Consider the following 135,187-nt stretch of genomic DNA (forward strand, 5'->3'; position numbering starts at 1 on the left):
TAATTATATTGTTATGGATGGAAATAAATTTGCAATGAAGGGTAATAAATTGGGAACGCAAAGGCCACAGGGAGAACAACAAAAAACAGTACAAATATCCCAGCGTGCATTTTTCCCAAAGATTTTTTTTTTCCAAATAGAAGGGGAAATACCGTTACATAGTGAAAAGAAAAATAAAGCATATTTCTTTCCAGCTAAACGATAAGCCTTTCAAAGATTCATGGATGTAATTCAATTGGCAAGCAGGAAAACAGAAAACCAAAAGCTCCCCAGAGATATATCAGAAATGCATATCTTTCTGTTTCTTTTGCAATTTCTATTCTTTAGAAAAGTCCTTTTAAAAAAAAGAAAAAAATATTTTTTCTATATGAATCCATCAAATATTTTTGTTGGATTTTTAAAACGTAACAAATGTTAAGATGTCCCAAGAATTTAAAATAACTCCATTAAGTGAATACCAATAAAATCCTTCAAGGATCTTTCATTGTGTCTTGGTAAAGGAATGTTTCTCTAATTTTAACTTGGACCAGTGGTGCAAAGCAGCCGGTTCTATCTGGTTTCGGTGAACCAGTAGTGGTGATGGCGGGAAGCTCTGCCCACCCACATATGCATCATCATGTTTCATTTTTGATGCTCTGCGCATGCGCGGAACGTCCTGTGCATGCGTGGAGGTGGCACGAGCAACACGAGCCCTCGCACACGCGCTCTCACACTTGCGGACCAGTAGTGAAAGTAAGTTGATTTCACCCCTGACCTGGACTCCTTGCTACCAATCTTACCTTGCAGCTTCTCAAATCTATTCTTTTTCTATTTTTCTTTGTTAGCCGCTTGATATTGGAGGATTTTTTATTTTTAAAGTTTTGTTAGCTGTGCTTTTGAGTTTATCCTCACGTTGGAAGTGGTACTTGTTGGTTCTTCTGTTAACTTTCTCACTTTAAAGCTTCTCGGGCTGAAAAGAGCCTGACTGGAAGATTTCCTCACGAAAGTTTCTCTTGCAACTTCGGGGAAAGAGTCGAAAGTAAAAAGACTGCAGGCCGTGAGAGAGGAACGATCCTGCAGTGAAAGATGGGATGTTCACACACACAGCTGGGCCACCTCATCATAAATTATGAGTGAACCATAACCCGCACAGGGAAACATCCCTGACGTCTTTGGATAATTTTTAAAGCAAATACTCTTTCGTCCAACAGAATGAGAAGTCCTAGCAGAAAAAATGCAGGAATTTTCTCCTGCTCCTGTCAGAGAGCAGTGAATCTTGAGTGATTCCCTCATCATTTATTCTGAAATAGGTTTTTCATTCCCATGAACTACTTTGGAACTAATATTTTTGTTTCAGAAGAAATGAAGAACATGACATGAAGATAGAGGGAGAATGGATTTTAAAAAAACTTTCAAAGAAGAGTTGACCGCTCTAGGAGTGCGCTCTATGGTTGTGGGCTGGCTGCCGGAAGACTCTCTGTCCAGAAGACTCTCTCTATGGCAGCCGGCCTACAATCATAGGGTGCACTCCTAGAGCGGCCGCTGCTGGAAGACCCGGCAGCCAGGTTTTGGAGTTTGGAAGCCGGAGAAGAAGTTATGCATGGCGGCGACGGCAGTGGCAGTGGCGGCGGTGCCCTGGCCCTGCAGGGAGAGCTGGGCCAGGGCATGGTGAGACTGGGAGGCATGCTTGCTGGGAGCGGAACAGGTGCTCGCGCAACCCGCCTCTCCAGCCGGGCAGAGCTCCATGCACTGATCTAGGGGGTATCCCTAATGTGCCAAGCCGTGGGAGCTGCGGGGCGGGCAGAGTGCCACATGGCATGGCGCCTTAGGGATACCCCCTAGGTCAGTGAATAGTGCTCTGCCCGGCTGAGGAAGGGCTTTTCCGGGCGGCTGCTTGTGAGCATGGTCACCTCATGGCTGCATCGCCCCTCAGGCTGTGCCCGGCTCTTCGGGAGCTCACAAGGGAGCAGCTCCCCCTAGCAACCCCAAAACAATAAGCCCTCCCCTGATAATAAGGCCCAAGCCATATTTTGTGGGTCAAAAGAAAACAAGACCCTGTCTTATTTTTGGGGAAATACGGTAGTTCGACCTGGCTAGTTTTCATAGTTAAAGGGGAGTTAGAACTCACAGTCTTCTGGTCTCCAGCCTGGTGTCTTAACCACTAGACCAAACTGGCTCCTTTGACACAAGTGGTCAAGATAAATAGACAATGTCCCTTTAAAATGAAAATACAATGTTTTTTCTCTTTTTCTGTAATCCTATTCAGCCCAATCAAAATTCAAAATGGAACTTGTTAACAGGAGAAAAAGAACAATGGCTGTTGTTTGGAGAGGATCAGGAATGGCAGTTACTGGCAACAATCCCATAGCTCCTTCTTCTACATTCCTAGCCAGACTTGATTACTATTTTTCCTGAGCAAAATTAATCAATAAAACAGTTATTAATAAGCAGGTATACCAGGCTGGGATGGCATATGCACAAATTAGCAAACACAGTTTAGCCTAGTCCTGAGATTCCCAATGATGCTACCCACAGACACTAATCTTATCTAATTATCTAATTATCCAATGTTATCAATTCAATTTTATGCCCACCAGACTTGATGTTTTACTCTATTTTTAACCTTTTTAGAAAAGGTTTTTAATTTTAATCAGAATTAAAGGGGTGGCTGGAAAGAAAAAAAAACATCATCAACCAGAATTCTTCTTAGTTTCTAGAATTTTACTGGATTCTTCAGTGGCTCATAAACATTATTGGAATATCAAAAGGATGCTTAGTTCTCTCCCAGTTCCTTGTTTGAAAATGTAAGAATAAAAGTTGATAATATGCTGGCCCGGTTGATTATCAGAGATAAATCTTACCATTTTTTCCACATTTAATAGTGTTTTGTCACATCTGCCACATCTGCTTATTACTCCCCATAGCAATGAAAAACCTGATAGAAATTCACCTTTAAAGTTCCACTAAACCAGGGCTGTCAAACTCGCATCGTCATGGCATCGTCACACGGTGTATCACAACTTTTTCTCCTTTGCTAAACCAGATGAGGGCGTGGGAAGTGCGGGATGCATCCGGCCCACAGGCGGGAGTTTCACACCCCTGCACTAAACCAAACATATCGTAAAGGTCAGTGGTGGGTTCTGGATCGCATTCCAACCAGTACAGTGCGTGTGCACACACACGCAGCACGCGCATGCATCTTAGCGCCTCCATAAGGTTCCGCGATGTTCCAGCTGCTCAGCGGAGCATTGCGCAGGTGCTGTATGTGCCGTGCACGGAAGCGCCAAAGACTTAAAAGACCAGTAAGGAGCTCGGGCGGCCCTCCAGAGCACTGTACCGGAATGGTATCCGGTGCTGTGGGCAAGCTCTGGTACGCCCGTACCGGGGTTACCGCCTACAACCCACCACTGGTAAAGGTAAAGGTTCTCCTCATACATACGTGTTAGTTGTTCCTGACTCTAGGTGCTGATCTCTGTTTCAAAGCTGAAAAGCCAGCGCTGTCCGAAGACATCTCTGTGGTCATGTGGCCGGCATTACTAAGCACCCAAGGCGCACAGAATGCTGTTACCTTCCCACCAAAGGTGGTTCCCATTTTTCTATTTGCATTTTTGCTTTTGAACTGCTAGGTTGGCAGAAGCTAGGACAAGTAACGGGAGCTCACTCCATTACGTGGCACTAGGGATTCGAACCGCTGAACTGCCGAATTTTCTGATCGACAAGTTCAGCATCTTAGCCACTAAGCCACTGCATCTTTCTAACAGATGTTGGACAAGACCAAATCTAAAAAAAAGCATGTTTCTTTTTAAAAAAACACACAAACTGGAGCAGATATAAAAGGATTTCATTCTTTCATTTTACAGCCACAGTATAAAGCCAAAGTTGGAAGAAAGTATATTCATAATTCTAATTCATCTACTTCCTATTTGGTAATCATGATCAATATTTTGTGAATCTGTCAGTTTTGTGGGATAGATAAAAAGCTGGAACGTTTGGTTTAGGCCCAATTCTGAAATGTGGATGCAGCCCAACTTGATTCAAAATGAGTCATAAGTGATGTGGCCAAATAAGTGAGATTGGGGGAAAAATAAACTTTCTGCTTTTTTAAAAATTCACATAGAAATTTTGAAAGGTGCAGTAAATACTTTGAGCATTTGAATATAAACTATAGCATTTGAAGACCAATTAAAAGAGGTTGGTGTAAATTCTGTTGTTTCAATTTTAATCTAATTTTAAAAAGGTGATAGCTGCATCATCATGCATTGATTGGAGTACGGGTGATCCTCAACTTGCAACCATTCATTTAGTGACCATTCAAAGTTACAACAGCACTGAAAAAGTGACTCATGACCATTTTTCACACTTACAACCATTGCAGCATTCCCATGGTCACATGATGAAAATTTGGACTATTGGCCTCTTGGAATTGCAATTCACACATCTTCTTTCTGGTAGTTGCTAGATTGACTTGGTTTCTGCTATTGGGATCAGGATAACATTAAAAAAATAAAAACAGCAGCAGCAATATTGTTATAAAATCAACAGCAGAGAAATCGTTATTACCAATTAGTGGTGGCTTTCGGCTCCCGTTGCAACCGGTACGCTGCAACGGGAGCCGGGCGTGCACCATGGGCACGCGTGCTGAGCATGCATGTGCATCCACCGCCTGCGACGCTCCAGCTGCTTGGTGGAGTGATGTGCCATACGCTGCGCACGCATGCACAGATGGGCCATTTCCTTCAAATACAGGTAAGGAACAAGGGCGGACGGGCCCTCCACAGCACCATTCCGGTACGGTGGCTGCTGCTTCCGGCGGGCACCGGTACGCGCATACCGGGGCGTACTGCCTGCAACCCACCACTGTTACCAATGCTACCATAGCTGCTTGTATAGGATGATCGCCAGATCTCTGTTTCTCAAGTTCCCATTGCCCAACTTGCTCTACCACATTAAAGAGAATTACTGATTTTCCCATCCAGCAGGTGGAAGCAGCAACCTTAATAGGAGAGGAAATGCAGCTGTCAGTCAATGAACCTTACCTTGCTTTGCATTAAGGTACTTGAAATGGACTGGCGTATTCTAGACAATCCAAAAGGTTACAAGGATCCATGAAGAGCTTTCAATTGGTTTAAAATCTCCTAGAATGTTGGTGTTATTGTGCTATATAAATGCTGACCAACTGTAAATCATCTTTCTTAAAAATGAATAATATTCTTTATTTTATTTAATAATAAATTTTACAATACTAAAAGATAATACAAAATGGAATCAGTAAAAAGAATAGGGAAAAAAAGAAATATAAAGTGGAGAAAGAAAAAAAGAACATTTAAAGAAATTATTTCTGATTGTCCTTGCAATAGAGGTGCAGGCAAATTAATAGTTGTCCAATCCCTGTGAAAGTACATAGGTGGCTCATTTCCCCCCCAATATTTCCCATTTTCCATTCACAAATCCAAAAATCATTTTCATTTCTTTCCAAATGTCAGCAAAAAGTCCATGAAGGTTTTCCAGAATTTTATAAAAATATTCCATATTTTATGGAAAGAAGTTAATTTTAAATTCTTTTGCTTCTAACAATGTTAATTTTTAATCCGTCAAGTTGCAGTTATAGAATTCATCTCCATGCAGACTTTCTTTCTCCCATCTCAATTTTTTTTCGAGTTTTTAGAATGTTTCTTTTGTAAATTCAAAAACAAGTCCTTGCCCAGATACTTTTTCAGCTCTTGATTTCTCATTTGTCGTTCCAATCTGATTGTTATATCTGTTTTATAATCCTCCATTTAGTTATTTTTCAAAACTTCTCCATCAGATAGGGTTTGTATTTCCTGTTCATCCTGTCTGTCTACAAAGTCTTGCATATATTTATTATATCTGTCATATTATTTATAATCTTCAAGAAATACATTTACAGATGCCGAGATTATTGCTGTCAGATTTATTACAAATTTGTCTGCCAGTTGTTCAAAAATGCTTTGACGTTTCTGAAGTATCATACTTTTATTTGTCACTAGCTGATAACCCGGTGTTGCCCGGGTATTTATTTATAGGAGGAAAATGTCTGGACCAAGCATAATTTCTAATGTTGGATTTTCCCCCTTACCATAGGGAACCCCCTTGTGGAGTACTGTGAAGCCATTACCATGGCAACTGCACTGTGCTGTACAGGAGAAGCCATTTTACAGCAGTACAGTAGAAGCCATTTCAAGGCAAAACAGGATGTATCTTAACAGAACACCCCCCCCAAGGGGTGTTAGGAATATTTTACCCCCACAGTGTTTTTTTCCAGAGAATAAGTCAACTGTGTACCAAGTTTGGTTCAATTTGCTGAAGGCGTTCCAGAGTTATGCTGGAACATACACATAGACATACACACACAGCCATTTATATGAAAGTTGAGAGTTCAGTTGAGAGTTGAGAGATAGCAGCAGACATTTCTCTCCTAGGGCTCAAAGAAACAAAAATCTGCTGCAAACTCCACGTGATGCCAGGAAGGGCATCCAGCCAGTAAATGCTCATCTCCATCCAGTCACCCTGACTTTACCCCAAGTTAAGAGGATTGTAACCAGTTCTGACAGGTTCTGGAGAACCGGTAGCGGAAATTTTGAGTAGTTTGGAGAACTGGCAAATAGACTGGCTCTGCCCGTGCTGCCCCCCAGCTGAACTTCTTTTGTTGCCCTGAACAGGAGAGCTGGAAAGCGGGTTAGTAGGGTGGGAAGTGAATGGGGATTTTGCAGTATCCTTCCCTTGCCATGCCCACAAAGCCACATCCACCAAGCCATGCCACACCACCAAACCATGCCCCTAGAACCAGTAGTAAAAATTTTTGAATCCCACCACTGGCCATAAAGCTAGGAAAATGAAGACTCAAATTTAAAAAAAAAATCTTAACAAAGGTTTATTCAAAATCCTGGCAAGTTCAGGATACAAGAACCACTTAGATTTCTGGAGAAAATCTTAATTACTAGTAGGGCAATATAACAGAGTCTTGAAAGCTTATCAACATCATTATCCCACACAATTAAGATTACTTTGAGTCGCCTTCTCACACTTTCTCCTTCCTCTGATTGGATGAGTAGAAATCACTGGAGGTATATTACACACACCCTCATTATCCTAGAATCGATTCATAGTTTCCTTGGGAGTCATAAACTTCCAAGCCACTTCCCATTTTTGTGCTAAGGAAGCCAAATTGACATTACAAAAACTTCCCTGACATATTATTAGGGAGTCTGACAAGTTGCAGCATCCTAAGTCATAAGGACCCAACTTCATAAATAGAAAAGAAGTTGGCAGAAGCTGGGACAAGCAACAGGAGCTCACTCCATTACGCTGCACGAGGGATTAGAACTGCCGACCTTCCTGATCCACCCTTAATCATGGATTAGGAAAGCCTTATTAAAGATTGAGCAGTGCCTTTTGCTGCTTTGACCATGACAAAAGGCCTTTCTAGAGCTAATCAACTCCCAACCAATAACACTTTCAACAACCATCTTTAACAAACAATTAACAAACAATAGTTGGCCAATAGCCACCTGAACGTACACCATATTCCTATTACTTTTTCTCTATTCCCACCAGTGGTGGGTTTCAAAAATTTTTAGAACCTCTTCTATAGGTGTGGCCTGCTTTGTGGGAGTGGCTTGCCGGCCATGTGACCGGGTGGGAGTGGCTTGCCGGCCATGTGACAGAGTGGGAGTGGCTTGGCAGTCATGTGACTGGGTGGGCGTGGCCAATTTGTAAAATGTGGTGAAACTTACTTAACAACGCTCTTGCTTAGCAACCAAAATGTTGGCTCAGAAACTCTGGCTGTCAAGCCGGCCTCCCTCAGCAACCAAGAAAGAAACCACTTAACTCCATTTTGCAGAATTAAGAGTACTTTTACTGGTTATGAAAAGATAGCAGCTAAGTAAAGCAAGGTCTGAGGCAAAAGCGCGCGAAATCATACATATCAATCTTTGTCCAACCCCCGCCCCCCAGTAACTCCCATCCCATTGTCCAATCTGCAAATCCCTCAGGTTTCATGTGGGTTTCATCTCCAAGGAGCATCATCAGGTTGGTATGCAGGATGGTTGGCCTTGACCAACTCTAAACACCACTCTGAGAACAAAACTCCCTTTTAACAATCTCTCCTGTACCAAATCTTCCCCTCCCAAATACCAGCCCCCCCTCCCCGTTTCAATGGCAGCCAAAAACAATTAGCAAAGCAGAGGCTGACACTGGCATTTGAAGCACACAAGTCTTAAAGCTGTCAAGTTACAAGACCCTTGCATCCCTAACCCTTTAGGAAAAAACCCCCAGGGGTGTTCAAACTTGGCAGCTTTAAGACTTGTGGACTTCAACTCCCAGAATTCCTCCTCCAGTCATGTTGGCTCAGGAACTCTGGCATTGAATGTGCAAGTCTTAAAGCTGTCAAGTTACAAGACCCTTGCACCCCTAACCCTTTAGAAAAAAAATCCCAGGGGTGTTCAAACTTGACAGCTTTAAGACTTGTGGACTTCAACTCCCAGAATTCCTCCTCTCGCTCTTCATTTTGATGATGTGCGGATGGTGGGAGGGAGCTGGAACCGGTTCTAAACGGCACTGTAGATTTGTGGAACCTCTTCTATAGAAGATATTAGAACTGGCAGGAACCCACCCCTGATTCCCATGGTCTTTTAGTATTCAGTCACAATCACATTGCATTTTCATATGCTGCATCTTTGGCTTTTCTCTGTAAAAGCAGAAGACTGGAGCTTAAGTTTTATAGTTTCCCATTTGCTTCCACAAACTGAAGGATTGCCATCTAAATATATTCTTTGTATTCACATTATTCACAGAAACAAAGAGGTTTTTGGCTGGATTTACATAAACAATGAGTTATTTTATTGGAATTCTGAGAGTAGAGAATTACTACAGTCTAATTGGTTTAGTTGAACCTATCCAGGTAGATGTAAATAATTCAAGATCATGGACATCTCGATCTAAATATTATTTCAAGATGTAATATCCATATTTAACTCTTGGACACTTTCCAAGGTTGGAAACCAGAAGACCATGTATTCTAGTCCTGTTTTGGGCACAAATCTAGGTTGATGACTTCAGGCAAGTCATTTTTCTTTCTGCCTCCTAAACCCAAAAGTATAAATAATTTAATTAATGTAATAAGCAGAACCTTTCATAGCTTGGAGTGGTTATTGAAAAAAACAATCCCCCAAAAGATATTGATAGAGCTAGATGATAGAAAGACAGACAGGCAGGCAGACAGATAGATAGATAAAATTGTGCACCATACCTTTTCCTGTTATAGATACAAATGTTATATTTCTACCTCTCTGTAAATAGTTTTCTGCAGCAGTGTAAACAGACTTGATAGCTCAGATCTGACAAGTGTTGCAAAGATTGTAATTACGTACGTAAATGCCATGAAGCGATGAAGAAAGTCAATAAATGTTCCGGGAAATAAATGTTTAATTATAGTACACACAATATTAACATCAGAGAGAGATGCACCATTAAATGCCACATTCAGAAGAAGGTGGGGGTATACACGATGCGGGAAGAAAAAGGGAAGGAAACTGCTGTGTTTGAGCTGTAGATCTTCTGAACTTAATTATATGCATTGCTAGCCTTTGAATTTATATGGAGAAGGAACTCATTCACAGGTTTTCTAATTTCTGATTCACACATAATAATAATAATAATAATAATAATAATAATAATAATAATAATAATAATAATAATAATAATAATAATAATAATAATAATAAGTTTGAATTTATTAGCCGCTCCCTTTCCAAGTAGGACTCGGGGCGGCGTACAATGGGGCATATAAAACACAGAAAATATATAAAACACATAGGCGTACATACAGAACATACATACAGATACACAAACACGGACTCGGAGGAGGTAAACAATTTACATCATATAGACAGTTAAAAGACCCGCATTAAAATACCCCAATTGTAAAAACCCGATATAAAATTAAGATTTAACGTTTAAAATACAATTTAAAAACAGTTAGGAGGAATAAGAATAATTACGATTGAGCCAGGCCAGATAATTGAAAGAGGTGGGTCTTCAGCTGTACACGGAAGGAGCGGAGATCGGAAGTAATCCTGATGTCACGGGGGAGGTCATTCCACAGGGCTGGGCCCACCACAGAGAAGGCTCTGCTCCTGGGTGTCGCCCCCCGGCACTGTTTGGCGGACGGCACCCGGAGAAGTCCCTCTCTGTGTGAGCGAATTGGTCGTAGGGATGTGTGGGGCAGGATGCGATCCTGCATATAACTAGGCCCTGTGCCATGAAGCGCTTTAAAGATCATAATCAAAACCTTGAAACGCACTCGGTAGACCACAGGAAGCCAGTGCAGCTCGCGCAGGAGAGGTGTTACAGGGGAGTACCTAGTCCTCCCCATAATCACCCGCGCGGCCGCGTTCTGGACCAACTGTAGTCTCCGAGTGCATCTCAAGGGAAGCCCCATGTAGAGAGCATTGCAGTAATCCAGGCGAGACGTCACTAGCGCATGGGTGACTGTGCGTAGGGCATCCCGGTCCAATAAGGGGCGCAATTGGCGCATCAGGCGGACCTGATGGAACGCCCCCCTTGCCACGGCTGTTACATGGTTATCCATGGACAGCCGGGCATCCAGGAGGACGCCCAAATTGCGCACCTGTTCCATGGGGGCTAGTTGGACGCCCCCGATGGCCAGAGATGGAAACACCTGGTTGAACCGGGAGGCCGGAAGCCACAGCCACTCCGTCTTGGAAGGGTTGAGTTTTAGTCGGTTGCCATCCATCCAGACCCGTACGGCCTCCAGACACCGGGACATCATTTCGACGGCCTCATTGGGGTGGTTCGGGGTGGAAATGTATAGCTGAGTATCATCAGCATACAGATGATATCCCACCCCAAAACCACGGATGATCTCGCCCAGCGGTTTCATATATGTGTTGAACAGGAGAGGCGAGAGTACCGATCCCTGTGGCACTCCACATGTGAGTGGCCTCCGGGTCGAACTCTGCTCCCCTGTCAACACACGTTGCGTCCGATCAGAGAGGTAGGAGCCAAACCACCGTAAGACGGTGCCCCTGACTCCCAGCCCCTCTAGCCGGTGCAACAGGATACCATGGTCGATGGTATCGAACGCTGCCGAGAGATCTAATAGGACCAGGATAGAGGAACAACCCCTATCTCTGGCCCTCCAGAGATCATCAACCAATGCGACCAAGGCCGTCTCTGTGCTGTGCCCGGGTCGGAAGCCGGACTGGCGCGGGTCTAGATAATCATTTTCCTCCAGGTGACGTGGGAACTGCTGTGCTACCACACTCTCTACAACCTTCGCTAAAAAAGGAAGGTTGGAGACTGGACGATAATTGACTAGGTCCGTTGGGTCCAGGGAAGGCTTCTTGAGCAGGGGCCTCACCACCGCCTCTTTCAAGGCGGCCGGTAGAGAACCCTCACCCAACGAGGCGTTCACCAGGCCCAGGAGCCAGTCGCGCGTAACCTCCCAGGATGCCAGTACAAGCCAGGAGGGACACGGGTCCAATAAACATGTGGTAGGTCGCAGACGTCCACGCAACCTGTCCAAATCCTCGATGGCAACCGAGTCAAACTCCTCCCAAAGCGGTCCCTCAAGACTCGCAACGGGCGTCTCTACTGAATCACTGAAAGGGGTCCATCCCATCCGGATTTGAGCGACTTTGTCCTGTAGATAATTCCCAAACTCCTCTGCTCTGCCCTGTAGTGGGGCTTCCCGTGGTCTCTCAAACAAGAGGGAACGGGTCACCCGAAATAGGGCAGCAGGGCGGTTATCTGCAGACGCAATAAGAGCGGCACAATGTTGACGTTTGGCCGCTCTTAATGCCACAAGGTACGTCTTCAAATATGCTCGTACCTGTGCTCGGTCAAATTCGGAACGGGAGGATCTCCAACGACTCTCTAGGCGTCTCTTGTGGCGTTTCATCACCCCCAGCTCCTCGGTAAACCAAGGTGCCAGGGTGGTTCGTCGCCGCAAGAGAGGCCGCAAAGGCGCCACCCGGTCTAGGGCCCCGGTAGTCGCACTATTCCATGCGTCTACCAGGTCCTCCACTCGGGGGCGGGTCAGGTCCACAGTAGGTGGCCCAAGTTCCGTCTGGAACCTATCCGGTTCCATCAGGCGCTTGGGGCGGAACCATCTAATACCTTCCAGTTCCGCCTCCTCGCGGCGGGGGGTAGCACCAGGGAAGTCCAGCCGGAGAAGTGAGTGATCCGACCATGACAGGGGAATAGTGTCTAGATCCCCTATTCCCAGATCACTCGTCCACTGGCCAGAGACAAAAACAAGGTCCAGGGTGTGGCCTCCCTCGTGAGTAGGGCCCTGAATTAACTGGGTCAGGTCCATGGCTGTCATGGAAGCCATGAACTCCCGAACCCCCTCAGACGCTTCTCCCATCGACGGCAGATTAAAATCCCCCATCACTAAAAGTTTGGGGGTCTCAACCGCCACCGATGAGATCAGCTCAAGGAGTTCGGGCAGGGCCGCTGAAGTATAGCGAGGAGCCAGGTATACTATCAGCAGGCCCAACTGCCTCCCTGGGCCCCATCTCACGACGAGGGACTCACACCCGGATGTCTGCGGCACAGTGAACTCTCTCGGCTCTAAGTCTTCCCGGATAATCACAGCTACCCCACCGCCCCTTCCCTGGGCCCGAGGCTGGTGAAATGCTCGATAACCTGGTGGGCACATTTCCACAAGGGGTAGACCTCCCTCGTGGCCCAACCAGGTCTCGGTTATTCCGGCGAGGTCCGGCTCCCCCTCCAAAATTAGATCGTGGATGAGGGGGGCCTTATTGACAACGGACCTCGCATTGCATAACAGCAGTCTCAGGCCTTGGGTCTGTAGGTCCTGACCACCTAGTATGCAGGGGTTGGTACAAACGACCGGGAATGACCAAAAGCCCCGGTCTCCCAACCGACTACGTGCTCTTAAGTTGTCCTCACACCTGCCCCTCCCCACGACTGTTGGTATTAAGGAGCCCTGAACAGGAATGCTATCTTCCCTCTCCTCCCCCACTCCGCTCCCTCCTCTTTCGACCACACCTAAGTGCCTGGCTCTACCATCCCTCCTAACCGGTTCCCCCCCCCACCCCTAGAACCCCTTACAATTTTTAAAAAAGATTTTATTAAAAAACCCCTCAATGTGCGCTTCCTCCATAGTTACTCATATTCATAAAAATGGATTCCTCGAAATGAATGAAAAATACATCTACTTGAGGTAAATAGTTCAAATTGTATCTTTGTAGATGATGTTATTTATAATTTATAATGGTATATTCTCTGTCCGTGATGACCTATGGCATGTGCGTGCCACAGGTGGCATGCAGAGACCTTCTCTGGGCACGCCAGCTGTTGCCTCAGCCCAGCTCCACCACTTTCTTGCTAGTTCCTAATCTCATTTTTTAAGGACTGGTAAAAGAACTACGGCAATTTTTCTTGAGACAAGATATGCCTTAACTACAACTATCCTTAAAAGACTCGGCACTTTCCACCAGAGTTATTCTGTGACTAATATCTGAACCACTTCAGATGCAGAAATTGTTATGGCGTCACTATGATCAATTTTTAATACTTTCTGCTGTTCATAACAACCCCGTAATTCTGAAAGAAAAGTGCTTTTCTGAATCTCTGGAAAAAGGAAGGAATCTATTGATTTCAGTGGCTATTCTATTTTCAGGTAGCACGCCTACTTCTTTTTTATATGCAAGATTTCCTAACTTTTATGACTTTCAAACTTTGTGGGATTTCAAGCTGAAAGAAGGAGTGTAAACCTGAAGGTAGGATGTGGTGCATATCGAATTAAATTTAAACAAGCGTTGCTCTGGGACTATGAGAAAGCAACTGTTTTGAATGGATGAGATTTTCAGCTGGAGTTGCCATAAAATATGAACTCTCTTCCGGTAATCTTAACAAACCTATGAATGTAAACTCCTATAAAGCAGAAGAAGTGAGCAACCATTTGCAGCCCAATTGGGGTGTGGTGGGATGAGGAATTAGACCTCTGTGGACAGGCATGCATAATAAGCCACACTGATATTAAAGTGACAATTTGTGTTTCATGGTGTCATAGGCAAATGATGCAATTACGTACTTGTGTCATAACATCATGATACAACTGTTTTCATTGGCCTACCAGTCTGCTTCTATGAATCTCAAGGCCTTCAGGGGAATGTATCAGTAAAATGGGACTGAAATGTTCATCCTATTTTTTATAAGTTGGGTGGATAATGATAATGATGATGATTTATACCCAGGAGACGGAATTACTGTTTTGTTGGTGCTACCGGTCGGAGCCTCTAGTAAGTGAAGAATTTAAGATCGTTGGACAGGATGCTGTCAGCCATCTCTATATGTTTTTCTTGTATTGATATGACCAAATTATCAAGAGCATCCAAATTTGCATCCCCTTGTCCCCAGAATATCTGATATGTATAGGTTGAATGGTGTAGGTGCCAGAGGTGGTATTCAGCAGGTTCTGACCAGTCTGGAAAACCGGTAGCAGAAATTTTGAGTAATTCAGAGAACCGGTAAATACCACCACTTACTGGCCCCGTCCCCTGTCCCAGCTGATCAGGAGGAAATGGGGATTTTGCAGTAACCTTCCCCTGCCATCCCCAACAAAGCCACGGCCACCAAGCCATGCCACACCCACCAAGCCATGCCCACAGAACCAGTAATAATTTTTTTTGAATCCCACTACTGGTAGATGCCATTACAAAGCCTTCTGGGAGACCATTGTTTAACCTTCTTATTTATGTTGTCCCCGCAAAAAAGGTGTCAGGCTTTGAACTACAATGTTAACAATGGACAATCCTGAATAGGATTTGCACCTCATATGGCATCTGCTGGGACTCTCTGTGTAAATGGGGTGTAGTATCCTCGCCTCAGTGGGACGGCAGGTCCCATGTCAAACTGTAGTTCACATTGTGACTGGCTGTACACCAAGGACATATACTATCAGTCCAGCCTCTGATTTTTTAAAATGTAAAGAATGCTGTCCTTCAGTGATTAGATGGCCCTAGACATTGTTATTTGAACATAGAACTTTTTAACATTCATATTTTGTTGGGCTCTACTAATCTAGTTAAAAAGTCAATATATATTGTTAGTCCATGTATGATATGCCATACACTAAATAAATAAATAAATAAACCCAATAGACATGTTAAGTCTATCACCATCACTGAAATGACAAATTCCATCAGAATACCTCAAATACTCAAAATCAGAGATCAGGCTAACTTCTTGGTTTTCAAGAAGATGTTAAAAATACAACCAACCTGGAAATAATTTGACTAGGTTCATGTACAATGTTATCTTCTTCTTCTTCTTTTTAAATCCTTTACTTTTTCACTATTGTTCATTGCTTCTGAATATAAGTGTTCGGCAGAGTTTTTGTAAGATTTAAAAAATCTGAAAGACCTATTTAACCAAAGATGACAACACTGGACAAGAAATAGCTATCTACCAATGGAGATCTAACTATCAAACATATCAGCCCATGTTGGCTCTTCGTGCAACCCACACTGTCTGTAGGAAATTTGAAGAACTGTTTTCTTATCTGTCTCTTCCATAAAGCAACTTAAAATAATTTCAAGATTACTTTTCTGTTATCAGTTGATACATTAAATTAGAAATGTGATTTGGAACATAGAGAGAGCAATGAAACTCAACTTCTTTATCAGCATTTATATCCTTTAATCAACTCCAGAACAGATGAAGATTTATTACATTTATCTGTAACCTTTTTCGCAACACTAAGTACAACTTCACATTAGCTATAAACCCATTCAAATCAATCAGCTCATGTCCTGATGAAAGCTATGACTGTATTATCATTTTTAAATGTCACCATGGGAACTATATGCAATCAGTTGCCTTTAGAAAAGGTAAAAAATGTTAATTTCAGGATTCAAGATAGAAAAGCTTTTTTTCTGTATACCAAACACCGATATATGTGAGGAATAGGAGACTTTATGTCTAGATTTTTGCACAAAATGGATTAAAGTTGAAACATGTTTTAAATTAACAGCAAAACATTTATACTCTAAGTTGCCAGTGTGGTGGAAAAGGATGGATACTGAATAATATTTATCTATTATTTAGATAGTGGGACGTGGTGGCTCAGGGGCTCAGAGCTTGTCGACAGTTCAGAGGTTGGCAGTTCGGTGGTTCGAATCCCTAGGGCTGTGTAATGGAGTGAGTTCCCGTTACTTGTCCCAGATTCTGCCAACCTAGCAGTTCGAAAGAATGTAAAAATGCAAGTAGAAAAATAGGAATCACCTTTGGTGGGAAGGTAATAGCTTTCTGTTTGCCTGTGGTGTTGAGTCATGCCGGCCACCTGACCACGGAGACATCTTCAGACAGTGCTGGCTCTTCGGCTTTGAAATGGAGATGAGCACCGCCCCCTAGAGTCAGGAACGACTAACACAGCGATGGCGAACCTTTTTTGGCTCGCGTGCCATAAGTGGGGGGAGCTCAGTGTGGTCGTGGGTGGTGGTACTTCACCCATAATGCAATGCACGACCCCCCCCCAGTGTGCATGCACGCACTACAGGCGCGACACCCCACTTTTTGCATCCTTTTTTCACCCTCCCCAGGCTCCAGAGACCTTATAGAAGCCTGGGGAGGGCGAAAAAAGCCTCCCTCCCCGGAGGCCCTCTGGAGGCTTCAGGGACCTTCAGGAGGCTTCCCTGAAGCCTCCAGAGGGCAAAAAAAGACCCTATGAGCAAACCGGCTTCCGGTTTGCTTGGAGGGTCGTTTTGAGCACTCTAGAGGCTTCAGGGACCTTCAGGAGGCTTCCCTGAAGCCTCTGGAGCACTTAAAATGACCCTCCAAGCAAACCGGAAGTCCGTTCCCAAACATCCGGTTTGCCCATATGGCCATTTTTTTGCGCTCCAGAGGCTTCAGGGAAGCTCATGAAGCCTCCGGAGGGCCTCTCTATTCTGTCTATAAGATGGTGTAGCTGGGTGATGGCAAACCTTTTTGGCACCAAGTGCCGAAAAGGGAGCGTGCACGCATGAACACAGCACCAAGTGCTGAAAACGGAGCACTTTGTGCTCTCGTCTGGGCCGCGACCAGGAAGAGAAGCCCAGGGGGCATGCACACACTGAAAAATGTACCTCCAGTTTTCAGTGTGTGCATTCTTGTTGACACGTCTTCTGGTTACTGTTGCGCATGCGCCAATCATCTGGCCAGTGCATATGCCCACAGAACAGCTCTTTTGGTTTCCATCACTGCTGCATGTGCAAAGGCCAGCTCATCAGCATGTGCACATGCGTGCCAGAAACCCGGAAGAGGAATGGCTGATGCCGCGCATGCCAGATGACTTGACTCTGTGTGCCACTTCAGGCACACGTGCCATAGGTTCACCATCACGGGTCTAAGCTATTTGCCCCTTATCCTCCCCCCCATAGTGTGTGGCAACTATGAAGCAGCACAAGATGGCTTCAGCCAGGTTCAATTCAGAGTTGACCCAAAGTCAATATGGAAGCCAGATTCACTTAACAACCATGTTACTAATTTGACAGCTGCAATAATTCACTTAACAGAAAGGCCACAAAATGGGGCAAAGCTCACTTAACAAATGTTTCACTTATTTGGGCTCAGTTGTGGTTATAAATTGAGGACTACCTGCACTCTGTCAAATTTGGGGGTATTTTAACCATATATGGCAGGGAAATAAAAGAAATGTTTGCACACCTGAAGTGTGAAGCTTTACTTCAACCATATTTGTTTGTTTGTTTGTTTGTCAAACATGTACAAGATAACAAGTATAGGTATTAACATAAACATGAACAAAGGAAGTAAATATAGATAAATAGGGACAGTAAGACAGGGACGGTAGGCATGCTGGTGCGCTTATGGACCTCTTAAGAATGGGGCGAGGTGCACGGTAGACAGTTTGAGATTGAAGCTGCGAGGGTTCGAGCCTGTAATAACGGAGTAGGGTAGAGCATTCCAGGAGTTGACCACTCTGTTGCAGAAGTCGAATTTTCTGCAATCGAGCTTGAAACAGTTTACATTGAGTTTCTATCGATTGTTTGCCCGTGTATTATTGCCGTTGAATCTGAAGAAGTCGTTGGCAGGCAAGACGTTGTAGCAGACAATTTTGTGTACTATGCTTAGATTGGACCGCAGCTAGCACAGTTCCGGATTGTCCAAGCGCAAAATTTCAAGCCTGGTGGCATAGAGAATTCTATTCTTATGGGGAACATGCAGCTAAATTTTGCCTAGATCCAATATAATTTTAACACGTGGTTTTCTTTTCCAGCCACACCTTTTTTTCTGCCAGCACCTTCACCCACGTTCCTCCCACCTTTCCATAAGAGATCGTGCATGTCTTTGTGGATCTTGTTTGGTATTCTCCCATTGTATCATCTCCAGGCATAACCTGCCTGTCTGGGTTACCACATAATAGGATTGCAGACCATATTGACTTGTGCTATTCAATCCCACACAGAAAAAGAGAGAGATAAGTGTAAAATGGTACTCTGATGCTCTTCTTAAAACCTGTACTTTATGACTACTGTGCATTGATTGGTTCATGTTTGCAGGTTCATATTTGTCCATATTTGGACAATCTTTATGATGTAGCAAGAGTTACTGCTCCCAGGGAGCCAATTTTGTGAGCTTTCCTGCTGTGCAACAGCTGTCTGGCACCCCCTCACCCAGATTTCACAGCAAGATGGTACATAAATGCTTGCCACTATATTGCCTTTTCACTTAATTTTATACCCAACCATGGCAAAGCTGCAATTCCACAGAGAAAGACAATTGCAGAGGTTTACAATAGTAATGCATGCTTAAGGCCGAGTTCCTGGTAAACATTTTGGAACCATCTGATTAAAAGAGTCAAGGAGCTGATTACACGGAATACTCCATTTTATTCTTCCTGAACCTTCATTACAGCCGAATGAAAGATAGTCCTGGGGAGTGATATTTATATCTACATTTGGAGCTGTGTCAAAAGGCGTGAAGCCACCATTCACCATAGTTATCTTATCTGTTGCCACATTTCATTTGCTAATGTCCTGAAACTCTGAGATAGCAGAGTCCTTCCTTGAACGTTGCACATACTTTTCATCTGATTAAATAGATACTAAAGTAACAATGCAAAGGGTGTGGATTCATTGCCTTGGGGGGGGGGGGGGAAGCTTTTCCTGGTGCCCTTCAAGAGATCATGAACATTGTATAATAATAATACTTTATTTACAGTCACAGACCAAAACACGACCACTACAAAAGAGACACAGCAGCCAGTCACCAAAAGCCCAACTAAGGGAGGTTACAGCTCTCTCCTCTAATGGTCACAGCTCTCAAGAAAAACCTGGAAACCTGAGAGGTGATGTACGAGGAGACATCCCCAAGGCAATGCACAAACAAATCACAGCCATCAGGACCAGAAGGGACGATTTCAGGAAGAGACAGTAACCTAGATCTGTCCGCGCTATACATAGGGCAAAATAGAAGGACATGCTCCGCTGTCTCAACCTCGGCTCTGTCACAAGGGCACAGCCGCTTATTAATCAGGAGCCTCTTGTAACAACCATCCAGAAGTGCTGAGGGCAAGACATTGAAGCGAGCTAGGGAAAAAGCTCTTCTATACTTGGGAATGGTTAGGGTATAAAAATAGGAAGCCATCCTCAATCCATAATTATTAACTTGGTTGAGAGTCAGGGGGGAGCAAGTTTTATTGGCTCTGGCTCGTAGATATTGTAAATCAATGTCCACAAGCCGTTGGACTATCCTAAATTGGGCATCCTTGAGGTCGGATGAACGTTGTAAGTAGTAGTTGTTATTGGGTGCAGAATTAATATCAGCAGCATATGTAGGTAGTACCAGAAAATGATAAAGGACAGGAAGGCCTGGAGGAATGTTGTCCATGGGGTCATGATCGGTCAGACACAACTTCGAAACTAACAACAACAAATGTAGGTAGGCCCAGTAGAAAGTGCAATGGCATTGGCTCCAATAATTAAACATGAGTACCAAGAATTTATCTCTTTGCCCCCCCCCCACCCACCCAAAAGGTGAGCCTTCAATTTACTTTGCAGGCTTGGATCTGGTTTGAGACCTAATCCTGTTGATTTGGATCAATGTTGATCCAAATTCTCAGCTGATAGAAAACATACCTCTTCATTAGCTTAAAAGCAAGCCTGGTGTCAGTTGTGGCAAATCTCATTCTTCCATGTATTTCATTGGGCTATTCTTCAGGAAGGAGAACCCAATATATGTTGACATAGTGATATTTACAATAGTGTGAGTACTGGCAAACTGAATAACAATGCAGGAATTTGCCAAAAAAGAAAAAGAAAAGAAAAGAAAAGAAAGAAGAGCTATTTGCAAAATGCAAGCTAGTGTTAAATACAGTTATTGAACATTGAATATTCACTCATCTTAAATATAGTGGTTTGCTTATCAAATTTAAATGGCCAGACATCTCACAAACAGTGGCACTGGGTGGCATAGGTAAAGGTTCCCGTCGCGCATATGTGCTAGTCGTTTGCGACTCCAGGGGGTGGTACTCATCTCTCTTTCAAAGCCCAAGAGCCAGCTCTATCTGAAGTCATGTGGCCAGCATGACTAAATGCCAAAGGTGCACGGAACACTGTTACCTTCCCACCAAAGGTGGTTCCTATTTTTTCTACTTGCATTTTTACATGCTTTTGAACTGCTAGGTTGGCAAAAGCTGGGACAGGTAATGGGAGCTCACTCCGTTACGCAGCACTAGGGATTCGAACCTCTGAACTGCCAACCTTTCTGATCGACAAGCTCAGTGTCTTAGCCACTGAGTCACTGCGTCCCCTAGGATGGCATACAACACTGAATTAAAAACAATAAATATATAAAACAATAATAATTAAAAATATAAAAAAGCAGAAGACCCAAGAGTAACTTTCTTGTTATCTGCAATAAGGGAATCATGTGAAAATGTCACCATTTTTGACCTACTGACGACAAAGCCAAGTCATGAAGAACTTCTGGGAGTTCCGGTTCTGGCGGCGGCGGCGACGGGCAGCTCTTTGCCCGCTCCGGCTCCCCGGTGGGCTTCCCCACTCCTTGGGGGGCACAGGACACCCCGCAGAGGGGTCCTGCCGGAGGGGCGGCATCGCGGAGGACTCCTGCAGCGGCGGCGGCCGGCGGGAGGTCTCTCGCGCGCCCAAGGCACCGGGGAACAAGCTCGGAGGGCGCTTCGCGTTTCTGCGCCTCGCGCCTCGCTATAAGCCGACTGGAGAATGCAACAATAGAAGGAAGCGGCTGCAGTGCGGTGAGGTTGCTTCTCTCTTCATTCCCTACTTTGCATGAAGAACTATTCAGCTTTTTAAAAAGATTTTTACTTTCGGAGCATTTTGGAGGCGCGGCTGGAGGGAGGGGGGTTTCCCCCCCCTGGACAAGCGGCAAGGAACAATTCTGCTCTCAGCCCCCGGGGAAGGAGGAGGGGGGAGAGCCAACGAATGAAGCCTCACCCAGGCTGAGATGATTTTCTTTTCAACTTATTTCTACATATTACTGTGATTTGAGGACTTTTGGAACTTTTTAAAACTTTGTTATGCCTCTGTGCCCAAAACTGGCAGGGCAAGATGGCACACTTCCGTTGTCTTTATGAACTGTGAAACCTGACTCCACCTTTAAAATTCAGGCTTCCGGTCTTTGTCTCCGTGTCTCCCAGAGGAATCTCTTGTGGATTGGTATTTTTTAAACTTCCTAGGGGAAATTTTCTATCTACTGCCAGACTTATTAGAGAGACTCTCTTCTGCCTGGCTCTTCTGCTCCCGAGACTCACCTGGCTACCCTTCTTTTCTAACTGTCTATCTTATATATGGACTGAACTTCTAACGTTATAAAGGATGGCATCTAAAAGACCACCTCCTGGAAAACCTGGCTTTGCCACTTCTGCTCCAACATCCGCAACATCCAGTCCAGCCACACAGTCAAAGATATCAGAACTGATGCAACCTAAGACTACAGAGATGGACTTTCAACAAATGCTTCAACAAATTCTACAGGGCCAGGAGGAAATCAAGAAACAGCTAAGGGAAATGAAAGATGAAATTAAAGAAAATCAAGCCCAAATATATAAGAACTCACAAAGACTGAATCTTGTGGAAGGGGGGGTGGAGGAGGTGGGGGGGGGGTAGAGGCTGTGCAGAAAGGGAACAAAGATCTTGACATCCAACAGATGAAAATAGAATTTGAGAGAATGTCCTATTACCTTAGATTTCAAAATGTTATAGAAGAAGATGGGGAAAACATAAAGGACATCATGACAAACATCCTGGCTGACTACACACACAAAGAAAAACAACAGATGGGGTGGGATATAGACCTGGTTTATAGAGTGAACTCAGCTTATGCTAGAACACACAATGTACCTAGGGAGGTTCATATTAAATTTCTTAGAAAAAGCACAAGAGATGAAATTCTGGGTGTACAAAGGGGGCAAGCATTGACATACCATGATATGGAGATAACCATTCTGAAGCAGATCCCTAAGAAGATTAGAGAAAAAAGGAAGAATTATTCGCAATTAGCGAATAAATTATACCAGAAAGGGGTGTGGTTTAGATGGTTGATGCCTGAAGGTATGCTGATATTCTGGGAGGAGACAAGAATCAGAATCAATTCACCCATAGAGGCGCAGGCCTTTATGGAAAAAAACAAAACACTCCTAGAAAAAACACAAGACACTACAACGGACACACAGGACACGGGAGGGGCCAGAGCTCTGCCAGTGGAGGGAGATGGGGCAATAGCAAGAAGACTCAGATCACAAAAATAAATAAGAAAATCATATTATTATAAACTGACCGAAAGTGATAATGGAATTATATCTGGATTTTATACTGTAATGTCTAATCTGATTGAATTTAGTAATAGAACTAATATGCTGATTGTAATCAATTATATACCAATGCATTATATATAAATGTATACTATGAGTATGGAGGGAGGGACGCCTGCCACATTTTGCAACTGCCAAAATTTGTATACCTGTCCATTTACCCTTTTCCCTATAAATGTTGAAAAACCAATAAAAATTTTTATTAAAAAAAAAAAAAAGAACTTCTGGAACATTAACAGGAATGAAGCCAACCTTACTTCTGTGGGGGAAGGCTCAGTAAGACAGGAGCCATGGCACAGGCATGTGACCTGCCACATTAATTCCCTAACCAAAGGGACCAGCAACATACCTTCTCTACCAGATCTGATGGGATGGGCAGATACCATTGAGGAGAGGTTGTCCTTCATATAACCTGGGTCCAAGTCATGGAGGGCTTTAAAAGTTAAAGCCAGCAACTGAAATTGAACCTGGAAGCTAAGTGACAACCAATGCAGCTCATGGAGTAGAGGTGGTAATGTCCTGCTCTAGAGATACATATAACTGCCTGTGTTGCGGCATCCTGTACCAGCTAAAGGTTCCAGATATTCTTCAAGAGCAACCCCATTTAGAGTGCATTAAAGTAATTCAATCAGGAGGTTACTAGGGCATGAGTGACAGTGAGCAGGTCACCCAAATCTAGGAACGGGCGCAACACAAAGTTGTGCAAAGGCTCTCCTAACCCTGACTGCCTCCAGAAGCCATACGTTCAGGAGGACACACACATTGTGCACCAGTCTTGAGTTAGGAAATGCAACCCCACCCAAGATTAAAGATAGTGAGGTTCTATCCTGACCTGGCAATTAGAAGCAGCAGCCAAAAGCCAGGACGCGTGCCATATCCAGGCCCATCAAATCCCAAGAGCAGGAACGTCCTACTGTCCTCACCAATCAACTTTGGGAAGAGAACCAAGGCACCCAAGGCACCCTAAGCCAGGTACCTTGAGCTTCACTAGTCTCAGGACTATCAGAGTACACAGCAAGCACCTTCCCACTTTTGTACAACACACACACACACACACACACACGTTCACAGATACCGTTCCCTTGCTGCTCCCACCAGTAAGCAGAGAGATCCCTTCAAATTCATCATTGACCAATTCTTCCTTAGGGCGTCACCCAGAGGAAGGAGGAAGGAGGAGGAATCAATCCTCATTCCAAGTGGGAAATCCACAGTTCAGCTCTCAGATAATTAATCGTTAGATGGAAACTGCAGCTTATTTCCTCCTTGGGGCTATAGGAGGAAAGACAAAAAGGTCTGCAGGAAGGAGGGTGTCCATAATAGTCTGCTACTTTACTATAACACCCCCACCCCCACTTGCCCATCCATTGCTCACACCATGACTGAGTTCACAGATGCAGTCAAAATGGCAAACTCGGGAAAATAACAAAAACAGCCCATCCTCTGTGTGGCCCATCCTTTAGGCTGCTTTTCAGCCCATTCTTCCAGGAAACAGCCTGAAAGGTCCTATAGAGTGCTCTGAGCAGACCTTCCAAGCAGCAGATCCCTCAAGATCGGCTTAACTGGTCTGAAAAAGCCATTAAAAAAAAAAGACAAATCCACACATGCGGAAAACGTAGTCAGTTTTGTAGATGTGGCCAATGCCGCAAGACAGCAAGCACAACCATTTCCAGTTCACTCCCTGAGCCCAAATAAATCCAAATTATTCTGATAAATCCAAAAGCCTAGCTTTCATTTAGCTGATACTCCCCCTAAAAAAAACCATCCCTCCAATACAGAAGATAGTAGCTCCATGGCTCCCACTCCTTCTGACCTTAGTTTCCTGATTCCTGGTGATCTCCTGTTTAGTATATCATAATAACCCCAAAACAATGAAAAAGGTGTTATGATATCATGACATAAGCTATGCTTTTTCAAATTTGCAATGTGATAGCACATGCAAGTGCATAAGGGATGGAGCTTGCATTCACTATCTCTCTGCCATGGATGCCTATGGGTGAGATCACCATCTCTTATTGCCCTAAGGATTGGATGGTGAAAGTTCATATAGTAGTCAGAAGCATATACATCAAATTTGGGAGGTCCAAACTCAATAAATCTTCCTTAAACACACATTTCAGTGGGGAAAAAATGATACGTTGAAGCAACAGAAAGCCATTGTTTGAGGGGAGGTGGGTGTTGATTGAGAAAAAAGATTACATTTTTACAATACAATACAATAGCAGAGTTGGAAGGGACCTTGGAGGTTTTCTAGTCCAACCCCCTGCCTAGGCAGGAAACCCTATACTGTTTCAGACAAATGGCTATCCAACGTCTTCTTAAAGACTTCCAGTGTTGGGGCATTCACAACTTCTGGAGGCAAGCTGTTCCACTGATTAATTGTTCTAACTGTCAGGAAATTTCTCCTCAGTTCTAAGTTGCTTCTCTCCTTGATCAGTTTCCACCCATTGCTTCTTGTTCTGTCCTCAGGTGCCTTGAAGAATAGCTTGACTCCCTCTTCTTTGTGACAACCCCTGAGATATTGGAACACTGCTATCATGTCTCCCCTAGTCCTTCTTTTCATTAAACTAGACATACCCAGTTCCTGTTTTAATCTCCAGTCCCCTAATCATCTTTGTTGCTCTTCTCTGCACTCTTTCTAGAGTCTTGCTTTTTTGCTCGGCCCAAATGATAAATTTTTGAGTAGAGAGCAATGGTGGGTTATGTATGGTATGCCTCAGTACGGGCATTCTGGTATGGTGCTCTGGAGGGCCCACCCGCCCACCGGCTGTCCTTACCTGTATTTGACCCAACTGGGCCATTTGCCCACACGCATGGAGCATAGGGCGCCTGTGCGATGCTCCGCCAAGCAACTGGAGTGTCACAGGTGGTGTGTGCATACGCATGCATGGTGGAAGCCCGGTCTTGTTGTAGCATACAGGATGCGACGGGATCCGGAACCCACCACTGGTAGAGCTGATTATCTCTTTGGTAATAGTGACTTAACTGTAACCTGTATTGGAACATCCTCCTGGATGCCATCCAGACACATAAGATGCCATCTTCCATTATCCAACGTCGTTGTCCCCAGGTTGGGAATGGATTATGCTGGAGTTTCCTGTGTTTTGCTGTGAAGTTATTTGCTTATCCAATTCATTGCCTTTTCCTGGGGATGACATAACTTGTGACTTGGGGAATTAAAAAGGGTTGGGACAGAAATGAAAATAATAAGTATGATGAAAAGACAACCCATGAAAAGGAAATGCAATACATACAATACCTGCATCACTGAAACCATTGCATTTAACTCTTGATTTGCCTTTCAGCCACTTTTATTTCCCTGTGTCAAACTATCAATACTGAATTGCACCTGTTACAACTGATAAAAAATATTGGTGTGTGTGTGAAAGGTGGTTGATTAACGAGAATACGAATAGGATAAACTGTATTAAAAGATTAGAGGAGCCTAAATTTACTAAAGTCCACAGAGCAAACTACAAAAACTTAGCTCATAATTATAGTCCCTGTGGACTGCCATGGGCTTACAAGACATCAACAGAAATTCTTATTAGGAGGAGAGAGAGGCTTAATTGTTCCAAGTATTGTGTATCTTATCCTACTACATTTTTTAAAAATATTAGAGTAAGTGCTTCAAGTTCAAGTAAGGAGAATAAAATTAATGAAGACGAACCTTTTCTTTTAACTCAATGTTAAAGTCTGCTACAAAACCTTCTGTGGAATGCAAGAAGACATTTGTAATGTTGTCAAGATTCATAGATTCTCCACAAACAGACATAATTATTCCCTGTGAATACTTTTTTTCCATCTATATAAACCCATTACTTTTCTACAATGTCCTAATCAAAATAATAGCAGTAATAAATAAAAAAACAAGAGTTCTTATCTCATTAACAGAGTATCAGATAATACAAATAACAATCCAGAGAAAAGGTTGCACGATTGAAGAAATGAAGGAATCAATGGATTGTGGGCAGGGGAAGGGGGAAGGGAAAGGGGATACAGGCAGGCAGGAAGTTTTCCAATGCTCCCCACCAGTGGACCACAGGGAAACTCAATGGGGAAGCAGGAGGAATTTGGAAATCATTCCAACTCCCACTGTTTTTTTTTTTTGCTGGCCAATATCTCTGAAACAACGACCCAAGGTTGTCTAGTAAACATCTAACAATGCTTACTTATATAATAGATCACTACAATTTCGAAGGAATCTTCAGGGGCTCATGTCTGCTTGTTTCACATGTTGGATCAACAAACTGCTTTTTATAGGTAAAGCATACACTACTTTGTTCCCTCCAAAATAAGACCTCTCCGGATAATAAGCGCATGTGCTAAAATAAGCCCCCCCCCAAAAAAATAAGACTTCCCTGAAAATATTGCAACACAGCAGCAGCCATGAGGTGACCATGCTCGCCGCTTCCTGCACCTCAAAAATAATAAGACTTGCTATTATTATTCCAAAATAAGGCCAATGGCTTATTTGGGGGGGGGGGGGTGTCAAAAGAAAATTAGACCGTTCTTATTTTTGGGGAAACACGGTAGTTGTTCATATGCAATCTGTTACTGAATAGCTGGACCTGTCATAGTTTCTGTGCTCTATAAATGTCTTTAAAACATCTGGCTGACCATTGCTGGAAGAAAAATAGATGGATTAATTTTCCAATGCAGCTGAATCATCACACTGTTAATTCAGTGAACTTCTTCAAACATAACGTGACTTTGTAAAATATATTGTGAAGATCAAGTTACAGCATAAATCAATTTGCAAGCTTTCAATTTGAAAACTAGAGTGGCTTTCAGGTCATGCATTTAGTTTAAAATCTTTCTATTTCCATAATAACACTGGTTACAAGTGAGGAGGATGGCAAACACAACCTGTTAAGTAATCCTGTGTTCTCCATAAACCAGCAATGTTTACACTCTAGGCAGTTCTAAGGATTAATTATTGTTTGACAGCATTAGCAGTCAAGATGAAGAAGTCAGGGTTCTCCCCCCCCCCCTTCTGTAGGAAATGAAGAGCCAGAAGAATATTTACTGTAATAATACTTTTGTCTCTTAACTTTTTTTCTGGGTGATCAATCTACATTTCTTTTTCATCTTTACAGGTGTTTAGATGTTTTCCTGCATCAGTGAAAAATGTGAAATAGCCAATTAGTTAGGGCACTTGCTATGTGTGCCTGGAAGTAACAGCAGATGAAGTACTCAGCCAGTTCTGATAGGTTCTGGACAATCGGTAGCAGACATTTTGAGTAGTTTGGAGAACCAGCAAATACCACCTCTGGTTGGCCCTGCCAGCATCTATTCGCTGCCTCCTGAATCCCAGCTGATCAGAATCCCAGCTGATTGGCTGGGTCTTCTTCTGTTGCCCTGCACAGGAGAACTGAGCTGGAAAGCAGGTTAGCGGGGTGGGGAGGGAATGGAGATTTTGCAGTATCCTTCCCCTGGAGTGGAGAGGGAATGGAGATTTTACAGTATCCTTGCCCTGGAGTGGGGAAGGAGTGGGGATTTTGCAGTATCCTTCCGCTGCCACGCCCACCAAGCCAAGCCACATCCACTGAACCGGTAGTAAAAAATATTTGAACCCCGCCACTGAGTAACAGATCTGAAATTCCTTATGGTTTGCATGTTTTGGAGCATATAAGCAAGGTCAACATTTCTTATGGTTAAGATCTATTTATGTAAAAAAAAAAAAAAAACCAAGCACATATACAGACAGGTCTGGTTCATATAGAATCCAAAACCAAAACAAAGTTCATTTGTTTTGTTTAATATATTATACTAGCTAAACCAATGAGGTTGATGGAATCCTTCAAAATAGATTCCACCATATCATGTACAGACAGAAATTCTATGATTCTTGTCTCATAAATCTATGCTCTCCCCACCCAAAATGTTTATTTACTTTGTTTTACTTGTATGCTATCTCTTCCTGAATACTCTAGACAGCAAGCAATTTTAGCATAAAATAATCTTCTTTCAAAAGTCCCATATATACTTTAAAGATAATTATTTAAGGAAGATGAGATCAAACATGAGTATATATTTGAGAAAAGCAACCTTTAAAAAAGCATGTATAAATATACTTTCAAAACTGACATATTAGAGATAAGGTGAAGTTTTCTTCAAGCTGAACTCAGTTCTTGGTGAATTCTTGGATATGTCTCCAGAGCTTCTTGGCAGCAATACAAAAATTATTTGCTTGGGATGTTTTTTGTGATTTCTCAGTTTAGCTTACAACCTTTATATTCCCTGGAGAAGTCCCAGCCACATATTATCCTTGTCTGACCAAGGTTTTTAAGTCCAGAGAAGGCCAGTTAGCTGCTGCCACCCACAGAGTTCCATATTAAACTCAATATATTAGAAAAAGTTGCAAACAACAATAAAGAATGCTTACTCAGAAGTTAAAAATGCAAAAATGTAAAAAAAAGATAATAAAATTTACATCAGTTCCACAAATAGTCTCCTTTATTGGTACCAAAGTCATACAGCTGGCTTCTATGATTAAGGCAGAACTTGCATGTGGGTTTCTGCACTACTCAATTAGTGCTTTAATTGTTTGGCCAAACTGATTCTCCTGACCATGTATACTCAAAAGTAAATTCTATTAGGTTCAATGGAGCTTGCTCCCAAATAGAAATGTGGTATTAAACCAGTTGAAACTAACATAATTTATTTTTGATTATAAATGTTCAGGAGAGCCAGTTTGGCCAAAAAGTTAAAGCATTAATTGAGTAGTGTAAAAACCCATTTGCTAGTTCTTTTTTTTTACATTTGTATTAGTTTATCAAAACTAATAAAACTAATATATCAAAATATAAAATACATAGAGAAATTCAAAAAAGCAATAGAAAACTAGGAGGGAGGGAACGGTAAAAGAAAAAAAAATGGTGTAAAGAGGAAAAAGGAAAGAAAAAGGCACCGACTTCCAATTGCCTTTAGCACGGTAGAAAATAACATTACAACCTCGACTTTTTACTTTTACTTTTACACAATAATACGGTATCTATTAGCCATTTCTATAACAACAAACCTATCTCATTAGCAAAAACAATATTTCATTTTTTTTCAATGCAATCACAAAATCCAGAAGCAATTTCCAGACAGAAACAAAAAAAGTAAGTATATTCTCTTCTTTGGATAAAACAATCAATAACCCATGGGCTAGTTCTGTCTTAGTCATAAAAACCAGTTGGATGACTTTGGTACCAACAGAAGATAATATTTGTAGCTCAGGGTGGAACTGTGAGGTTCTTTGTCTCTCTGAGCTTGGTTGTTGTCTTACAGATGTTTCATTACACAACTAGGTAACATCATCAGTGCTAGAAAGGAAGGTTTGCTCTCTGTTTATATGCATATGGTATATATTTTGTATACAGAAGATGACTTTGGGCCAGTCGTTCTCTCTTGGCCCTAGAAATATGACAATGGTGAACCACTATCAAAAATATTGATAAGAAAACTAATTGGATTTCTCTATATACTTACCAGATGTCATATCTGACTAGAAGGAACACACAAACAAAATTATATACTGATCTGCAGTGTACATTTGTCATAATCAGAAACTGTGCCAACATTTCAGCTATGTTGGCTGGGATTTCCCCTGCTCATGTTTTATATTTACATTTGAGTCTTTGAATACTTTCAACAATGCTTGTTCTCTTTAAGTATCCATCAAGGGAATGGTTATATTGCCATTCTGATTCCCAGCAGTACCAATCATCTAACATTGTGATTCAGAGCTACTGGAAACTTCTACATTCTTCTTCCTGTTTGAGGTTAAAATGAAATGAAGGAAAATACATTCTAAGTCTTTTGTATTTGTTTATATGTGACAAGGGAACTATTAAGGAATTAACAACAATTCTGCGTCAAAAACTAAAAATATTCCATTATTATACTGCATGGGCAGTTCTGCTTACAAATACCAATTTCATCTATCAATCTGGTCTTGACAAGTTAATTTTATTTGAAAGCAGCCTCCTAGAGAGCAGGTACTGTATGTAGTAGAATGCCCTAACACTTCTTTTTTGACAATCCAAACAACAGCAACAACAACAACAACACACTAATAATGTTCAATGTAATTGGGACTGACCTAATTTGAATTTAAATTGTTGTCACTAACACTTGGGGTAGTGTCCTGAGAAATAGTATCATGAATGGTTTTTATATTGCTAGAGTTGTGGACTGAATCCAAAATATATGCCAAATAATTGAAGGAGCAGTTGGATCTCTTCCAGTCTACTGTATTAGGCAAAAGCCTTCCACAGCAGTTGCTTAACCATGAATATGGTTAACTCCAGAAGTTCTGGAATAGGTGTAGAAGTTGCTGCTATAATTGCATTTTTGTTTTTGAAGGAGGGTTATCATTGCACATAGGCCTGACTTTACTCAAGCTTAGTTTTCCCACACAATTTCTCCAACCTTCTTGATGCCATAACTTTTTACTCAGTTTATTAAAGATTTCTATAGGTGCCTATTTAACATATGCAGAGAACATCATGAGAAAGGCGGGGCTAGATTAATCAAAAGTTGGAATTAAGATTGCTAGGAGAAATATCAACAACCTTAGATATGCGTACGATACCACTCTAATGGCAGAAACTGAAGAGGAACTAAATAGCCTCCTGATGTGGGTGAAGAAGGAGAGTGCAAAAGTTGGCTTGAAACTCAACATTAAGAAAATTAAGATCATGGCATCCAGCCCTCTCAATTCCTGGCAAATAGATGGGGAAGAAATGGAGGTAGTGACAGATTTTGTTTTCCTGGGCCCAAGATCACCACAGATGGAGACAGCAGCCAAGAAAAAGCTCCTGGGGAGGAAAGCTATGGCAAATCTAGACAGCATACTAAAAAGCAGAGGCATCACCCTGCCAACAAAAGTGCATATAGTTAAGGTTTTCACAGTTGCAATGTATGGCTGTAAAAGTTGGACCATAAGGAAGGCTGAATGCCAAAGAATTGAGGCCTTTGAACTATGGTGCTGGAGAAGATTCCTGCGAGTCCCTTGGACTGCAAGGTGATCAAACTGGTCAGTGCTAGAGGAGATCAACCCTGACTGCTCTTTAGAAGGCCAGATCATGAAGATGAAACTCAAGTACTTTGGCCACCTAATGAGAAGGAAGGACTCACTGGAGAAGAGCCTAATGCTAGGAAAGATTGAGGGCAAAAGAAGAAGGGGACGACAGAGAACGAGGTGGCTGGATGAAGTCACTGAAGCAGTAGGCATTAGCTTAAATGGACTCCAGAGGATGGTAGAGGACAGGAAGGCCCGGAGGAACATTGTCCATGGGGTTTCGATGGGTCAGACATCACTTTGCACTAACAACAATAGGTCCACTTGTATGGAGAAAGATAGAAAAAAGTAGTTTACATCTGCGGTCTGGAGTTCACCCACATTAAAAGCTTTGTTAGTTGACAGGCTATGAATCATCCTATGCTATGATTGTTACTGACCATAGAAGGTTCTGTGCCACTGATTTTATCTCTCTTGGAATGAACCTTAAAGGACTTGAACATAAGGAAATTACCTATGCCTAATGTGTCGCATTAGGACAAATGGTTCACACAATACCTCTTCTTGCTCAGTAGCAATTTTTGACATCTGTCAAAACTACAAAAACTCCCTCGGAGGATTGGGGAGAGATCTTGAGGTTTCTACTATGAGGTCTTGTAACTCTCCAGTTTGAGAGAGCATAAAGCATCCAAAATACTTTGTACAGTAAAAATCTCTCTGTATCATCAGCAAAATTAGAGAGTAAAACAATAGAATCAGAATATCTTCAGGAACAAAATTGGGACGATTTGGAAAATTCCAAACTTTTCTGGTCTAGTAGTTTTTCATAACAAAAATGTGTCAGAACAATTGTAATTGTTTGGTCATTTGCTTGGAATAAATTGATTCAGTACTTATTTTAAATTAAGGAAGTTATTCTGTTTCTTTCTGCACATATGAGGATACAGTATACCTTCTTGGCCTGTTTGTTTATTTATTGCTTGTAATTGTTTGTTTGATACGCAGGTTCACCGGCAAATATGGCATTTTGAAATGGGCATACTTGCAAATTATTTAATTAATTTACTATAGAGAAATAAAAATTGCCTTTTTTGAAATTTTAGTCTGATAGTGGTCAGTTATGGTTACAGTATAAATCCCTACCAGAACAGATACAGTCTATTAAATTCTTTGAAATACTGAATTTGATGACAAGAGAACCAGGGATGGGAAATCCAGCTAAATGTTAAGAAAACTTTCTTAATTTTTTTTACCTTTGGAGTACAAAGAACAGAATAATTTTTATAGAACAATTGTAACAATTGCTAGGTATTTTCTAATCACTAATTGCCAACATAACCAACTAAGCGCCAAAGGTTTTATCTATCAATATAAATAGCTTTCTTGTCATAAATGTCTATTTTAGATGTGCTGTTTTTCACCTTCTTTCTTCCACTAGTTAATACTCACGATGAGCTGAGAAAGTTTAAGAGAAAAAAGTGTGATGAAAAGAAATAGTTTGCACAGTACTTGGTTTGTGTCAATAGGCATGTGGTGCCCAGCTTCTAAGATTCTCAGTCATTAGATTAAGTTATCACAATTACTAAGATGATTGAGTGTATTTTGGCACCATAAGTTGTTTTAAGGACTTGCGTAATTCTGTATGCTTGCGTAATAGGAGTTTATTTTGCCTTTCTTTATTCTTCTTACTCGTTTTTCCCTGCTTAGAGAATCTGAGAAAAGGGAAACAAAATTCTTATCTGTCACCAAAAGTACTTACTAATAGCAAACTAACACTGCTAGAAACAATTGAATGACTTATCTGTACTATTCAGGTCTCTCTTGTTTGTTGTAGGGACAATGGGCTCTTGTTCACCATCAATTGCACTTCAACTGTTGCTTCCAAAGCATTAAATCCAAAGTGCAAAGGATTCAGTCATTTCTCCTCTTGGTACAATAAAGCTATCTTTCCCAGCTTTGGGGCTGTTGAGGTTAAATTGCTTAAGATTCCAATAAAGTGTGGTCCGGTATATTTGGAGGAAACCAGATTGAAGAAGACAGTTCCGACGATCAGCTGGCCCAGCTCTCTGTCCCCACCCTATTCTGTCCTATATTTCCTTCTTTCTGGCTCAACTGATTTGAATGGCACTTCTCCACTGCTCTACTCACCAGGGCTGCCTTAGAAGGTAAGCAGCTGAGCTTCAAATTGCTGTATTGTGAATGGTGTGCAAGCGTGTTAGGCGTCCACGCAAAGCACATGATCACCAAACCGGTTGTTAAACTGGTTGCAGCCCACCCTTGATGTTAATGTGATTCTTGTCATTGTGTTTTTTAAATCTACATTTTCCCCTCTAGATGATTGTTAAAATATTACTATGAAAGCCACAAAATGAAAACAAGAACTCATTAAAAAATATAAAGTTATACGCATGAACTACCTATATCCTGGTTTGCAAAATTCATTGGTTACTTTATTGCTTCGTATTTCTTGAGCTAAGGATGAAAAAAAAAGTTAAGGAAAAGAAGTGATGAAATATATAAGAAGGTCGTTAATTCTTTGCACCATGCATTTAAATAAGTTTACATCAGATCGGGATTTTCCAGTTTAGCAAATGAATATCATATGTGAGCCGTATATTAGCTGTTTGCATTAAACCTGGCCAATAATAACAAGTGTAATCCTTTTTTTTAAAAATGGCATCCGTCACTGGACTGGCACCAAGATAAGACTGTACATTTATATGCAGGGGAAGATTTTCCTATATGTCTATGCTTGGGCAAGATAAAAATGCTTACAGTTTTCCAAATTTTACAGCTGTTTGTGCACTGCTATGAATGCATATCAATTCCTGTGATGTCCCTTCCATATTAGACATGGAATTAATGAGAAAGCGTAGTTCATGTCAATTTGGAAGCACCATCGAGTTCAATCAATACATTGTGTCACAAAGGCTAAGAGCCAGCCTCGGTCTGTTTCTGCTACCTGTTACTCAATCTTTATAAAATGATAATGTTATTACAATAGGATATAGTGTGGTTGCATCAGCATAATTTTTAGCAGTCAAAGGAGGGGAGAGGAAGGGGAAAATCTGGATATCAGTCTCAGTAAAGCTTTAAACATTTAGTACTTTTTAAAATTAAAAAAAATATTCTCCATAATTCTACTGTAAATCTTGCTTTTTGGTGCCCACTTTTGCAATTGGGTTAATTTACCTCAATTTGAAGAGCCATTCTGGGACACTTTATGACTAGAGAATCTAAACTTTACCCATAGCTTGTCCCGAGGACTGTTGAAAGGCTTATTCCTGTTGAGGTTTTGTTGTGCACTATGCATATTAATAAGCTGCAGCCTCATCCTTTCTTACTTGACTTTAAATTAATTCTCAGGACAATATTATACAGATAGGTTTAGTTATGTTTAGGTATACCCATCATGATATTTCTTTTCAGAGTAAGCATTGTTTGGAGAAGAAACAATGAGACAAAGAAATTAAATATTGTGACCCCATGGAAAATGTTCCTCCAGGCCTTTCTGTTCTCTACCATTCTGGAGTCCATTTAAACTCAGACCCACTGCTTCAGTAACTCAATCCAGCCACATCATTCTCTGTCGTCCACTTCTTTTGCCCCCAATCTTTCCAAGGATCAGGCTCTTCTCCAGTGAGTCCTTCCTTCTCATAAAGTGGCCAAAGTATTTGAATTTTATCTTCAGGATCTGGCCCTCTAAAGAGCAGTCAGGGTTGATCTCCTCTAGGACTGACCGGTTGGATCGCCTTGCAGTCCAAGGGGCTCGCAGGAATCTTCTCCAGCACCATAGTTCAACGGGCCTCAATTCTTTGGCACTCAGCCTTTCTTATGGTCCAACGTTCACAGCCATACATTGCAACTAGGAAAACCACAGCCTTGACTAAATCTATGATATAATGAAATATATCAAGCACATGAGATATGATAAAAGAGTTGAAACTGCTCAAGCCAACACCATTAACTCTATTTATTAAACAGTCCTTTGAACCCTTCTTTCTACATGTGATTATACACTTTCACTCAGTGCCCTTTATTCGTTAAGCCTCTCCATTTCTATTTTTTTCAGGATCTAATCTTTCTCCTCCTGCCACAACTCAAAGGCCTTGCTGTCAATCCGTTACTCATTAATTTATACACTACTGCCCTTTTTTATCACCCTGTAGTCCCTATTCAGATTAAAGTCAAGGCATTTGGATGGAGCTGAGCATTTACTGGCCGAATGCCCTTCCTGATGCCATGTGGAATTCACAGCAGGTACTTTACCTTTGTGCTCTAGGAGAGAAAAAACTGGCAATACTTAGGATTGAACTCTCAACCTTCTGAGTGTCTTTACCACTAGGCTACCATGGCACTCTACTTCCTTCACACACTGTGAAAGTTTATGCACCATTTGTCAAGCTGGGCCTTTCAATGAACCCATAAGAGAACAACAGCTGACCTCTACATAGTACAGGCAGTCTTCAACTTACAACAGTTCATTTAGCAATCATTCAAAGCTACAACGGCACTGAAAAAAGTGACTTATGACCATTTTCACACTTATGTCCCTTGCAGCATCCCCATAGACACATGATTTATATTCGGATGCTTGACAACTGACACTTTATGATGGTTCCAGTGTCCCGGGTCATGTGATCACCTTTTGCGACCTTCTGATAAGCAAAGTCAACGGGGAAATCGGATTCACTTAACAACCGTGTTATTGATTTAACAACTGCAGTGATTCCATTGGCAAATGTGGCAAGAAAAATCATCAAATGGGGCAAAAATCACTTAACAAAATTCTCATTTAGCAACATAAATTTTGGGCTCAATTGTTGTAAGTAGAGGACTACCTGTCCTATTAAACATGACATCTTTCTGCAAAATTACTATTTATGAGCAGTGGTATACATTTCGAAGTGATCTCATTTAGTAACAAATTTCCGGATCCATATTCCTGCAAAACCTTCTGGTTCAGACGCTGCCTCTCAATACAAAAAAGATGAACCTAAATGTGCAATCCAGCTGCCCCACCCCTCTAATCCCGAGGTTATTCTTGGCACACTTGTTGGAATGCAAGAATAGGTTCCTGGAAATGCGTAGTTTTCAAAGATTGCAAAAAGTATTCATGCATGGGATAAGAATCATTTGAATGTCAAATTCATTTTTCATGCATTTGCTCTGATGTTTGTAACGTGCAGACTAGACCACAGAAATCATCTTTGCTCTAAGTACCCAAATTATCTCTTTGAACAAACAGTGTGAACCACAAATAGCTAAATCAGACGTGTATGTCCACTGCCGCCTGTTTGCTCGGTATGCAAATTAGAGTGGATTCTTGGGGATTACATTTGGCTTTCTGTGTGTAGGGGAAAAAAGAGAGAGAGCTGACATTTACTGTCTGAAACAGACGGTGAAAGAAAAAGAAGAAGAAAAGAAAAGAAGCTGCATTTGTAGGTGTAGGAGAACTGAAAGCAAAGCTCATCCATTTGGAAAACCCAGATAGAAAACTTTTAAGAAGTGGAAAGGACTTTGTTTTTTTCAAAATCAAGAAAGTGGACCCCCCCCCCCCAAATACGTGAGGTGGAAGTCCAAGGAGAATCCTGCCCATAAAAGAAACTGGGTGAGAAAGGTAAAGGTAGTTACAAAAGTTGAGATTTTTGATCAGCGACACCTCTCGAGCAGTGCGCTGTCTTTTAGAAAGTTGCTGACGGAGCTTTGGCATTTGATCATCTCCAACTGCTGATTAACACAGCACTGTTTTATATTTAACTCTGACCAGAGCAGGAGGAGCTGGGGGTGGGGTTGTGCTGCTTATAAGGCAAATCGGGAGCAGTTACAAAGTTCTTCTGCATGCATTCCTTCTTTCTTCTCTCCTGAACCGATTTCTGCTTTCCAGTCATTTTCCTTTGGAAAAAACCTAACTTTTTTCTTTTGGTTAACTGTCTAAAAGGGAACCGAGGAGAGAGACAAGCAAAAGCAGATGAAAAGGAAAGAGGAAGAGACAGCCTATTAAATCCAGCGGAGTCCCTTCAGCCAAAGAGAGAGAAGAGAGTGAGCAAGCCACCACACTGTTGCTTAATGTGTCTGCTTTAAGTTTTAAGTTTGGTAAGCACAGTGGGAGATGCAAGGAATGGATATTGAAGACAAGTCGTCCAAAATGTATTGTATGAGAGGCAAGCACGTGGCCATCATTTGTGGAGTGGTATCTGCTGTGGCCTTAATTTTGGGACTCGGATTAGGTTTAGGATTAAAACCTGAGACCTGCTATCCTCCAGAAGACAATGGGCAAGTGTCAACAAAACCACCCACCCAACAAAACCAGTCATCTACTACTCCACAAGTTATACCTCCTTCAAAGCCCAGTGTCTTTTGCAGTGCCAAAAATGATGAAAATGGAGCCTGGGTGAATTTTAGGCTGCCCAACTATGTTGAGCCAATTCATTACGATTTGGACTTGACTCCTGAGATGGAAGCTGAGGTGTACACCGGAATGGTAAATATCTCCATCAGCTTGAAAGAACAGACAACAAGGCATTTGTGGCTTCACCTGAGAGAAACGAAGATCACGGAAATACCTGAGCTCAGAACATCCTCGGGACAGGTCATTGCAATAAAGCGTTGTTTTGGATATGAACCGTATGAATATGTGGTGATAGAGGCCGAAGAAGACTTACGTCCTAGCAACTATTACCTGAGTATGAAGTTCAAAGGCTATTTGAATGGTTCGCTGGTTGGATTTTATAGAACAAGCTATGAGGAGAATGGAAAGACCAAGTAAATCTCTCTTTTAACATTTTTGCACTATTAATTTTCACACAAGGCTCTTTTTCTCTCTCCATCTTACACCTTCTCTTTCCTCACCACAAAACTGTGATCTTTCTTGTTTGTATATATAATGAATATTAAGGATCCCAATAATGGGATAATGATAAGTACAACGAGGAGATAGTTGGTGGTTGTGGGAATATGGTTTACCACATATTTACAGAATGCAAGGGCAACAATATAAGCACGTATCTCTTGAGCTTTTGTTCTATAACGTTCTTTATCTTATTCTTAATCATACTTTTATATTGTTAGACAGATGTTACAAGACTGGAAACATATGCCTGGTAGTTTAATTTAAATTATTATGATATTATAAATGAAAGTCATTATTTATACAACAATGGCCTTGTTTTCGTAGAAAATACATCCAGGAAGCCTTGCTTCTCCCCCCCCCCCTTTTAATGCACAATTTCATCTGTTTGTTGCCTGTAAGGTATGTTTATGTATAATTGTTTGGCATCATCCAGATTAAGAATTGACTACTGTTAGATATGTAGAAATGTATCAGTGGAAGGCGAGATATGAATCTGATTGTTGCTTCTCAACCTCTTAATTACAACTCCAAAGTGTTGTTGTTTTTGAAACAGGAGTTTGGTAGTGAGGGGTGTCCATCAGAGACATTTCAACATCTCAGCCCGTATACGTAAATCATATATATTGGTTTTAAAATAATAACAAAAAGGAAAAAAAGGAACAAAATGCAAAAACATTTATGATAGAAATGAATATGTTGTCACAGAAAAAAAATACATAAAACAATAGCTTGTAAGATTTTTGGAAACAATGTTCTCTACACTGTAAATTTCTACAGCTATTGCTTTCTAAAAAGTTAAAAAAAATGCAACAAAGGAAAAAGAAAAAAACATAATATGATATATCATAACAGCAAGCAGTTACAATTCTATAGTCAGATTTCTATAGTCAGATTTCAAAATAGGCTTGCTTTCTGCTGCTCCAGAGACAGTGGTGGGTTTCAAACTTTTTTAGAACCTCTTCTGTAGGTGTGGCCTGCTTTGTGGGAGTGGCTTGCCGGCCATGTGACCGTGTGGGTGTGGCTTGCCAGCCATGTGTCCTCTACTTACAACTATAATTGAGCCCAAAATTTCTGTTGCTAAGTGAGAGAGATGTTAAATGAGTTTTGCCCATTTTACAACCTTTCTTGACACAGTTTTTAAGTGAATCACTGCAGTTAGTAATACGGTTGTTAAATGACTCTGGCTTCCCCGTTGACTTCACTTGCCTGAAGATCACAACAGGTGATCACATGACCCTGGAACACTGCAACGGTCATTAATATGAGTCAGCTGACAAGCATCTGAATTTTGATCATGTGACTATGGGGATGCTGCAAAGGTTATAAGTGTGAAAAATAGAAACATCACTTAGACTTACATACCTCTTCACAGTGTTTTATAGCCCTGTCTAAGCGGTTTGCAGACTCAGCACATTTCCCCCAACAATCTGGGTCCTCATTTTACTGATCTCAGAAGGATGGAAGCCTGAATCCACCTTGAGCCTGGTGAGATTTGAATTGCCAAATTGCAGGCAGCCGGCAGGCAGCAGAAGTAGCCTGCAGTACTGCACTCTAACCACTGTGCCACCATGGTTCTTGTCATAGTCATAAGTCACTTTTTCAGTGCTGTTGTGACTGTGTATGGTCACTAAATGAACTGTTATAAATAGAAGACTACATGTACTTATCTAGTACAAACATCATTCAAGTATTCATGTATTTCTAATACATTTATATAACGGTCATGTTTTTAACCTACTGTATTTTGTAAAACCGAGTCCCATGTTTAATTATACTTGTCCATACAAAATCTTATAGGCACTCCATTCATAGGTGGCAAATACAATCAGGTCTTCCATCCATTGAATATATGGGGCCCTGAGTTTATCTTTCCAATGCCACAGTAGCAGCCTTTTGGACATAATAAGGAGACAGACTATCCATTTAAACCCCATTTTCAACCCAACTATTACCTGACTGGCAAATTCCATGTGCTAGGTATTTAGCTTAAGAGAATATTATTCTCTGAATATTTTTAGCTCTTGTTTCTGTGCTCAAGTTATTAATGCTTTGAGAAATAATCAGATTTTGAAATTGGCTTGCTTTTTGCTGCTCCAGAGACAGTGGTGGGTTTCAAATTTTTTAGAACCTCTTCTGTAGATGTGGCTTACTTTGTGGGAGTGGCTTGCTGGCCATGTGACTGGGTGGGAGTGGCTTGCAAGCCATGTGACTGAGTGGGAGTGGCTTGGCAGTCATATGACTGGGTGGGCATGGCCAACTTGTAAAATGTGGTGAAACTCACTTAACAACACTCTTGCTTAGCAACCAAAATGTTGGCTCAGAAACTCTGGCATTTGAAGCCCGCAAGTCTTAAAGCTGTCAAGTTACAAGACCCTTGCACCCCTAACCCTATAGAAAAAAAAACCCAGGGGTGTTCAAACTTGACAGCTTTAAGACTTATGGACCAACTCCAAGAATTCCTCTTCCAGTCATGTTGGCTCAGGAACTCTGGCATTGAAGTATGCAAGTCTTAAAGCTGTCAAGTTACAAAACCCTTGCACCCCTAACCCTTTAGAAAAAAACCCCAGGAATGTTCAAACTTGACAGCTTTAAGACTTTAAGGTTTAGATAGGACTCTTAGAGGCGGGCGGGGCGATTGGTGAGCCAGCCAATCAGTGAGCGGCAGGAGGGGCAAGCGTGGTGCGGACGGGCGGGGGGAGGGAGCTGGAACCGGTTCTAAACGGCACGGTAGATTTGTGGAACCACTTCTATAGAAGAGATTAGAACTGGCAGGAACCCATCCCCGTCCAGAGGGCTCAGCTAGAATCGATGAGTGGAAATTACAACATTAGGGAAATTTCAAGCAGGAGCTGTTAGATGATGGAAGAGAGCACTCCGGGGAGGACCTATTTAAGCCAAAGCTGAACAGCCATATGTTAAGGATGCTGTGGTTGCAAGTTCCCTGCAGTGAACCTAATTCTATCTTGCAGGCTTTCATAACAGGCTGCATTTATGGTAGAAGTTTACAGCATAGAGAGCATTGTTTCTGAAAATCTTACAAGCTATTGTTCAATTGGAAATTCATTTCATCACAGTGAATGTTCCCTGGGAAAGTACAATACATATTAAACCAAAGTTTTGGAATTCTTCCGTGCCTAGTCCAGCCTTTCCCAATCTCATGGTTTCCAGATGTATGACTACAACTCGCATCATCCAGTGCCATTTGGATATATTGCCTGGAAGAGTGACAGTCTGAGTGAGTTTCATCCTTCATTCCCATGTTTAGTCAGAATTGTAAATAGGAAACTGATGAAGCAATGTTAGTACTGACATAGTATTAATCATTATTTGTATCTAAAACCTAGAACAAATAATTTTCCACAGACTGATTCAGATGTACACAATATGTATTGTTTTGTTTGGCCATGTTTGTACTGAGATGCTTGTGGAGGCTTCGAAATTAAAATTTTGTTTTCCTTAATAAAATGAAATTTAAAGAAGTATTCAGAAGAATAGGTCAGGCTGAAAATTGTGTAAGTCCTGTGGTGCCACAAGCTCTACAAAGACCCTGTTGTGGGTTGTATTCTGACTTCTGAAATGCTGTAGAAATGCCTTAAATTGTACTCTTAATTAGTATGTTTCTAAGGTAGTTAGCTAGCACTCTCTGATTCCATCCATGAACTCTTTCAGCTTCTAGTACGAACCATAAACCAGTCTGTATTTTGTGCAATGAGATTTGAAAATCAGAAGAAACTCTGAACTCTACGACTGCAAGAAGAAATTTAGAGGAAATGAAGATGTGAGACAGGATTGGGGGCACAGAATCGGTAAAGCAGAATGTTAACTAAAAAAAAAAAAAAGCAAGATTGCTCTCATTATACACACGCAGGGTATGTGTGGCCAAGTCCCTCCTGCACGTGGCAATTAATGGACTACATAGAGACAGTAGAAGAGGGAACATCTGTTTTATGGTAATCTGCTAAATAGATGAAAAGGAGTTGAAAGGCAAACCTTATCCATTTGTTGATCTTAGTCTTCCTTTCAAAACCATTAAGGGCTATGTACTCAGTAACAGCACCAGTAAAGAATCCTTTTCCCCTAACAAAGCTGTCATACCCTTGAAAGCTAAGTAATGTAAAAACGTGCTCTCACCACATTTTGGTATGTACTAATGGGTACTTTGGAACATAATTCTATTTTTGTCTACATCAGCCTTCTCTAACCTAGGACCCATCAAATGTATTGAGGCTACAGCTTTCATTATCTTCTTGCTGGGAATTCTAGGAGTTATAGGGCAGGGGTGTCCAAACTTGGGAACTTTAAGACTTGTGGACTTTAACTCCCAGAATTCCCCAGCCAGCATGGCTGGCTGGGGAATTCTGGGAGTTGAAGTCCACAAGTCTTAAAGTTCCCAAGTTTGGACACCCCTGTTGTAGGGTAAGAAAAGCCTGGACAATATTATTTGGGTGGGATGGTTTAGAACTGTAGGTGTTCCCCACACCAACTAAGACATACTACTTAGCTAGTTAAACATAGCTACCCTGTTTCCCTGAAAATAAGACCTCCCAAGATAATAAGCCCAATCAGGCTTTTGAGTGCATGCATTAAAATAAGCCCTCCCCCGAAAATAAGCTCTTCCTGAAAATATTGCAACACAGCAACGCTCGCCACCTCCTGCACTCAAAAATAATAAGACCTCCTTGAAAATAAGGCCAAGTGTTTATTTTAAGGGTCAAAAGAAAATAATACCCTGTCTCATTTTTTTAAAAAAAACACGTTACTTGGGGCTTGAAAAGAATGTACAGCCTCATATATTTTTTCCATATTCAAAATATCTATTTGTCTTCAGTATTTTGTGTGATTTAATTCATATGTACACATGACAAGGAATAAATTGAAAAGTATGATTGATGTGATGGCTTGTGGCAGAAGGAATCAGTAACAAGGACATGGAAGTTATTTCAAACAGAATGAAAACAATGGCATTATAGAGAGCCTGAAAAGTATGTGGAATTGTACTAATAGGAAGCATGAAAAAGAATGATTTTTGGAATGATGAAGTGAAAGAGGCTGTGGATGCTGAAAAATTTCATATAGCAATAGCATTTAGACTTATATACCACTTCATAGTGCTTTATAGCCCTCTCAAAATGGTTTAAGAGAATGATTGCTGACTAAAAAAGTAAGAATGAGAAAAAGATAGGTTTGGAAAGCAATCATCATTTTTTCAGAGCAAGACCTTTCCAATATCTACAGCATTACTCTGACCTTGGAAATGGCATAGCATTTTTATGGGCTGTCTCTGCTATGGTTATTTACTCCAAATGTAGTTTCTAATTCATTTTCTAACAGGTCATCATCATGATAGAGCTAGAGTTCAAATTGGTGCCTGAATTTCAAAATACATTTTTGTATTTTATCAGTAAATGATGAAAATCCTAGCTACATGTTCTAATCAAAGTTTTAAGTCCAGTTTTTAAACTTTAAAGAATTTAAAGAACTGAAGGATCGAGCCAGGGACCCTGACAAGTTGTTTCTTGATGAAAACTTATAAAGCTTCAGAGAAATTATAGTCTATTATTTTTCTTCTTTATTATTTTTTCTGTATTTGTTTGGACCTTCCTTACAGTTGACAGTATTTCTAAACATGTGATTGAAAAATTAACCAACACTTTGAATTAATTTAAGAGACAAATCTGGTTGTATGTTCTCATCAATTGGAAAGTGTGCACAATATACACAATGCTTTTAATAAACCACTTTAATAAACTAATTCACCTCTATGTGAAAATGTTTAATATTAATTTTGGAAACAGTTTTAGTAGCAGTTTACCTTGGTAACTTAAATTATCTACACATAAATTAATATAAGAAACATCATCATACCGACTTGTTTCAGTAGGTTTCTGGGTGAACTTCTGCAGCCCAATATTCCAGGTCATTCAAGAATGCTGTATTTCTTGAGCAATGGACAAAGTTATACAGGATACTCAAATTGATGAATTATATTATTATGAATATACTAGTTCCTGGCTGTTTTGACAAGTTGCTAAAACTTATTCTAAATACACACAAACACACACGCAAACATTGAAGGCACTTGAAAGCACTTAGCAACCTGGTTTTTGATTGCAATTTTGTTTGTTATATGTGTTGATCAATCTGGTTCACCATCCATCCATTCATTCTCCAACTGTTAGAACCAATACGTGTTGAAAGTTTAGTAATATTACTTTTATAGAACTAACTCTTTGTCTAATTTGGACATGGGACATAGGTATCTGATATCCATTTGCTATTCAGATGAAATAAGTAAGCATTGTCCCCATTCTTCTAATAAATTATTCCAAATATCCACGAGTAATGATTTAATACAAACATTTTCATTCTTTTCCATAGATACATAGCAGCAACAGATCATGAGCCAACTGATGCACGAAAATCATTTCCTTGCTTTGATGAACCTAACAAAAAAGCAACGTATACAATATCTATTACTCATGAACGTGACTATGAAGTCCTATCAAATATGCCAGTGGAGGTATGTATATAGACTGTTTCTTGTTTATTAATGTCTATCTGTCTGTCTGTCTGTCAGCTTGCCTGCCTGCCTGCCTACCTAACTACCTACCCACCCATCTCCTGCCTGCCTGTTAATATGTCCTGCAACTTGGATGCAGGACATAATGAGTTAGCATACCCTTGCTCAATCTGGCTCATCTATATGTATGTATGCACTTTTCCCAAGGAACTAATCAGACTATGTGCATACCAGTGGTGGGTTGCAGGTGGTACGCCCCGGTACTGGTGTTGATACTGGTGTACCGGAGACTGCCCGGAGCACTGGATATCGTTCCAGTATAGTGCTCCGGAGGGCCCACCCACTTGCCCAAGCTCCTTACCCGTCTTTTAAGTCTTCGGCACGCTGCACGCATCCATGTGAACGCTGCCGGGCCCATTCCAACTGTACCAGTTGGAACGGGATCTGGAACCCACCACAGGTGCATAACTGCTGTCTGCATGTGGCTGTGGGTATGTGGGTGGTTCTAATCATAAGTGGTGTGTCTCTGTGAGTGCATTTAAAGGTGGCCAGCTTGAGAATTGCTGCTCTAGCTATTTTGGATCCAATTGGCCACTTTCAAACTTGATATTTCTTTTCTTGGCTTTTCCCACAGCCAAATTTGACCCCTCTGTGTACTGTTTTTGAAGAATTGTCCCACTGGTGTAGACAGTCCTGACCCATAAAAAGAATGACACAATACTTTTTCATATTAGTACTAAAGCACAATTTTCTTTGAATAACCCAATGTCTGGAAATGCCACAGTGTAAAAGGGTAGGATCCAATGGACAACTGTGTGTGATTATATGTAGTTTCAGTTGTATTGTTTCAGTTATGCTTATGTGTACAGATTATGCGTTGCATTGTGGCCAATTCACACTTGCTACATAACTTCCAGATTTCCCCTTCTGAATATCGATAAGTAACAAAGGGTATTTCTGAATAGTGAACTGATGAAGAGTATTTCTTCCTCTTTCTCACACACAAACACTTCCATTCAACTTTAATGCCTTGAGTGTATTTACCTGGAAATAAGGGCATTTGAGCTCAGTGGAATCTGCTTATCAGCAGGCATCCTTAAGTAATTGTAATTGGGTTCCATAACCTATTTCTAGAAAAAAAAAGTGATGGTTTGCATATAGAAATTTTTTTTGGAAAAAAATTGAAATGAAGTTACTTTGAAGACTTGATTAAATTTCTGGTAAGCTGGGTATTTCCTAATTACTTTTGGAAATTGCTTATTAACCATCCCAAACGATTAGAGATCTTTGAAATAACAAGTTTCAAAAGTCTTCATCCGGTGAGCTTATCTGCAATTCTGAACAAAAGAAAGATAAGACATAAAGCTTGTAAAGAGTTAAGTTTAAATTTTGAAATAAACAGCAAAACACTAAGTGAGATTTTGATCTAAAAACGTTGTAAGAGGATTAAGAGTTAATATATTTTTAATATTTATTTTTCATATAAGATTTTAGAATTAACTTAAAAAAATAAACAACTTGCCATGGGAAACAGATTTGTTTTGGCTATCTTGCCTATTGCAAGTCATAACACAAGATAAGTGATGACATCAGAAACTAGATCCTAGAGAGTACTTAAGATTTAAGCAGGATAAAAAAAATGCAAGCCTGTTTGTGATGTTAGTTGATGATAGAGCTTATAATATGACACAAAATGTTATAATGTTGGAAATTTTAATGGGGATCAAGACAGGAATTAGTAATTATAATATTGATATTGTTAACCTGCTTTTGAGGATAGACTATGCCTAAAAGACATAAAGAAGGGAGAAGTGGAACCTCAAATGATAAGGCAAGAAAATGTTTTGGATAGGATACTTTACTGGATATGCAAAAGAAAGTGGCTGAAGGTTTTATTGGATTTACAAAAGAGGTTGTTAAAACCTTGACGAAACCCATGCGGCAGAATAAAGACAAGTAAAATTCTACACAAATATTTGATTGAATTAAAGTTTCCATCTATTGAAGCAAACTGTTTATAGTAAAGGAAAGGATATACAGTTGGGTTAACGATCAATGTTAAAATAAGATTCTCTATCTCTCTCTGTGTCATTCTCTGTCTTTCTCTCTCTGTCTTTCTCTCTCTCTGTCTGTCTGTCTGTCTGTCTTCCTCTCTCTCTGTCTCTGTCTCTGTCTCTCTCTCTCTTGGTTCTGGGAATCATTTATGACTCTTTTAGTGACCCTATGATTGAAAACTTTATGTTTTATGGATGTGCTTATACGTAAGAAATGAGATATATGATGAAGAGATATCTGTTTAACCGTATAGTGGGTGAAGAGTTATTAAATTTGTTTGCACTTGTGATGAAGGTTGTAAGTCATTTCTTTCTTTTTTTCTTTTTTTGTGCACTTTTTATTCTTACCTTCCATTCATTTTCTTTTTCTCTAAATTTAGCATGCATTGGTCTCAACTATTGTAATTAAATTCCTTAATAAAAATTATATTCAGAAGAAAAAAAATGTATTGCAAGATAGTTAGAGCAATCAAGTAGGAAAATTCTGCTCAGCAATATTCCAGCAACAAAAAAGAGATAATTTTGGCTCACCATAAATCCAGAGGACAACAAGATGACAACAAAGAGATACAGAAAACTGAATTAGATGCAGTTCTTATAGCATTAACAATGAAAAATATTGAGTTTCTGGATTTCATTCTGTACATAAAAGAATCATAGACAATTGTTTCCTTTACAGAAAAGCTTCATTTGTAAGCATTTCGTTTATTTTTTCCATATTTTTATTCCCCAGAAAAATGTTTCAATAGATAACAAATGGACAAAGACAATATTCAGGAAATCCGTGAAAATGAGTACTTACTTGGTGGCCTGGGCTGTGCACCAGTTTAAATACGAAGAAAGAAAATCATCTCGTGGAATTCCAGTAAGTTCTACATTGGTTGTTTTTGCAATCTTTCTCAAGTATGTTTTGCTTTGCAGAATGAAAAGCAAGCTATAGCTTTTACCAAAAGTCATATCCTAAGTAATTTTCCCATAGTTGGGTTTCTCTGTCTGCAAAAAGAGACCATATCATTTTCTGCTCCATTGTGCTATTTCACAAAGTTCTCTTATATCACGTTCTAAAGATTTAGTAAAGACGTTTATAATTTTGAAGCATGCCTGGCTTTCTTCTAATTATGCAATTATGCTACATTCTGGGAAGATACTTGAAACTATATTTTTATCTAAGATCTGAATGAAACCATGCATTCAGAGTAAGTGTGAAATAAAACCTCAGCTAAACAGAATACATTGTGCAGAATATCCTAATACTCATCCACCAGCCATGAAAAGAAGCCACTCCCCTCTGTGAACCACCAAACTACATTACAACCTACCAGATATGTGTGGTGGTTTGACGCAGCAGATGGTAGCATTTAGCCAGGTTTTGCTGATCAGCACACACACACACACACACAAACACTCACTCCCATTCCCCACTTTTACTAATCAGACTCTGTCCTGCTTATTTGGATGGAGAAAGCAATAAGAAAGTCAAGGCTGGGTTGTAAAATTGAGAAATATTTTAGAGGAAGGCAAACCGTTCTTATATTGGCAATAAATATACACACAAATATTGAGCTCTACGCAAAGGAATATTTATTTTAAATGCTTTGCATCTTTTCCAAGGGGAACCATTCCAAGTCCTCATTTTAAGTTTTGTATGACTGAGGTCCAGATATTTTCATGACCCCCTATCTTGAGAAACACAGCTTAATACAATACAATAATACAATAGCAGAGTTGGAAGGGACCTTGGAGGTCTTCTAGTCCAACCCTCTGCCTAGGCAGGAAACCCTATACCATTTCAGACAAATGGCTATCCAACATCTTCTTAAAGACTTCCAGTGTTGGGGCATTCACAACTTCTGGAGGCAAGCTGTTCCACTGGTTAATTGTTCTATCTGTCAGGAAATTTCTCCTCAGTTCTAAGTTGCTTCTCTCCTTGATTAGTTTCCACCCATTGCTTCTTCTCCTGCCTTCAGGAGCTTTAGAGAATAGCTTGACTCCACATCCTCCTCTTTCTCTATTTCTATCGTGATCATCAATATCACCCATTTCGGAGAGCCTTTGTAAATTTGTGAATGAAAATTTGAAATTATTTCATACAAACCAATTTATTATTTGGCCACCTAGTCCATTCCCACCCCCCTCTGGGGCCATCCAGAGGTGGTATTTGCCGGTTCTCTGAACTACTCAAAATTTCTGCTACCAGTTCTCCAGAACCTGTCAGAACCTGCTGAATTTCACCCCTGGGATAAACCCCCTAATGTGTGATTCTGCTTTGTAAGTTCTTTCAATATTAAAATAGAGACTTACCTATAGAATGAATCAGATCAGATGACCTTCACAATCCTGTGATTCTTTATTCAAGACTATAATGAACAAACATTTGCTACCTGAGACTATGTTTTCAATTCAATTCAGATTCACAATTTCTGAAATCAAATAAGGCAGAGACCCAAAGTTGTATTTTAACAGAATCCTATTCAAGTAGATTGCTCCAGTGCTTTGATATTGTATCTTACCAAATGTTGGCTTTTTTCTGTTAATGAAGATTACATTAACAAAAAAAAAAAAAGGGAGAAAGAATTATATTGTACCTGAAAGCATAAAAAGAACTTCCATAATATCCGAAACATTTTGGACTTTGCATAGGATGTTATATTATCTATATCATTATCTTGATATATTTTATGCTTGTACTAAATTCAAGATGCTGAGAACATAAGTTAATAAATAATTCACAGAGATTATCCTTTATGAAAGGATTGATTTGTGTCTTTGTGTGTGTCTGTGTGTAGGACATTATTAATCAAGGATACTAACAATATCAATAAACCTGTCAAACTATGCAATTTTACTAATAAAATTGTTTGAAAAAACATTATGATTTGTCCATAATTTAATACAAGTAATCCCTGGGTTATGAGTATTCCCTTAGCGAATGTTCACAGTTACATGATCAGCGCCCCCTAGTGTTTCCGAATGAGACCCGAAACTACAAATCATGGCAGTTGTTCTACAACTACAAAGACTCTACAACATTCATCCTGTATGTTGCTGGCCGAAATGGAGCTTCTGAGTGGCTAATCCACCACTCAGAAGCCCTGATGGGCCATTCAGAGGTCTCCCCTGGCCCATTGCAGGCTGAAATGGAGCCTCCAGGGGGCTCGATACAGCCAATGGTAGGAGTCAAATAATTTAACAACCGGTTCTCTGCCCTAATGATTTCTTACAACAACCAGTTCACCAACTGCTCAGAAACTTAACAACCCAAAGTGGTGAGAACTGGCTGAATCCCACCACTGGATACGGCCCTCTGAGGCTCTGTTCAGCCTTCTACGGGCTTCCCCCAGCCTGTTCGTCACTCCTACGAATCCTCAGGTTACAAGTAGAATGGGCAGGTTCCATTCCATTTGTAATTCAAAGAATACCTGTAACTCCACTTAATAGCAATAGCACTTAAGAGTTATACACTGCTTCATAGTGCTTTACAGCACTCTCATAGTGCCTTATAGCACTCTCTAAGCGGTTTACAGAGCCAGCATATTGCCCCCAACAATCTGGGTCCTCATTTTACTGACCTCAGAAGGATGGAAGACTGAGTCAACCTTGAGCCAGTGGGAAATCGAATTGCTAAACTACTGGCAGCAAAATTAGCCTGCAGTACCGCATTTCAAATCATATCAGGAAGGTTAGCTTTTAGAAGAAGAAGTAACTGAATAAATATAGTATCAAGATGCAATCTCTCTGGTAATATCTTCTATATTGTTTTACAGCTCCGCATTTATGCCCAACCACTCCAGCTAAAAACAGCCAGCTATGCAGCAAACGTAACCAAAGTTGTATTTGATTACTTTGAAGAGTATTTCAGCATGAACTATTCCCTTCCAAAACTGGGTAAATTTCTGTTCTTCATTTTTAATGAACGTTAAAATGTTTGTTTTCAGTTTATGTGTTCTCTGAAAATTGTATCTAAGATTAAGTTGAAATAATTGGCTACTTGTTGCTCACAGTTGTGTTTTATAGGCATATAATTATTGGTCCACAGCAACAAGTATAATCTACTCAGATTGGCAACAGAGTTCTCTTTCCAAGCAGTTTTAATCTCATTTCTCAACTAGAGGAAAAGTACATCAAGCTGAACAAAGTGCAAATAATGGAAACAATTTTAAAACAGAATCTTTATATCAGAATAGGCTCAAAGGACCATAGAACATATACACAAACCATATACATTACATTAAACTACATACCTGGCTTCCAAGCAATGTGAAGAAAGGTATTCAATTGCTGTTGACTTTTCTGCCTTAACTTGGGTATTTTCTGGGTGTGGATCATACATATTGTATATCATTGCCAGGTTTTGGAAAACAATTTAACATTGTATGCCAACAAGTAATTGAGAAAGATTAACATATCTCAATTGAATTGGATAGAATCCACTTTAAGCAAGTATTTTATGCATTTATATACCTATTTTCATTTATAATTTTGTGACCACCCAATAAAGCACACTTTAGAAGTACTTTCAGTAAATAAAATGGTTACTGTGAGGATGAAATAAGTGTTATCAAATTCTGAGTTAACTGTGATAGATATAAGTATAAAGGAAGTAGAAATTTATATTACTACCAGTCAGTGGTGGGTTCCTACTGGTTCAGACTGGTTCGGCTGAACCGGTTATAGCTTGGCGGCCTGGGTTGCTGGAATTGGCAGCGACCCAGGCCTGCGACGCCTTCGAACCGGTTCTCCCGGTGGTGCCATAGGCGCCACCATCTTGTTTTTTGCTTCTGCACATGCACAGAATAATTTTAGCTATACTGTGCACGTGTGTGTCCCTGAACAAACCGGCAGTAGTCTCTGCTGGAACCCACCACTGCTACCAGTCAAGAAACCCATGTTGAAAAAAATAAAGAAAGAAGATATGGGGATTTCAAGCTTTTTGGATCACTTACAGTTTATATAAAATTTCATATTATCAATCTAGTGTATATAAATGCATTATTATCATTGTTAATCATTTATTTGACTATAACTATTATTACTTTGTCCTATACATAATACTCAAAATTTAACTAAATTTAGCTTAATTTTTATTGTGACATTTCATTTCATCATCCTGTATCCTTCCAGTAGTAGTGCAGTCCAATATCTGTTGCCATTTGTAAAATCTGCATTCTAATTGTTTTCGCAATAAGTCTTATGTGGACTTCTCTTGGCAGCTTGTTGTTCATTGCATATCTTATCTCGAAACCCTCCATCTGTTCCTTCCATCAGCTTGCCTTTGGTTATCACTGGTGCTTCAGCCAAAATTGCTCTCATTGTTTCTGCCAGATTTTCTCCCTTTTCTTCTTCCTAGTTTTGAAATCTGAGACAGAGTTCCAGTTTGTCGATCTCTCCTTTCAATATTCCACACATATCATTTCTATCCAGTCTCGATTTGCTGTCAATGTCAACAATTTTCTTATCATTTTGTTCATATTTTTCTGCATTTTTGAATATCCTCAAATTTCATCATTATTTTGTAGATATTCTCAACTCTTCCCTCCATTCTTTCTGTTCTTTGTTCTATAATCTCAAGCCTCTTTTCAATGTTCTCTGTACTTTTTGAATTTCTAGCATAATTGTTTGCAATGTTAATTCCTTTTCTTCTTCATGTTGCGCCATTCTTCCAGGTTGTAATCACTGCCACTAAAACATCCAAGGCTTATAGCTAGGTTTCAAACAAATTCACTATAATCTTTCAAGTCAAGGCTTTCTCTTTAGTCCAGTCCAGCTATTAATAATGCTCCAAAAGAGCACTTGCTCTTCCCACTATCCCTTTCAATAAACAAAATCAAGGACTTTGAGATATCAGATATTCAAAGAAAACAGTGTTTCCAAGCCTCCAGCCTCTAGGTGGCAGTGTTACTTCTTTTTCCTCTGCTTTTACCCCTCTCTTTGTTCCGAATTTGAGAAAAAAAGTTTAAAAGGTAAAATCCAACCGAGCATTGAAAGAGATTCTTGATCCACAGATACAAAAAGTAAGGAAAAATAGAAGAAGAAGGAAAAAAGAGACCAGTCCAATTTAAAAAGCAAGAGGCACTTGTAAGAATTCCATCCATTAAAAAAAACGAAGTTAAAGAAAGATAGATACACTAATTTTAATACAGACTTAATCCGCCACTTACTCTCTTCTGTCTTCAATTTTAATCTTACTCTTTACTTTACTCTTTTTGGGTGTTCTCTTCTCTAATAGTATTTTTTTCTCACCATTTCAATGCACTCTCTCTCCTGCTTTCTTTCCGTTCAGAGGCCAACCTTCTGCAGCTTCAATGGCTGCTTCTCTTGTAGCCGAATAAAAAGAGTTTCTCCTGGATCGATCAGGGGCTTTGCGATGCCCCTGAGAACAACAGGACGTGCCCTTCTCTAACACCATCTCTATGGGATGGTTTAGGTCCAAAAGGACCATCCAGCAGCAGAGATATCAACAGCAATCCTGGAGCCCCAGGATTGCATGTCGTGTTGTAACGATGTCAGCCTCTCCCCTCCCCTCCTCCAAGGATTGTTGAGTCCATCTTTTTCATTTGAACTAATATTGATTATCTGCTATAAAGACATGCTCTTACATGTCATGGTGAATAGAACCAGATATGGTTCATTGCATGAACCATACATTTAGTTCATTCATTTATCAATAAATATTTCAAATCACTTTTCAACTGAAGCACAGGAAGAATCTATAGAAATTAGTGTGGTTGAAGCAGTGAAAATTATTACTGGGTGTGGTGAAAGGTGGACTGATTGCCTGCGTACCTCATACAGTGTTATGTATTGAATATATATAGTTGTGTTAAGCCCTGCTAAAGTGAAACTAGCCTTTAGATGACCCTAACTTTTAACTGCAACTGTTTTGGAGGGAAACTTAGAACATTCATATTTGGGCAGGCTTTTTCAAGTACTGTGATCGGTTAAGGCCCTGTGCGCCCAGAGTATAAATTACAGGGATTTGCCTGTTATTCCACAGTTCCACTTTGAGTCAGTAAATGCTGTTTTATTTATGCTTGTTTGTTCTTGCCTACTGAAGCCCTACTGAAGAAGTACTCACAAATGAAGGCAAATATATACATCCTGAGATACTTTTGCAGGATCCAATCTGGGCGGGACCAGAGATTTAGCCCCTATCGGAAGAGAGAAGTATCCTGAGGATGGGCTCCAGCAAGAGCCTGAAAGTTCAGAAAATTAAACGTCTTGTCCCAGTGACTGACCCAGATTAGATCCTGCAACATATATTACTACATTCAAAGCTGTGAATTTAATTGCAAAACACTGTTTCTCTGTAGATTATGTACATTTTGCATCTCCCTTTTTCTATAATTAATTTACCAACAGTGGTTTAATCCTTTTTAATATGACATTTACAATGGTACCATGGAATGACTCACTTACATTAAATATGTAAGCGGTCCCATTACATCTTCTATCTCAGCGATGGCAAACCTTTTTTGGCTCGCGTGCCACAAGGGGGGAGCGCAGGGGGGTCGTGTGCGGGTGTGCCGCACCCATAATGCAACGCACAACCCCCCCGGTGCGCATGCATGCACAACGCGCGACCCCCCATTTTTACATTCTTTTTTCGTCCTCCCCAGGCTCCAGAGGCTTTATAGGAGCCTGGGGAGGGCGAAAAGAGCCTCCCCTGCCCCCCCGGAGGCCCTCCGGAGGCTTCAGGGACCGTCCGGAGGCTTCCCTGAAGCTTTCAGAGCGCTTAAAACCACCCTCCGAGCAAACCGGAAGTGACTTCCGGGTTGCTCGGAGGGTCGTTTTAAGTGCTCCGAAGGCTTCAGGAAAGCCTCCGGACGGTCCCTGAAGCCTTCAGAACGCTTAAAACGACCCTCCGAGCAACCCGGAAGTCACTTCCGGTTTGCTCGGAGGGTGGTTTTAAGCGTTCCGAAGGCTTCAGGGAAGCCTCCGGACGGTCCCTGAAGCCTCCGGGGGGGGGCTCTTTTCGCCCTCCCCAGGCTCCTATAAAGCCTCTGGAGCCTGGGAAAGGCGAAAAATAGCTTTTAAAAAGGTGAACTTGTGGCATGCGTGCCATAGGTTCGCCATCACTGTTCTATATAATATTTGCTCATGTGACATGTAAGTTTCAGTTTAGAGCTTATGTACCACACCACACACATATTGCCTAAATGAAGCAGTAACATTAGAGGTTAAGTTCATTATTATTCTTATCCTTCTATGTGAATTTCTGGTTATCTGTGAAAGCAGACTTGTGAAATTTTGGTATGGATAGCTATAACAAACAGCCCTGCTATGTTGTACTTTCCTTGGTTTTTAAAAAAAATCCATGCAGACACATCTGTCTTGTTAAAAGATTCACATCTGAAAGATAATATGTTTCTAAAAGTTGTATCTAAAAAGCAACAGTTTTGATAATTTTTGAAGTTTTGCAGATTTAGAGAAAATTAAATATAAAAGTTGTTGTATATTAGGGAGAGCTATGAATGAAGATTTGTAATGGTAACTGGGAAATTACCCTAATGATGCAGAGAGTAAAATGAATTAATTTTATACTGAACCTTATCATTGTCCTTATCATCGTTATAATATATAAATTGTTACAATTATATCATTATTATCTTCTTTTATTGCCTCTTAAGATATTTTCTCATGCTCTCTCTATTCTTGTTGAACCCATTCTACTTAAAATTCATTCAGTGGCTGAGAAGATGGACAGACAGAAGGACACATTCATCTTTTGCAATCTTTCAATTATGTTTTCACTCTTAAATCTATAGGTTTCCTTGAATGATATGGAGGGTTGTGTCTAAGTTCACGTGGTAGAAAGATAAAATGGAAAAGAATAGAACTGATTCATAGGTATTATCCTGTCATACCCAGCTGTGAGTTTCTGTATTGGAAGCACAGAAGCAGGCATTGTCAGATTGTTGAGAGGCAGATGTGCTGTGAAGCAGGCTTGTCAAACTGGCGGCCCACATGTCACATGCAGGCCACACCCACCCCACATCTGCAAAGGCAAAAAACATTGTGATAAGTCATGATACATCATGTGACGTGATCAAGTTTGACGCCCATGGACTAGAGGGAAATGAAAGAGTTTGAATGCTAAACATCTCTCTTGTTCCATTTAGACAAAATAGCAATTCCAGATTTTGGCACGGGGGCCATGGAGAACTGGGGGCTGATCACTTACAGAGAAACTAATCTCCTTTACGATTCACAAGAATCTGCTGCTTCAAACAAGCAAAGAGTGGCGGCTGTGGTTGCCCATGAACTTGTCCATCAGGTATAGTTTGTTTATTTATTTATTAAATGTATATGCCACCCCTCTCACTATGCAAAGCACCTCTGGAGATTTACTGAATATTGTTGTCAACATGAAACTAAAGTACATTATTATATTTAAGGAAATTATAATGTGCTTATCCTACAAATCATTTTTGACAGGAATTTTATCTGTTTCCTTCTGAGTTATAAAATAATTAGGTTAATTTGATGTTTTGGATACATATTTCCCAAACAGGTTTTACCTCATCCTTTATCAATATTTTATTTTAAATGGGGTTTTACTGTTGGCAGATGCTATAGCATAAAGCTGTAGTTATTCTTCAGTCTCTGTATTATTCAGCATATATAAATCATGCTAAATTGTAAGAGTTGTGCTATTTATAAGGACTCTTTTCTCTTGGCCTCTCTTCTCACAAAGGAAGGGAAAAGAAAAATGTGTGAAAAAATGACACTGATTTCAACATCTCAACTTAGCAGCAGAATTTCATCACCAAGATTGGTTGAAAGACAATGGCTCCCCACCAATATTTACAATACAAGCACTCATTAAAGTAAATTCTTATGTTTAACATATTCCATTTTCAGATAAATGTGCTCTGAGAGACCTCATCAGACTTTTAAAGGATAATATTTATGATTTTTCCAATAAACAATTATTATAAATAGACCGTCAAGTTTCACTTGGTAACATGTATCTTCAATATATACCTATACATACAAGTATTATTGTATTATTGTAAGATTAGAGAGTTATGATTAATGTAACCAATACTGTAAACCTTGATTGTAGTACCTATACAATATATATACTGCAAATATATTGAAAATGGAAACGAAAAAACCTAGGGCTGCTTATAATTATATTTATTTAAACAAGATGTTCACGAGGATGGAAAACGAATATGTTGATTCACATATGATAAATATTTATGCAAATGCAGTCAATATTTAACAAAACTAGCTGGAATCAGGCAAACATAAAGCTTCAATAATAAAGCACCATAATTATGGCTGCTCAACATATGGGCAAGTTACAAGGGTTTAGATTGGTATTTGACAAGAGAAAGAAGACATTTTCATTTCAAATGATAGAGTTTTGCCACACAAAATGTCCAGTTCTCAGTTATTATCCATCTAAATGCAAAACGGAAACTCTTGGGGGGGGGGGGGACTGAATTTTTTGAGCTGCGGTTTGTGTTGCCTTTGTGTTATTTTCCAGCAAAAGGAGAAAATCTCTTGCACAATATGTAAATAGCTCATTTATGGATGATACATTTCTCTTCCTATTCATTTTCTTTTGTAATGCTGTTTGCTTATTTTTATTTTTTTTAACTTATTACAGTGGTTTGGAAATATTGTGACCATGGATTGGTGGGATGACTTATGGCTCAATGAAGGATTTGCCAGTTTCTTTGAATTTATGGGTGTAAATGCTACAGAAGCAAATTGGCAAATGGTAAGAATTTCTCATCTTGGTATAATTATAGAATATGAACAAAGGAACCCCTGCTAAATATTAAGTATGGCTGCTTAACAGGCGATAACTATTAGCTGACCTTATTTGAGTTATTTGAGTTCAGAAGCAAGACAACATAAGATTTGGTTAGTACTTGATTGAGAAATACTCAGGATCTCAGAGCCGTAGGCTAAATGAAACATCCTGGGGAAAAATACTGTTGAATTGCTGCCAAATAAAGTAAATGGTTTTTTTGTTTTGTTTTTAAACCAGGAATTCAGCTTCACTGAGGTATTTTTATTTTTAGTGGGATAGCTTTCATTAAGTTACTTAGCTCTGACATATAAAATTTATAACCAAGATATCCAACTTTGGCAATGTTAAGGCTTGTGGACTTCAACTTCCAGAATTCCCTGGCCAGCACTTCTGGCTGGTGAATTCTGGGAGTTGAAGTCTACAAGACTTAAAATGACTAAGGTTGAATGCCCCCGATTTAGAAACTTCAATCTATACATTTTCCTCCTTGAGTTATCAAACTTGATGGTAGAAAAACATCTTGGCCAAATATTAGCTATTTTATAATATGTAATGATGATACATATGATGGATATATTTATATAATATTTTGGTAAAATTCTAGAGCATGGCTGGCTGGGGAATTCTGGGAGTTGAAGTCCACAAGTCTTAAAGTTCCCAAGTTTGGACACCCCTGTTCTAGAGAATCAAGAAACTGAGCCACACTACCTACCTCTTTTTGACTATTTCTTTGCTCTCTATGCTGATAATTAGCTATCAATCCAAAACTCCTTTTATCCTATGATAATAATAATAATAATAATAATAATAATAATAATAATAATAATAATAATAATAATAATAATAATAATAATAATAATAATAATAATAATAATAATAATAATAATAATATTTATTTCTTAGCCGCACCCTGTCCCAAAGGACTCGGGGCGGCGTACAATGAAACATATGAAATAAATATGGACAAAACAAACATATAACAGAGACATATACCGAGACATACACAAGGAGGAGGTCGGCTGACAAATAAAACAATTAAAATACAGTATTTAAAAACCCCTAGATAATTAAATATAATTAAAATACCCAGTAAAAGCCCGTCAGGAGCGATATGGTTAGATCAAAGTTGAGCCAGGCCAGCTGCTTGGAATAGGTGGGTCTTAAGCTTAATACGAAAGGAGCGGAGGTCAGAGGTATTCCTAATATCCGGAGGGAGGTCATTCCACAGGGCTGGGCCCGCCACAGAGAAGGCTCTACTCCTAGGCGCCGCCCCCCGACACTGTCTTGTGGACGGCACCTGGAGGAGGCCCTCTCTGTGCGAGCGGATTGGTCGCAGGGATGTATGGGGCAGAATACGATCCCGCAAGTAACTAGGTCCTGAGCCATGGAGCGCTTTAAAGATTATTATCAAAACCTTGAAACGCACCCGATAGACCACAGGAAGCCAGTGCAGCTCGCGCAGGAACGGTGTCACATGGGAGTACCTAGTACTCCCCATAATTACCCGCGCGGCTGCGTTCTGGACCAACTGTAGCCTCCGGGTGCATTTCAAGGGAAGCCCCATGTAGAGAGCGTTACAGTAGTCCAAGCGAGACGTCACCAGCGCATGAGTGACTGTGCGTAAGGCGTCCCGGTCCAGTAGGGGGCGCAATTGACGCACCAGGCGAACCTGGTGGAACGCCCCCCTTGCCACGGCTGTCACATGGTCATCCATGGACAGCCGGGCATCCAGGAGGACGCCCAAATTGCGCGCCCGCTCCACGGGGGCAAGTTGAATGCCCCCAATGGCCAATGATGGAATTAATTGGCTGAACCGGGGAGCTGGTACTCACAGCCACTCCGTCTTGGAGGGGTTGAGCTTGAGTCGGTTGTCATCCATCCAGATCCGTACGGCTTCCACACACCGGGACATCACTTCGATGGCCTCGTTGGGGTGGTTCGGGGTGGAAAAGTACAGCTGAGTATCATCAGCGTACAGATGGTATCCGACCCCGAAACCACGGATGATCTCACCCAGCGGCTTCATATATGTGTTGAAGAGGAGTGGCGAGAGGACCGACCCCTGTGGCACCCCAGAAGTAAGGGGGCGTAGGGTCGACCTCTCTTCTCCTGCCAACACACGCTGCGTCCGGTCAGAAAGGTAGGAGCCGAACCACCGCAAAACGGTGCCCCGGACCCCCAGCCCCTCCAGCCGGTGCAGCAGGATACCATGGTCGATGGTATCAAAAGCCGCTGAGAGGTCTAATAGGACCAGGATAGAGGAACAACCTCTGTCTCTGGCCCTCCAGAGATCATCCACCAACGCGACCAAGGCTGTCTCCGTGCTGTGACCGGGGCGGAAGCCGGACTGGCGCGGGTCTAGATAATCATTTTCCTCCAGATGTCGTGGAAACTGGTAGGCCACCACACTCTCTACAACCTTCGCCAAAAAGGGAAGGTTGGAGACAGGACGATAATTGGCCAGCTCCAAAGGGTCCAGGGAAGGCTTCTTGAGCAAGGGTCTCACCACCGCCTCTTTCAAGGCGGCCGGGAGAGACCCCTCGCTCAGCGAAGCATTCACTAGGCCCAGGAGCCAGTCTCGTGTAACCTCCCAGGATGCCAGTACAAGCCAGGAGGGGCACGGGTCCAATAAACATGTGGTGGGTCGCAGTCGTCCACGCAATCTGTCCAAATCCTCGATGGCAACCAAGTCAAACTCCTCCCAGATCGATACCTCAAGACTCGCCATGGACGTCTCCATTGGATCACTGACAGGAACCCAATCTCTCCGGATTTGAGCGATTTTATCCTGCAGATATTTACCAAATTCCTCTGCCCTGCCCTGTAGGGGGGCCTCCCGCGGCCTCTGAAACAAGAGGGAGTGGGACACCCGAAACAGGGCGGCAGGGCGGTTCTCCGCGGATGCAATGAGAGTGGCACAATATTGGCGTTTGGCCACTCTCAATGCCACAAGGTACGTCCTTAAATGGGCTCGTGCCTGTGTTCGATCAAATTCGGAGCGAGAGGATCTCCAACGACTCTCTAGACGTCTCTTGCGGCACTTCATCACCCTTAGCTCCTCGGTAAACCAAGGGGCTAGGGTGGATCGTTGCCGCCGGAGAGGCCGCAAAGGCGCCACCCGGTTCAAGGCCCCGGTAGTTGCATTATTCCACGCAACTACCAGGTCCTCTACCCGGGGGCGGGTCAAGGTTACAGGAGGTGGCCCAAGCTCCGTCTGGAACCTATCAGGTTCCATCAGGCGCCTGGGGCGGAACCATCTGGAACTTTCCGGTTCCGCCTCCCCGCAGCGGGAGGTAGCACCAGGGAAGTCAAGACGGAGGAGTGAGTGATCTGACCATGACAGGGGAGTGATGGTTAAGTCCCTTCCTCCCAGATCACTCAGCCACTGGCCAGAGACAAAAACAAGGTCCAGAGTGTGTCCTCCCTCGTGTGTCGGGCCCTGAATCATTTGAGTCAGGTCCATGGCTGTCATGGAAGCCATGAACTCCCGAACCCCCTCTGATGCTTCTCCCATCGATGGCAGGTTAAAATCCCCCATCACTAAAAGTTTGGGGGTCTCAACCGCCACCGATGCGATCAGCTCGAGGAGTTCGGGCAGGGCCGCTGATGTATAGCGAGGAGCCAGGTATACTATCAGCAGGCCCAACTGTCTCCCAGGCCCCCATTTCACAACAAGGGATTCACATCCGGACGTCTGTGGCACAGTAGACTCCCTCGGCTCTAAGTCCTCCCGAATAATTGCTGCCACCCCACCGCCCCTTCCCTGGGCCCGGGGCTGGTGAAATGCTCGGTAGCCTGGTGGGCACATTTCGACGAGGGGAAGACCTCCCTCGTGGCCCAACCAGGTCTCCGTTATTCCCGCAAGGTCCGGCTCCCCCTCTAAAATTAGATCGTGAATGAGGGGGGCCTTGTGAACAACGGACCTCGCATTGCATAACAGCAGCCTCAGGCCTTGGGTCTGTAACTCTTGACCACCTAGAACGCGGGGGTTGGTACAAGCGACCGGGTGTAACCAGCAACCACGGTCTCCCAACCGACTGTAGGTTCTTAAGCTGTCCTCGTATCTGCCCCTCCCTGCGACCGTTGGAATTAAAGAGCCCTGTATAGGAATGGTGTCCTCCCCCTCCTCCTCCCTTCCGCCCCTTCTGTTCGCGACCACACCTGGAGGCCCGGCTCTCACATCGCTCCTGGTCTGACCCACCCACCCCCCCTCCCTGGAACCCCCTAAAAACAATGTAAAACATTTGACTAAAAATCCCCTCAGCTTCCGTTTCTTCCACCTCTCGGGGTTCACAAACCCGTCATCAAGGCAGGCCCTTGTAAGAGCCAAGGGCCATACCTGCGAGAGAGGGGCCTCCCGCAGGCGGAGCAGGTCTAACCTTGAATAAATTGATAGAATATTAAAGCCCAATTGGGTAAGGGTGCAGGTAGTAAAAGTCAATAGCCGGAGGGCCAAGGTCTTAATGGGATACTAAAGCTGGAGGCTTTAGTATCCAGATAGTACTTGGAAAGAGGGCGGGGGGGAAATGTTCAAATATTCCCAAAGTGGAGCAAATGGGGGACAGTCCAAGGTGGTTAAAAGTAGATGTAGTTACAGATGTTACAGATGTGAGTTCCTTAGTGAATGGGAGGTGGCCTTTTTAAGCCCAGCTGTTCTTAGTCTTAGTCTGGTCTGGGCAGTCAGTTAGTCTGGTCTGGGTAGTCAGTTAGGCTCATCCATGGCCCTAACACGGGTCTCCAGTGACCTCTAAGGTTCCAGGCCATCCCAACCATTATTTAAGGTCTTCTTCTTCTTCTTACTGGTTTCCAACATCCTCACCTTGACCCCCCCATCTGGCGTCTCAGTTCTCAGTTCTCTTAACATTCGCAGCAGTTTGGGGAAACGCTTCCAAGATTATCAAGACACCAGAGCAAGTTCCCGGGAGCATGGGAGCAGCCAGGATACGGCCAGCTGTTATGGGGGAGTCCCTGGCTGCGGTTCTTTCCACACACCCAATACCACAGCCATCTCCCAGTGCCGTTCCCTGCTGCCTCCCCATTCTGCTCACCATTCGGTGTCCTCTGGTGTCCTTTAGCATTGTAAGGCGGCTCCCGAACTTCCATTGCCTCCCCGTCCTCTCTGGTGCCGCTGGCTTGCCTTTTCCCCTTTCCTCTTTCAAGCTCTTTCAAACTCTTTCAAACTTCGCGCCGCGCTGCGCAGCTGCGATGCGCCGCCGCCGCCATTGCCTCGCGGCTTCCTTCCTCGGCTTCTGAGCTCCGCTCCGCTCCTTTTGCCTCCAAGCTTCTCCGACCACCCCTGGTGGGCTAAAACAAGCCCCAAACACGCCAGGGTGGTCGGGCTATCCGAATCTCAGCCCCCCGATGCCATGGGGACCGGCGGCAACCTCCTACCCCTGTTGGGCGCTCCCCGGTAAGTCCCGGTAAGCTAGGAGCTCAAACAGGCGACCGCCATCGCTGGAAGCTCCTCCTCGATGATAGGTGAGATTGACTTGTGGCATGATTTTAGTTATGCTCATTGTTTATCATGTCTTAGCCTGCTTTTAGCTAATTAAGTAAATCATTTTGGGGAATAATAACTTTTCCCACCAACTCTTTTTTTTTCTCCACAGCTGGACCAAATTTTAATTGATGACCTACTCCCAGTGCTGAAGGATGATTCTTTGGTTTCATCTCACCCTATTACCATGAATGTGTCTTCTCCTGATGAAATAACTTCTGTGTTTGATGGCATATCCTACAGCAAAGTAAGAGCTTAAGTTTCCCCACATAACTGGGACAAAAGAAATATTTACATATTTAGTGTTTGAGCTGATTTTTTTGATCTTGGGGGGGGGGGGGGGACATGAGATGAATGTTGTGGGATATGTATATTTTACACTTCTGTTATATGTGTCCAGTATATCTGCCCTTTGTGGTGTTACAGTTCAGGGGCAGGAAAGATGGAGAACTTGGTTTCCTTGACTAGCAGAGGAACAGAATACAGCAAGTAGTCCACAACTTGCAACCCAACCAATTGGGACCAGAATTTCTGGCCCAAATTTTGATCGCATGACCATGTGGATAACGTGACAATTGTAAATTCAAGTACTCACTTGAATTGTAACTCACTTTTTTCAGTGCCATTGTAACTATATAGAGAGTGTTTGGGGCGATAATTAGATAATCGTCATACACTGCACTATAATTTTCACCACTTAGTGGTTTGCAAGAGTACAGCTGCCCACGTCAATACAAATTATATGAAGTGACACACAGGAAATGGCAAAGGTTAGGTAAATTAATCATTATCTTTGTGGATATTGTTCCTACCAGTTGATAGTTTTTATAGTGTACTCTCTGGGTCTCTCTATAGCAGGGCTGTCAAATTCGTGGCCTGGATGTGTCACACGCTGGCCACACCCATGCGCCCAGTTTAGCAAAGGGGAAAAAGTCACGATATGTCACATCACGATGTGTGACAATGCGGGTTTGACTCCCCTGCTCTACATTGTATCAACAATGAATGATACTTAGATGAAAATGGCCTTGTCTCTTTGCAATAGCCATGTGTTCCGATCACTACTGGCTTATATAATTCAGGGAAAGTGGCTATTTAAATGGGTTTTCACTTTTATAGTCAGCCTCTGGAATGTGTATTTAGGACTTTCATAGTCAAGGTATGAAAAGAAAAGAAAGAAATGGTCTGAAATGTACAACTGATAATGGGATTCTCAGGTATGAAATTTATGTGATACAGCCTTCACTTTTCCTTGCACAGGGGAATTGTTGTGGTCCAAATCATATAAGATTTACTCATGACCAGGCATGAATCACCAAGTGTGTTTGCTGGACCAAGGCTAAAATCACACGTCTGGATTGAATTGTGGCAAGCAAAGTTTGCTTGCAATCTGTTTATAAATGAGGAAGATGTCTTGTATCAAATCAGAGTGTTACTCTACTTCTGTCAATGTTGTCTAGGTTGATTATGAACAGATCTCCAGACTCTCCAACTTAGCAGTGCCAGTGATTGAACTTGGAACCATCAGTATGCAAAGCATATATTTGCTACTGAACTCTGACATTTTTCTCACTGGATTGCTTCAAGTTGGAATGGGAATGGGGAAACAAAGCCACTGACCGTAAGAAATATGTAAGTTGGCACAAATGACATGAATGGGCATGCCAAATGGGGATGTCTCATATTTATCAGATGATATCTTCATTTGGTGATGATAAATCTTCAGTTTTCCAGATGTTTTTTTCCTGTTTCTGTTTTCTGTATCTTTCTGTCCTTGTTCTTTAGAACAGAACAGAATAGAATAGAATTGAATTCTTTATTGACCAAGTGTGATTGGAAACACAAGGAATTCATCTTTGGTGCATATACCCTCAGTATACATGCATTCAGTTCTGGTCTCTGTATACTGCATTCAGTTCTGGTCGCCACGATGTAGAAAAGATGTGGAGACTCTGGAGAGAGTGCAGAGAAGAGCAACAAAGATGATTAGGGGACTGGAGAGTAAAACATATGAAGAACGGTTGCAGGAACTGGGTATGTTTAGCTTAAGAGAAAGAAGGACTAGGGAAGACATGATAGCAGTCTTCCAATATCTCAGGGGTTGCCACAAAGAAGAGGGAGTCAAAGTATTCTCCAAGGCACCTGAGGGTAGAACAAGAAGCAATGGGTGGAAACTAATCAAGGAGAGAAGCAACTTAGAACTGAGGAGAAACTTCCTGACAGTTAGAACAATTAATCAGTGGAACAGAAATTGCCTCCAGAAGTTGTGAATGCCCCGACACTGGAAGTCTTTAAGAAGATGTTGGATAGCCATCTGTCTGAAACGGTACAGGGTTTCCTGCCTAGGCAGGGGGTTGGACTAGAAGACCTCCAAGGTCCCTTCCAACTCTACTATTGTATTGTATTGTACATAAAGAAAAATAAAATAGAATACATTCATCAAGAATCATAAGATGCAACACTTAGTGATAGTCATAGGTTACTAATAAGGAGCCAAATTATACAAGGAAACAAATAAAACAATATAAATTTTAAAGATACAAGCAACATGGTTATAGTCATAAGTGGAAAGAGATAGGTACTAGGAAAGAGGTAGGAGCGTTTAGTTAGAAAGAGATAGGAGTATCTAGTTTCTTTTTGTGGCACCTGTGCTTATTGAATGGTTGTGGGGTATCAAGAAGGGTACTTCTGTTATTTTCTGTTCCTTCTTTGATCCTGAAGTTTCCTTGCCTATCTCCATTTCCCAAACTTCTAAAGTTCCATAGAAGTATGTTCCTCACCTTATCTGAGGTTTGATTGAAATGTTGAAAGTCAGGGAACTTGTGGATGGCTTGAAAGATTATTGTACCAATGAAAGAGAAGTCATTAATCTGTACACAGGGATATGCTCATTTGGTTATAATAATTCTGTCCGTCAGTGAGATTTGTATTAAAATGTTCTCCTTAGAACTGAAGTCCAAGTTGATGTGATCTTCCTCAGAGTATTAATATGCACAACTGTGGAAATCTTCAACAGACCAGAATTTTTAGATATGTTGGTTTTTATCAATATCCCCCAAAATGTAGAAGAAGAAAAAAATCAACGTGAAGCCACAAAAATCCAACAAGAGCTTGAGTTCAGTAATTTGGGACTGAATAGTTTTATATGATATCTGCTTATGTAAAGACAAGATTTCAACAAATGGGTAGGCAATGTTTATTAGTTTTGCTAATTCTCGGTTATAAGGAGTTTACTACAATATAAAGAATAATTCGTACTATGATTGTATTTCTGGATTGCACAGAAATAGGGAGAGTATACATTATCAGTGTGTCTTATTAAGGCAAGCTGGAACAGTTTGTTTACTTTTTGAACACCACGAGTACAAATTGGTATATGAAGTACTCTTTATCAATATTATCAAATCTCTGTCTATCTAGGGAGCATCAATTCTCAGAATGCTTGAAGATTGGATCTCACCAGAACACTTCAGAGCTGGATGTCAGGTATACTTTCTGATGAAATTAAACCCCAAATGATTAATCATTTGAGACTGTATATATTTTTCTGGGGAAAAGATTATTGGATTTTAGTTGTGAATTAACAGACTTCGAGGAGTGTGTGTGAATTCGGGGTTAGGACAATCTTCTCTAACCTAGTGTCTTTCACTTGAGTTTGGTTTAAAGGACCCTGAATTCTTTTTTTAAATAATGATTTTATTTGCAATGTCTTCCCTCCTTCCATTAACATTGCCACAATTCCTGAAGAGGTGATAAGAGCAACTTCTCCCTGAACCCTGATTTTGGTCAGAATTAAATTAGTTAAAAATGTTTTCCTTGTGCTCCCAGAAGTGTCAAGTAAAATGATCTTTTGCTAGCTGATCTATGATCATTTGGTATGCTTTTTTCTGATCTTGACTTAGAAGTGGCTTCTGTCCACGATATCTGCACTAAGGTGTTCGACATTGTAGTTCTTTTCTCATATATAATCTGTGTGAAGTACATCTTGTCGGTCCTGTAGTGGTGCCGGCAGGCCGAGTTGCAGTAATGTTTTATTGATCATGGCCATATATTTGTCCTCAATAATAATGAAAGCCTTGTTGAAAATGTCATAATTTCTAATGTTGGATTTTCTCTCTTACCAGGGAGAGCCCCCTTGTGGAGTACTGTGAAGCCTTTACCATGGTACTCCACTGCACTGTACAGTAGAAGCCATTTTAAGGCACAACAGGGTGTTAGGGATTTCTTACTCCCACAGTATTTTTTTCCCAGAGAGTAAGTCATCTGTGTACCACATTTGGTTGAAATTGTTTGAGGCATTCCAGAGTTATACTGGAACACACACACACACACACACACACACACACACACACACACACACACACTCTCACCCACTTTCTCTGTCTCTCACACACACACACATACACCCATTTATATATATATATATATATATATATATATATATATGTATGTATGGATGGATGGATGGATGGATGGATGGATGGATGGATGGATGGATGGATGGATGGATGGATGGATGGATGGATGGATGATTGGATGGATAGATGGATGGATAGATGGATGGATGGATAGATAGATAGATAGATAGATAGATAGATAGATAGATGTAGATGTAGATAGATAAAATGTGCCCCCACAAGACTGTAAATATCTAACATTATTATGTGAGTTATATACATTAACTATATTATATGCAGCACAAGTCAATTCCTCTTCACTCAAAGCAGCCTTGGGCAACAATGTTTTAGTCCCTTTCAGCACTTCATACTTCTGCCATCATATGGTCTTCTAAAAACTTCATGGTTCCCTTCTTTTTCCACTGGTCTCTTTGTTTAGCACAGTCAACCAATCAGTTTCCTTCACAAATTGAAATGTTCTTCTTTCCTATGGACATATCTGATTATTTAATTCAAATATGTCTTTTAAATACTTTATATGAGGTGATATTCCAAACTTTAGTCCATTGTTTAACTTCCTTATTCCAAAATCTCAGTAAGCTTTTTGCATTCAATTCTTTTTAAATCATTGTAATTGCTTCCTTCTTCTTATTTAATCTGTCCCAGATTGAAAATACATTAACCCAGATAACTTTTGGATGCTTGTTACACTTTAAATATGTTCCATTTAAACATGCTTTAGGAATTGGATCAAGCAGACCCAATGCCATTTTAACATACTTCCTGCATGGCTGTGAAAATGGTGTCTTCTTCTGTGGCTCCTGGTACTCTATTCACAGGTCACCCTCAGGCAAGGGTGAGATTCAAAAAAATTTAGCAAATGGTTCTTCGCCTGGTTGTTAGGTGGGCGTGGCCATGGTGGGTGTGGCCTACTCAGCCTCTTGCACCATGGCGGGGGTGGGGGGGCGTTTTCATCCTTCCCAGCCTCCAGAGGCTTCCCTCGAGACTCAGGGAGAGACTCCGGAGGCCGGACTTCCAGAACTTCCTTGAAAGCTGTTTTTCGCCCTCCCAGACCCTCTGTGCGGGCCCTATATTTACCTGGCATTCCAATCAGGCCTTGTGGAGACTTCTGGGAGGGGAGGGGGTGGGCGGGGCCAACCAGCCTTTGCAACTACTGGTTCGGCAAACCAGATGTAAAACTAGCTTCCGGTTTGCCCTAACCAATCCAAACTGGCTTAATTCCACCCCTGCACTCAGGGTCCCTCTGTACTCTGTGGACTTCCTCTTGAAGGCCTGCCCCGTCCCCAGAACACATGTGAGCAATCTCATGAGTTTTCTTTCTCTAAAGAAACTACCGTATTTTTCAGAATAGAGGACGCAACTTTTTCCCTCAAAAAAGAGGCTGAAAATCTGGGTGTGTCTTATATACTGAATACAGCATTTTTTGCCTCCTGAAACTCCGCCCCTTCACCAAAATGGCCGTGCATAGCTTTTAGAAAGCTTTCAGAGCTCCTGGGGGCCGAAGAGGGCAGAAATGAGGGGGAAAAGGTCCGTTTTTTGCCCCCCCCAGCCCCTGGCAGCACTCAACAGCACTCTATAAGGTTCCTAAAGGCTATCCATGCCCTTTTTTGGACAAAAAATGGCCCCGTTTCCACAAAAAAAACAGCCCATTTTTGCTTGTTTTTGACCCCCCCCCCAAGAACACTCTACAAGCCCCCTAAGGGCTATTCATGCCCTTTTTGTGTGGGGAAAAAACGGGGCCCATTTTTGCAAAAAACTGGTCATTTGGGGGAGGTTTGCAGAGTGCAAAAAACTTTTTTTAAATTTTCCTCTTCAAAACCTTGCTATGTCTTATACTCTGGTGCGTCTTATACTCTCAAAATATGGTTCATTAGGTCAGGTATTTTATCCAGCTGTCAGTCTCTGTCTCTGCATTATCCCCACTGTTCATAGACATATGATAGTCTGCCATGTTTCCACCCTGAGGTCTCTGTTCATCTTTATCTCAAAAAAACATTTTGAGGTTTGTGTAAATATATGTGTTGGTCTTGTTGTATTCGGGTCTTTTCCCGAATAAAAACTTTGTTTAAAAGGAAGAACACACATCATGGTCCTACATGCTGCCTACCTTATAAAAAGGCACCTATTAAGTAGAGCTAGAACTGAGATGAAAGCAGTTAAGGTTTCAGAGCCTATAATAATATTGCTCATAATTGCTGGTTGAGAAATAATGATTGTGCAAGCAGCTCTCTACCTTCTGCACTTGATCAAGATGCAATTGGGTAGCATATTTGATCTGTACTTCTGATGCAAGCTAGGAATAAATTATATGAAAGCATCGAAGTGCTGAGTGTGACAAACAGTGCCATCTATTGGTCTAATGCAGAACATTCGAATATGTAGGAAGAGCCAAGAAAAATATGATTTACTTCCAAGGTATCAAATCAAGAGACGACTTCTGGGGTACATGTAACAACTACAACTATAACTACAATTATACAACTACACACACACACACACACACACACACACACACACACATGCACACTTAAGGAAGGAACTTTCTGAAACTTCCTCATTGTATATGTACATAGATACAAAATTTTCATCTTCACTTCAACTTCCACGTTGCTGCTATGAACACATTCTTAGAAACTGTGTCCATGGTTGATTTCCATCGGAAGAAATCCAACTGCTCCAGTTTTCCCCACCACATCCTCCACACCTTTTGAGATAGGTTAGGCTGAGGAACAGTGGCTAACCCAAAATTGTTGATGAGCTTCTGTGGGTGAAATTTTTTTACTATTTCTTCTCTATCATCTTATCCACTAAACCATACGAGCTCTGACAAAGGGAAATATATACTTTTGATGTATAACTTTCAATGTCAGCCATGACCATTCACAGCACAGCTGTTGCAACTTTCAATAACAGCACAACCAAGATAGTGTCTTATCAAGTCTAACTGTTGGAAGAAATGTCCTTCTGGGTTCAGTTCCAAGTGGGGAGAAAGACACTGGAAACATGGAGGCTGATTGGAAAGATGTTTTAATGGTGGACAGGACCACATGGATTTGAAGTCCTGGGCAATTGAGCCCATGGTTGTGTGTGTGTGTGTGTGTGTGTGTGTGTGTGTGTGTGTGTGTGAGAGAGAGAGAGAGAGAGAGAGAGAGAGAGAGAGAGAGAGAGAGAGATTTATACCCTCTCTTGGGTTTTGAATCTTGGTTGAATCTTGCTGGGTGATGAAATGAAAGGGCTTTGGGCAAGTCCTATTATGGCTTAATGGCATTGTCTGGTTTGGATCTTGAGTGAGGGCTAATCCTATCACTCTGGAGCTGAAGGTCTTTTGTCTTGTAGATAAGCCGGCACCAAAATATCTGCTGAGGCTGCGTTTCTGTGTCCCTTAAGATTTCTATTTCTCTTTTAGGGGAAACATTCTGCCTTTTTTCATATTTCCAAGAATATTTCATTTTTCTAGGAGAAGGGTTGGTGCTAACTTTCTACAATACAATGTTCTTCATGTCTCTGTGGAGACATTGGAGTAGCCATGTCCTCCATCCACCCCCACAAAGTGAAGAGAAACTTGTCCCAAAGGTTCATTTTTTCAAAAGACCTCTGGACTTTTATTGGCTTAGAATCGAACATAGAAGAACTGAATAAACATCTTGGATGTGAGAAGTGAAATGTTTTCAAAGCCCAAGAAAGTCCAGTTGCCATTAAAAAAAAAGCACATCTGGGACAACTACAACTTGGATGATTGAGAATCTCCATAGACAAGGAAAGAGGAAGGTTCTACTGATTTTCTTGCACTCGGTTATTAATCTGAAGGAGAAATAGAGGTAGTCCGCGACTTACGACCACAATTGAGTCCAAAATTTCGGTTGCTAAGTGAGTTTTGCCCCATTTTACTGCCTTTGTTTGCCACAGTTGTTAAGTGGATCACTGCAGCTGTTAAGCTAGCAACTCAGTTGTTAAGTGAATCTGGCTTCGCCATTAACTTTGCTTGTCAGAAGGTCGCAAAAGGGGATCGCATGAGACACACACACACCCCGGGACAATGCAACCGGTCATAAATATGAACCAGTTGCCATGCGTCTGAATTTTGATCATGCAATGGTTGTAAATGCAAAAAAAAAAAAAAAAAAAAATGGTCCTAAGTCACTTTTTTCAGTAGTGTTGTAACTTTGAGCAGTTCCTAGACCAGAGGTGTCCAAACTTGGGAACTTTAAGACTTGTGGACTTCAACTTCCAGAATTCCCCAGCCAGCCATGCTGGCTGGGGAATTCTGGGAGTTAAAGTCCACAAGTCTTAAAGTTCCCAAGTTTGGACACTCCTGTCCTAGACAAATTGTTGTTAGGCGAGCAGAGGTGGGCTGCTGGGGGCACGCAAGGAGGCTCGGGAAGGGCAAAAAATGGGCCTATCAGAAGTTTGGGCCTCTAGAGCCTGGGGAAGCCGTTTTCATCTTTCTGGAAGTTCGAGAAAAGCCTCCGGAGCCTTGGGAGGGCAACCCTCGCCCCTGCCGTAGTGCAGGAGGCTGATTGGGCCATGCCCACTATGGCCACACCCACCCAGCAACCAGACAGAGAACCCTTTACTAAAATTTTTGAAGCCCGCCCCTGAAGGCGAGGACTATCTGCAGCTGTAGAATCTTCTTTGCCACTTTTTGCTTGTGGCCCTGTGGATAAAAACGGATGAAATATGTACCTTTAATCAACCTATCCATTTTTTTAGTAAACCAGGCATGGTGCATCCATAAAGAGCATCCCATTCAGCAGACGTTATCCTCACGGACAGTTCTTGTCAAGCTCACCTCTTTTGTTTAAAAGCTGACTTCAGGTAGAAATTTAACAAGAAGGGGGAAAAAAAATAAGTTTGAAACAAAAGTGCTGGGTTAGGGTGTTGTGTGTAGAGAGGAGGCAGAGAACACTTAAAAGACAATTCAGCAAAAACACAGCTGTTCCCTGACAATAAAATCCACACTCCAAATCTTGCATGTCTGCCGCATCGGCTCGTTGGTCCCTGAAAGCAAGCTTGAATGCTTTTGAAAGGACAAATCTATTCTTTATCCAGCAGTGACATTGAGAGTCAGCAGTTTTTAGCCTGACAAATGTATTGGGCTGTAGATTAGGGCAAAGAGCTGAGAAAGAACGAGAGAGAATTCTAGCTGTGTTCTTTTTCTCCCCTTTTTTCGGTTGTTTGTTTACTGAAACTTACGCAGTGTGCTTAGATTATAAATTCCTGTCTTGTTTAATGGATGAGGGACTTATTTTAAGATGTGTGTTCTTGAATAATTGAAATAGAGTTGAAGCAGAGTAGTATGAGCGTAATCCCATTTTACCTAAATAGCTTTCACTTGGCGAAATAATTAAGGTCAACAAAAGTAACATTTCTAACTAGGTTTAAATCAAGGGTATTTTTAAAATTCAGGGTTGTTGTTGTTTTTGTTCACCTTGGGGAAAAAAAGTATAGACATAAATTTTTTATTTCTTCTTCCTTAACAAATAATTAAAAATTATTTATTTTTAAAAACTGGATTTTTAAAACCTCAGCATTTCACACCTATATCCTCAGTGGTGGGATTCAGCCAGTTTGCACCTATTTGGGAAAACCAGTTATTAACTTTCTTAGCAGTTCAGAGAACCGATTGTTGGAAGAAATCTCATTTTGGCTTTTTTCCACTTTACAGGGCTAATCCTGTAAGGAAGGCAGGAGGGAAACATTCTGGTGTTGTTTCTAGTCTAATCTTTATTTCCCCGCTTATAGAAACCGCCTCTTCGGTTAACCATTATTACATTGTAACAGCTAAGGCGAAGCGCCCGTCAATGTGAGTGACATTGAGTTGGCCACGCCCACCCAGTCACATGACCACCAAGCCCCACCTACTTAGAGCAGAGAACCAGTTGTTAAATTATTTGAATCCCACTACTGCATATGCTATATATCATAGTGGAAACTTGCATCCCTCTGGGTGTTTAGTGGGATATGATGAATTGCCCTGAAGCTTTAAAATCACAACTGGGATTGTTTAGAAAACAATTGAGCACTAGCTACTTGTTTGCCTGCCTCCGTGACATGCTTTATCTGTGTATTGGATAGAGTTGGTCCACTTCACTAAGCCATGTACCATGATCAAAAGTGATCTGGAGGATGACAAGTTAAAGAAAGATGTTCTAATAACAATCAATATAACTTGTTAGAAATGTTATGGCAAATGCTAAAGTTCAGAATTTGCAACCCCATGTAATAACTTTCTTTCCCCCCACAGAAATACCTAACAGACCATGAATTTAAAAATGCAAGAACAGAAGATTTCTGGAAAGCAATGGAAGAGGTATGTTCTCTTTCTCTCCAGTAAGTTCATACTTTTCACTAATACCATCTTAGCATGCATCAGAGAAGAAATAATAATTTAGCATTAATCATGCTTTTCATGTTGTTGTGATGACACAATTAGGAAAAGACACGGAGAGCACCAATGAATTAAAGAACTATGAATTAATGGTATGCTAATAGAAATTTGTGGCTAATAGCAATTTGCAGCTTTTTGTGTGTGTACTTATCTTCCAACTGCCAAAATTTGCTGGCTAGAATTGTAAAGTAAACAAACTGAAGTAGCCAAGCAAGACTCAAAGAAAAAGTACCAAAGATTGAGCCTCAATTATGTTGTACCCATTAGGCTGGCGTACTAACCAAATACAAAGTTTGATTGGCGGACCAAATGATTATCTTAAAAGGGCTCTGAGAAACCAATCAAAAGAAAAGAAAAAGTGCATTAGCACAAGATGTGCCACCAAAACTCCAGCTACAATTTAATATCTGTCGCAAATAAACGAACTGCTCAAACACCTCCTGGACAATTGATACCATCTCTATTTTTGATGTTGAACACTCTCCCAGCATGATCATCTATTGTTGTTTTTAGGTAAGTGGAAAACCTGTCAAAGAAGTGATGGACACATGGACCAGGCAGATGGGTTATCCTGTGCTGAAAGTCAATTCAAGCTCAACAGTTACACAGCAACGTTTTCTATTGGATCCCAAAGCAGATCCTTCCAAGCCATCTTCTCCATTTAGGTATCTTCTGTCTAACAGTTTGATATGATATTGCTAGACTGGGGAAGTTTGTTTTCTCAATGGTCTTTACCAAGTTCTTCTCAACATAGATAATTGATATTGTAATAAAATAGTTTAGTTGACTTTTATTTTAGGACTGGAGAACCTATGAACTTTCTGACGTAGTTGTGGTGTAATTTCCATTTTTATGCCAACTGGTAACTGGAATTAATGGAATTTGGAGCCCAGCATTTTCAGAACAAATTGCCAATCTTTGCCTTAGTTAATCGCACTATTTTTCTCCCAAATCAACCATGATTCTACAATCAGTGAAATTGTACCGTGGTGGCGCAGTGGTTAAATGCAGTACTGCAGCCTACTTCTGCTGACTGACTGCTGACGGCAGTTTGGCAGTTCGAATCTCACCAGGCTCAAGGTTGACTCAGCCTTCCATCCTTCCAAGGTCGGTAAAATGAGGACCCAGATTGTTGGGAGCAATATGCTGACTCTGTAAACCGCTTAGATAGGGCTGTAAAAGCACTGTGAAGAGTCCCAAAGGTACTTTTTCAAGAAGCAACTGGACTTTCTGGTTTTTCTTTGAAGATGTTTCTCTTCCCATCCAAGAAGCTTCTTCAGCTCTGGAACAAAGCTGAAGAAAATTCTTGGATGAGAAATGAAATGTCTTCAAAGAAAAACCAGAAAGTCCAGTTGCGCCTTGAAAAAGCACCTATGGGACAACCATGACCTGGATGTCTGAGAATCTCCATAGCCATGGTGAAATTGTATATAAGTCTAAGTGCTATTGCTATTGATCAATTAATTTCAATAGCTTGATTAGTCATTGCTTTGCTAGAGATTCATTGATTCCTCACTGACAGAGTATATGTTTGCATTCAAAAGGCCTCTAAAGCAGGGGTGCCCAAACTTAGGAACTTTAAGACTTGTGGACTTCAACTCCCAGGATTCTGGGAGTTGAAGTCCACAAGTCTTAAAGTTCCCAAGTTTGGACACCCCTGCTCTAAAGGAAAGCAGCGGCCAAGTAAGTTTAAGTAAAACTAAATTTGATGGGCAGACAGGTTAGCACAGTAAAGGCAGCCTACATTGTTGGAACTGTTGCTAATTTCTACAGCTGAGCTACAGGTAGTCCTCGACTTACAATCACAATTGAGCCCAAACTTTATGTTGCTAAGCAAGATAGTTGTTAGGTGACTTTTGCCCCATTTATGACTTTTCTGGCCACAGTTGTTAAGTGAATCACTACAGTTGTTAAGTCAGTGGCACGATTGTAAAGTGAAACTGGCTTCCTTATTTTGCTTTAGTTGGCAGAAGGTTGCAAGAGGTGATCACATGACCCCAGGATATTACCATTGTCATAAATATGAATCAATGGCCAAGTGTCCAAATTTTGATCATGTGACCGTGGGAATGCAGCAACGGTTATGTGAAAAAAATGGGTATATTGAAGCAAATATTCCAACCAGCAAAACCACAGATGTTTTAATAGTATCTTTCAAAAATGGTGGCATGATTCATTATAAAAATTCTTTTAAAAATATGTCTCCTTTCTGAATTTTCAGTTACAAGTGGAATATTCCGGTGAAGTGGGAAGAGGGGAAAACATCAAATATAATATTCTACAATAAATCAGAATCAGCAGGTAATCAAACCTAATGGGTAGTAACCATCCATAAAGTAAAGATTTTTTTGAATCACATCCATGGAGGGCGAATACCAAAGTGGTTTGAACATTGCTTTCCTCCTCTGAACTGTTTTCTCAAGTTCCAGTCTCTCCTATAGGGTGGAATTCTTTGATGATGTTCCATTTAGGTAGATCCAGGCCAAATCCAACTTGGCTTCCAAGCCTAGAAAAATCAGAGTAAGGGGCATTAACTTGATAGGAGTTTCTTTTGAAAGAGCAAGGTTGGCCAAGAGAATTCACCACTTTGAATTCCAAAGAAGAATGATTCTTCTTTTCACAGTTCCTTCTCAGGTGGTAGCAATGTCCCAACTCTATAGCCTTTCAAATCTTTGATTGAAAGTTTTTGAAATATCACTGATGGCTGTCTGTGCAGGCAGATACCCTATCCATCTCTCTATGAATTGCTTTGCAGTACATAGGGTAACCAGTTAAGGTGACTCCAAATCACTCCAAAACTCAAAACAGGAGGGAATCACCTTAGGCATAATGAAGGTAGTCATACCATAATCATTGTCCATGCTGGCCTGTAGCCTCAGTTGGCTATTATTATTCTTGGTAGAGCTAACTATTTCTTACATTTCTTAATAATGTCATGTGCCTTATATAGGACAGAATAGAGTAGAGTAGAGTAGATAGAGTAGAATAGAATAGAATAGAATAGAATAGAATAGAATTCTTTATTGGCCAAGTGTGATTGGACACACAAGGAATTTGTCTTGGGTGCATATGCTCTCAGTGTACATAAAGAAAAATAAAATAGAATCCATTGATCAAGAATCATAAGATACAACACTTAGTGATAGTCATAGATTACTAATAAGCAATAAAATTATACTAGGAAACAAATAAAACAATATAAATTTTAATGATACAAGCAACATGGTTATAGTCATAAGTGGAAAGAGATAGGTACTAGGAAGGAAGAGAACAATAATAGTAATACAGTCTTAGTACATAGTTTGACAGTGTTGTGGGAATTAGTTGTTTAGCAGAGTGATGGCATTCAGGGGGGAAACTGTCCTTGTGTCTAGTTGTTCTGGTGTGCAGTTCCCTATAGCGTCGTTTTGAGGGTAGAAGTTGAAACAATTTACGTCCAGGATGTGAGGGGTCTGTAGTTATTTTCACAGCCCTCTTTTTGACTCATGCAGTATTATGCAGGTGTTCAATGGAAGACAGTTTGGTAGAAATTGTTTTTTTTTTTTTTGCAGTTCTAATGATCTATTGAAGTCTGTATTATGTATGCAGTTTGAAAATTTCAGTGAATACAGAACAGCACAACTCTCCTGAATATGGAATACAGAATTTAGCAGCCATGCCAGTCTCCAAATAGTGCTAGAAATATTACACAGATTAATAATTTATTTATGGAAGGATTACAGAGCTCTTTTTATAATCCTTAAGATCCTATATGGCTTGGATCTAAGCTACTGGGTTACTTGTTGTTAATGATTATTCTTTATGCAACAAGATTATATGAGAAAAGTCACCGTATAATGGTGTCTGGCCCGATAAGATAAAGGGCTGCAATCCTCTGGATTTACACAACAAATTTCTTGCTTCGGGAAGTCGCCACGGTGACTATTGATCTTCCATGAGGCATCTTGCCTGTCCCCTCCCCCTTAATGATGGTCTTTGATACAAATAGGTCCTACACTGCCTGTTCTTACAGAAGTAATCAATACAATATACCAAATATTAGCTATTTTATAATATGTAATGATGATACATACAATACAACAATACAATAGTAGAGTTGGAAGAGACCTTGGAGGTCTTCTAGTCCAACCCCCTGCCTAGGCAGGAAACCCTATACCGTTTCAGACAAATAGCTATCCAACATCTTCTTAAAGAGTTCCAGTGTTGGGGCATTCACAACTTCTGGAGGCAAGCTGTTCCACTGCTGTTCCACTAATCAGTGCAGTTTTTATTAAAAAATAAAATGATCAAACACAAAACGCATTTATACTTCAAATATGAATGCCATATTGTCTCTTTAAAAGGGAAAGGGAGGGATGGCTTGGTAAAACAGATACTTCCAAATTGCTTAAATGTCGGGGAGGGGGAAGGAGGGGTTACAAAACATGATGCATGTTCCAGTGACACCACAAGATGGCGCTGATCTGTTACAAACGGCTAGTTTAGTACTCAGATCAATCTTGCGCTGTTCCAAATTTAACGTGGAAAAATAAAATCACGTTCATCAACTTTCTTCAAAATATATAGCTGGGAAATGTATGTACTAATCCACATTTGGACAGATTTCCGGTGTAAAAGTTTTACCTATTTCTGCAGAAACAAACTGAATTTTGATGCAAAGTCCTTCCCTTCCTTTCCCTTTCCTCTCTCCCTTTCCTTTCTTTTCGGTCTGCTGTCTGTCTGAAATTATTTGCATGCCCTACTCCAGGGGTGTCTGGGGAATTCTGGGAGTTGAAGTCCACAAGTCTTAAAGTTCCCAAGTTTGGACACCCCTGCCCTACTCACAAGCGCCTCCTGGTGATTACAACAATTATCAGTCACTCAGTCAGTCAATCAACCAGAATAGAGTGAAAGGGACCTTGGAGGTCTTCTAGTCCAACCCCCTGCTGAAGCAGGAGACTCAATACGATTTCAGACAAATAGCTGCCTGGTTTCTTCTTAAAACCTCCAGTGATGAATCACCCACAATTTCTGAAAGCCAGCTGTTCCACTGATTAATTCTCCTTGCTGTTTCTCCTTAATTCCAGCTTGCTTCCCTCCTTGATTAGTTTCCATCCATTGTTTCTTGTCCTGCCCTCTGGTGCTTTGGAAAATAAGTCTTCTTTACAACAGACCCTCAACTATTGCAATACTGCTTTCATGTCCATCCTAGCCCTTCTTTTCTCTAGACTGGCCATACCCAATTCCTGCAACTGCTCTCTGCTATTTTTCCCTGTTCAGATGAAGCAGCTTCTTTTTCTCTCTTTATTCTTAAGGATTCAAATCCTCCTAAAATATAGCAGAGGGAGAGAAATTGGGGCACGTAAGTGACAGAAAAAAATACCTCCCCCATTGCTGATTCTGCTTAACATGAAAAATGTGTATTCCCAGTCTGGCAAGCTAGGAATGCAGGCTGGCATAACAACATGCTTATAGTATTCATTTATCTCTTTATAGCTGCTTCAAAAACCTTACTCCAAAAAGACACTTAGAAAAAAAAAATGACTGCTTTTACTGTTTGATTTTACCTGTGGTTCTGACTTTGTTTTTCTTGAGAATGGGGGGAAAAGGGCACAATTGTTTTCATGTCTACTTGGTCATAGAGTGGAAAAACAACAATTACCCACACACCCTAAATTGGGTAGGTCAACTCTATCCACTCAAATGCCTTTCTGATGCAACGAAAGAGGGAGAACCTTTCCTTGCATTCTATGCAATATGAAAATTGCAAGTCAATGCTTTTTATAGACTAGGGAGGTGGTGTACACCTGTTTCTCCATCACTGAGTTGCTGGGTTCAGGGGTGGAATTTCCCTCCCCTTCCCCTGATAGAATATAGTCCATCCTGTCTGTGCGTGAATGTGCTCAAAGCGTAATATGATTTTTAGTCCAATGTGGTCTCTGCAGGAGGTGTTGCAAAATAATCTCTGATTTCTGCCCACGAAGATGGCAAATCTGAAACTCGGAAATTACTGACGTACCAGCAGATTGATTTGTAGATGAATTACAGACTTTCTGACTTAAAGTGAACTCATTCTGGTCATTATTCTTTGTTAGAATAAACCACATCAGGCACACCATGGTCAAATTTATTTAAACTATGGTAATCATAAAAATTTAGCCCTTTTCTTTCCAGCCATATTTAACATGCTATTCTACACCTAAACAGTGATGGCTCAACTTGTACAAGGTGCAAAAAACACAGGCTGAATTCTTATAAAGAACAATAGCTATCCAAGACTTCTTTAGTGCAGGCTGGTAGATTATATGAACCCAGTCTAAAGAAAGCACTTCCTTAGCACTGTTTGAATGCTGTACAGCATTGGTGTCAAATTCAAAGCCCGAGGGCCAGATCCGATCCATGGGATACTTAGATCTGGCCCAAGGGGGCACCCTGGAAATAGCGAAGGACCTCTGCAGTGCCTCTGCCAGCAAAAACAGAGCTCAGTGGGGCTGCACACACCTCCCACCCCCCCACCCCCCAGGCTCCATTTTTGCTAGCAGAGGGCCAACCAAACAGACTAAAATCAAAACCAAACAAACAGAAAAATGTTTCCCCTTTTGCATTCAACATGCAAGAAGGGACAGGAAAGAAGAAAGGGAAAGAGGAAAGACAAAGAAAAAGAAGGAAAGATGAAAAGAAAGCAAGGAAGGAAAAAGAAGGAAAGAGGGGAAGGAAGAAGAAAGGAGAAGGAAGATGGAAGGAAAATGAAGGATTTTGAGGAGGGAGGGAGGGAGGGAGGAAGGAAGGAAGGAAGGAAGGAAGGAAGGAGATTATAATGAGGGAGGGGAGCCTGGGGGTGCTGCCTTGGCACTCGGGCCACCATAGGTACACCCCGACATGAATAACATTGATCTGCCTACGCCCACCCTGGCCCCTCTCCCCCCCAGTCAATCAGAACCCTGATGTGGCCTTCAATGAAATCAAGTTTGACACCCTTGCTCTACACAGTACCGATGGAGTAGGGTTGGAGGTGACTGCATTGCAGTTCTGCTAAAAAAAAGGTGTTAGAGGACAAACAATATCCAGATGTGGTTGCTAATTCTGAGGAAACTCCCATAAATCTCCACTATTGAGTTGATCAGTTGCCCACATCCAGAGACTCAAGATAGATGAGATGTGAAATGAATGTTGTAGAGGCTGAATAAGCAGGTGCTTGTAATTATGAGATATATTGCAAGAGAATTTTAGCTTTTTCACTTTTGCTGAGATCCTGGTGAGAATTGTCTAAGGGTGGAAGATTTTTCTCTTTCCTCTTGTTTCCCGTTATTGGAAAGGAAATGGTGAAGTCAGCAAAAATGTTAAATTCCTCCCCATAATAATTCTTTCTGGGTATCTCCCTGTCTGCATTTTTTTAAACTAGTCCTTTTAAATAAAGTCAGTGTTGTATCAGTTTTGGTTTTTCCTAATGTTTGTCCTTTGAAACATATTTCATACTACTGTAACATATTTATAACTTTATTCCCTACTTTTTTTGTTGTTGATACCACCATAGGAATTACTATTCCACGACCCAATGATCCCAATTCTTTCCTGAAAGTAAACAAGGATCATGTTGGTTTTTATCGTGTAAATTATGAACCCCAAGTCTGGCGTGATTTAGCTGATATTATGATAAAAGACCATCAGGTCAGTCTGCTGAAATTAAACGTTGGTTCAGTTTGGAGATTATTATTCACTGCATTTTAATTTTACCCATCTGATGTCAATTGCTTCTCTCTTTTTTCCTTTTTAGAGGTTTAGTCTAGCTGATCGCGCCGGTTTTATAGATGATGCCTTTGCATTGGCCAGGTAGGTCTCGTCATTAAATTAAAGTAAGTAAATGAATGAAATACAATTTGTTTGATGCTATATTACAAGTTAGCTGTTTAACATAATATTACCTCAAGAAACATATGTGAATGGACACCTGCAAATATATTACAATTCATTTTCTTGTTGCTAAGGTTGCAATCCTATGCGCATTTACTTTGCAATAATATCCAGTGAACACAAAGGAACTTATTGCAGAGTAATTACAAATGCCCTTTCATTCCTTGAGGTTTATTCTCTTACTGTCATACTTAGTTCCCAAGAAACTCTTTTTTGAGAGAGAGAGAGAACAGAAGCCATCATTCATCGTTGGATTTTGCAATATAGATATTCCATGAGTTCTAGAATCAGTGAATCTGGAAAGTATGTATCGTATTTTTCGGAATATAAGATGCACCTTTTTCCCTCAAAAAAGAGGCTGAAAATCTGGGGTGCGTCTTATACACTGAATACAGCATTTTTTGTCTCCCGAACCCCCCCCCTTCACCAAAATAGCAGTGCAGAGCTTGTAGGAGGCTTTGAGAATGCTCCTGAGGGCTGGGGAAGGCAGAAATGAGTGAAAAATGGACCAGTTGTTTGCTAAATTTCCCCTCCCCCAGCCCCCAGGAGCACTCGACAAGCCTCCTAAAGGCTATCCATGCAATTTATTTTGACAAAACGGGGGCGGTTTTCACGAAAAATGGGCCATTTTTTGCTCGTTTTGGGGGGGCACTCCCCAGGATCACCCTACAAGCCTCCTAAAGGCTATTCATGCCTCTTTTTTAAAAAAAAAACAGGCCCGTTTTTGAAAAAAAGAGGCCGTTTTTGGGAGGTCTGCAGAGTGCAAAAACCTTTTTTAAAAAATTTGCCTCTTCAAAACTTTGGTGCGTCTTATACTCCGGTGCGTCTTATACTCTGAAAAATACAGTACTTACTGAATTTGCAATTTGGAATGCTATTGGTCAGATCTTTAAAATTTTGTGAGGCTGCTCTCCGTACAAACATACCAAAATGTATAGTACATACTGCAAGCTACATGTGATTTTATTCTTATTGCAGTGCCCTTAATCTGTTTTATATAAACTGACGATTAGATCATCAAACGTTATGTGCTCATTTATGGATAGAATAACAACTAACAGATAACAGCAACAATAACTAAATAACTAATTAATAAATAAGTGATAGTCCATCCGATTTAGTTCCTAAGAGGTTTCTTCATTTTCCTTGCTTTTTATTTCCCCATTAGAGCTGGCCTTCTGAAGTATGCTGATGCATTGAACCTTACAAAATATCTGATAAATGAGACAGAATATATACCATGGCAAAGGGCTGTAGTAGCAGTATCCTATATTGGACACATGATTGAAGATGATACAATACTCTATCCCAAATTTCAGGTAAAGTTCCCTGTGAAATTGAATATATCATGAAAACAACAATAAAAATCTCTCGTCCTCACATTCATTTGCCTTCTGCAGTAATGCTGAAGAACTGACTTCATGAATCTGGAGTCATTAAAAAAAAAACGAGTCCTACTGCATTTCTGAAATGTATTTGTTGTTAGTTGTGAAGTCGTGTTCCGCCCATCGCAACCCCATGGACAATGTTCCTCCAGGCCTTTCTGTCCTCTACCATCCTCTGGAGTCCATTTAAGCTCATGCTTACTGCTTCAGCCACTTCATTCCATCCAGCCACCTCATTCTCTGTCCTCCCCTTCTTCTTTTGCCCTCAATCGTTCCCAGCATTAGGCTCTTCTCCAGTGAGTCCTTCCTTCTCCTTAGGTGGCCAAAGTATTTGAGTTTCATCTTCAGGATCTGGCCTTCTAAAGAGCAGTCAGGGTTGATCTCCTCTAGGACTGACCGGTTTGATTGTCTTGCAGTCCAAGGGACTCACAGGAGTCTTCTCCAGCACCATAGTTCAAAGGCTTCAATTCTTTGATGCTCAGCCTTTCTTATGGTTAAATATTACAATTTAATCTTATAGTTTTTATAATTTATAATTTAACGTATAATTATAATTTATATATTATAACTTATTATATTACATATATTTTAATTTAATCTTATGGTTAAATATTATATGACAAATTAAATAAAGTGTCATGCTTCTGGAAGGTTCCTGCTCAGAAGGTCTACCTGTCCCAAATTTAACAAATTTTAGAAGTGTTTGTGATACTTATACCAATCTAGACAGTCCTCCTAAACCCACCAGGTTTTCTCTCTTATGGATGATTGTGTAATTGTGGATTGCGAATACTTGGAATGTGAAAGGCAAGGAAGTAAGATTAGCTTTATGTTGTCTCCCCACCACCATCACTTCCATAAGTCCCATGAAAAAAAAAGAGTTATATTACCCCACATCAAAGTCACAAAACAGCATGTAAGCTTCTGAATTCTGAAGACTTTTGGAAAGCTCTTCATCAGCAGGAAAAAGGTGAAAGAGAATTTGCTTCCGTTTCAAACTATGTGCCTGCATGTAGATTTAATCCAGGGCAGAGCAGGACTAGGTGGCCAAAGAATAAATTGGTTTGTATGAAATCATTTCAAATTTGCATTTACAAATTTACAAAGGCTCTCCGAAATGGGTGATATTGATGATCATGATAGAAATAGAGAAAGAGGAGGATGTGGAAACTCTAGAAAGAGTGCAGAGAAGAGCAGCAAAGATGATTAGGGGACTGGAGACTAAAAGATATGAAGAACAGTTGCAGGAACTGGTTATGTCTAGTTTAATGAAAAGAAGGACTAGGGGAGACATGATAGCAGTGTTCCAATATCTCAGGGGTTGCCACAAAGAAGAGGGAGTCAAACTATTCTCCAAGGCACCTGAGGGTAGAACAAGAAGCAATGGGTGGAAACTAATCAAGGAGAGAAGCAACTTAGAACTGAGGAGAAATTTCCTGACAGTTAGAACAATTAATCATTCGAACAGTTTGCCTCCAGAAGTTGTGAATGCCCCAACACTGGAAGTTTTAAAGAAGATGTTGGATAGCCATTTGTCTGAAATGGTATAGGGTTTCCTGCCTAGGCAGGGGGTTGGACTAGAAGACCTCCAAGGTCCCTTCCAACTCTGCTATTGTATTGCATCTCCCATTTTTAAAAAAAATAAATACATTCATGGGCTTGATATTTGAAAGCATAAATAGAAAGAAGATGGACAACTGAACTAGAAATAATTTTATAGGAGAGAGGGGAAGGAGGGAGGGGGGAGGGGGGAGGAAGGAAGGAAGGTGGAGGGAGAGAGGGCAGGAGGGAAAGAAGGAAGGAAGGATATTTTATTGAAGATATGAAAACCTAAGCTAATTTGTGGAAAATATAAAGAAATGTATGCTATTCTGTAATTTTAGACTTAAGAATGAGTTAATTACTTAAGTTTGGGGGCTTCTAGAACTTTGCCTTTTCTGTGATACAATGAAAAAGGTCATTCACACATATAAATAACCAGTTGTTAGAGAGATTTAATATCAGCTCCTCTCAAGGAAACAGAGATCTTGTACTATTTCATTGGAACAATGTTGTTTACCCAACAGAATGCAGACATTTGGGACAATAGTAGCGCAATTGAAACGTATCCAGTGGGAAAGCTATCTGACTAGACACAATGACAGCAGGATAAACAGTAACCTGCTTTGCTTCCTGACGCCTGATCTCTTCTAGTGACTTTCCAGCCACTGTCAAAAGTCCACTTAATGCAAAGTCTCTTGTTTTATGGCCTCAGAGTAGCCCTAAAAAGACCATGTTTTAACTATATCCATTTTCATCTATTCAAAAGGAAGATCTTTTTTATGAACTGCCATTGGGATAACAGAAACTCATCCATTTCAATCATAATCAAATTCTTACTGTAATATTTAATATACTGTAGAGAGTACTAATGTTGATAGCATAGAAATTGCAATCAACTGTTTACAGTTGTTGTTCTGCTTAATGCTGATGACCTCAAGAGGTTTCCTGAAACCTGAAAAATGCATACAAGATGTTCTATAGGTGGCACATCCAACCCACAAGATTAGCTAAAAGTAACAAAACTTTATCGCCACAACGTTGGAAATGTAATGCTGCACTAGGGACCTTCTACCATATGTGGTGGGAGTGCACGAAAGCTGGGGCTTTTTGGCACCAGATAAAGTATTTGGAAGATATGCTAAATCAATGGATGGAGTTGAGGCCAGAATTATTTCTACTAGGGATCACAAAAGAAAAACATGGCAAAGGTGGACTATATTTAATGCTGCATATTTTAACGGTGGCAAGACTGGTTTTTGCACAAAAATGGAAAAATAAAAAGACTCCCTCGGAACAAGAAATAATAAATAATATACTGACGTGCGCAGAAATGGACAGACTGACACTAGAGCTCAAAGACAGGGGTGAGATGGAATATCACGAAATCTGGGACAAATGGTATTGATGGTTAGAAATGAGGGGGGAAAGACAGAAAAACACAGACAAGTTAAAAATATGGTATTAAGAATGTGTGATAGGTAGGAATTGGATATGCATTTGTATGATTAGTAATTATATAAAAGAAAGGCTCAACGGACAGGTAATCTGACTAACTACACACACCTGTGTAATGGATATAAAATGTAATTGTTGTAAGATCTAATCACTATATGGAAACATTTAAGCCAGAAATGTCGCACTGTGTCCAATATTTTTAATGTTTAAGTAATAAAAAACTTTTTTAAAAAAGAGGTCTCCTGAATGTAATTAGATTATTTAAATCTGATTGCTATATAGAGATTCCAACATGAACCTTTATTGCTTCTCTTTTCAGAGGTATTTTGGTAGCCTGGTCAAGCCCATCACAACTGAACTGAAATGGGAGACTGATGGTGACCATATCAAGAGGTGAAGCATTTGTTTCAACTGCCTTATATGCAAATTTGCTTTGGAGCATTGTATGTTGTGTATTCTCTTTCAAATGACCCTTAGATGTCCCGCTGATGTTTATCAGCCCTTTATTTGTAGGATCAAAGTTACAGACAAATGAAACCTTGTGCATAATGAGATTTAATCATCCTATTTATGTTAGAGGAAGAGGGCCACCCTTGTTAGTTGTTAAACAGACAAAAAACAACAACAACCCCTAAACAGCTATACTAACCAGTTTCTTAATCTGCATATACATGAAACAGAGAGAAAGAATGTGATGGGAGGGGGTGGGGGAAGGTTTGAAGATAGTCTTAAAGCTTAGTGCTCCCAGATAAGGAGCACTATGTTTTTAAAATATGTGGAATTACCGTGTCCTATATGGACACTGTTTCTTTCATTGATACATTTCTTGGGTTTTCTAGTGTTGCTTCCGCATCTTTTCACTGTAAAAAAGAGTGTAGCGCAATTGGTGTAACTGTACAATTCTCGTTGACTGATAGTTCTTTCCACCTTCCCTCGCTCTTAATTTCATCATCAACATTGATCCGAGCCTGCCTCCCGAAGCTTTTGATCCACCCTGGGACAATATGATAGGGCATGCAGTAATCTAACATTTCTCTAGAAGGAATATGATGCGATAATCAAATCAATATCCTCCAGTGTCAAAAGTTCCTTTACGTGACAAACATTTTGTTCATTTTCCAAAGTAGCTGCATGATCAGATGAATCACACAGCAAATATTGGATTTTTTTCAAGCTTTCCATTGTAAGCACGTAGTACCTCTATTGGCTCCTGCTTCCCTTTCTTTCTCATCTTGACCTTCATATGCCCTGAAGGAGATCTGTAATTGGGATCTGACTTTTTGGTTACTTAAATGGGTGTGCAACAGTGGTGGGTTGCAGGCGGTACACCCCGTTATAGGCGTACGGAAGCCTGCCTGGAGCACCGGGTACCATTCCGGTATGGTGCTCCAGAGGGCCCCCTGTCTGCCCGAGCTCCTTACCTATCCTTTAAGCCTTTGGTGCTTCTGCGCATGTGCATGGCACGTACGGCACCTGCGTGAAGCTCTGCCAAGCAGCTGAAGCATCGCAGAGGCTTGCGGAGGCATCGTAGGCAGGTACGATGCATTCACGCACTGCATGCATATTTGCAAATTCCACGCGTCCATGTGGATGACGCCGGCCCTGTTCCAACCGTATTGGTTGGAACAGGATCCGGAACCCACCACTGGTGTACAACTCTCAATGGGTGTGCATCCTTTATTCAGGTCCTCGACTGCATACGCTGGTTTATTGACAGGTAGTCCTCGACTTAAAACAGCTCATTCAGTGACTGTTCAAAGTTACAACGGCACTGAAAAAAGTGACTTATGACCGTGTTTCAAGCGTATGACATTGCAGCATCCCCAGGGCGACGTGATTTACATTTGGATGCTTGACAACTAGTTCATATTTGTGACGGTTATAGTATCCCAGGGTCATGTGATCTCCTTAACAACCATGTTACTAACTTAACAACTGTAGATGTGGCAGGAAAAGTCGCAAAATGGGGCAAAGCTCACTTAACAAATGTCTCAGCGGCATACATTTTGGGCTCAATTGTGGCCGTAAATCGAGGGCTACCTGTATATTCAATCTAATTTGAATATACATTCCCTTTAGAACTCCTGCAGAACAAATAATTAGCTTGAATGCATGAAGAAAGCTTCTATAAGCACCGTATAGAATATCTAGAGCAGGATTCAGCAACCTTAAACACTCAAAGAGCCACAAAGCCCCCTGTTCAATTCTGGAGCTGACCAGAAGTCTGGTTCCCCCACCATAGAGTCTCCTCCTAGCACTGTGTCCTTTTTTCCCCTGCTGACCAAAAGTCCAATTCCTCCACCATAGAGTCTCCTCTTAGAATGCCGTCCTTTTTCCTTTTACCAACTGGTGACAGGGAGCCACAGAAGATGGATGAAAGAACCACATGCAGCTCCAGAGCCGCGTGTTACTGAACCCTGATCTAGAGGGACACAGACCATATGGGGTTTCCCCCTCCCTCCTACAAAAGTTCCTGTCTTAAACTCCACCCTCTGCTTTTCAGACCCCACCCCTCATTTTCAGAAATGAACTACCATGTGTCCTTTAGCACTGCTGTTTGAGGGTTGAATGGGTGTAGGTTTAATATGTTTACATGTATTGAGTTTAATACATGAACTATAGCGTATTCCAAGCAAATAAAACTTAGTTTTCCTTCGTCCTTTTCTCCAGCCTCCTTCGGTCAACTGTTTTGGAATTCGCATGCAATATGAATGACCCACAGGCTTTGGCGAATGCCTCTTCACAGTTTGATAATTGGATGAATGGAACAAGGTGACTATATGTATTTATGGGCAGATGGTGTCCATGGGCAAAGTGGCATGGACGATAGGCCTCTTTCGCTAACAGTATCATTCTCTTCCATGTTAGGCTAGATGTCAACATCCGCCTCCTGGTGTACCGTTTTGGGATGCAGCACTCAGGTGACGAGAAAGCCTGGAATTATATGTTTCATCAGTACACAACTGCAACATTAGCTCAAGAAAAGGAGAAGCTTCTCTATGGCCTGGCATCAGTGAAAAACATAACTCTGCTGAACAGGTTTCTTTAAATTACCTTTAACTTTCTATATTATAAATAATAATAATAATAAATTTGGATTTATTAGCCGCTCCCTTTCCAAGTAGGACTCGGGGCGGCGTACAATGGAGCATAAAACATAAAAAATATATAACAACACCAAACTTACATACATACACAACACACATACATACACGGAGGAGGAAACAAATTACATCAATAGACAGTTAAAAATCAGCTTTAAAATACCCCAATTGTAAAAACCCAAAAAATTAATATTTAAGGACAATTTAAAAAACAGTTTGGAGGAATGGGAAAATTACGATTGCGATTGAGCCAGGCCGGATAATTGAAAGAGGTGGGTCTTCAGCTGTACACGGAAGGAGCGGAGATCGGAAGTAATCCTGATGTCGCGGGGGAGGTCATTCCACAGGGCTGGGCCCATCACAGAGAAGGCTCTGCTCCTGGGTGTCGCCCCCCGACACTGTTTGGCGGACGGCACCCGGAGAAGTCCCTCTCTGTGTGCGCGAATTAGAGGTATCTGTTTGCTGTTCTTAAACCCTAGTTCTCAAAGCCACAAAAAAGGATTGGTGCAGGAAGGCAAAGCAGAGACTCTGAGCCAGTGACGTGCGGTGAGGTTTATGGCTGGTGAGGCTGGTGATGTCATCAGGAAGGCGGGGAATGGGACCACGTGTGCTGGAGGCTCAGGCTGCCTCAGCCTCCAGCACACGAATCCCATTCCCCGCCTTCCTGAGCGTGCTCCGCCGGCTCACGCTCCGCAGTCCTTGAAAGCGACTGGGGAACGACGAGAACCTTCCTGCCTCTGCTGGACTTTGCGCGCTCCTCGCGACTGCATATTGCAGTTGCGAGGAGTGCGCGAAATCCAGCAGAGGCAGGAAGGTTCTCGTCGTTCCCCAGTCGCTTTTGTCCCTTCGTCATCCGGGAGCACCGACAACATTTCTGCCTCCGCCCTCCACAGCTGCCGGGCGCGGCCGGACGGATGTATATATATATAGTATATAATATTATATACTATTATTTCATGAAGAGAGGTGAGGCTCTGCCTCCCCTGCCTCCCCTGACCGCACGTCCCTGCTCTGAGCATTCTTGGTAGGCATAAACGTTTAGCAGGAAGCAGGTGTTTCTTAAAAGAATCTGTGATTAATCTCCCAATAGATATAATGCTATCTTTCTAACAAGTTTTTCACCAACGTTTTTACACTGGGGACATGAGTTATGGTTTCACATACACAGGCTTGCCTAAAGCAGTAGTTTTCCTATTATTATTATTATTATTATTATTATTATTATTATTATTATTATTATTATTATTATTATTATTATTATTATTATTTATACATCCATCTTGGGTGTGAACAGAGTTGGTTCTAGTTATCATTCATATTAATCCAATTCACAGTACCAATATTAGTAATCTCTATCACATTTATCAAATTTAAGTAATCCTCACTGTATTGTTACCAACAAAAAATGCCTAACTTCTCATCCTTATCTATATCTTCATCTCTATCTTTCTTGTTCAATCTAAACATTTTTCTATTGCGTATGAATAAAATTGGTTCTGGGTATCATTCATATTCATCCAATTCATGGTAACAATAATCTCTATCACATTTATCGCATTTAAGTAATCCCCATTATATTGTTTAAACATACATTTTTTTTAAAAAAAATGCCAAACATCTGTAAACTACTAATCTTTCTATCTATTATTTTTATTTATTCTATAAAACTTATATTCTAATATTTCCCCTATCTCATTTTATTTCTGTCTCTTTCCGCTTACAATCAAGCTGCTAAAGCAGTAGCTTTGAACCAATTTCGTTGTATTTAAGTACAATGACAATAAAGATTATACTTATGCTGTGTTTTGCTGCCTGTGAACTGCAAAGTTCCTTGAAATTGATCTGGGGATTCTTTAATCAACAAGAAAAATAATGGACATCTTCCCTAAATCAGCATAAGCACCATAATCTTGCAAACTGAACAGAAAGGGAGTGCTAGTTGTGTTTTGTCCAAACAACCAAGAGGCACAAGTGACTTTGGACAGTGCCTGAATCATAACCAGGGATGAAATGCTACCGGTTTGGACTGGTTCACCTGAACCAGTAGTAAAACATGCTACTGGTTCGGGTGAACTGGTATTTCCGATGATCAGCTGGGTGACGATCAGCTGTGACGTGTGATTTATATTAGCTAGAATTATCAGATTTCCTGCTTTCTAGCTAATCTAAATCGCGTGGCACAGCAGATTCCCCCTCCCCACTCCATGCTGTTCTACTTACCTTTGCAGACTTGGAAGGCTTCAAAATGTTCCTTTTTTAGCACTGCACGGGAGAGCCTCAGGTGTGCATGCACCAGTGGTGGGTTCCTGCCAGTTCTAACCTCTTCTATAGAAGAGGTTCCACAAATCTACAGTGCCATTTAGCACCGCTTCCAGCTCCCTCCCCCCGTCCGCACATCATCAAGATGAAGAGTGAGAGGAGGAATTCTGGGAGTTGAAGTCCACAAGTCTTAAAGCTGCCAAGTTTGAACACCCCTGGGGTTTTTTTTCTAAAGGGTTAGGACTGCAAGGGTTTTGTAACTTGACAGCTTTAAGACTTGTGGGCTTCAAATGCCAGAGTTTCTGAGCCAATATTTTGGTTGCTAAGCAAGAGTGTTGTTAAGTGAGTTTCACCACATTTTAAAGTTGGCCACGCCCATGCAGTTACATGACTGCCAAGCCACTCCCACTTGATCACATGGCTGGCAAGCCACTCCCACCTAGTCACATGGCCGGCAAGCAACTCCCACAAAGCAGGCAACACCTACAGAAGAGGTTCTAAAAAAATTTGAAATCCACTACTGGCATAGACCAAAATTGCTGTTTAAATGTCATTTTCTATACAATCCTAATGAAGTGCAAATCATCAGATACAATTGCTTGTTTCGTTTCTAGATTCTTAAATCTCATCAAAGATACCACTCTCATAAGAAGTCAAGATGTGTTCACGGTCTTGAGATACATCTCCTTTAATAGTTATGGCAAAACCATGGCATGGGACTGGGTACGGCTCAACTGGGAGTATTTGGTCAAACGGTAAGTGCTGGCTCCGTAGGCACTTCATTCTCTTTTGGAAGCCACTTTGATTTTTGTTGAAAAATAACCCCCCTAAATAGAAGAATATCGGATTTTAACTTCTCCACATGCTATCCAGGCTGGAAGATAAATTCCCTTCATTTGGTTGTTTTCTGTTTTATGAAAACAGAACATCTTTAGATTGTTATTTGCTCAATTTAGAAATACCATATTTTTCGGAGTATAAGACACACCAAGATTTTGAAGAGGCAAATTTTTTAAAAAAGTTTTTGCACTCTGCAGACCTCCCAAAAACGGCCCTTATCAAGTGGCCATTAGCTGAGAGATGATGATGATGATTCTGTTTCTACTAATTATTTTATCTTGAAAGCCAATATGTAGTAGCCACCACGTTTTGCATGCATAAATAAGGATGCATAAGGAGTTGTGGTGGCACAGTGGTTAGAAAGCAGTACTGCAGGCTAAATGCCAGCAGTTCAATTCTGACTGTCTCAAGGTTGACGCAGCCTTCCATCCTTCTGATGCCAGTAAAATGAGGACCCAGATTGTTGGGTGCAATATGCTGACTCTGTAAACCACTTAGAGAGGGCTGTAAATCACCACGAAGCGGTATATAAGTCTTGCTTATATTGCTATTGTCAAATATGAATATCTTCATATTCATATTTGCTATTGCTATTGCCAAATATGAATATCTTCTTTTTTCACAGATACACTCTTAATGATAGAAATCTTGGCCGCCTAATATCAAGAATATCAGGCACATTTAACACAGAGCTCCAGCTTTGGCAGGTAAGACACAATGTGGCTTGTTACTGTGCAGCTATCCAATTTTCTAAATATGAAAACTGCCAAGGGACTATTCCTCATTCCTCTTCTATTTAATGAGATGGATATTGATAGGGGCGAGGGATTTCTTGATTGTTGCACTGGCAACCCATAAACTTTTGCCGAGTTCTGATTATATAGTCTCGTAACACTTCAAAATGAAACCATTTTATTGGGCATGTATATAAGCATTAACTAGAATGATAAAACCAGAACAAGAACTTGGTAATGGAAATCTAATAGGAATATTGCTCCTGCCATTTTTTCGTGGCAAACAAAATACTACAATACATACAGCAGTACCGTTCAGCTCAAAGCTACCACAGAAGGCCACAGTTCCCCAAAGGACTTCCTGTACAATATAAGCCAATCAACTCTAACTCCCTTCCTCCTCCACAAAACAAAGTAAAATAAAACAATAACAAATCAAGGGAAAAATTTCATATCCAGCCACAAGCCTCAAGTTTGTTGCAACCCTCAAAAGATAAAAAAAGAAAAAAGAAAAGAAAAAGAAATTGCAGTCCTTGCTGGCAATAAAGTTTCCTAATCCATCCTAAATGTATTTATTTTTAGGACTTATATGGCCACCAAGCTCATGTGTCATCTTTCTTTGTTTTCCCCGTTTGTCAGAAAGTCTTGTTCTTTTCCATTCTTTCTAGTTTTCCTGTAAATAGTCCCTGAAAATTGTATGACTCACTCAGTTTAAGGTGGGGAATAATTTAGAATGTACATGGAAACCAAGAGTAGGGCCTGTACATACCCCAGTACCAGTGGTGAAATTCAATTTTTTTTTACTACCAGTTCTGTGGGTGTAGCATGGTGGGGGTGGCAGGGGAAGGATACTGCAAAATCTCCATTCCCACCCCACTCTGTGGCCAGCCAGAGATGGTATTTCCCGGTTCTCCAAACTACTCAAAATTTCCACTACCTGTTCCTCAGAACCTGTCAGAACCTGCTGAATTTCACCCCTGCCCAGTACTATCACAATCCAAACCAAGCAACTCATTAGCTATTCTTAAAGAAGTAAAAAAATATGGGAAGTTATAACCAAGAATGCTTACAGTCTGTGAATAGTCTAACTTCTGTGTGGGGCATTTCCTAGTTCAGACATAATTATTCTTTAAAATGAAAAGAGGAACGTTAGCAAGTAAGTAACTCTTTTTTTAAAGAAAAAATCAGAACAAAATATAAATTAAAGAAAAGCTAGACCACTAAAGGAGATGAGTCATGCCAAATTTAGAAATCAATTGCAAGGACTTTCAAGTTTTGCTACTTAAAAAATAACAGTTTTAAGTTCTATAAGGTCCTTGCTTTGTGGGGAGATTTTGCAGAAAAATGGCACTTTCGTGAAGAATATCTTTGGAAAATGTAAAACAGCTAAATAGCAGAGGAGTTAATGATGATAACATTTGATAATACACATCTTGTGCATCTGATGTTCAAAATCATCAGAAAACTAAAAGATTGGCTCATTGGTCTTTTCCTATCAGCTAGTTAAGACAACACATCAAACGGCTATCACACAATGACGGGTGAAAGTCTAGTAAAAAAATCAGATGGTGTGAATGGTAAAACCAAAGTTGTCTTTGGCTATCAGATTTCTGCTGATAGGATGACATGAGTCACTTGAACCAGAGTGATTGGAAGGGTCTCTTTGAGTTGAGGTGTACATCTTGGTCACTAAATTCAGTCTCCTCCTTCTCCCCACCCTGTTATGTCTTTCAACCAGTAAATTTTAGCATGACAACCATAATGCACCAAAATTCTAGTACAAATCAGGAGTGAAACTTGAAATCAAAATCAGGTGTGATAAAAAGTGTTCACTCTATGTCGTGTAAATTATAATCTGTTTTGAATTAGTCTGATCTGCTTCAGAATTCAGGCTTCATTCCAAAGTGTTAAACTTAGATGCCTAACAACCCACCAGGTATAACCAAGCTCAAAGCCTATTTACAAAATATATTTGATAATTATTGACTTGTAGATTCTGCAAACTGGAGATACACGAAACCGTTTGCGCTTCCGAGAAACCAGTTCTATGTTGTTAATATTTGCACATGTTTTATCTTCTTAAGATGGAAAATTTCTTTGAGAGATATCCTGATGCTGGAGCAGGAGAAGCCTCAAGAAAGCAAGCTTTGGAAACTACAAAGAGCAACATCGAATGGCTAAAACAATACCGAGGTGACATAGCAACCTGGCTTGAAGATTCAGCGTAGCCAAACTTTGTATAATTGTGTCTCAGTCCTCATGAAAATTCTTAGGTTTTTTTTTTAAAAAAATCACACCAACATGGTAATTTGCAGAAATACTGCATTTAGATTTTGACTGATCTGTCAACTTTGAAATACCTTAATTTATTGAAATATATATTGAAAATAGCCAGCAAGTCATTCTTAAATGTTCCTATAAATGTTTCTAATCTCTTAGAACATTTGTTCACATTTTAATTGGACAAAACGTAAAATTGTCATTTGCACAAACATAATTATAGGATCTCCATTACGTTTACGAGCATTACTGAAGTTTGTACTTAACCACATATTCGCCACGCTGAAAACGAAACTTTTATACAAAAATATTTATTATTCCATGTGTTCAGGAGGCCCTTCCAAATAAAACTTCAGAGAATCCATTCCAAAGGGAGGGCTTTACCTCTATTCAGAAAAAAAAGAAGATAATATGTATATATTCTGTTACGAAATAAAAGCACAATCCAAAGTTGGCAGGGAGGAGGGGAGAAATCACAAAACTTTGAGAGGCAGACAGACAGAATAAAGTTGTTAGTCTAAAACAGGGGTGTCAAACTCGATTTCATTGAGGGTCACATCAGGGATTTGATTGACCTCAAGGAGCCAGGATGAGTGTGGCTGGGGTGGTCATTGCCAGCTCGAGATCACTCATGTCGGGGCGCCTGTGGTGGCCTGAGCACTCTGCCAGCAAAATGAGCTCCATTTTTGGCTGCAACAGCCTCCTGCAACCCTCTGCCAGCGAAAACATAGCTTGGGAGATGTGCCTGCAGCCCTTGGGAGCTATGTTTTCGCTAGCAGAGGCACCACGGGCTAGTCCGCTGTTTCCAGGACAATCCCGCAGGCCAGATCTAAGCTACTGGGTCCCCGGATCCTTGAGTTTGACACCTCTGTTTTAAAGTGACTTTGAGAAACCCATAGCTTTGATAAAGATTATATCTATGGCAAGAAAAAAATGCAGATTCCAAAATTTCAGCTAAAGAATCTTTGGTAGCAGGCTTGATCTAAGAATTCTCATCTTGAACCCTGAAAAGCTGTTATCACTCAAAAGAGGAGTCGGCAACATTTTAATTGGTGGGTACTGCTTCTTTGGTTTTATGTTATAGCATCGGCACCTATTTTTTAATTTATTTTTTAATGTCTGGCTCTCACCTCCATGTACCATATAATTCTATATGCAAACACTCAAATCTCTCACACATTTGGACAATCCTGAAAAAAAATCAGCCATTGGAGATTGGATTTTAACAATGAAAAAGGCTACTATACAGTTTTATAAGCAAATAATTTACTCTTTCTGAAATGGGCACTTTATACAGCAGCTGAGCACTGCTAAGAAAAACAGTTATGAATTAATTAGTCCAAAACCAAGGGACGTGTCTGATACTAAACAATCATCCAGTAGAGCAAATTAAGACCTTGAAATATCTGGATATTGTTTTCCATGTGGCAGGCAACCATAAATCCCACACCAGCTTTAAGTCCCATTATGTCAGCTTAAATGCACAAAAACAGCATCAACTTTACAATCTTTCCACTTCTCCAAAGGAGCTGAAATATACCTAGAGCAATTAATTTTTTTTCTCGGCTGAGATCCGAGCCCAGTGTCTCTTTGGAGTTCAGGTTATTTCTTTCTCTTGAAAGAGTTTAGTTCTCGCTTCTAAGATCTAAAGATAAAGGTAAAGGTTCCCCTCGCGCATATGTGCTAGTCGTTCCCGACCTCTAATGCGCCTTTGGCATTTAGTCATCGGGTTTAGTACCTGATGACTAAATGCCAAAGGCACACGGAATGCTGTTATCTTCCCACCAAGGTGGTCCCTATTTTTCTACTTGCATTTTTACGTGCTTTTGAACTGCTAGGTTGGTGGAAGCTGGGACAAGTAACAGGAGCTCACGCCGTTGGCACTAGGGATTCGAACTGCCAAACTGCCGACCTTACTGATCAACAAGCTCAGCATCTTAGCCACTGAGTCCCTATCTTCATTCCAAATGGGATATTTTGCCCTGAAGCCAGCCTACTTTCAATAGAAAACGTATGGCTCAAACTTGCTCCCCCCCCCGCTGATTTGACCCCTTTAATCATGACTTTCACTTTTCTTGGTGCCAGACAATACTTACTGGACTGCAATGCTATGGCTTTACACGGGCAGCTCTTACCCTGAAGGACTGTGAAGTGCATCAGCAGACCTTAAACAATGGGCTATCCATCAGAACTGCAATCAGATTCATCAGTTCCACCCAGAAAAATATTTTTGAGCTACAATATTTTGCATACTTTCTCTGACCAGTCAGATACCTAAGCTTCATAACGGTTCCAAAATTTAGAAAGGCTTATCTAACTAAAGGGATGCAGTGGCTAAGACGCTGAGCTTGTCGATCAGAAAGGACAGCAGTTACGCAGTTCGAATCCCTAGTGCCGCGTAACGGAATGAGCTCCCATTATTTGTCCCAGCTTCTGCCAACCTAGGAGTTTGAAATACAAATAGAAAATGTAAAAAATGCAAATAGACTTGGGAACTAGCATATATGTGCGAAGGGAACCTGTACTTTATCCTTGACTAAATTTAATGCCCTGCTCCTAAGAGCTGTTACCGAAGAAGATCTAAAACATCCTTTTGTATCCATGAGGTGGAGGGATAGTTGAGGTAACGGAACAGGTTCTTTTATATTGTCCATGCAGGAAGTATCTCCATTCTTGACTAAACATCCTGGTTGTTCTATCATTTTTAAGTTGTCACTATTTGATCAATCTGATTTAACTTCACTGACCACAGCCAAGAACTCTTCTATAGTTGGTATAGTCCACTGTGGTATCTCCTCTCTTCTTTTACATATTTCAGACTGTTATGTCTTCCTCTTTTACTTCAATTAATTATGATGATTTGTTTTATTTGCTGTTCTGTGACTGAATAAATATTGATTTATTGATAATAAATATTGATTGATAATTTAATCTGAAGTTTTTATGTTTTTATATAAGTGCAGTAATACACCTGAGTGGTTGTATTTCCAGTCCCTGAAATAATCAGTAGTGTAGCAAAACTATCATCCCCACAAGATAGATCAGACTAGGAAAAAACCAGCTGCAGAAGAAGACTAGACTAGACTAGATTAGATTAGATTAACAGAGTTGCAAGGGACCTTGTAGGTCATCTAATCCAACCCTATACCCAAGCAGAAAACCCTACCTACACCATTTCTGCCAAATGGCAGTCCAATCTCTTCTTGAAAGCCAGATGATTTTTTTAAAAAAAATACAGTAAAGGCAAGCATATTTAATAACAGAAACTGATTGTTCCTGATCCCCCTCCTCCTTATGACCAATGAATTGGAGAGAAGCTTTCCCGAGTTGCTTCCAAATACTACCCTGCTTTCGAAGACTTAAATCATGTTTCAGCCCCCTTCGCTTATGTATCAGTTCTTGCTTATTTCTATCAAAGTCACCTGTCTTACTCCCAAGTACACAAGTAATCTAAACCATTGTAATGTACCTTGATGTCTGCAGATGTAGGAGAGGATAATCTGGCTACAGTGTCACAGACACAGACACACGCACACACACAGACACGTTTCTCTCTCCTAAATAAAGCTTTGGGTTGTACCGCCAAGTTTTTTCCATTCTATTCATTACATCACACTGGATCATGGAAAAAGTATGGGCTTCATTCCTCTGGTGTTCACCGTGCATGTCTTCAAGTGCAAACTGGTACCTAGAATCAATATGGGGAATATGTAGGCATGAATATGTCTGCTCAGTTTATTAGGTACCCAGTTTTAAATTATTTCATCTTATGTTTTCATTTGTTTGCAATTCTCAGTATCCTTATGCTGTTTTGGGCAATTATTCTTCTAAGAGACATAATTGTGTGTGCCCTTTTTTCAATATAGGGATAAATACAATCTTCACAGCTGTAAGCGCAAGAATTTTTGTTATTTTAATGAGCATAGATTAGATCTATTGCATAGATTTCTGCCCTATGCTCCCATTTTGTATACAAGTTTTTGCTTTGGGAAATCACAATGAGTGTCAAAAACCTCAGAATATCAAAAAAGATTATTGCGATTAGTTGAGGCTACATTTAAATGTAGACATAATACAAAGAAAAAAATGTATTTATTCCTACTTTTTATTCCACACGTACTAAAAAAACAAATAGATTAAGTAGTTCTAATATTACAAATCAAAATAGTAAATTACATTAATGCTGTTGCAGGTATGCAAACTTACATTTTATCATTGTGTATTAATAGCAGCCTCTATTGGCAAAGAAGAGTCATTGCAAGCAATTAACATTTTAAGCTGCCTTATTGTTCAGTGCATAAGAACATTTGACACATATTGGGGGACATGACTTCCTTGAGATTGGGGACCACACTTAAAAAATGAGCACAGTTCAGAAAAACAAATAAAAATAGTGATGTCTTATATTGTGTATTTCATAATTTCAATGTCACATTAAAAATGCAAATTGATTTTTAATGCTTAAAGGGACCCTGGGTGCTTCATAAAAGACTTTTTGGGGGTGGGTGGGCAAATCGCCTTGAGGTTGTAAGTTACAAAGACTTAGTTTAAATAAACATTGCTGGACTATCATTTATTCTTTGCAGTATTATGGTATTTACTATAGTTTCATTTTGCTGTTCCTAACTTCAGAAGATCATTATCACAGGCTCATTTTATTTATTAGCATTTTATCCATGAGTAATAAAAACTAGATGTGGTGGCTCAGTAGCTAAGACACTGCACTTTTCAATCAGAAAGATCAGCAGTTTAGCAGTTTGAATCCCTAGCGCAGCGTAATGGAGTGAGCTCCCGTTACGTGTCCCAACTTCTCCCAACCTAGCAGTTCGAAAGTATGTAAAAATGCAAGTAGAAAAATAGAAACCACCTTTGGTGGGAAGGTAACAGCGTTCTGTGCACGTTCGGCATTTAGTCACGATGGCCACATGACCACAGAGACGTCTTTGGACAGCGCTGGCTCTTCGGTTTTGAAACGGAGATGAGCACTGCCCCCTAGAGTCAGAAATGACTAGTACATATGTGCAAGGGGAACCTTTACCTTTACCTAATAAAAATTGAAAACAGTGAATAATCAAGTGTTTCCTGTTTAGAGGATTCGGTCTCCTTTTGTGATTAGTTTCAAAACTCAGCTGCTTACTTTCCAAGTCAGCAACAGTAAGTAGAACAGCAAGGGGTAGAAATCAGCTGTGCTGCACGATTGAGATGAAAGCAGGAAATAAAGGACAGGATAGGGCAGGGGCAGGTGGGCAGAGCCAACTGATCGTTGGTGCTACCGGTTTGCCAGGACCGGTCCAAAGTGGCTGAAAACCACCTCTGCTTGCGATGCCATCTCTACTCCTGGAGAAAAGTTGCCTTTTTGTTTTCTTTTTCTACTTAGGATTCTCCCCCATAAGGTGACTATTCAGCATGTTGCTTAGGCCAGTGTTTTTCAACCTTGGCAACTTGAAGATGTCTGGACTTCAAGTCCCAGAATTCCCCAGCCAGCGAATGCTGGCTGGGGAATTCTGGGAGTTGAAGTCCAGACATCTTCAAGTTGTCAAGGTTGAAAAACACTGGCTTAGGCTAAATTAATGGAGGACGAGTTGAGGCCGCTGACATTCTAATGCCCATCTTCGCATGACCATCTTCCTTCCATAAATTAGATAAATTGTTCCAACAATGAATAATAATCCATCGCTAAGGATTGAAATGTTGACATGCACTTTATGGGCTTTGAAAGAAATGAGGAATTGTTAACTGCAATGGAACATGTAGAGTTTTCTGCTAAGTAGTCTAAGATATTACATTGTTAACGCAGTTGTTATGCTTGTTACAAGAAACAGTAACTATAAAGAGGCACAAAATGTCCCTTTCTAGATATTAAAAGTAATTCCTTCCAACAAGTATAGCAGCAAGAAAGACAAATGCTTAACAAATATCATAATGCTGGATAATTGTGTAATTTGTCTGCAAAAGTATCAAATGATTCTTACCAATGCTTCAGATGTAACTTTAAAAAAAAAAGAAGGAAAAAAGCCTTAAGCAACAGAGCTAGGATGTCTCTTAATTAAAAAAGAAAAAAAAAACTACAGCTGAACTTGTTTAATGAAAAATGCCCTAAAGATTCTCTGATTCATGTAATGGTATTTTTTACTTCAACCAACAACCAATTAAATTGTTTAATATAATTAAATCAACCCACGAAAGTTTTTTTGCAAAACCAAATCATACGTGATATATATATCGTGCACAATGGCCAAATTGATTAATGATGTATAAATGCAGATATCTCTTCAATGGTAGGTTTTACACTCTGACGATGTTAGCAGAGGCTAACGAAAGCTAAGTGGGTAATATATTTTAAGTTCCAGAGATCGCAATATCTGTCTCTTCTTGTGTGTGTGTGTATGTGTGTGTGTGTGTGTGTGTGTGGTTTTTTCTTTTTGTCAAAGCACCTGGTGTACCCAAATGCGGGAGGGAGCATATTGCTTCCCTTTCGCCTTTCAGCCCCACTCCAGGAGCCTTCTAGCAGTTGCTTACATGACAAACTATTTTGTGTTACATTTTTGCTGATAAATAAATGAAGGGAGACTAGTATAGATCTACTTAAGCTATTTAGCTCTCATCAGCTAGCCATACCCTTGCTGGGATTTGAACTTGGGCTATTTTTACATATTAGGTAGTTGTGTTAAACTCTAAGCCACAAGCTCTCCTCCCTTATCAGCTGAGCCAAGGGAATAATTTAATGTTTTTTTTTCTTTTTGGCAAAGCACCTGGTGTGCCCTGGTGTGCCCAAATATCTGGAATCCCAAGTTCGAATCAGCAAGGGTATGGCTAGCTGATGAGAGCTAAATAGCTTGAAATAGATCTATAGTAGTCTCCCTTCATTTATTTATCAGCAAAAATGTTTCTGTGTGTGTGTGTGTGTGTGTGTGTGTGTGTGTATGCATCAAGCATGGCTGCCATCATCTAAATGCTAGCAAGTGACCCAAATGATAAAGAAGTAAAACAATAGTAGCATGTGAACATCATAATCAGAGCATGTGAACATCATAATCACCTTTCAGAGGTGCCTATTGTAAAAACCACTAGAACCGTGAAGCTTCAAAGGTAATCTTCACTTTGACAAAAGTTCAAATGAAGCACCATCTGCAAAGCAATACACACTCCCAGGTTGTAAGAGACTATGAAAGCCACCAGATTGGCCTCATCTACCTCTGCTTCATGGCTTCAGCAGGTGTGGGGAGATTGCTCATGCTTGTGTCAAAGTGGTCTACCATGAACCAACCAGAAGTGCACCAAAGATTTTCCACTCTCTTTGGAATTGGCAAAGAGGCAAACAGCATGCTCTCTGTGGTAAGGGGAAGTGAGTGATCAGGAGGGGGTAAGTTGGAAATCTTCTGCAACGTTAGCCAAGGGAGAAGACAAACAGTCCATGCAAAAGCCGTGCATCTTCTTCTTTGGTAAGCACTGCAGAGCAAGGCTTACTCCAGACTTCTCTCCAATAGCTTTACGCACTGAAGGACTTCAAGGCTGGATGATTTGAGGGCATATTGTGGGTCATCCCAAAGTTAGCAAACCTGGAAGTATTTGAACCAGCACTGGAAGAAAAGGTGCAGACAAACTCTCACCTGTAGCATTGGCCTGAAGGGTGTTCAGGGCCACTGAATATATTGAGTCAAATCAGATAGGCCCTTACTTTAAACAATGTGAATAGTGTCACTACATTTCAATGGTGGGTTCGGGTTCCCGTTGCAACCAGTACAGTTGCAATGGGCCCCGGCATCCTCCACATGAACGCGTGCAGCATGTGCACACACAGGTGCACCGCGCGCATGTGTCTTACCGTCCAGTGACACCACCACGAGCCTCCGCAACTCTCCAGCTGCTCAGCGGAGCATTGCGCAGGTGCTGTATGCGCCATGCATGTGTGCGGAAGCGCCAAAGAATTTAAAGACAGGTAAGGAGCCTGGGTGGGTGGGTGGGCCCGCTGGAGCACCGTACCGGAACAGTACCCAGTGCTCTGGACAGGCTCCGGTACATCCGTACCTGGGCATACCGCCTGCAACCCACCACTGCTACATTTCCTTCCATAGAATCCTTATGCTGAAGCAATTGTAAGTCACTTCACACAGACCTAACACTCCAGTAGACAAACCATGATTTAATCCAGGGGTGTCAAACCCGCGGCCCACGGGCTGGATGTGTCATGTGCTGGCCACCTCCACCCCCATTTTAGTGAAGGGGAAAAAGTTTTGATACGTGACGACATGAGTTTGACCCCACTGCTATAATCAATATGTGTTTTTCTTACAAGACACAAACACTAGTTTTGAAAAATCCTCTCCATTTTAAAAATGCTTTGTGGGAGAAGATCATGATATTTGAAAAAAAAAGAAAACTAAAGTCTTCTTCAGTTTATCAGGCTCAGGAAATGATAAGGTAAAGGTAAAGGTTCCCCTCGCACATATGTGCTAGTCGTTCCTGACTCTAGGGCATGGTGCTCATCTCCGTTTCAAATCCAAAGAGCCAGCGCTATCCGAAGACGTCTCCGTAGTCTTGTGGCCGGCATGATTAAATGCTGAAGGCACACAGAACGCTGTTACCTTCCCACCAAAGGTGGTTCCTATTTTTCTACTTGCATTTTTACATGCTTTTGAACTGCTAGGTTGGCAGAAGCTGGGACAAGTAACAGAAGCTCACTCTGTTACATGGCACTAGGGATTCAAACCGCCAAACTGCTGATCTTTCTGATCGATAAGCTCAGTGTCTTAGCCACTGAGTCACTGCATCCCTGTGAATGATAGGTTCTGCCTAAAACAGGTAAATTTAAAATGGGGTACCTAAAGATCTATTTATGCCAATGAAAGTATTAGACCATCGCAATAAAGCAAATATTGCAATTCATGTAGACCTTGACTTACAACTGGAATTGAACCCAGAATTATGATTGTACGTCAGACCGGTCATTAAGTGGGTTGCCATATGATTGCGCCTGATTTTATTACTTTTCTTGAAGCAATAATGAAGCAACCACTGCAGTCATTTAGAGAACACTGTAGTTGTTAAATCAATCCATTGTCCGCAATGAATGTTTTTGGAAGTAAAAGTTGATTTCTGGCAAAAAAAAAGTCATAAATTGTGGTCATGTGATCACAGAACCCTGGAAAAAAGCCATTAATGCAGGCCAACTGCTGACTGCCCAAATTTCTATCATGTGACCACAGGGGGGCAGCTGTTCCAACTTCAAACCCAGGTCATAAGTAGCTCTGGAAAGGTCTGTTGTAATTTCAAATACTCGCTAAGTGATTGGTGATAAGTTGAAGACTACCTATGAAATGAACCACACAAAGTTTTAGTTTTCCAATGCATACAAAAGTTATGTTTACACTACACTATATAGTCTATCGAATGTGCAATAGCAATGTGTCCTTAAAAATGTATATACTTTAATTGAAAAAGACTTTACAGTATTGCTAAAAAAAAATGCTAAGCCTCATCTGAGCCTTCAGTGAGTTACAATATTTTTGCTGGTGGAGAACTCTTGACAAAAAAGGCAAAATCTATGAAATGCAATAAAGCAAAGCACGATAAAATGAGCTACATCTCTAATGTATGCTGAACTCTTAAATTAACACACAATTCAATGGCAGAGTTACACCTGAAGATGTCAGTTCTAGTGTGCATCACTAGAGGGAGCAATTCATTCTGAAATATTAGAACTAGTTTAGTTTATAGCAAAGCTTTCAGGACTTACAATTAAATTTTTTTTTATTGAAATAGAGATTTGGGAATGGAAAGAGAGAGAACAAAGATGACAGAAAAAAGTGTGGCACCACAGTATTTAAAAATAAATGCAACGAAATGCATTCATGAAGGACTGAAAATGTCCAGTCCTGAAAAAATTGATGTTGAAGCTGAAATATTTTATGCTATTATACAATATAAACAATACAATACAATACAATACAATACAATACAATACAATAGTAGAGTTGGAAGGGACCTTGGAGGTCTTCTAGTCCAACCCCCTGCCTAGGCAGGAAACCCTATACCGTTTCAGACAGATGGCTATCCAACATCTTCTTAAAGACTTCCAGTGTTGGGGCATTCACAACTTCTGGAGGGAAGCTGTTCCACTGATTAATTGTTCTATCTGTCAGGAAATTTCTCCTCAGTTCTAAGTTGCTTCTCTCCTTGATTAGTTTCCACCCATTGCTTCTTGTTCTACCCTCAGGTGCCTTGGAGAATAGTTTGACTCCCTCTTCTTTGTGGCAACCCCTGAGATATTGGAACACTGCTATCATGTCTCCCCTAGTCCTTCTTTCGCTTAAGCTAAACATACCCAGTTCCTGCAACACTTTTGTTTTTCTGGATATGCTGACTGTTGGATTTCATTTCTCAATAGGTTTGTCTGAAGGATCTAGTTCTGACTGGAACTATATTTTAAATTTAATTTAAGAGAGCTGTATCTTAGTAACATTATGGGGCAGCTTTGTATGAAAAGGTTGATTAAATAAAAATAGCCCACCTTGGAAAACAAAATAAATTCCAAATATCTGACCTTTTTAACCAACAATAGACTGAAAGTATGTCAACATTTGCTTTCTAGCCTCTATTCAAATGTAAGGCATTTATGACTACTGTAAACATTCATTTAGGACTGTGGGTGAAGAGACAAGGCCGCAGCTGAGGTAATATGTTGGTTTTACTGTTCAAAAACTTAAATGACTGCTTGTTTTGAGGCAACATTTTCAAGGCTAATAGTCCGACTAACAAGCCTGTTCTGGTAAAGTTTGAGTCTTCAGGTAATTTAATCACATCAAAGACAACTAAAACTAAATTGTCTGAATCTTGAATTTCCCATAAAGAGGGTGATTTTGTACACTACATTTCCTGAAATTTTCAGAAACTACCAATGTTAAGGTGATATTTTCCATTTAGACCTGACCTGCCCTCACAAATGGATCTGAAAATATTTACATGAGCTAAAACCATTAAGGAGCTACGTGTAACTAATTTTATATGCCCACATTTTCTATACAAGATAACATATAAAATCTTACGCGTGTAGAAGACACCATAGGAATTCTTATTTCTTATTTTCTTTTTTATTTCAGAAATAAGAGCCATGAAGTACTGGTATGATCTGTCACACTGCAAAGAACAAGAGAAAGGATTTTTCAGGAAAAGAAATAAAGCAGATACATTTGTGGGGGGAAAGAAAATTGACCATGTTAAATTTTTGGTTGAAATGAGCTGTTCCTTCTCTAGCAATCTCTTACATGAAAAGAAAGAGTCATTTTTCTAGATAGAGTAGCAATAAAGAGGAGGTGGAAGAGAAAATGGTAGCACTAACACTAAAAGGGCAACAGAAAGAAGGGAGGGAAAAGATTTGCCATGAGCAAATTCCACCCTCAACAACAGCAGCAAGAAGAGTCTCTCTTTGTTGGCAATACCTTGATTTGGGAATAGCTCTAAGACTTTTCTACATAATAGTGGGACCTGATTACAAAATGAACAGCTAAAAATAAATTAGGAACATAAAATGTTGCTACAAACAATACTCAGCCAGAAAGATCAGTCGCTTGATTAAAAGCAAGGCTGTTTCTTAGGTTCACAACTTTCTTATGTTGATGCTCTTGCTAGTGTAGTCTATAAATCTAAGGTGACAGAGGAGGAAAATTAATATATGACAATTTGCTTTTTTGTTTTTCCCTTCAGGCAAGAAAGAACAACAACTAAAGATTCAAGGATTATGATGAAGAACATGCAAACTGTATGGCTGAATAAAGTCAAACAAAAGATGGATCTTTAGAGTACTAAAAACATCCAAGCCGTAAAAAGTCTCTCTCTCTCTGTGTGTGTTTAGATATAGATATAGATATAGATATAGATATAGATATAGATATAGATATAGATATAGATATAGATATAGATATAGATATAGATATAGATATAGATATAGATATAGATATAGATATAGATATAGATATAGATATAGATATAGATATAGATATATTTTGAGGGGAAATACCTTGGATTAAAAACTATTTTTACCCATGAAGGCTAGGGAAGCTTAAGACCCTTGGTCTTTGTGGGATTTCAGAATGGGCCACCCATGAAGAAAGTTGAAGTTGGCAGCTACAGTATGCCATTACAGTCCAATCTTTAAAAAATTTTTTTTAAAAAAAAAAAATATTTCTACGGGATACCCAATGAAAATCCAAACAGACATGAAAGTGACTGTTCTGGTTGATAAGATCTAGAAGAGGGCTAAGGCATAAATCATGAACTTACATTCTTTAAAAAATTGAGAGTTTCCTTTGTGTTTTCTGAGCTTGGTTGTTTTCTTGCAGACATCTCTTTATCCAGACTAGGTAACAAAATCAGTGCTATTAAGGAATGGGAATTACAGTCAGAGGTGGTATCCAGCAGTTCAGACTGGTTCACCTGAACCAGTAGCAGAAATTGCGGGCGGGTGGCCCACCCACCCACCCACCCACCCACCCACCCCAGCTCTATGCCCTCCTATTTAGGCACGTTTTTGAGGCCAAGTTCATGCGCGGAATGCATTCATGTGAGCAAAGTGCATGCGCAGAAGGCCGGGGCACATGTGTGGAAGGCTCACGCATGAGAACCAGTGGTAACTAAATGTGCAACCCACTGCTGGGTTTACTCTCAATTTATATTCTTGCCCTGTCAATGTTGGAGCAAGTGGCCTTGGGAGTTCTTTGTCTGGGATGTTTACTGTTAGCTTGTTTGGCAGCTCCTGGATTGGGGTATTGTTTACTTCTTAGTGGCTAGTTTGATTTTAATCTTGTTGTTAATCTATGCTCATCTGGGTGTTTGATTACTGGTGAGGGGGTGTTTTGGTCTTTTTCTTCTTCTTTTTGGCTTGTTGATTGTCTCTTGAACATTAGGCGGATGTTGTTTATGTCTATGTGTCTACTGATACCAATTTGTCAGGCTACCAGGAATATTTGAGCATTTTTGGTCTTCTGTCTGCTAGTTGCTGTTCATGGATGTGTTCTGCTAGTTTATAAAAGATTGGAATTACAAATTTCATTTCATCCAATTGGCCAGTTCCAGTCAGCTTCTTTAATGATACAATTGTTCTTAACAAATTTAGATGGATATAAAGAAAAAGGTGCATTGCTCTCAGGATTGGGGACAAAGTCAGAAGAAATAACCCACAAATATGTGTGAAACAAAATAGGTGCCTTTTACTTCCAGTAGTGAACCAGTGACACCTGTAAAAGGGACAGATAGAGAGAGATAGCGTCTCTTAAAGAGATAGGATCATGTACCCTTGGACCTTGATTCAGCATCTTAGAAAACAATCTAATTTACTTCTGAATTATTCAGAGCCATCCCAGCTCAATTTAGTTTGAGTCGTGAAGTGATATCAACGAGCCACCCATTAATAGTAACTAATTTCTAGTGAGAGAACTGTGGCACATAGAGGAATAGTAATTTTTATAAGATGATCCTTGCCAAACATTGTGATGGCTTAAAGCATAGAAATGCAAATATTTTAGAAGGACTACTACAGCATTTTGGTTATTTTTCTAATTTTTTTATGAAAACATATTTTAAAGAAGAGGGAAGTTCTTGGTTTAAATAAACCAGCTCTGCTGGCTGGGGAATTCTGGGAGTTGAAGTCCACAAGTCTTAAAGTTGCCAAGTTTGGACACCCCTGAAATAAACACTTTATAAGAGCAATATTGTCAGGCAATTGAGTAAATCTTGGTTGCTGCACCAAAGCAAGACCCAGCAGGACCGTAAAAAGTGAAGTGCAGTGGAAGATCTTTCCCCAAGGCAGTGCTGATCCCAGGCTAAGATATGAAGCCTGACAAAAAGTTCTGAAAAGTTGACAAATGTTGGAGTGAAGACAAATGAACCTGGCTGAGAAAAAAGCTACAAGGCTGAAGTACCAACCATTGTGCATATCTAAGCCACGCTTGGAAGCTTTTAAAGAAGCAGACCAGATCAGGAGAATGGAAGAAGACCCAGATGGTGGGAATATTCTAGGCCTTCCTTCTTTCACTTTATGGTATTCGGTGATTGGGTGGTATTGGGGTTTCCAGAAAATCAGAAGAGTGCTTGAACCTTAAACTCTCCTCATTTGTTAATGACAGTGATGATGGTGCTTAATACCTCTGTTGACGTTACATTGTTGTAAAAATTATTCTGCTATATTTTATTAAATATGTTACTACACCATTTGATTCAGAATATTTTCCCCTTGTTTTCTTCCTCTAAAACCTAGGTGTGTCTTATAGTCAGGTGCATCATATACTCCAAAAATACGGTAATCTGTGTGACAATGTCACTGGTATTCAACAGTGGCCCTCGCATAAGGCTTTGAACCTCCAGAAATAGGTTCTCATTTTTAGTGTCTGGTTCAAAATCTGAGATCTAAGTAATGTAGTTTCTGCTTCCAAAGCCATCCTGGAATCCATCACTTCATCATCTAGAGAAGGTGGCATATTAGAGCTGCTATTCTCATTCCCTGCCACCCCTCCCTTTTAGTACAGATTTTAACCAGATTAAAAGTTTAACCAGTTTAAAATACAATGTTACAGCTCCAGGAAAAGAACCAGAAAGTGGTCGTTCAAATGAAAAATAATCCTCATTTGATAACCGTTCGTTTAGCAACTGTTTGAAGTTGTAATGGTACTGAAAGTGACCATTCCTCACACTTACAACCAGTGGTGGATTCAAAAATTTTTATGACTGGTTCTGTGGGCATGGCTTGGTGGGCATGGCTTGGTAGGCGTGACAGGGGAAGGTTATTGCAAAATCCCCATTCCCTCCCGATCAGCTAAGACTCAGGAGGCAGAGAATAGATGGGGGGTGGGGCAGTCAGAGGTGGTATTTGCCAGTTGTCCAAACTACTCAAAATTTCCACTACTGGTTCTCCAGAACTGGTCAGAACCTGCTGAATACCATCTCTGCTGGCAACAATTGCAGCATCCTCATGATCAAAATTTGGGCACTTAGCAACCAGCATGTATTTATCAGTGTGATGAATCCTCCGGATGCTTCCCCAGATACCTCTCCAGATGTCAGTTCAGGGGAAGATGAACCAGTTCCTGGCACATCAGGAGGGCAGTTGGTCAATGGCTCCAAGCAGCTGTCTGTGAGGGATTTGGCTGAAGCACAGCTGCAGCAGGACAGCCCTGAGGCATCAGAAGGGGAAAGCATGGAGAAGAGGGCTGACGTCGTGACGGCACAACGTGTGATCTTGGTGCTCCGATATCGCAGTCGAATTTTTGCCACTAGACGGTCCATTTGGACCTAAACTATCCCGCAGAGATGGGGATTGAGAAGGGCACCTTCTGCTGAACTCAGGGACACTGCAAAGTCCCTGAAAGATCCAGGAATAGCCTTTTTTTCCGGCGACAGAAACACAGCTAATGAAGCTGCTGAAGTTGGGACAGCTCCGGAATGAGAAGAAAGCGGAAAGAGAAAGTGTGTCAAATTGGTGAGGAAATTTTATTATTAGAGGAAAAAAATTACATTAAGTTAAGATTGAAGACAAAAGACTGTAGGCGGCGAGATTGATCTGCATTGAACTTAGTGTGTTATCCAGTTTCCAGTTTCTTTTTTTTTCACGGATGGAACTTTTGCAGGGGCTCCCTATTTTTTAAACTGAATGGATTAATTCTTTCTTCTTCTTTTTTCACTTTTGCTTATACCTATGGATTAAATTTCTCCTTTTTAAAATAATGCTTGATTTGATTGATTGGATTGTTTTTGATCTCCATTTAAGGGTTTTTTTCTTTCTTAAGCTTGGAATATAAAGAAGAAAATAAGAATGATTATAAAGAGGGTTGTAACAACAGGAGGAAAAACAGTTATACTGCCACTTAGAGGCTGGAGGCTGGATACATTTTCTTCTTTCTCTTTGATCACTTCTTTCTCTTTGATCAAGGTTCTTTCAGCTTGTTTACTGACAGTGATAGTAGGAAGAGCACAAGTTGTGCCTTTTGGAAGTTCTATCATAGCTTTGGAGGGAAAACAACATTTTGACTTGAAAGATAATAAATGAACCTGTTTGAAGTTTATTAAAATAGCCTTGAACCCTATAGTGGCAATATCTGCAAAATTGAAAAAATGGCCCAGCAGGAAAAAGAAACTGTAACATTGCAAATGATTATGTTTGAAATTCAAAATCTATTAGTTGTGACAGAGAGACTTGAAAAGAGATTGGAGAATATGGAATACAAAACAGAAAAATCTGATGGAGAAACTGAGGATGTTTACCAAATGAAGAAAGTGGAGGACAGAGTTCAAAAGATGGAAGAAAAAAAATGATCAAAGAGATAAGAAAACTGTGGATACTGATAACAAAGTGAGCGTGGTTGGTAATGGCAAGAGCGGAATATGGAAAGGGGAGATGGATGGATTGGAACTCTACCCCAGACTTCAAAGTACAGAAGAAGAAAAGAGAGAAAAATTGACGGAGATAAGGAGAGAAATCTTGATAGAAGCACTAGCGATAACTAAAGATAAGCTGATGGAAAGAGCAGGTGTTGGGTTTCAAGCTTTTGTGAGATATGAAAGGAACAGCATGTTGTCAAGGGAGGTTTATACAAGATTTATTAAGAAAGTAATTAGAACATTAATGCTACAAATGGCAGGAGATATAAGACCGTACTATTGCTGGAGGGATACAGGTTGATGCAATGAAAATGTATAATAAAAATTAAGCTAAATTTAGTTTACTAGTAGTATGTATAAAATGAAGCGACAATAGCTATAGTTAAATAATGATTCATAATAGCAATACATATAGATATAGTAGGTTGATGATATGAAATTTTATATAAACAATATATGGAGATTATGAGAGGAGGTGTCAGGCCTGCAGAGGTTCCTTTAAGAATCTTTGGCCTGCCACACTTTCTTATAATTTCCTATGTGTTTCATTAGTGTAGTAGTTGGGGGGGGGAATAGAAAGGAGTAGGATTGTGGAATGTATGTTGTCATTCTTTTATAGAAGCCAAGGTCATCTTTTGTCTCAGCACCTCGAAACCTGACCAGAAGCAGAGGGGTGTAGATGCCAGCGTGGAAGATGATGATTGGAACATGTGATGAATTATGGGGTGTGGGAAAAGATATGAACTTTCAACTGGGTGAACCCACAGGATGTAAAATAGAGTTGAAATTTCATAGCATAATGCCAACATGTCTGTCTTATTAAATTGGAGCTTTAAGGATAACTTTGCCTTGGAAAATGATTTAATTCTGCATGATGTTTGGAACGCTGACAGGAGGTTTAAAAGCTTTATCTAGAATATGTTATAAAGATGTATTGTGATTGGATGATTTTAGGATGTTTTAATGGAATGTTATCATATAATCCTATTCTAGATTTTGAATATTATATATAAAAGGACGTAAAAACAATTATAGTCAAATTAAGGTTGAGATATAATAATTGTGATATACATGAATATAGGTGAATTTAAAATATGTGATTTGATATGAAAAGCAGGTGGTGACTATGGAAGAGATGCATGGAAATGCTGTAACCAACTGACACACTTTCTACAATTTGTAATGGAAGATGGGTGTTTTTGTTTTTATTTTTATGTTTGTTTGTCCTTGTTCAAAAACAAATAAAAAAATTTTTTTTAAAAAAGAAGGGGAAAGCATGCACCTGCAGCCGATCAGGGAGGAGGAGGAGGAGCTGCCTTCTGCAACTGATCCAAGAACACATAGGGCAGAGAAAAGGCAGGAGCACAACAGGTTATCCACATTAATCGCAAGGAGAAAGCTTTGTCCTTCTTGATGGGCTGCTGCTTAGTAAAGCAGACAGGTGGAGGCGATGCTGGGAACAATGTGTTCCTTTTCCAGCTGTGTGTTTTCTGGTTGTTGTGATTCCTGCCTTGCTTTGGATTGGCACCACGCCTTGACTTGGAGCATGCCTTGTGATCCCTGGACTTTTCTTGCCTCGTGAACCCTCTTCTATTGTGGATTTAATTTTCCATGGTGGGTTTATTTTGCTTGGGAAACTTTCAAGTGCCTTGTGGACTCATTGGCCAAACGGTATATAAACCTAAGTGACATTGCTATTTCTCTGTAGACCAGCATTGGTCTTCTTGTGGCTGGACTTAATTGGATCAGTTCTGGGTTTTGGTGAAGGGAATTTCTGGGGAATATTAATACAGCCATTAAACCATAGTTGTGTGTGTGTGTGAGTGAGCAGGACAGCACAATGACGATTGCTGCATCCTGGGGTCATACAATCACCATTTGTGACCTTCCCATCTGGCTTCCAATAAACAAAGTCAACAGGGGAAGAAAGATTCTCTTAACAACATCATTATTCATTTAACAACTGTAGTGATTTGCTTTATTGCAGCAAAAAAGTGTTAAAATGGGACACAACTCACTTAGCAACCACATTGCTTAGCAATGGAAATGTTGGTCCATTGTGGACATACGTTGAGAACTACCTGTTTGTGTAAGTGTAAATGTGTAATGTGTAAAGGCATTCAGTTATGGCAATTATGCGCTCTGCTTTTATTCAGCTTCTCTATTCCAATTCTACATCTGCAAATTTGAATAATTGGCTCAACATACCAGTTTTATTGGTTTGGGAATGAACCATATCCAAGGTATATGCTATTTTGCTTTTTTATCTTCAATCACCATTTTTTTAATGCCTTCCAAATTGGTGTACTTACATCGCATCTTGGAAGACTGGTTATAATGAAAATGGAATCCTATAAAATTATGATAGCTTTGCAGCTGAAAAATCACAGAGATTTCAACCATGGTTGCTGAACATCTGTCATGGGTCTGAAGTGGCTTTGGAATGCTTTCAAACTCCCGAATAATATGAATAATACAATGTGTATGAATGAGTAATTTGGACCAGCCTTTCCAGTTTGGTCCCTACAGCGGCTAGCTGGAAAATGTGTTGTCGTTCACATCTGGAGGAAGAGCTGTATTATTTTTAATCAGATGCCAATTATACTGTATAAAACCCTTCACTGACTTCTATCAGCCACACATGGAAGACTACTGTCCTGCCAAAAGGGTGCAAAAAGAGGGCAGAGAAGAGCTTTTTCAAAATGATGGGATCCAAAGATGTGTTTGCCATTTTCAGGGAGGTTCAGGGGTTGTGGTGGCCATGACTGAGCCACTGAAGTTCTGTTTCTGTTTTTTTAGGTGTGTGGCATGTGTACAAGTCCCACGTATACTTTCCACACCCCTGATTTTTTAAAAAAAAACTTTCTCTGATCAAAATGCTTTGGAACAGCGCTTCCGCCTTTGGCAAAAGAGTAGAACATCTTGTTCTCCATGCCCTTTATGCCACAGCTCTGGCGTCTAGCTTTTCCTCCCTGAATCCCATCCTCCGACATAACTCTCTTTGCCAGACCTGGATGCAAATCACTCCTGGGCTGGAGTAGGTTCCTCCCATTGGCCTTAAAATCACAGATACGATGACAAGCAGGAAAAAAAATGTTGGTTCAAATTCACAAGATGACAAGTATATTGATATATTGTGATATATAGTATTGTGATATATTTTAATGTAAGTCTCATAATCCTAAGAACGTTGACATGGAGATTTTACTAATATAAGTAGGCATCAGGGTCTTCAAGAATTTGGTTTGGAGAGGAGGAGGGAAGAAACAAAGCTGTTGTGCAATATAAGATAAGATAACCTTTATTGTCATTTCTTACAGTGTAAACAAACTGGCACATATTAAAAATGAAATTCTGTTGCCCGCTCTCAAAAGAATATATACATATGCACATGCTATATATACATACACACAGCACACTCACATTTGCAAACCAGTAGCAAAGGTAAGTGAATCCCATCACTGATATATGTGTGTGTGTGTGTGTGTGTGTGTGTGTATTTCTTGTGATGAGCCGATAGACAGAGAAAGGAAGCAGTATGCTTCCTCACATTTTTGGGCATACCAGGGGTTGTAACTCAATACATACATACATATACATATACATACATACATATACATATACATATACATATACATATACATATACATATACATATACATATACAAATACATACACATACACATACACATACATACACACACACACACACACACACACATATATCAGTGATGGGATTCACTTACCTTTGCTACTGGTTTGCAAAGGTGAGTGTGCTGTGTGTATGTATATATATGTATATATAGCATGTGCATATGTATATGTTCTTTTGAGAGCGGGCAACAGAATTTCATTTTTAATATGTGCCTTATATATATGCCGGTTCTCCGAACTACTCAAAATTTCCGCTACCGGTTCTCCAGAACCTGTCAGAACCTGCTGGATTTCACCCCTGGTTCTGCTTCGGTGTGTGCAATGGACTGCAGATATACAGTGATTACAGTATATCACTGCAATCTGTCTGCAAACACTCAGCCTGACTGCTATAGCACCATAGGATGTGTGCGTGCGCTTTTATTACTGTACCTTATTCACATTGTACAAAAATAGACATTTGTTTTTATCATAATTTGTCCAACAAGCTATAATACTTTCTTAACTCAAAATAGAAACCTCCCTGTCCCTGAAAATATGGACGAGGATGCACCATTTTCCTTCCTCACTACTATGAGCAGAAGGTGGGGCTACGGAATGGGTGGTGAAAAGCTGCATGTCAAATATTGCTGTCATATTTGAGATGACAATTGTGAACTTTGCAAAGTTTTACATCTGAGCCTGAAAGTAACGATTTTTAGCACCATCATTACTGTTAATCTTACTATTTCAGCACTGCAGGGAAATGTGCGCTTTTAATGCATTGTTGTTCAGATTTTCAGTAAAAATGAGTAGTCGACGTAAAGACTCTTGAAAGTTTTTTTTTAAAAAAGAAGTTAAGTAAATGTTGCATTATGTCACTGCCACTCAGAATTTGAACGAGCTATTGCAGATCACTAAGTGTTTTTCCCCCTTCCTTTTCTTTCTTCCTTTTGATTTCCTTTTTGATGGCTTACACCCCAGTGCCCATAAGACTGCAGGGCAGTACGTGAGTGGTCATTAGGAAGCACTACTTATGAAAACAATCCAGAGTTCCCTTTTAATATGCTGGCTACATACCTTCTAAAGTTTGTTTGCTTTGCAGAGGGGGTTGCCGGTAGCATTGTTTGCTTAAATCCCAGACCATTTTAAGAACGGCATACTATAGCAACAAAGATTAGCAATAATGAAAAAGATGTTTCTGCATTAGGTGAATGAAGTATTATAGATAACCCACATTTCGACAGCCCATATTAACCAAAAGGTCTCTGTTTTGGAAAGTTTCCCTGAAGGGTAAATCACCCCATATTAAGACCTCAAATAAAATATACTTAATGCGGATTAAATGAACCTACTTGTATTGAGCCAGCCTTAGCCTTGTTTGAAGAAGAGTTAAATCTAACATGTTCCTGGCACTTTTGATCAGTGTCAAACCGACTGAATATAATCTTAAAATGGAATGGCTAATTTAGATTAATACGGATTAAATGCTTTAATAAGGGAGCAGGAACCTTCCCAATAGACAAATAATTAAATTACTGAATGTGCATTAAATACCTGTTGTTTAACCCACCGGCGCTAATTAACCTGGTAAAAAAATACACATTTGACTCCCCCACCCCATCCCCATCCCCAAGTCTACACTAAATAGGCAAGAAACAGCTATGGTAACTCATACAGGGAAATATTAATATCGGGGAAAATTAATTTTTTAAAAAAACTCTGCTAGGTTATGTGAGATTAAAAGAAGCACCACGCTTCACAGCTACTTCAGCAGAAATGTTCTTCTGGCATAACAATAAAACAAAGGCTGCCTTCATTCTCACTCTTACTAAGAGTGAGAATGAAACTAATCCTCCTGATTTGCTACCTGTGGGGGGTCATTAGCACAGGACTGCTATATATTTCAAAGCCAAGATGGTGCTGTATAATGCAGAACTGAGCCAGGACCAAACATCTCTAGACTTATAAACACAATGACTGACAGTAGTTGTAATAGCAAGGAGTACTGCAATTGATACTCCACCAACAAAACATCTTTGCTTTGGATGAAATGAATAGGGTTAGCTATCATTCTAGCCTATGGGACAGGTTAATATCATTTGCATTCAGACTTCGGTAACCTGGTGCCATATTTGCTTGCAAGGATGGGAATTGCACTCCAATGCCCCTAGAGAGCATCAAGATGAAGAATGCTGCTTTAATCATGGCATTGCTTGATTGTTCCATATTGATGATACCTTTTGCTTTATTGGAGCAGCCTTCTGACGAAGGGTGCTGCATAGGCTCCCTAAATTAACACATGAACTGTGAACCGCTGATGACTGGAAGTGATGGCTTAAAATAGAAAGGCGGTGGGAAGTCATTCTCTTTTATTAGAACACGGAGGCTAAATCAGTACCGAATAAAGGCGGGTGCCCGCAAATGCCCAACACTTTCCGCCCTTTCTTAGCGACGTGTGTGGTCCTTACCTTGACCCCGGGCGCCTGGGGGTCAGGAAGAAGGACTACTAGCCCAACAGAGGATGCGTCTTTTTAAAAAGAACCCCTTTTTTGTGATCCATCCGACAGAAGGAGGGGGAGGGCTACATTTAGCTGGAGAGGGCCAAAACTGCCTGCGGAAAGTTACCTCTGGTGGATCGGCTCGCTCCTGCGCTGTGTGTGTGTGTTGGCATCTATCTATCTATCATCTATCTATTATCTATCGATCTATCGATCTATCGATCTATCGATCTATCGATCTATCTATCATCTATCTATCTATCATCCATCCATCCATCCATCCATCCATCCATCCATCCATCCATCTATCTATCTATCTATCTATCTATCAAACTTGGGCGGCTGCATGCTTGAAATAAAAGAACAAGGGTGTTCAGAAAACAAGGAAGACAATCCAAACAACCATTTGGGCGATGGGGTCGAATTGGGAGGCAGCCTGGCGTTTGGTTGAGCTTGAGCGGGATACGTCTTGCAGGGGGAACGCCCGGCTCTTAAACTCGGGGGCTGTTTAGGATTGGAAACGCGTTTTTCTCGGGCAATCGGGGGAGAGAGAGTTGGGGGGGGGAGGCGGCCCCCTTAAGCCGGTCTTGGAGAGGGAGAAAACGAATAAAAGCGTTGGGGAAAGAGGAGCGTGGGAACGAATGCTACAGTTGCTCCTTCGTCTAGGCTTGTTCCATGGCAAGGTTGACTTGTTCCATGGTTGGCTTTTTCCATGGTTAGGTTGGCTTTGGACGAGATGAATCTGTGAACTCCTTGGAGAGTTACAGCCCTGTTTCCCCATCATGTGACACCTCACCTCCGTGAATGCCCCTGAGGATTCCAAAAGTCGCGTTTCTAAGGAGAAAAACCCGAAGAGTCCTGCTCTCTTGAGGATCTTCATTCTCTCGCGGGAGCCCTAGACTCATTCCTAATGTTGGCTGGGGAGGTGGGGAGGGGGACGGGACGTTTGCTATTGTTTTCAGTTCGATGAAAGTACCCTGGATTTCCCTCCCCCCTCCCCCCGATAAGCAGCGCAAGGGTTCACGAAGTCATTTTGTCAAAGTCAATCCGGAGACGCTCTCCTGAAATAAAACTGGCGCTTCTTCACCGTCTAGTTGTCCTTCCTCCTGTCCCAATCGCCAAGCGGCAGGTGGAGTTCCGCTCCAAATCTCTTCCTGCGTTCCTGCTCCGCAGGGGACGGCCTCGGGGTTCCGCCAAGGGAAATGACAATTCGTCGGGAATGTGTGGGGAATGGCGCGGGAGAATTTGAAATCCCTCTGCTGAATCCCGCGTAGGGTGATTGGTAAATAAATGGGCTCGAACTGGTCTCCTAGTAGTCGCTTTATTCTGTTCCTTGGCTGAAAGTAAACTAGGTGGATCAGAGTAAATGCTACAGTATTGGTTCTCCCCCATTAACCCGGATTATAACTAGGGAAGAGGAAAAAACACGTTTGGGACAACCATGACCTGGATGGCTGAGAATCTCTACAGACTTTTAGCTATAGAAGGGGTGTCCAAACTTGGGAACTTTAAGACTTATGGCTGGGGAATTCTGGGAGTTGAAGTCCACAAGTCTTAAAGTCCCCAGGTTTGGACACCCCTGAGCTATACAATTTGGAATGAATGCACTTTGAAAGGTGTGGGAGTAGGAATGGATTTCCAGAGGGGGGGAATTGCAGACTGCAGGAGCCAGGGGCACTACTAAGGTGACCCTGAGGACACAGACCTCCAAGTGCTTCAACGACCCTCTAAAACAGTGTTTCCCAACCTTGGCAACTTGAAGCTGTCTGGACTTCAACTTCCAGAATTCCCCAGCTAGCTGGGGAATTCTGGGAGTTGAAGTCCAGATAGCTTCAAGTTGCCAAGGTTGGGGAGCACTGCTCTAAAAGAATGCAAATGACCAGCTGTCTGCAAGGAATTTAAATCCTTCCACTCCCCCACTACAGTGGTGACATTCAAGTTTTTTTTACTACCGGTTCTGTGGGCGAGACTTAATGGGCGTGGCAGGGGAAGGATACTGCAAAATCCCCATTCCCACCCCACTCTGGGGCCAGCCAGAGGTGGAATTTGTCGGTTCTCCAAACTACTCAAAATTTCCGCTACCAGTTCTCCAGAACCTGTTCAATTTCACCCCCTGCCCCACTATCCTGTCAGAGCAGAACAAGCTTCTTAGATGAGAAGCTAAACATCTTCAAAGGAAAAAAAAACCACAAGAAAGCCCAGTTGCCTTCAGAAAAAGCACCTTTGGGCCAACTAGGAAACATGTTGCTGTATCTAAACAGTGTTAATACCACTTTATAATGCCTTGGTAAGGCCACACTTGGAATACTGCATTCAGTTTTGGTCGCCACGATGTAGAAAAGATGTGGAGACTCTAGAAAGAGTGCAGAGAAGAGCAACAAAGATGATTAGGGGACTGGAGACTAAAACATATGAAGAACGGTTGCAGGAACTGGGTATGTTTAGCTTAAGAGAAAGAAGGACTAGGGGAGATATGATAGCATTGTTCCAATATCTCAGGGTTGCCACAAAGAAGAGGGAGTCAAACTATTCTCCAAGGCACCTGAGGGTAGAACAAGAAGCAATGGGTGGAAACTAATCAAAGAGAGAAGCAACTTAGAACTGAGGAGAAACTTTCTGACAGTTAGAACAATTAATCAGTGGAACAGCTTGCCTCCAGAAGCTGTGAATGCCCCAACACTGGAAGTCTTTAAGAAGATGTTAGATAGCCATTTGTCTGAAACGGTATAGGGTTTCCTGCCTAGGCAGGGGGTTGGACTAGAAGACCTCCAAGGTCCCTTCCAACTCTGCTATTGTAAATTGTAAACATTCTCCAAGGAGGCGTTGATTTTAATGCATTTGTATCACTTTGATATCTTAACGTATTTTTCATCTAGAAATACGATATTAGAGCTTTCCCGAAGAAAAGGACCGGATGGTTTTTCCCCAGAAAAGCTAGGGATATCTTCGGTTTTGGAGCCGGTGGAAGGAGGAACCGTCTTCAGCGATGCAGATTTCCTCTCTTGGGTGACTTCCAAGTCTCACCAGCATCCTCAGCCAAGATGTCTTCTGGCTGTGCAGGCTGGGAGGTGTAGTTGACTCTGTAGCTGGCTCTTGAGATGCCCTATGAAGGAGCATCCTGGATCTCCCTTCCCTCTTCGGAAACCTTCCGTTCTCCGCGTTGTTCGAGCTGGAGATAGACGCCCCCTCTCGCCCCCCCCCCCCAACCACCTGTGGGCGGCTACGCGAAAGCCCTAGCGCGGTTCTTGTTCTGACGGGGGTAAATATTTAGTGGGAACATAAGAAGTCCAATCGAAAAGGCTTAAGTGCATGCCAGGATTTACAAAGCCATTTTATGGGGCGCTTTTTTAAAAAAAAAACCAGAATTCGAACGATTATTCATTTTTATACGTCATATTTTACACCGCCAGGGGTTAATGTTCAACCGAAGATAGAAGAAGGGCGTCGCTCGGCCCCACCTCTCCCTCCGGCCTCCTTGATGGTGGGGCGGATTCTCTTTTGGAGAAAGGAGTTCAATTAGAGGGCGCAAATTCGAGTTGTGAAGCCCATCCCCCCATCCCCTCCCCAGGCTTGGTCGCCCTTTGCTTGAGTTCACACACTCTCGCTAAACCCGAGTTAACAAACCTCCTGGACTCTTTCCACAAGACGCGACGCAGTTAGGGAAAAACCACGCGCGGGGATGTCACGATTTCACCGATAGCTCGCTTAATGCTCTTAAGACAAAGGTGGCAATGTTCCAATGAAGCATTCACGTCGAAGTAACCGTGGTTTATTAAAAGAACCCAATATGGGGAGAAGGGGTTGCCCAGTTGATTTAAAAAAGGATTAAAAAGGTAAAGGTTCCCCTTATATGTGCTAGTCTTCTCGACTCTAGGGGGCGGTGCTCATCTCCGTTTCAAAGCCAAAGAGCCAGCGCTGTCCAAAGATGTCTCCGTGGTCATGTGGCAGCCATGACGATATGCAGAAGGCACGCAGAATGCTGTTACCTTCCCACCAAAGGTGGTTCCTATTTTTCTACTTGCAGGTTGGCAGAAGCTGGGACAAGTGACAGGAGCTCACTCCGTTAGGCAGCACTAGGGATTCGAACTGCCGACCTTTCTGATCGACAAGCTCACTGTCTTAGCCACTGAGCCTTAGGTCAATTAAAACTTTGATAATAAAATAGTTTTCAATCCTACTTGAAGATTCCAAGTAGAAATAGACCCTGGCAGGGCAACTGCTAGGGCAGGGGTCCCCAAACGTGGCAACTTTAAGACTTGTGGACGTCAACTCCCAGAATTCTCCAGTCAGCTATGCTCATTGAAATATGAAATAGTGAAACCAGAGTGCTAGCTGGAGAATTCTGGAAGTTGAAGTCCACCAGTCTTAAATTTGCCAAGTTTGAAGACCTCTGTGCTAGGGTTTTTTTTTCCTTTAAAAAAGAAAAGAAAAAAGGATTAGATTAACGCAATGTGACTGTGTGGCTTTGGCACGTCCTGTGAAAGTAGTGTATGATTTGTAAATTCATGTTTCAGGGTAACTGCACAGCCGAAAAGAAAGTTTGAAAAAGTTTGATTCTTTTAGTCACTTGGGGAGGAGAAAACTTTTTGTTCCAGGTTCTTGGACTACAGTCTAGTCTGCATCTGCGGGGAAACAAATTCCATTGGATTCTCTCTCCTTGAGCAAATGTACAAAACAAAACAACAACCCCCCAACCCTGAGGAATTCATTTACTCAGGGTATCAACCCTTGTTCAGCTTTAAAACACTGCTACTTCAGCTGGTGTTTTCTCTCTCTGATTTGCAGCCCAAGTCTCTCCTGGTCTTCAGAGTCCAGAGCAAGGGAGAACAAGGGAGTCTCTGGGATGGAGAGACTGTCTGCCCCCCCCCCCTTTTCAATTGCCTTTCTAGTTTGCTTCCAGGGAAGGGAGGAAAGAAAGCTTTCCCTGGCTCTCCTCTTCTTTTATTTCAATAATAGGGATTGACATCATGTTAGAACCTGCCGCCTATTTGCATTAAGCCTCGTTCTTCGTTCTTCGCACAACTGGATCCCAGGATGCAGTTGCTTAAGGTGTTGAACCAAGACCAGGAAAACCGGCACTAGGACCCAGAAGCCCAACTCACCTTGGGAAGTTCAACTGGAGGACTTAAGTCTTAGATCCAGCCACTCTTTCCCACTCCTAAGCCCACCTGGTGTGATTGTTGTTATAGGAAAAGAGTGGAAGTGAAATGCATTCATGAGAGATCCTACTCAATTCTTTGAGTGGGGTTCTAAGAAAATATGATCTAGGATTTGGACAAATCCCCTGCAGGATTCAAGCCCCACATTACAACTGCTTACTGCTGTAGGAAGGCATGATAGTATTAACCCTTTACCCATCTCACCAGAAGACACCTGGGAAGAAGCAATGCTCAACCAAACTTGGACTCAAAGCACAACCTACAGGGTTGGCCCCATGGGAATCTGACAACCAATCAGAATACAAGCTCAAGATCAAAGGCCAGAGAGGGCATAAAATCAGGGATTTTCAGCATCTCAGCCCTTTTTCTTCTTCACCCAACATCTGGAAGCATGTGATCCTCCTTTTCTGTTCAGGAGCTCAAGCCATGTGATCCTGTTCACCATTAAACCATCTTTCCAAGCAGCCTCCATGTTTCTAGAGTCTTTTTCCCCACTTGGAACTGAACCCAGAAGGATATTTCTTCCAACACCATAAAGAGAGCGTTTGTACACTTTTGTTTATTTCTAAACAATTGCTACTTTACACTGCCATATAAAAATCCCTATTCCTTCTGGCTTGGGGTGGGTGTGTCAGTTCTCTATAGGAAAGTGCTTGAGAAAAATAAGTCTGAATCCAGATCCATTTAAGAAAATATGCCAAGTAAATAACATTAGACTTTGGCTTAGTGGCATTAAGACACATAAGTCATGGATTTTCTGGAATTAAACTATTCCCCAGACACGGCTCTCCACTTCTGCGGTAATACTATATGCCACAGCAGAGAATAAAGGGCACAATCTTTCCTTCCGTTCTGATGCTCAGACCTCTTTTTCATTGAACATGAAGTGAACAAGAGGGCCTGCAGGGGGCAGCTGTTTTGGGTTACTGATGCAAAATCCACCTAGAATCTAAATTCTATAGGGGTTCCCAACCGGTGTGTCTGTCTGTCTGTCTATCTGTGTGTCTGTGTGTCTATGTGTCTCTGCACATGCATGCTTGCACTCCCTGGGGGTGCAAAAAGATATTCCAGGAGGGCGAGAAAACTTGGATTTGAAGTTTCAAAATTATAGCATATATGCATAATTATATGCATATAATTATTTAATGTTGTAAGAAGTGGGAAAATATATCAGAAGCATTCTAGGGGTGTGGGGTATAGAAACGTTTGGGGACCCCTTGGGAGCCAGCAGGTTGCATCCAGACAATCGTAGCTGATCTCCAACAGTTAAGCAGTGCTGGACCATGGGTGAAATCCAATAGGTTCTGACAGGTTCTGGAGAACAGGTAGTGGGAATTTTGAGTAGTTCGGAGAACCAGCCAATGCCACCTCTGGCTGGCCCCAGAGTGTGGTGGGAATGGAGATTTTGCAGTATCCTTCCCCTGCCATGCTCACCAAGCCACACCCACCAAGCCACACTAGCCCACCAAGTCACACCAACAGAACCGGTAGTAAAAAAAATTGAATTTAACCACTGTGCTGGACATAGCTAGATGGGAGACCATTAAGAAATCTCAGAATTCTTAGTTAGATTCAGAAGTTGAAAAACATTCCCCAGGAATGAATTGACTGGCCAGTTCTGATTTCTTTTTTTCTTAAGAACAGAAAATACAATAAAACCACAAGAATGTGTATAAAGACAGATGCAGATTCAAAAAGGAACCACAGAAACTTATTGGATTTTGGAAACAGTCTTTCGGTTCCAGTTGTAGGCCTCCAATTCCTACCAGACACAAAGCAATGGCTTGTTTTCATAACTTTGAACCACAGCCAGGTTGCTTTGCATAAACCATTGTTGTGGTTTATACTTTCCCCATCTTAGATAACCCCAGTTCAAGTTTCTGTTGGATTATGAAGCTTAGTTGAGACCAAGAACTAAGTTGGGATCGGTCCTCTGGTGTCATGTAGCATCCTAACCTTATGGGTATCAAGTAATGTTGATTTTTACTAACTTCCAATTAAAATCAAAACCAGCATAGAGTCACAGCTAAATAACCACCTAAACATGATTTGCTCTGAAGTTTTGCTTCCTCGTTGGAAAAGGACTGTGGCTTGAACCATAAATCCCCCCCCCCAATTCCATTATACTGAGTTTGCAAGTTTCAATGATAAGCTCACTTTCCCCCCTCCCTCTCCTCCCAAAGCTTTCGGCCCTGCTATTGAAAAATCATGGAGAGGAAGGGATAAAATCAGACAACCATAGAAAAAGGCCTCTCTGCTGAGAGTCAAAAATGAGCTAGTTGACAGAGATTGCCTGCCTTGGCACAATCCACTATGCCTCAGAGTAATCAAGTAGCTGAGCAGAGACTATCTAGCCTCGGGGGTTGTGGGAACACAGGATGCCTAGTTAGTCTAGAGTTTTGCCAACCTAAAAATTAGGGTTAATTGAGGAAACTGTTTCAGTTCACCAAGAAGAAATGTGTGGGGTGCAAAGGATGTGAGATACCGCCCTGCCCTGCCCTGCCCTGCCCTGCCCTGCCCCCCTTCTTTCCAAACACAGCCAGCTAGAAAACCTAGTTTCACACAGAATAAACCACCTGCTCTTTCATGTCTTCTTCTTTCTACAAAGTCTGCTCAAGGCACAAGGGAATATAGGCAGACAAAATATGCAGAGGACTTTGGATGGCACTTCTTTGTAAGAATCTGCAGAATTCAAACCCCACTTCCCAAATCTGAAAGAGATTAATTGTCTTATACTTTCAGACTCACCACAGGACCAGGAATGCTTTAGGCCTGGAAGGATGCCACCTTGTAGGAACTAAAGGTTAGATTAAGAAGAATGAATGTCAGTGTCGTTGCATGCATATATACTGTGTGTGTGTTTGAAAGAGAGAGAGAGAAAAAGAGGGGAGGGGAGAGGGAGAAAGAGAGAGGGAGAAAAGAAGAGGGAGACAGGGAAGGGGATAGAGAGATAAAGAGAAAGAGAGGGAGAAAGAGAGAGGGAGGGAGAGGGAGGGAGAGGGAGAGAGAAAGAGAAAAAGAAAGAGAGGGGGATAGAGGGGGAGGGAGAGGGAGAAAAGAAGAGGGAGACAGGGGGATAGAGAGAGAAAGAGAGGGAGAAAGAGAGATGGAGGGAGAGAGAAAGAGAAGAGAAGGAGGGGAGAGGGGGAGGGGGAGGGAGAGAGAAAGAGAAAAAGAAAGTGAAAGAGAAAGAGAGGGGGATAGAGGGGCAGGGAGAGGGAGAAAAGAAGAGGGAGACAGAGAGGGGGATAGAGAGAGAAAGAGAGGGAGAAAGAGAGAGATGGAGTCAGGGAGGGAGACAGGGAGGGGGATAGAGAGAAAGAGAGGGAGAAAGAGGGAGGAAGGGAGAGAGAGAGAAAGAGAAGGGAAGGAGCGGAAAGGGGGAGGGAGAGGGAGAAAAGAAGAGGGAGACAGAGAGGGGGGTAGAGAGAAAGAGAGGGAGAAAGAGAGAGAGAAAGAGGGAGGGAGGGAGGGAGGGAGAGAGAAAGAGAAGGGAAGGAAGGGAGAGGGGGAGGGGAGGGAGAAAAAAGAAGGAGACAGAGAGGAGGATAGAGAGAGAAAGAGAGAGAGGGAGAGAGAGGGAGGGAGAGGGAAACAGGGAGAGAGAAAGAGAAAAAGAAAGAGAGGGAGAAAGAGAGAGGGAGAGAGGAAGGGAGGGAGAGAGATAAAGAGAAAAAGAAAGAGAAAGAGAGGGAGGGGAGAGGGACAGAGGGAGAAAGAGACCACCGGAGGGGTACAGAGAAAAAGCTGGGAATTTTACCCAGATGAAGTACCCAGGATTTTAATAACAAATCTTTGGACAGCTTTCCCAAACGTATTGACCACCTGATCTGTTTGGACAACCAATACCAGGACACTCCACTAGTCGGACAATTACAAGCTGGACATTTGGGGAGATGGATTCCTGGTTCATCTGGAATGTTGAAGGTAAACACGAGGCTCCCTAGGCCTACACACCGTGCAAGGCAGCTTCTCAGCTGCAAGCTTTGCTCAAGGGAAGACTAGGAAGAAGAGCAGAGGGGAAGGATCAGTCCCAAAGAACTGAATTTGGAAGTTGGGGGGGAGGAGGAGGAGCCCATTTTTGGCAGGGCTTTGGAAAGTCCTTCACTTAACTCCCCTAAAGAGCAGCAGACTGGGTTCAAACGGTGGGCAAAGACACAGGCCAGCTTAACAGTGCCCTGCAGATAGCAGCCAGATTTGCATGGTCGAATGGCTCTCATTTCTTCCAAATAGCAACTTTGGGGTCACTGTCAGCAGGGTAGGATTGATGCCTATTGTGAAACGGTATTCTGTATTCTGGGATCCTTACTGTATCTACTCAAAGGGGAATTTCATGAAATTCAACTGTTCAGTGAGGGTTTTGTATGATACCATAGTCCAGTGGTGAGTTCCGGATCCCATTGGAATTGGTATGGTGCAACCGGGCCCAGCGTCCCCCACATGCATGCACGCAGCATGCATGCACACATGCACAATGTGCGCATGCGTCCTTGCCTCCACGACACTTCCGTGATGCTCCAGCTGATCGGGGGAGCATCGTGCAGGCGCCGTATGCTCTATGCGCGTGCACGGAAGCGCCGAAGAGTTCAAATACAGGTAGGGAGCTCGGGCAGGTGGGGGGGCCATCCAGAGCACCATACTGGAATGGTACTCGGTGCTCCCGCCAGGCACTGGTATGCCCATACCGGGGCGTACCGCTTGCAACCCACCACTGCCATATTCTACAACTGAATTGCTCAAGTTCAAAGCCTTTATTATACATACCGTATTTTTCAGAGTATAAGACACACCTCCCCCCCTAAAAGAGGGTGGAAATGTTGGTATGTCTTATACACTGAATACAGCCATTTTTGGCCTCCCGAAGATACGTCTCCACATCTCATTTTTGTGAAAAATGAGCCATTTTTCACAAAAAGGCCAGTTTTGCCTTCCCCCACCCCCCAGAAGCACTCTTCAGGCTTCAGCAGGGCTGGGGGGAGGGAAAATGCCCCCGTTTTGATGAAAAATGGGCATAAAACGGACCATTTTTCACCAAACCGGAGGTGTTTTTGCCTTCCCCTAGCCCTGCTGAAACCTGCAGGGTGCTCCTGGGGGCCAGGGAGGACAAAAACTTTTTTTCTTACTTACCTCTTTGAAATCTTGGTGCGTCTTATATACCCGTGCACCTTATAGTCCTAAAAATACAGTAATGTATGCAACGAGATTGGTTGTAACTCCCAGATGCTTCTTCCATTACAGCCAAAACCCAGCCTGGCTAAGGAAGTTTAAAAGATAATGTTTCATTCAAACCCGCTCAGAAATCAACAGCTGAAATCTAAGTCAGGAAATAAATCTTGAACCCAGTTGGGGAAAAAAGTATATTGGCCCACTCAGTGACTGGGATGAGAATCAGTGGTGGGATTCAATTTTTTTTACTATTGGTTCTGTGGGGGTGGCTTGGTGGGCGTGGCTTGGTGGGCGTGGCTTGGTGGGCGTGGCATGGGAGGGTTACTGTAAAATCCTCATTCCCTCCCGATCAGCTGGGACTCGGGAGGCAGAGAAGAGATGGGGGTCTCTGTTGCCATTGCCGTCATGTTTTTTATTAGCTTTTCAAGGTCTTTCCCAATGTGCAGAACAATTTACAGTAAACCGCACATGTGCAAGCAATGTGCGTCTAGCGTGCACACAAGCAAAGCGCACACAAAGCGAACCAGTATCAGTGCCAGTAGGAACACACCCCTGGGAAGGATACTGTAAAATTTCCATTCCCTCCCCACTCCAGGGGAAGGGTACCGTCAAACCTCCTTTCCCTCCCCACTCCAAGGGAAGGATACCGTAAAATCTCGATTCCCACCCACTCCAGGAGAAGGATACCATAAAATCTCCATTCCCTCCCCACTCCAGGGGAAGGTTACTGCAAAGTCCCCATTTCCTCCCGATCAGCTGGGACTCAGGAGGCAGAGAATAGATGGGGCGGGGCCAGTCAGAGTTGGTATTTGCCGGTTCTCCAAACTACTCAAAATTTCTGCTACTGGTTCGCCAGAACTGGTCAGAACCTGCTGAATACCACTCCTGATGAGAATGCCCTATTAACCCTATTGGGCATAATAATATCTTAGTTTTCTTGTTTGATTGGCTAGAGCTGTGTCTAATAAATTGTCTAAGAGTTTCTGATCAAACTTGGGAACTTGGGCTTGGCCAGATAACTTGAAGCTTTTTGCATTCCATCCTGGTTCCTGGCTGCCACGGTTCCAACTTCTTAATGTTTCTTCAAAGCTTAAGAAGCCTGGAAATTTCCAGTCTTTCTATTTGCCCAGCACCAAAGCTGCAGTATGAAACCAGAGGGCAATTTGGTTTAGGCTGAGCATGGCAAAGTTCTTTTTATTTCCAATTAGCAAATTGGGTATGTCACTTGCCAAAGGAAAATAAAATAAAAAAGTCTGAAAAAGATTTAAGATGATGAAAAGGATTAGATTTGTATCTTCCTTTTAGCTCAGGGGTATCCAAACTTGGGAACTTTAAGACTTGTGGACTTCAACTCCCAGAATTCCCCAGCCAGCCATGCTGGCTGGGGAATTCTGGGAGTTGAAGTCCACAAGTCTTAAAGTTCCCAAGTTTGGACACCCCTGTTTTAGCCAGTTTAGTCATCCTTCTCTGGATTAGGACACTTCTGAGTTCCAAGGACATTAAATATGAACAAGTCGAGGAAACCAGTTTTATATCTACTCTGGGCTAAAATGTGGTTGCAGCATTAAACACTGGTGAACCAATGTGCTTCATTGTACCTACTCGTTTAGTAGATAGAGTGATGCAGCATATAGCAACCTCTTCTTTTATTCACAGTGAAGTTGCAGCATGTTCTGAATTTTATTCACAATGAAGTTAGGACACATTCTCTGGCCTTTATCCCAGTGAATAAAAGTATTCACTTTTAATGGGATCTGTATACTGCACGTGTTAAAAAGAGGGCTGTGAAAATAACTACAGACCCCTCACATCCTGGACCTAAATTGTTTCAACTTCTACCCTCAAAACGACGCTATAGGGCACTGCACACAAGAACAACTAGACACAAAGAGAGTTTCCCCCCGAATGCCATCACCCTTCTAAACAACTAATCCCCACAACACTGTCAAACTATGTACTAAGACTGTATTCCTATTATTCTTCTCTTCCTTCCTAGTATCTATCTCTCCCAGTGGTGAAATTCATTTTTTTTTTTACTACCAGTCCTGTGGGCATGGCTTGGTGGGCGTGGCAGAGGAAGGATACTGCAAAATCCCCATTCCCACCCCACTCTGGGGCCAGCCAGAAGTGGTATTTGAACTATTCAAAATTTCTCTAGAACCTGTCAGAACCTGCTGAATTTCACCCCTGATCTCTCCCCACTTATGACTATAACCATATTGCTTGCATCTTTCAACTTATATTGTTTTTATTATTTCCTAGTGCAATTTGATAGTTTATTAGTAACCTTGACTATCACTAAGTTTTGTATTTTTTTTATTCTCGATGAATACATTTTATTCTGTTATGTACACTGAGAGCATATTCACCAAAGACAAATTCCTTGTGTGTTCATTCACACTTGGCCAATAAAGAATTCTATTCTGTTCTGTTCTATTCGATTCTAAAAGTGTACCTTACCAACTTATATTGTAAGAAAACCTCATGTAATCTAATGGGATTTTAGTCAGAAGAGGATTGTCAGAATTGAGAGTTGAGAGATACAGCCTACTGTCTATTTCCCTGGTGGTGAAACCAATAGAACTCAGAATGAATGACTTTCTAGTTAGCAGATCAAGGGGTGGATTGCATAGGAAAGAAACGGTTTTCACTGACTAGGAAGAAAGCTTGCAGTCTTAAAAAAAACTTTCCAAAGAATGTTATGGTTATAAAATACCAGACTACCACTAGAGGTCATCAGATATAGAAGTGCTGGGCAACTACCATATTTTTTGGAGTATAAGACGCACCTTTTTCCCTAAAAAAAGAGGCTGAAAATCTGGGTGCATCTTATACACTGAATACAGCATTTTTGCCCCCTTCTCCAAAATGGCTTTGCATAGCCTTGAGGAGGCTTCCAGAGTGCTCCTAAGGGCTGGGGAGGGCAAAAATGAGGTAAAAAGGGGCCATTTGTTGCTCAATTTTGCCCCCCCCCCCCAGCCCCAACTAGCACTCTACAAGCCTCCTAAAGGCTATTCATGCCTTCTCTTTTTAAAAACCAAAAATGGGCCCATTTTCACAAAAAACAGGCTGTTTTGGGGAGGTCTGCAGAGTGCAAAACCTTTTGTTTTAATTTGCCTATTCAAAATCTTGGTGCGTCTTATACTCTGAAAAATATGGTATATTACAGCATTGAACAACCATCCAGATTTTTGCTATGGTAGCAAAAATTATGGCATGGTAGCTTTTGATTTTAGGTAGGATTTGCTTTTTAAGGGTGGGGGACCTAATGTTAACAATGGTACCTCGAGATACACTATATTGCCAAAAAAGTATTCACTCACCCATCCAAATAATCAGAATCAGGTTTCCAATCCCATCCATGGCCACAGGTGTATAAATTCAAGTACCTAGGCATGCAGACTGTTTTTACAAACATTTGTGAAATAATGGGTCGCTCTCAGGAGCTCAGTGAATTCCAGCATGGAACTGTGATAGGATGCCACCTGTGCAACAAATTCAGTCGTGAAATTTCCTCGCTCCTAAATATTCCACAGTCAACTGTCAGCTGTATTATAAGAACCTGGAAGTGTTTGGGAACGACAGCAACTCAGCCACAGAGTGGTAGGCCAAGTAAACTCGTCCAATATCAGTGTGTGACATCACAAATGCGCTTCTGGAAGAATGGTCAAAAATTCCCATAAACACACTCCTGAACCTTGTGGACAGCCTTCCCAGAAGAGTTGAAGCTGTTATAGCTGCAAAGGGTGGACCGACGTCATATAGAACCCTATGGATTAGGAATGGGATGTCACTTACAGCAAGTTCATATGTGAGTAAAGGCAGGTGAGCGAATACTTTTGGCAATATAAGGTATATGTCCCAAACATAACCCGGGTTTTTCCTAAATTGGCCAGACTAGTTCATTGATGGAAGACCAGGGTGAAATACTGACCATATGTTAGATTGGGGGGGGGGGGAACCGTAATCAAGTTCTTTTATATCATTGTCAAAAAAACTACACTTGTCTATGAAATTATCCCTCTGGAAGAAGACTCTACATTTACCTTTTGATATTCCAAATCCTTATCTCTGGTATCTTGGCTTTCTTACTTGACTCTTTATTTGAAAACCTCCATGGAAAGTAAGCAGATTATTATCATATACATATAACTGAGCCTAGGAGAAAAAAGAAATCTCGGCTATTGAGTGCTTAGTTTGATTTGAGAACAGCTATTTATGGAAGTTTCCAAACTCTATGTAAATATTGATGGTGATTCATTATCGTGATAGCATTATTATTTGCTCTGTTCCTCCAGCTACCAGTTCAACTTGTTCATTTGCTGGGAAGGCAGTTGTAACAGAGTGGATGCTACCAAAGGGCGTGTACAACTTGCATCAATTTCTTAGGGAAATCTGGTCTCTATCTCTACCTCAATCTCTAATAGCAAAGCAGAATCAATCCAAGAATGAACCGGAGGATTGTGGTGAAGGTCACACAGTAGTAAATGAATGAAACATTACAGATGGACTTGTGCTCCTATCTATGTTTGCTCCTTTGCAAGTCTGGCTCATTAGCGCGTGGGGTGGGGGAAGGAATGAGAGAAGCATCTGTATACAGTGAAATCTTGTTTGGATGCCTATCTATTGAATCTGAACTAAAACTGCACGCAGTGGTTTTGTTTTGTGTGTTTGGATCTCGATGAACATTTGTTTAGGACAGGGGTCGGCAACCTTAAACACTCAAAGAGCCATTTGGACCCATTTCCCGCAGAAAAGAAAACATCGGGAGCCGCAAAAACCTTCCTGTGCCTGACTATTTCCTGAGTGGCCACAAAACTATTATATGTAGTTGAATTAAACATTGTGTTTTCATCTGAAACGTTTCTTTTCTTGGATTTATCCATGGTTGGCCTACCAGGGGTTGAAAACCTTAATAAATCACGTCCCACATTGACGGTTTTGATGCATATTTTGAGTTTTGATGCATATTTTGAGTGACAGGGAGCCGCAGCAGATGGATGAAAGAGCCACATGTGGCTCCAGAGCTGCGAGTTGCTGATCCCTGGTTTAGGACAACCTTTATAGGCATATTATATTTGTGCTCATCAAATTTAGATGCATCAAAACGCTGACCCAAAATATATGCGTTCAGTTTAAATTCATAAGGGCACACTATGTTCCAAGGTGGTATTTGTCACAATTAACCTGCTTAAGAAATAAATGAAAACATTGTCTCTTCCCACCAATCCTGCTTTTGTAGGAAATTCCTCATGCGATCCTGCCATTACTAAAATAAATTCCTGGAATTCTTCCCCCCACTCTGCAGCGTTTTTTGTTTTAATGGTTAATTGCTCTTTAACTCAGCCAAGGTTAGCATTTAGCAGCATACTTTGCCATGAATTCCAGAATACACAGTAGAAGAACTGTTTGGGCACAAAAGGAATTTGTATAAGCCCAAAATATAACCTTAATAGTCATTTTTTAAGGGAGCGGGGAATATTAGACTGAGTTTGGGTTTTGGCTGTTGGCAGTACCAGGTGAACTTAAACGAACTTCTTTAGAAAGAAGTCCTACTAAACATAGCAAGACTTACTTCCAAAAAGTTAAGGAATCGCAGACTTTATAAATTCAGTTGGTCGAGTAAAGATCACAAGCCAGACAAAGGTACAATCCCTTCCTTCCTTCCTCCCTTTTCCTTCCTTCCATCCTCCCTCCCTCCCTTTTCTTTCCTCCTTTTGCTAATCTATTTTGCTCTTTCTATCTAGAAATGCTAATTCTATTCTCGATCTACAGATGCCCAAACTTTTCCCCAATACCCACCCATCGTTGAATTCTGAGTCTAGCCACATTCAGACAATCTGCACCTTCGGAAAGGCTCCGTGGCTGGGGTACAAAGTCGGGGAATTAAAGAGTCCAAGGCACGGCTCTGCTTCCAAGCTGGAGCATTTCCAGGCCTTGCACGCGCACTGGGACGTGCCCAGCTGTCCCTGCCTCCCTGCCTGCCTGCCAGCCAGCCAGCCAGGGCCTCCGAGGGATGGGCGAAGAGGAGGCGAGAGCGGCGGGAGAATTGGTCCAGACTCAAAAGGGTGGGAGGGGAAAGGAGAGAGGAACTCTGCCCCCCACTTTTTTTGTGGATTGGGATGTGGATTCCAAGCCAGACAGCCCTGTTTGTTCACACGCTGGGGTTTAACTGTGGGGATCTCGCTGGTGTTTTTAATAGACTCCTCAAGGGAGCAACTCCAGGCGCTGAATTGATGGCCTGGTGCTTAAGAGGTGCAACTTTGAAAAGCAATGTGGATTTCTTCTTTAGAGACCGGGCTTTTACTTCTTCTCCCCACCCCATCTTCTCTCTGCTTTCTTCTGCCTTCCCCGCTTCCTGTCCCAACAGCTCGCTCTCTTTCCAAGGTTGTCTGCGATAGAAAGAGAGAGGGAGGGAGGGAGGGGGAAAGAGAGAGAAGAGGAGAGTGAGTGAGAGAGGGAGGGAGAGACGGGGGGGGGACAGGAAGGGAGAGAGAATAAGAGAAGGAGAGAAGGAGAGAATAAG

General features: G+C 41.2%; 1 protein-coding gene across 1 annotated transcript; it reads left to right on the forward strand.

Annotated features, from left to right (window-relative positions):
• The first annotated feature begins 37,654 nt into the window (after window positions 1-37,654).
• On the forward strand, window positions 37,655-98,747 carry ENPEP (glutamyl aminopeptidase). The gene is made up of 20 exons (XM_081959562.1): window positions 37,655-38,612; window positions 45,079-45,220; window positions 48,008-48,139; window positions 51,039-51,159; window positions 56,394-56,548; window positions 57,893-58,006; window positions 63,652-63,786; window positions 66,960-67,025; window positions 74,202-74,267; window positions 74,859-75,010; window positions 76,567-76,646; window positions 81,859-81,992; window positions 82,099-82,154; window positions 83,404-83,554; window positions 86,937-87,010; window positions 89,288-89,389; window positions 89,486-89,656; window positions 92,595-92,735; window positions 93,446-93,527; window positions 95,639-98,747. Exons 1-20 carry the CDS (start codon window positions 37,960-37,962, stop codon window positions 95,780-95,782), a joined length of 2,871 nt encoding a protein of 956 aa, XP_081815688.1. The 5' UTR covers window positions 37,655-37,959; the 3' UTR covers window positions 95,783-98,747.
• Window positions 98,748-135,187: the final 36,440 nt, after the last annotated feature.

Source organism: Natrix helvetica (assembly GCF_964273705.1).
Source record: "Natrix helvetica genome assembly, chromosome: 7".
NCBI lineage: Eukaryota > Metazoa > Chordata > Lepidosauria > Squamata > Natricidae > Natrix > Natrix helvetica.

What these genes read in the sequence shown, in the direction of transcription:
- ENPEP (XM_081959562.1), top strand. Translation starts at nt 37,960, where the DNA reads ATGCAAGGAATGGATATTGAAGACAAGTCGTCCAAAATGTATTGTATG. An exon ending in AAGCCATCTTCTCCATTTAG is followed by an intron (nt 75,011 to 76,566) that starts GTATCTTCTGTC and finishes CTGAATTTTCAG; the next exon opens with TTACAAGTGGAATATTCCGG. An exon ending in GATGGTGACCATATCAAGAG is followed by an intron (nt 87,011 to 89,287) that starts GTGAAGCATTTG and finishes CCTTTTCTCCAG; the next exon opens with CCTCCTTCGGTCAACTGTTT.